The sequence below is a fragment of the Metopolophium dirhodum genome, chromosome 1 (assembly GCF_019925205.1).
Source record: "Metopolophium dirhodum isolate CAU chromosome 1, ASM1992520v1, whole genome shotgun sequence".
Lineage (NCBI taxonomy): Eukaryota > Metazoa > Arthropoda > Insecta > Hemiptera > Aphididae > Metopolophium > Metopolophium dirhodum.
Genome location: NC_083560.1, coordinates 118,361,634 through 118,487,813, shown reverse-complemented (window position 1 = coordinate 118,487,813; position 126,180 = coordinate 118,361,634). Strand labels below are relative to the sequence as shown.

At 30.1% G+C, this 126,180-nt stretch overlaps 5 protein-coding genes and 1 pseudogene across 6 annotated transcripts; 1 reads left to right on the top strand and 5 right to left on the bottom strand.

Moving 5' to 3' along the window:
- Positions 1-15,717: 15,717 nt before the first annotated feature.
- Positions 15,718-29,459, bottom strand: LOC132933754 (uncharacterized). Its single transcript, XM_061000033.1, has 5 exons — positions 27,814-29,459; positions 27,065-27,143; positions 20,968-21,542; positions 19,831-20,223; positions 15,718-16,284 (listed from the first exon to the last, which is right to left on the bottom strand). Exons 2-5 carry the CDS (start codon positions 27,123-27,125, stop codon positions 16,096-16,098), a joined length of 1,218 nt encoding a protein of 405 aa, XP_060856016.1. The 5' UTR covers positions 27,126-27,143; positions 27,814-29,459; the 3' UTR covers positions 15,718-16,095.
- A 148-nt stretch (positions 29,460-29,607) lies between these two features.
- On the bottom strand, positions 29,608-35,754 carry LOC132933755 (uncharacterized). Its single transcript, XM_061000035.1, has 2 exons — positions 35,307-35,754; positions 29,608-29,980 (listed from the first exon to the last, which is right to left on the bottom strand). Exons 1-2 carry the CDS (start codon positions 35,587-35,589, stop codon positions 29,826-29,828), a joined length of 438 nt encoding a protein of 145 aa, XP_060856018.1. The 5' UTR covers positions 35,590-35,754; the 3' UTR covers positions 29,608-29,825.
- A 14,648-nt stretch (positions 35,755-50,402) lies between these two features.
- LOC132936893 (uncharacterized) lies at positions 50,403-59,006 on the bottom strand. Its single transcript, XM_061003696.1, has 6 exons — positions 58,597-59,006; positions 57,806-57,852; positions 57,635-57,710; positions 55,339-55,811; positions 52,938-53,336; positions 50,403-50,808 (listed from the first exon to the last, which is right to left on the bottom strand). The coding sequence occupies exons 1-6, from the start codon at positions 58,859-58,861 to the stop codon at positions 50,638-50,640; spliced, it is 1,431 nt and encodes a 476-aa protein (XP_060859679.1). The 5' UTR covers positions 58,862-59,006; the 3' UTR covers positions 50,403-50,637.
- A 9,818-nt stretch (positions 59,007-68,824) lies between these two features.
- Positions 68,825-86,891, bottom strand: LOC132937532 (very-long-chain 3-oxoacyl-CoA reductase-like). Of its 2 annotated transcripts, XM_061004352.1 has the most exons (5): positions 86,623-86,891; positions 82,673-82,903; positions 70,725-71,245; positions 70,211-70,441; positions 68,825-69,666 (listed from the first exon to the last, which is right to left on the bottom strand). In XM_061004352.1, exons 2-5 carry the CDS (start codon positions 82,875-82,877, stop codon positions 69,508-69,510), a joined length of 1,116 nt encoding a protein of 371 aa, XP_060860335.1. In that variant the 5' UTR covers positions 82,878-82,903; positions 86,623-86,891; the 3' UTR covers positions 68,825-69,507. The 2 variants fall into 2 exon arrangements, with proteins under 2 accessions (XP_060860335.1, XP_060860334.1); XM_061004351.1 differs by lacking the exon at positions 86,623-86,891 and having other exon boundaries at positions 82,673-83,131.
- LOC132937531 (uncharacterized) lies at positions 73,197-82,660 on the bottom strand (annotated as a pseudogene).
- A 4,441-nt stretch (positions 86,892-91,332) lies between the features above and the next one.
- LOC132933983 (protein PF3D7_1417600-like) lies at positions 91,333-93,455 on the top strand. The gene is made up of 2 exons (XM_061000259.1): positions 91,333-91,773; positions 91,830-93,455. Exons 1-2 carry the CDS (start codon positions 91,333-91,335, stop codon positions 93,453-93,455), a joined length of 2,067 nt encoding a protein of 688 aa, XP_060856242.1.
- Positions 93,456-126,180: the final 32,725 nt, after the last annotated feature.

Genomic DNA, 126,180 nt, shown 5'->3' with positions numbered 1-126,180 from the left:
ATAATTTAATTATTTTTATGTATTTGTTTAGGTACGTAATGGTCTTAAACTTACAACTATACTGAATATTAAAAAGGAATATAAAAACAAAATTGTGAAAAATAATTTTTGACGACACATGACAAGTCAGTAGACTATTAATTGTTTATGAATTTATGTCCACTATTAAAACCTATACAATATAGATACGTATTACCCACATAGTCTTTGCAAGAGAATTTCAAGCTTTGCTTATTACGGCCCAAACGTATCGGGTGGCTTATTTAAAAATAAAAACTATTCCGCGTCCCTACAGTGTTGTTAAATAGCTTGTTAATTTATTCGATTAGGTAAATATAGTAAATACGATGAACTACGGATTTGCATAATTTCCACCGTCGTGCCAAGTTATCACTGTAATGCCATGAATAAATACAAATATAATAATAAGTAATAATATTAATAATGATTAGGCATAATTTAGGTAGTGACTATTGAGCAGTGTTTGGAAAGAACGCGCTCTATTTTACGCGAACGAGCCATGAATCGAAAGACATTTGAACACGTTCGGTTATTACATGAACGCCAACGACTTATTTCGTTCATTTAACGTTCTTTTGATAAAAAGTTATCACTCATTCTTATCATTCCAGAACACAGTCTACACTTTCGAATAGGTACACCAAAATACACACTTCAAAAATAATTACACAACTGAAAACTGAAAAAGCATTCAACATTTTAAACAATGAGCATGAAAAATGATACGCTACACTGCCTTTACGTGTTAATTTTGAATTAATAATGTATATACATTTTTTTAAATTACATTTTTTTTATCGCACAATTTGTTCAAATATGTGGAACAATAAGTCATTGTGATGTATGAGAAAAAAATAAAAGACATGGCTTACAGAGTGGCGTAAGCTCCCACGCGCATTGCGGAGGTACTTCGACATTATGAGGAATTTAAAAATGAAATTTGTATAATAATAAATACTGTTTAACACCATTCAAATTGAAAATATAATTTAAACAAAACAAAATAAATAACAACAATACAAAAAAAACGCACTCATTGTTCCTGTTTTTAATATATGCTTGAGTTATCGAAGCACATAAAATAACTATACAGAAAAAATCGAAGTTGCCCTCTGTATAATTTGGTTGAAAAAAAAACGGTCCCAAAAATATATAGGTTTTAAATCGTTAAAATTAAAATCCCAATGATCACAAAAAAAACACACACACACTCTCACTCACACGTAAAAAACAAACATTTGACCACAAAATATAATAATCAAATGCATAAATATTAAATTGTGACTGAACAGTGTAAAGACATATTGTTTGCGTTCGATATCACACAATAATATAGCATTATATTATTGCCGTTATAGGTCCACCGACATAATATTATTATGTTTTTCACTATAATATAATATTATTAATACTAAGTAGTTGGTATTTAAAAAAAAAAACAGAGCAGTGTCATAACTCATAATACACTTTTTCTAAGTACATTATTATATTAAATGTATAAATGTATTGTATATTATGTAGATTTATACATTATGACGTTCAAATTTTGATTAAATTCGTAAAAACCAAGAAAATTTTAAATGATTTTGTAGCCTGTAGGTAGTTTAAAAAATGCGTTCTAACATTTTCGATTTTAGTACCTTATGCGAGGAAATCAGAGGAAATGTAACATACAATTCCCAATAAGATGCGAAGAAAGTAAAATAAAAATTATAAAACTAGTCACAATTATTTGTACTTAAAAGTTTTTGAAATTCAAATTTTAGTATTATTGGATATTTAAACAGAACAACGATTTTTATCTCCAACGATGTTAGTTATAATCAAAAAAAAAACGTTAATCGTATATAGATAGTTACTAAAAAATTTTCACTACAACGTGAATTATTATTTTCTTAACGCAATGAAATGTTAAAAATATTTAAGATTTTAGAGTAATAATTATTTTAAGCTATTTAGAATCATGAAGAACAGAATCTAACTATATTTACTGAAAAGTTAAGTACTATTTTTTACGTATAGGAAAACTTAAGGGGAATCTTACATTCCATTTTCAAACATAAGATATAAAAATAAACATTCAGAGAAAATTTAATCTATCAGTTATTTTTTTTAGAGTTACACCAAAAAACAAAATCGATTTATTTGAAAACTGGTTTTGCGTAAAAATCTAAGGTTTTCCTTAAATTTGTATTTGTTTTTCTTTACACTTTTGAAAACTGTTGGGATATTTTACTTTTTACCTCTTAAATGTACAAACTAGATTCCTTTTCCCATCAGAAAAGATGCTGTTGAAGAAAATCTAAGTATTTTTACTGTCCCAAATGGTGATGACAGAAAAAAAAAACACATATAATTGTAAAATCAATACACTTCGCCAAGAATCTAAAAATGTTTATTGGACAATTAATCTACAATTTTCAAATACAGTTGGTCAATTAATATTAATTTTTGATTTGTTTCGAAATTGCAAGGCTGTGCATTAACGAGTTAAAAGTTAAAATTAAGTTAAAACGTTAAGTTAATTAACTCATTACTTTTTTTTCAAGATTAACGTGTTAACTTCAAGTTAATTTTATTTCAAAAATATCTAATTTAAGTTAATTTTCGTCCTAAGAATAATTCAAATTTTTGAAAGTATTTTTACTTTGATGTATAATTTTAAATTTCCCCATTAATTTTTTTGGGAGTTTGTAATTTGCACCACCCTCAGGTAGTCAAAAATAGGAATGTAATTTGCACCAATTTTAAAATTGATTTTTTTTCGATAGTATCTCGATAGTACCAACTTACAAGTTTTTATATCCTAATATAAATTTAGCTTAGTTTTTATTTATAAAATAGCTGAGCTTATACACATATTGTTGTAAGTTTATATAAATTTGTATTATTATGAATATAAAAAAAAACTTAGCCATTTAAAATAATTATATGAAAGATTAAAAAAACAAATGTATACAATAAAATTTTTGATAAAGATGTTTATAATCCTATAAAACTTTAGCTTAGTTTTTATTTATAAAATAGCTGAGCTTATACACATATTGTTGTAAGTTTATACGCAAACATTTATACGTAATTATATGTAAAATTATTTTAATTGGCCAACTTTTTTTATATTCATAATAATAGGATTTTATATAAACTTACAACAATATGTACAACAACGTCTTCTAAGTTGGTACTATATCGTGATACTATTGAAAAAATAATCGATTTTAATTTTGGTGCAAATTAAAATTCCTATTTCTTACTACCTGAAGATGGTGTAAATTACATATCCTTATTTTGGTGCAAATTACAAACGCATTTTAAAAAAATGGTGCAAATTACACATGTTGTATATATTTTGGGTCAATTTTGGTGCAAATTGACTACAGCCATTTTCTTGAATGTAAAGAAAAACTATCTAATAAACCATATTATTTGTCTGGAAATTTTTTATTTTTGCAAATTAGCAAATTTTAACTTTACACTAAGTTAAGTTACTTTTTTTTCAAAGTTAACTTTTAACTTAACGAGTTACCGAAAAAAAATACTAGTAACTTTTAACTTAACTTAACTTAATACTTAAAAATAACTTAACTTAACGAGTTAAAAAAAATCGCGTTTTGCGATTGTGACGAACATTTTGCGTTACTATATAACTTGTCGAAAACTGGTATTGAGGAACAATTGCCGTTTTTCCTAATTATTTTTGTTTTGTTTTCCCGCTACTTTTAAAAATAGTTGGAAATTTTTACTTTTGACCATTTAAAGTATTAACTTGATATTCACTTACCTACGAATTTATAAGCTGAAGAAGAAAATCAAAGCATTTTTACTGCCTCGAAAGTTGATAAAAGACAAAAAAACACACACATCTTTGTAAAATCAATAAATTCATCACTCCACTCAGAATCCAAAATTTATTTTATGACTTAATTTTATATTTTAATATATTTTAATTTAAACGAGAACTGAATGTTTTTAAATTTTTAATTCAAAGCGGAAATGGATTTGTTAAGGAAACAAATATTTGAATTTTTGGTGGAAATATGCTATGCTATTTTAATTTAACCGCTCAATAACTTTGAAAATTATTTTTAACTTAAAATAGATTTTTTTTTGATTTGACTTGAAGCAGTTATATAATTACAATGTTTTTATATCTTCAACAAATTAATATAATGTACCATGTATTATTGTAACGTCATTTTAAGTATATAAGTATACTACGTACGTGACTTGATTTCCGTTTGACAGATAGATTATATTTGAAATGTTTTGACCAATCCTGCTGATGTTGAAAATAGTTCCATAGATATAAAAATAAGACGATAAGCCAACATCATCGTTAAATTTAGTTCAGAATTTACATTAAAAATGTGAAGCGTTTCGAATCGCTGTATAATTCGTTTTATCTGCAGTACAAATATTTGTATATTTAAAATATAGGTTCAATTTAATTAAGCGTTATACTATATCTATATTAATATGCATATTAATATATATATATAGGTATAACGATAACTATTTTTATCTCAAACTTAGCGCAGTTAAATAATTGCTCACATATTATTATATATAGGGGTTTTAAATGCACCTGAACAAACTCAGAATTACTGCTCACTTAACTGTAATTTATACAGTTTAAAAATATATATTTAAAAAAAACAGCTCCAACAGAGCTGAGTGGCGCCAGCGTATAGGAACTCGACAGCCGACGTGATGAATGCATCATGTTTAAAAATATAATTAATAAACATTTTATACATTTCATTAGGTTTGGCGTCTGCTCTATGTCCGCCACATCGCGACCAGAAAAATCATCCATACATCATAATATAAAAATATATATTAAACGTTTAGAATTGTAATTAATAGACATCCACTTACCGTATTGTCAGATACGTTTGTTATCCATGCATAATAATAATAACAAACAGTATTATAGAAAATTCAAAGTTTTACATTTTAATTGTATGCTTATCTCATGTTATAATGCTATATGGATACGTGATAAGCTTGAAATTCGTCGGTGTATAGATAAATTACCATTTCACACATAATTATGTACCTACACCTAATCAAATTCAAATATTTTATGTATTATAGGCATACCTATCAATGTATTTTTCTTTAAAGTATGGACAAGTGATAGTACCTACTCTGTAATTAAAAAAAAATAGTATTAAATTATCCGTTTGCCTGGCCTTTTTTACACGAATAATTACCGATAACCCTTGAGATGAACATCCTTTTTGCATTACCTTCTTAGTTGTTAAATTTATTTTTATTTTTCGTTTGAGGCGTACCTAGTGTCTGTTGTTAATTATCAAGACTGTACTAATATTTATCTCTATCAAGCCCATTTTAAATCTGAAATTCCATTATTTCTGACAATGTTTGTGCCAATCAATTGTTTTTTATTCTGTGTAATACTCATTCTCTCATTAAAATGCTATGATATCGTTAATTATTACGCGATGTCATCAAATGTAAAAATAGTTCAACTTAACACTTTTTTGAAGTAATTTAAAAATTATAGTAGGTATTACTTATTAGTTATTACTTATATTAATTACAATCTGCATAATAGTTATATATTATATTGTCTAAAACCCAATAATTATGAGTAAATTATTTATATCTATAAAAAAAGTAGGTAATAAATGTATTTGTTTAAGTATAAATTATATAATTATGTAATATACACCTATAGCATAAACAAGTGCCTATAGCCATCTTATTCGTAGATTATTTTAAAGAAGTTTGATTTAAAAAATATAAATCTCCCAAAAACATATTTTACGTTTTACTATATTATTATATTATGTTGTTACTTGTTAAGTGTAATATGACAGGAATGCCTATATTTTTTACAATATTGCTTTGCTCCTATATCACTTGCGACATCTACAAGCTAAAAACTATTTACTAGAATGAACTTGGTCGTCAACAGCTGACAAATACCGAGATTATGCTAAACGCCCAAACTAGTATAGTTGGTACCTACGGGCTAGGTTGGCATCAAATAATTGAAAAAGAAATTTTTTTTTTTTATTTGAACTTAACTAGTAAGTAAATTTAGTCACTCGACTAATTATTCTTTATTCATTCAGGTGATAATTAACAACAAATAAATAAACTTTTATTCAACTCATTTAAGTTAATATTTATCTTCATATTGACTTTGAATTGTTAGTGTTAAATATGTTGTGTGGTAGATAACCCAACCGAATCGAATACGACTTAACTTAATTAAATCAAGATGTCCACATGGCACATTTTTGCACTTAGCAGTGTAATAATTGAACTGTCTTCAACTCTAATAGTATGAGAATTGAGTATGTCTTACTAAACACAATTTTCGAAAACTATACAAAAAATCATATGGATACGAGGTGTATAATAATATCGTTAATGCATGAAAAAAAATTCAATTATTCAAAGTGTCTATAACGTATAATAAATGCTCACAACTCTAAAGCCCTGATCTCGTTTCTGCACACATATTATAATTTGCAATATTATTTCGTAGACGATCAGAAACAATAATTATATAGATACTGTACTACTGTGTGTGATTGGCAGTAAATAATGGTGGTGGTTATGTGATTTATTCATCGGAGAATATTATAGGCCCTCCTACAACATCCAGATGCGTAATACGAGCTGCAACTACCCGACTGACAAACTTATAAACATTGTACGTAGTACGCATACCACGTCATAATATTATATATATATATATATTATATATACATCATGACAGGCAGATGGGCATACTAAAATACACGTAAAATAAAATATTATTGTAATACGGTACCTATATATGGCTGCTCGAGGTAAACCGTATTTCCGTATAGCCTGTGCAATATATTATTTGTGCTACTATAATTGGGGTGTACTGTTGAGGAGAGTTCCGATTTTGGTGGGCTTAACAAGTTTCTCGAGTACTCGACGAATATTGTATATAGAAACCCGTGTACGCGTGCACAGATAATAAGTATAGATTCCTACGCACCATAATATAATATTTATCCGGATACACACCATGCATGTACACATATAGTGTCTAGTGTTACACTTTTCGATTATCTTCGACGCCGCCTATAGCATTCAAATTCTAACGTACACAAACCCCGAATGTATTATCGTGTCCAAAGCCTATCCCTTACGTATAGTAAATGTAAATGTGCAGCATTGTTCGTGACTTCGTTGTAATACACTAGTTTACAGGAAGGTTTATTACATATATTGCACAAAGTTTTAAAACGCTGTGACACTGTATCACTGTCAAAGTCATGGGGTATTGGAAACCAAAATAAATCTCGTTATCTGTCGGTGAGTTGGGTTTGTGTGCCGACAGAAAAAAATAAGAAAAGAGAAAGAGGAAGTACGACCAGAACTTTACCCTCCGTTGCTTGATCAGCAAAACCTAGCACGGCGTATGTAATATGTATGGATATACACGTAAAACTATATAGGTATATATGAGTATATGAACCACAAAAGATACGTGTAATACTTTTTATTCGTCTTATATAACATATAGATGGGTTGTAGCTGTTGGCACGATTGAAGACGATTTCTTTGACGTAAGGCAATCACTCATTCCGCTGCGAAGTTTGTATTTTAGACTTTTATTATAATGTAAATCTAAACATACAATATCACCCTTTAATTGAAAGTAAAAGCTATGTAGATATGTATATTGTATACCTAAAATCATTTTTAACTAATTCAGAAAGTGAGTCTCTTAACAAACAACGAATATGTTGACTATTTAATATTTTATATACATATTATATCAAACGACTTGTTTGCATATAAGGTGTGACCTGTGATGAAGGAGCGAATAATAATATTATTATAATTCGTTCTTTAATTGTATTTTGTAAGGCTTCGCACGCTAACCTACCCACAATACTTGTATTACGCTGTTCATTAATGAGCTTAAAAGCTTTTTCCATAAAAGGTACCTTTTTGCCAAATTATAACTTTTAAGACGAAATTATTTAGCAATTTAATTTTTACCTTACAGTGTAACATTAATTGCTTCTTGAGTTATTTTTTAACATTGCTGCAAATATAAGCATACGGAAAAGTTTATTTCACCATTTTACTTTATTACATACCTACTTAAATGGAACAAATGTCATTTATTGGATTTTTCACAAAAATCAAGCTATTCAACTTTTTTTATAATACCTATTGAAATCAGACAAACATATTTTTATTCATGACGCATAAGATAATAAATTATAATTTGTTTTAGTATATTTATTTTTAGATTCTGAGTGAAACGATGAATGTATTGATTTTACAATGATGTGTGTTTTTTTTTTTTATTTTTTTTTTTATTTTTGTGTCTGTGTACACGATAAGTAGTCGAAATAATGCTTCGATTTTCGACTTCAGTATCTTGTTCGATGGGAAAGTGAATATCGTTGGTGCATTGGGGAGGTCAAAATTTTAATTTCCCAGTAGTTTTCAAAAGCGATGTGAAAAACAAAAGAAAAATTAAGGAAAAAACGGGAATTTTTACGCAAAATCGATTTTTAACAAAATCGATTTTGGTTATTGGTGTAACTCTAAAACAAATGACCGTAGATGCATGAAATTTTCACTGGTTGTTTATATTTGCATTTTCTATACACAATACAATTTTGAAAATAATTTGACTTTTTTTGAACTGTTTACGGACATTGTCAGTTTTCAGTTTTTTTAAATTTTTTTTCTATAAATATCAATAAAATTTTATCTGTTGAGTAAAAAAGCTTGAAAATTTAATAGAAGGCTCCTAGTTTATTGTTTCAAAGGCAGATGAAAAAAATTAAAAATCCTTAGTCACAGTTTTTTTTTATACACGTTTAAAGTTCAAATTTTGACAAAATACGGAAAAATCACGAAAAATAGCAAATTATTTTGATGAGAATTCATAAAAATTTTTCTTTTTAAATCTAAGATTTGAAAATGTAATATAAGATTACTCATAAGTTTGTCTACCTTTATCAAAAAAAAAATGTCTAGAAGAAACTTAAATTAAATTTTTATGAGCGTCTGAAATTTATATTTTTACAACATTTGATATTTACTCGATTTCTCATGTAACAATTTTCTTATTTTATTGTAATTAAAAAACGAATGACTGTAGATACTTGAAAATTTCACTGAATGTTTATATTAGCATTTTATATACACCATAAAATGTTGAAAATATTTTGACTCTTTTTGAGCTGTTTACGGACATTGTCAGTTTTCAATTTTTTTAGTTTTTTTTTTCTATAAATATCAATAAATTTTTATTTGTTGGGTAAAAAAGCGTGAAAATTTAATATTAGACTCCTGATATATCGTTTTAATAGCAGTTGAAAAATATTAAAAATACATATGCACAATTTTTTTTTATAAGCATTTAAAGTTCAAATTTTGACAACATTTATCAAATTTATAATTTATTAATTATTTTGTGGTTAAAAATTTATAAAATGTTTAACTTTTATGGCTAAGGATTGAAAATTTAAAACAAGGCTCCACGTTAATAGGTTATATATAAATTGCTTTATTCACAATAATATCATCAAATATACTTGGTAATATCATAGGGTGACTGACCGTTTTCGCTCAGAATCGTTTTTCTTATACAATGATATTATATCATTGAATTCAAATTTAACACCATCCATTACAGTGACCCACTTGTAACCTACTGTACAGCAGAGCGACATCCACTTATCCACCTTTTATATTTTTACACGGCATTTTAATAAAATTGATAAAATGGAAACAAATTACAAACTATTTAATTTAATTCGAATAAAATTAACTTAAAACTTAAAAATAACATAGTATTTAACTTAACTATAGATATAAATTCTTTTTTTTTTAATAAACTTAAATTAGCCCAAAAATAAAAATTAGAAAATATCTAGCCTCACATGGGGCTTAACTTGAACAAGACGTAATTATAAATCATCTAAAAACTATAATAGGTATTAAAATGTACTGGAACAAAAACTTAAAACTGTTTATGTCCAATACAAGTAATTTAACCGTAACCCAAACAAATAAATTATTAGTGTCATGCAATCCATTAATATGCAAAATTTTAAAAGCCCAGGCTCTTGTGGTTTATTACTTATGTTAACGTCTATGATTTCTTTTTGTTTTTTATTGATGAGTAAGATCTATTCACTATTGTTATTTAATTGTGTCATACCTTTTGACTTTTTAATTAACTTACCTGTACAGTTTCTCCTACATTAACCTTAGTGACAGATGGTACAGTGATTTGAGGATGTCTCTGAATGCAGTCTATACAAATAGTACAATTAAATGCAATACAATTATATTACAATAACAATAATAGAGTAATAAACTTATCAACATGCTTTCAATTATAAATGATAACATTACAAAATGAGTCGCACGACAAATAAGAGGATATAGGTAATTGCATTTTCCAATACAATTGTAATATAAATAGGAATATATAAGTAGGTGCATATTGTTCAATATCTTAGATTTCAATAAAAACGACAATATTCATGACACCAAAAACTCTAAAGGAGTGTTGTATAATATTTAAATACCTGTTTGTTATTGGTAGGTATTGAATACTTTATTTTTTATTTTCATGTACTTTGTCATTTTATTTTATTTTTTAGTGGTACTTATATTAATTTATTGTAAATAGGTAGTAATTTATAATAAATTTCAATTGAATATAAAATATTGCGTTTATATTTTATTTAAAATGTCGTAAGTTGAAATTAATAAAATATAATTCCATTGAGTTCCTTATTAGATTTTTGTTAAATTGTATATAAGTACGGTTAGGTATGGATGATAGATAGTCAATTCAAAAATTGAAATGAATAATTATTCTAAAATGTTATTATAGTGTTAATGACTTATTTTTAATAAATGAATTTGGCGAGGGAGCTTTTCCTCTATTTGCTTGCTAATTCCCTTGATGTTGTATTTAAAATTATGTTTATATTTCAATATTTACATAAAGTTCATAATTATTATTTTATATTTTGAACGGAGCGATTAATGCATTTATTTTATAGTGATGAGTGTTCTTTTTTACTAATACATGATTCAAAGTTGAAAAAATGATTAGACTTAAGCTTTGAGGGTAATTTTTGATAAAAAATTGGATTTAGTTGGTACTTTTGAGAGGGTAAAATTGAAAATTTCCAGTATTTTTTAAAAATTATAACATTTTAAATTTTTGTTTTTTTTTTATAAATGCTGATGAAAAAGATTGTTTATACGTTGTTCATATACCAATTGAGAAGTATCGAAAATACATAAATACATGATCATTTACCACACTATTTTTTTATAAGCGTTAAAAGTTAAAATGTCGACAAGTTCTCAAAACCACGAAAAATCGCGAAAATATACAAATTATTTTGTAATCAAAAGTTCCTACAATTTTTAATATTCTTCGATATGAGTATGATTTAATTTGAATATTTAATACAAGGTTCTTCGTAAGTAGTTGAGTTAAGTAAAACAAAAGTTAGTGAAATTCCACAAATATTTTTCATGAGCTTTGACATCTTACATTTAAATTTAGACAAAATAGGAAATTCTCGGGTAAACAAACGATTTTCTTATTTTGCAGTAGGTAGTACAAAAACAAATAAGCGTACACTTGACATTTTCACCAAATATTTATGATTGTATATTCTAGCCACGATATTATAATTTTAAATTGCTTCGACTATTTTTGTACTTTTTACAGACATTTTTTTTTCAGTTTTTTTTAAAAATAATTATTAATACAATTTTCGTCTTGTCAAAAAGTGTGAAAATTCAAAATAAGCTTTCACATAAAATGTTATTACCTATAGCCATTTAAAAATATTTTGTATAGGTATTACTATCATATTATTTACTTCTAACTGACCAAAAATTATATTAACATTATATTTGTAAGCAATGAAATGCAGAAGAGTAAAAACTGTTATATCTGTGTTTAGGCACTAAATTATTATTATTATATTATTATATTATTATATCATATACAATTTTCAAATTATAAATAATAAGATAATATTAGAGGTCAATCCACCATCAATAGAGGTCTTAATAAATATTTTTTTCATCAGCAACTGTAAATATAAAATATAAATATACATTTTATATAACTACGCTGATAGTATAATAATAATATAATATGTAATGTACTAATTGTCCGAATATATTTATAATATGATTATTTGCATTTCATAACAATCATAATAGTATAAAATATAATTAGTCACTAAATATTATTCTTATTTATATAACTCGATATTCATATTATTCTGCATAAAATATTTTGACGCGATTCGTTTTCCCCATTTACAAATGTACAGTTATATTTTATCTGTGTGATCAAAATTCAAAAACCAATCTCAGATATGCAATTTACTAATACTATAGTTTTGGTTTAGAAAATTTAAAATTTAATTCTAGTTTAATTATGATAAACAATAAGTGGCATAAAATTTAAAATGTTGTTTTAATTTATGAATATCATGAACGGGATTCGAATTTATGATAAGTATCTAATTTAAACATTTTTTTCGAGCCCGTTGTTTGTACACCTGGAGAAACTACGGAAGAATGTATGACTTGAATTATAATTCATAAGCAGTTTCCTCAGTCTTTAAAAATGTAAAGGAAAATATTCATATTTTTTCATTAGTTCCAAATAATAAAATTACTTATACAAAGAATCGTTATTTTTAACCTGGTTTTTTACCTACCTATAAACAATTATTATTGATAAATAATAATATATATTCGCTTTCTTATTTTACAATAGTCTATAATACAGAATAAATAAAATGATCGGTATACGGTAAAGAATGCAATAAAAATTTAAAAACTTACCTTCACTGCATCTACATGGAATTTTTAATCTTCCACAAAACAAAGGATTCCATATTCTGGGAGTATAAAGCAATATGAGTGTTTAGAACAAATGTCGATTTTGAAATGGGAATTTATTTTTTATTCTATATCCTATACCATCGAATGTAGTATAAAGCGGGTCATTATAGAATCTGAATATTCCCGAATTCGGGCGTAGTTATTTTAAGTTATTAATATGTGCAATATAACGAATAGTGCTATGAATTGTGTACAAATTGAATCATTTTGGAGGGCCATGATTGGATTAAAAATATAGAAAGTTCTTGGGGCCAATTAAAATGTAATGTACATATTCAATCAAAGAAAGTGAAGAGAAAATGAAAAAAATGAAATGAAAATTAATGAAAACATCGTTTAATTCACCGTAAGAAATTATATGTCCGGTGTGGATTTTACACATTTTCCGCAATTCTATAAAATTTTTAAATTACATTTTATACTTAAGTTACCACCTTAATTACAATACTTTTAGTTTTTCAAACCAATTTTGTCGTACGGTGTATTAAACCAACAAATATGACTTCACTGTAAGATATTAATAAAAATGATTTCATAGGAAAAACTCTAAGGCCTCGTTGAATTGCCAGATTTTGATAAATATTAGTTTTTATTTGTAAGAAAAAGACTTTGTACACTGGTAATTGAACTCTGGTTTTTTAAATTTTATTTAAAATCCCTAATGATATAAAATAATTTTAAAAAAAAATTTCACTGTCTTTTTTGCTAAGACATACCTATTTTTAAGTTTGAGGTTAAAATTGTGAATTACGGACTTCTACGCCGGTTATATATTTCCTTCTATTAATTAAAAACAATATTATCAATTTTAGTTGATTCTACAGGACAGAATAATTTATTATTCGCGTAGAGTGTATTTTTCAGGGCAATTTTTAGGGTATATAATACCAACAGTTTTTAAGGATTTCAGTATAGGCAATTCTTTTTTAAGTACGTGCTCGCGTGTCGTGTAAATAGGTACCTACGTATTAAATCATCGTTAGTGTGCATGCCTGTACATTAGTACATAATGTAGAAAAAATATCGTAATACTCTTGCACGTGCACATTGCACACTCATGTGAATATCGCGCTTCACGAATATCTATTAATTATTTTGGATTTGTTTGTCTAAAGACTAAAATTATACATTTTTGGCCGATTGTATGAAACCTAGCCACGTCATGAAGTTTAACAATTTAATTTAAATCGATTTACTTACATTTTTTAATAATTTTTTTTAGTTTAATATTATTAAAGTTTTGCAAATTTTTAAGGATGTAAGAGTTAGATGTGTTTTAGAAATGTGGAAAAGTTGTTTTGGAGCTAACTTCCTGGCGAATTCAAATATGTTTTCAGATGTCTTATCCAATTACTATAAAATAATTGGTATAAATGTACAATATTAGTATAAGTCATACAATAATATGTATATTTTATTAGAAACTCAGCTATAATACCTATTCTTCTTTTACGCCGTATATATTATAAGTATACTACCAAATACATTGTTATGCTAATGCTATCAATTATGGATACAGTGCAATTTCCGAACAATTGGGTAAATTTGTTTTCATTGTTGCTAAGTTCATAGGTACACAATACTACCCATACATAACGCTTTTCTATTAATATTTAGTATTTCTTTTAAAACTAAAAATATCGTGTATTTTTATTATTATTATTTAAATTAATATATTATAAGTAGCATAGTCTCATACTCTCATCACATCTCACCGCATATTGATAATAATATTATGTTTGTTGGAAACATTTTACGTGCGAGCAGCAATATTTTATTTTACACAAAACATTTACCTTCATAACTATTACATAGTACTGATTTATTTGTATACATAGTATAATATACTATAGTTTGTATAACTATACCTATACACATTTTGATAAGTACTTATACCTACTGTATACGTGCACTTGTGCTCGTGTGCTACTATATCGACATTGATATAATATTATAATAGAAATGATAATATTCATCCATTTACTATTTGCGATACGAGCACGTAGGCACTTCCGGTGCTGGTAAATATCATCATCATCATTACCACCATATTAGCCGTCATCGGCTTAGTCACGAGTTCTTCATACTATTTGTTTTTATGTTGTTTAGTGTCAACTGTAAAGACAAGTAGCTGCGATTGTTGTCATAGTTTGCTACCATAAAACAATACAGCCAATACCCACACAGATTAAGGGTGTTTAAATGAACAAACAACAATGCAACATCGAAATGTTTCAGATAATATAAGTGTAATTGGAGATAAATACATAAATTTATTGTATTACTATGTTGATAAATATAATATTTGTGTATAATAATAATAACAATAGGTAAAGCGATGCAAGTAAAAATTAATACAATTGAAACAGTGCACATAATAACTTGATAAATTGATTTAAATATTTAATATATAGGTAAGTACAATAAATAATAATATTATATGCGTGTTAAGTACGCGTGCAGTAAAATTGACATTACAGTACTATTGATTTATTCAAATTATATAAATATAATCGTCTGTCGAAATATGTTAACAAAATGGTATTACAACCGTGCAAAATTAAATTTTTGATTAAAAATGTACAATATAATTTTAGAATAGGTATCGTATATAATAATAATAATATGTAACCAGACTATTTTATTTATCGGGGGTAGTGAATCCACAAGTTTTTTTTTTAAAGTTAATGTACTGTATAATATGAATTATAATATCTAATATTTTTATTGAAAATATGAAATGTAGTTATGTAGTTATTATTTTTTTTTTAGGGGTTAGAGTTATTTATTTTGGAATCTGAAATAAAATTAAAAAAAAAACATACATGAATTTTGTGGACCACCACCCCTAGATACTACCTGTAAATTGCAAAAGACACATAGGCACCTATACATATTATACCGCCAAGTGCCTATGGGAATTGAATTGCTATAAAGTGTGTAATGTGTGTGTATAATATAGAGATCTATAATCCTCCACCGCCTCCGTCCCCCGCCGCTGATGTTGTTTGACTGCCACGTCAGTGTGTTGTGACCCTCAGACGCAGCTGCCGATGATCACCACTGTTGCTCGCCCCTACATCATGATGTTGTTTGCGATGACGACGGCGATGATGATGTATTTATGTCGTCCTAATTTTGTCCTGCAGTCGCTGTCTCCTCCCGACTGTCACGGCCTCCCGCGGCGGCTGATGTACTCCTCTCCGCCGCCGCGATGGCCGCCCGACCCTTGGCACGGTACACGAGCATGCCCGGGATCAGCACCCGGTCGACGAACCACCGACGAGGCGTCACAGCGCTGGCCAACCGCGCGCACCACACCTATAAAGTATAATATGTAACAAATGTCGTCACACTTTATAGAGCTATTGTAGGTATTAAAATGCCGAAAGTGTTCTGTCAAATATTTCCCACCTTAAATTACGCGAAGGGGTGTTTAACGAAACGTAATACCCAACAATTAAACAATAGGCGTTACGATTCAAGTATTGTAAAAAAAAACTGCCTACTAATTGATTTATTATAATTTATTATTAGTAAATAACGAACGTCGTAATCGAAATAATTATAAATGTATAATATATTACATAGTCATCGTTAAAACGGTAGATTAATTTAAAACACATAAATCAATCGATGTTTATCTATAATCGTTACAAGCGATAATAATATAAAATTGACTTTAGTATAGGTAATTAAATATTCGATGTAGCGTTAAATTCGATAATTTAATACCAATAGGCAATAATATTATAATGGTTATGTCTTGTGTGATTGAGTCAAAAATCATAAAAACGTAAAAATCTACAGACATCAATAATATATTATAATACATAAATAACTGTATAGAAATGGGCAATAACGTAAAAATTACGTTAAATTGAAGAAGAATTAATATTGTATTTGTTGCTATAAATGGAAAAATAACTATATTATTAGGTAGTTAGTTATGGTAATATTATTAATTCAGAAGCAATGATTAATACTTACGAACTACAACTATATTAATAATATATAGCTCTTATAATTTAGCATCGAGTATACAACTTAAAGTGAGAAAATAATAATAGTATACGACTACAGGAAAAAATTTCAAAATTCTTCAACATCATTAGGTATTGCAGGTTACTCTAATTATTATGATTGGGTACACAACAAATTAAAGTAGTAGGAGTAGGTCCGTTAAAATTTCATAAATTGTATGTTTAGATTGACCGAGATCTCTGAGAAGGAAATTACGGGCTATAAGTTTATCTGACAGCTGGATAAGTGGTCAACCGGTGCGATCACTCATTTTTTTTGTCTGCTGCATTGAACACACATTAAAGACAATATGGTTAATGTCTATAATTATTCAATAACCATAAATATTTCTAAATTCACAAGATGAACAAACAGAAAAACATTATAGATATAAATATTAATAATTAATATGTTACTAATATTATACACGACTTTTTTTAAAAACATATAGTTATATTATAATATTTAATAAAAAAATTTAAAATGTATTATTTATTTGTGATATAATATTTTATTATCTACTACTTGTGCTAAATGGTATATTGTAACTACTTTACAAACATTTTTAAAACGGCCATTAGACTAATGAGGATTGATAAACGATAATATTACGATATAATTAACGAGGTATTAAATATTTTGCTTAATAAATGTACATCAGTGTTATCTGGCATTGCTATATAATATGTATAGCCGTTTAGATACACAAATATTCAAACAGTAATTAGGGCGTTTCCAAATTTTCCGAACACTTTGTATATTATTTATATATTTTAAAAGTGAGTATAGCATAAACCGAATTACTAACACAATTTTAACTATTTATTTAGGCTATATTATGTGTTACGAATAGCTGCATTTATTCCTATATATTTCAGGTTTTTCTATACATTGGTATATAGATGGTATAGTACCAAAGTGGTTAATTCCATATTTATAAATATTTGTCACAATTGTTAACAAAGACATTTGTAAACGAATATATAACCTTTTGCAAAATAAATGTAATCGTATAAATTATTTTAAAATAAAATTGCTAAAACAATGTTCCAAGTATAAAATGCATTAACAAATAAGCAATAATAAATATTAATACCAGCCAATGATTTCAACGGCCGAGACGTATTTCTAATAATAATAAAAATAATAGTGAAAATATTGCTAGGGTCTAAAGTTTTTTAAAAAATCCATTAAAACCATGCCTCTGGCCATACACTTAAGTACGAAAATACTATAGGTCCTAGGTATAACTATACTAAATATTGAATACAATAATTATGGTATTATATAGGTAGAGATGTTCTGCTGCAGCCAAACTGCTAGCATTTTTTTCCTAAACTATTATTACTGCCAGCTACTAATTACTAAACTGATGGACGACGGCATTATGTACTGCAGCCTACTATAGATACTACCAGTCACTTGACTTCAACATTTTGGCTCAGGAGTGAAATATTCAGAGGACCGCCTGAAAGCTCGTGACCGAACATATCGTATATCGTTGAGTGAACATTTTTCCATTAGACTTAATCGCACCAGCACAATTATTATAGTTTTTTTTTAATGGTTCAAACAATTCAGGGCGTTGCTCTCGTTTTTGGCCAAACGCAAACGATTTACAATAAAACAAAATGTGTAACGGAAACGGTGTAGGCCGTTGAAAAAACTAACATACTATCGACAATCGAAATTCTAAACCGGGTATAGGTGATCCGTCCCCCACATTGTCACTCCACAGCTATATTATACTTAGTTACCACCAGCCGCGTAATATTCCGGGGGAGGGGGGGGGGGGAGTGCAGAGTGTGGTGCATTATTCGTACCTATTTTTTTCTTTTTGAAACCGCTTTCTCCGGCCTGTCAAAAATAAAACGAAATCGCCGATATTATAATATTTTTTATTATTATCTGATATTGGGTTAATATCTTGGATTGAAAATGTATGTTGTTTACTTTTTAATTATGTACACTTTTGCACACAAAGAACAAATAATATTGAAAATATAATTTTGATATGTCATTGTAGTTTGGGTAAATCACAATTCACAACCACGAGACGACATGGATAAGTCGGTAAATCGTGTTAATATAACAACAATTTATAATTTCCTATCAAAATATCAAAAAGAAAGTCTAAATGTGACACTCCTAGTTATTTATATTTTAAATCCTATCTACTAAATTAAACTAATTATAAAGGTGCTATAAGTAGTAAGTAGTATAAGACTAATATGAGTATAAAGCAGGGCTTGCATTTTAAAAAAATTTCGCTTTATGTTGTTTACATTTAAAACGTTATCCAACGTTTATAGTTATTTAAAATCTATTAAATTTAAAAATAATAACTAATGCGGGCAGGTAATAGCCCGGATACGGAATTTAATAAAATCAATTCTTAGATTGTTTGCATGAAATAAATATTTCTACGAAACTAATAGACCTTTTAAGTAAATGGATTTTAAATTATTTCGTTTGCGTTTTTTTCGTTCAATGATATTCTATAAATTACGTTTTGCGTTATGTTTTGTTTAATGATTTATAATATATTTTGTTAATCGTTATGTTTTGTTTTGCGGATTTTAATAATTTTTGATTATCGTTTTCCGTTATAATTATGTTTACAAATTTCAATCGTATTTTTGTCAAATTTAACGTTTGCAAGCCCTGGTATAAAGGTATACTGCCACTGGTAATAAAGGTATACTGCTAAAACCTTAAACAATATATTATTATAGGCCTACAGGTGACGGTTTAGAAATGGCCTGTAAACATTTTAACAACTAAAAATCTGAGACTTTGTGCCTTTTTACTACATCGATTGTTATAATAAGCATAGGTACGTACCATTAAAGTGTGAGGCCAGTATCCAGTGTAGCTGGCGGGCTCCGAATCCGGACCACGGGCGTATAATCGGCCTCCTTGCCTCAACGCGGACCTAACCCAAAGGCGAGCAGACGGCACCAGCCATCGCTGGACGCGGTCCTCCACTCGCTTCCTCCTGGAAGCCCACCAGCACCCGTCGCCGTAGTTGTCATCGTCGTCATACTCTTCGTCCTCGTCCTCGGAACCGGGTACCACACGGACGTCCGGATTGGCAGATCGCAACATGGCCGTGGCCACGTACGCAGGTCGGGCGCACTGTACACGGACGCCGTGACCATCGTTTCCGTTTTCACGTCCTCTGGTCAAGTACGCACACTCGGCGTCCAGGTCGGAAGACAGCTTCTCCAGGAATTTCTAAGCATATTATTATGGGTTTATACGTCGTGTGTGTTACTGTCAATGTCGGACAGATCTCGCTAAAACTGCTGATAGTATTATTATTATTGGTATGTCGATGGTCCTACAGAGGTGTAGATTAGGGTACTTATATTATATATTTTATTTTGGAGTGCTAGACTGGTAAGTAAAATAAGATATTATAATAATATTTAAACAAGACGTGCTGTTATTATCGATAGCATGTCATTTTATTTCGCTTATACCTATACCTAGATTATAATATAACCGTTCTTGGGTGGACAAATTATTATGGGTTCCTCAATAAAATATAATAATATGATAATATTATGCATTCAATAATGAGAATTTTAATAACTCTCTGAGATGCTGTGGGATATTATAAACTATAAATGTTAAAATGTATGTAGTAAAACAAAATGGCTTTAGTATTTTATATACCTATTATTTTTAACGGTGGCTTTGACTGCGTGGCCGTGGAAACGGAGCAAAAGGGGGGCATGGCTAAATCCACAATCATACAAAATTATTTATTTTATAAAATCTTTTTGGACTAGGTAGTTATAGTGCAGTTATTTAAAAACAATTATTCATCGGACAACATTTCATCAGTGTAGGGACCAGTTTGGTTTTAAAAACGTCATATTATTCAGTGACTAAATTAATTTTCATCCTTCTAATGAGTTAAAAGTGTTTCTGTAGTGCGCCTGACAGTCATACAGACATCATACTGTTATATACCTTTGTGGCGGCATACAAGGCCATCAGTGGCACGGCCGGCGGCATGGACGCGGAGGCACTACCCACGTTGATCACGAGGCCCCGTCCGCGGGCCAACATGCCGGGCAGCACAAGGCGGCACGCGTGCACCGCCCCTGCCACGTTACACCGGACGGCGACGTCTGCGTTGCTGCAATAGTCTGCAGTGAACTGCACAGGCCCATCGCCGTCACCGGCTCCAGCATTACCGTCAGCTTTCATACCGGCAAAGAACTCGGGATGTGGATAACACGCGCCTGCGCAGTTCACAAGCACGCCCACGCCTCCGTCCGTCTGTAACCGGCCCTCGATCACGGTCCTCAGCCGCCGATACCACAGGGGGCAATTACGACGGGCTGGCTGCTGTCCTTTGCTGTCGCAGAAACATCTGTCACCCACGTCGTCATCCTGGCCACCATACCGCTGTTCTGGCCGGTCGCCGTAGCCGCCATCTTCCAGCTCTCCCACGTCGACGACCGTCCCGTTTCTCGCCACTGGATCTTCCGAAAAGTCCGCCACTACCGTCATCACCCGCCGCCGACCGGCTGATTCTTTCCCTGCGCGCGCGCGCGTCAACCAATTTATTATTATATTAGAGAGGATCGAAACCAGTTTTTATTTTTTATTACACCGTAACCGCAACCGAAACCAAAAGCTTTAAAACCGTTCACAAAACTTTAACTGAATTAGAAAACCAATTAAAACTAATAACTGTCTATAAACTATTTATAATATTTTTAATTCTAGTAAAAATACATATTTTCATACAAAGAGAACATAATGTTTAAATAATATATATCAATAACAATCCCAATGATATTACGAAATATTTTATAAGCTAAAACGAAAATATTTCAAAACCCGATCTTAAAAGCCAAACCGATACCAGGAAATTTAAAACCGCTTTCTTATATAACTGAAACTGAAACTGTTAAAATTTCAAACGGTTTCGATCCCTGGAGACTGGAACTATTAAGTATTTGCATATTCATACTGAGTATTTTAAGTAAAATTGATTTCATAGACAAAATTATAATTTGCATTTTGATGTTTATTTGAAAGGTCAAGGTTTATATTTTGTTATTAGATTATATAATTTGCATACCTCTTTTATACAATCTTAATATATAATAAATTAATATTTCCTTTTATATTATTTCCTCTGTACTAAAAAGACGAGAATTAATATGACAAACAACAATTAATTTGAAATTATCACGGACAAATGATGATCGAAAATAATACTTCTTTATTAAGGAAAAATATTTATTTGTTTTATTTATATTGTTCCGTGTTCGCCACACTGTATTGTGCATATCTATGCAACTATGCTATTAATTATTGCAATTTTCAACCAAAGAAAATAAATGATTATGAAGCTAATGTCATAGTTTATGATGAACGTTTCGTTGGATCTGCAGGTTTACTTGTCATGTTATAAATATTTATTACCTAATTATTATTTGTAATATTTTAGTGGGCATTTTTAAATTCTGATTATCATGAACTTAGTCGTCCAGCAAAGCACAACCACTGACCTATGACATGGATTTTCCTAGCTCAGGTCACCTGAATAAAAAACAATTGCTAACGGAATCTTTTATAATGGTACACTAAAAAAATCCTATAATGGTATGCGATGTAGGCTGCTAATGAAACAAAGTTTGTGATAATTTAAATTGGTCGGAAAAGTATGAACTGTGTCCCCAAACATGAGTGAAATTACCAGGATGAGAAAAAATGTATTTTTGCTATACATTTTTAAGTTTAGATTTTATAGAGTCAGTGACAGTCACACACCAATAAAGTTTTTAAATTTTAAAAATACTTCTAATTTAAGAATTGCATTGCTTACATTGGGAAAATGGCAGTTGGAACTTCAAAATATAGATAATATCCAATGTCTGATTTTTTTATGTGACCTATTTATATATATTTTTTAATATTTAAAAAATCATAATATACCTAATATTATCGAATATGATGATTATAATATAATAATCATAATTTCATAACATGGAGGTACACATCAAGAAAGGGCTAAAAACAGAAATTGGAACATATACTTAACGTGGCAAATTGTATTAATTAATATACCTAATACATTAATACCTACTGATATGAAATTCAGTAAGATTTCGATTCCTAATTGATGAAAAATCATTAAAACTTTTGAAAAAAATCACACGATTTCAACAACAATTTATTACAGATTATTCTATATAATTTTAATCAAGCGTGAATTTTAATTGAATTTGGTGGTCGTAGGTAGTATATAGGTTAGGTTATGTATTTAATACCATTATGGTTAGACAAGTAAGTTAAATCTTTCAGCAAACACATAATATTATTGGAACTGAAAATTTTTTTTATCAAACACTGGTAATCTATGTTTACTTGAATTTATTTTCTAAAAATATATAAAACAATAAAATATAGGTTTTTACGAAACCATACGAAAACGTGAAATTTGAGCCTTTTTCATATTGCATTTAAAGATTAGATACGAATGCGAATATTGAGAGTAAGTAGCGACTCTTTAGACTGAAATATGTGGAATTTCCTTACAACTATGTATAATATAAACACTATTGGTAGGTAATATAATTAAAACCTTAAAATAATACAGAACATACCTAGTTAGAGAAAAATATGTTTGAATTTTAAATATTTATTGACTAATTATAGTTTTAAGTTAATCTTATATATTATATTCTGCATACATTTGGTATTTAAATACATTTTGCATGTGTTCGAACGACTGAAACACTTGTTATTTTATTTGTACAACATTTTACATTAAATAATAAACATCACACAATGTATAAATTTAGTTTAACTTTCCTAGTTTTGTCTTTTGTCTTTACAAATATTTATCTCGTCAACGTTTTAATTTTAGAGTTTTGACTTTCTCTTTTGAGTTTTACAGAAAGACAAATATTGGTTTTGCTATGGGGTGGGTTTTATTTTTCGAGTTATTTTCGGTTAAGGCATTCTTAGAGCGGCAAAAGAGCTCAAAAGGATTCTTGCAGCAACATTCATGATTGATCACATCAAAGAACTAGTTTTTAGAATTCCCGTGATATTTTTAGTAAAAATGTACTCTATGTAAAGAGCAAAGAGTTTTCACATTTCCACAAATCGTCTGTATCATATGTTTTAGTGTATACATTAATACATTATATAATATGTTTATGTTCATTACTTCTGTTATATTAAAGCATAGTCAATCTATCTAAAATAATTAAAGTTATCGTTTGACAAAATATTATTATGCTTATAAATAAATACTGTAAATATATCTCTAGCGAATAATAATAACAGTATTTTCTTAACGGTTCTTAACGGTTTAACGTTAATTTTTATAGGAAGACTCATTTTATAGTAATTTTGTTTTTTAACTGTGGGTTAACCATTTATTACCTAAAGAAATCGTGTATGGGACACCCATTGATATCGCTCTTAATGGGTTGTATTTTTTCGGAAGTTTTGTATAAGGCCCGAAAAAACATTTAGCACATGGGCCAAATTCGATTTGGGGGGGAGGGGGGGCTGGTGGTCTGACTAGTCTGGAGCACTTAGAAAACGATCAAATATGTATCCATTTTATTTATTTTTAACGAAAACTGCACTAAGTTTTTAATACTAACATATAACATATCATTATTAGCATCTAAATTAATGTTTTATAAGAAAGTTATAAAAATATTTTTGATGCCTAATCAAGTAACGATTGTCAATTTCCTTTACAGAATATAATTGTATTTTAAGTCAAATGAAGGTTTATGTTATTCAAAGTATTTAAAAAGTTTGACTACGACTTTTCAATTGGAGTGAATATGACGAATTTTTTCATAATATTATTTTTAACTCTTACAGAGTCACATAATACATTTTACTTAATATACAAAACACAAATACATACTCATAAAATAGCTTTATATGTACAAAATCATTGATTGAAAATACTAGTAATAGTATAGTGATATCAGTATTTATATTTATATAGTATCAATGATAAAATATTATAAATATTAAGTGAAATCCCGAAAATATTACGTAATTTAAACAGAATGATGGGAAAACTATTTGAATATGATTTTTCGGGATCTTAAGTTATTAAATTGTTTTTAAATATTTCGATGAAACATATTTTTAATGAATTATTAAATAGTTGCAACGAAACTTTGTAGTTTTATTATTATTATTTTTATTTTTTAGAACCAGTTAGAACATTAAAAGACACACAAGTAACATTGTTTAAAAAAAAACCCCATATTGAGGTGTTCACTTTTAATAGAATCTAATATCGACCGCAATGGTTAAAAACTTTTTTAAACAGTTTAATATATTCACATTTTGAATTCACAGAATATTCCGTTTATATTTTTAAAAATATATAAAAATATACAAATGAACAATAAACTAAAAATATCCTCGCTAACATTTACTATGAATAAATTATCAATATTATTTTGGGAGAAAAAACGTCGTATGTATACAAGTATACAACTCTACGAAGCCATCGTACAGTAAAGTTGCATGATTTTGAATAAATTTAAAGTATGCTACAAAACTAAAAATAGTATTGAAATGATAATAGATGCCTTTAATGTATAAAAACTTATTCTTTATTGTTAGATTTTCGTTTTCAATAAATATTTATACTTTTGTTAAAATTGCTCACCCATGTTATGCGGAGACCTTATACAATCATTCGATCAACAGTCCAACGAACATGTATAATGTGTATATACCGGCTTGTGTTATTAAAAAACCTTCGTCCTTTTTTCTACCCTAACGAATATAGCGTGTAGGTATTTGAGATAAAAATTGCTTATTGATGAATTAAATGAGAAAAACCTATTGTCAATAATGCTGCACGTTGGCCATTTTATTCAAATTTTAAAACAAAATATTGATATATGTATCATATTACCTCGTAAATATTTTAAATATTTTATTCATTTTTCTTATCTAGGTGTTGATTTACCTAATATTGCATTAAATTAATATTGTACAACTTACAACTTACTTAACTCGATACGGCTTATGCAGGTACTAGATTCTATCATTAACATTTAATGAAGTTAATGAAGTTATTGAAGTTTTTTTTACAATTATATAGATTCGTATATACAATTCGTACCTATAGATATTTCGTAAGAATAGAATATGATATATACATTTATTGAGTTTGAATATGATTTTAAGCTTTAACTTAAGACCCACAGTGACAGAAATTTCATTCTTGGATCTTGCAGTTTAAAGTGACGTGTCATCAGTTGCAATAGAGACCGGGCCGTTAATATTAATAAAAAAATTAAAAGCATTTTTGAAAATTTGCCAAAAATAAAATACTGATTTACAAGTTCCAAAGTTAAATTAACTATTATTTTCAATTGTGAAATTGCATATCTAAAAATATCGTTAAATTTGGTTGAAAGATTGTTTACTGTTGGTAATAACTAGGTACGATAAATTTGTGTAAGTATTTGATATTTGGCAAAACGCATACAACCGGCAAAAATATCTCGTATAGCCGTATAGGTACTTGTTTGTTATTACCAACTATTATTGGTAGCCATTAATGTTATAATATTAGCTTTGATTTTATAATTATTACTATTATTATTATTATTACACTGTATAAGTCTTAAGTGGCTTGTTTTTGGCTCTGTATATAGATGCGCTTGGAAAATATACCGAGTTTAGCAAACAAAGGAGTAAACGATGATCGAATGATTTTGGTACTAGGCCGGTTTTTCCCATCTTATTTATATTACTACAATAATAATAGATGGATAAGTGAAGACTAATGGACAGCCTTTTAGAAAAATGAGTCAAGAAGTGAATATAATGATACATCCCGCGGTGGCGTTTCGCGTGACCTGAAATTCGTCGTTCGTAATGTTCGTATAGTATACTAAAATATAAATCAAGTGGAAACGCGAGAAAAAGACAAACAAGCCGTTCTTCAGGACAACAACTGTGGTAATAATAATAGTAATGATAATAATAATAATAATAATAACTATCGCCCGCAAGCTTATATAATATTATTATTCTCCACACTCACTTATCAGCTCGGCAACAGTTCGCAGCTTGTCCGGGTTTCGGCCAACCAGCAGAACGTCCATCCCATGGTCGATGGCCAACTGCTCGCATGGCATACAAAATAACAACAATAAAAATATAAAATAAACCATATTATAGTCTGCGTTTAAATAGTATTAATATTTACTAATCTAGGCTTAGGAATATAAAACTCTAAAAAATATACCAGTATGCAGATATGCACAAAAAAATCCTATCATTAAATAAAAATGAGGTAATGAGTTAATTAACTATTATAAAGATTGGCGATGAGGAGCGAAAAGATCAATTATTTTCATACGATATTGGTACATAAAATATATAAGAACATTTTTATAAAATTGTTGTTTTTTTTTCGAAGTAGTTTTAAAAAATACAAATGTAGGTTAATCAACAGTCAAACAAACAAAAATCTTAAAATATAGAAAATACAATTATGTTTTTAAATTTCTTACACACTTTATCTCAAATCTTAATTTTATTTGACCTTGCTATTAGATTCTGAGCGGAGCGAAAAAATATAATGTATTTACAATGATGTGTGTTTTTTTCCGTCTGTCCTCAACATTTGGGGTACTAAAGCTCCAATTTTCGAGATCAAATTTTGATAGAAAAGTGAATCTAGTTGGTACTTTTGAGGGGTCAAATTTTTAGACTTGTCCGCCATTTTATTATTTAACTATATTAAAATAAAACATTCAAATGTTATAGATTATACAACAATATACGTACGTGTGCTAGGCTTTTATGAAATCATCGTGTACGTGAGTGACGATAGCTGATGTCCCGACACCGAAGGAAACGAACGACAAAATTAATAATTAAAGATGATTTTTAAATTATTATTACTGTCAACGTATTTGTAATGTTTGGTCACACACACTCATGCACGACGAAATCGCGTGACACTGACTTAGATTTAACGCACACAATATAATTAACATAGATATTATTTTACACGCACCATTACCATCACCGTAAATTCACGTAAATTATATTTAAATAGTATGCATTGCAATTTACAACTGCAGTGGCGTGTTAACAGAATGGTGTCAGCTGCCGATCTAACAGATTTGCTGTTCCCCGTGAAGAGGTATAGATCTCAACAAATTTAAAACAGAAATTTTATTTTTTGCATTCTAAACATATATTTTTTTGTGTAAATTAATATTACTGTAATGTATATAGTAAAAATAACATTTTTTTGTGCTGATATTTTCTTAAAAGTGAAAATGAAGAAATAAGTGCTTTAGATGTGTGAATATAATATAAATTACAGATCTGTCACAGATCTAAAAAAGAACATTTGAGGAAAAAAGACACAAATTCATTGGAAATTCTAAATGGAATAACAATATTTATAAATATCAAATATATAATCAAAAGAAAACCAAAAATGAGAAGAATATATTATTATAAAGGAAGTGCGGGATTAAAATAAATCGGAGCTTTATAAGAAGAGCGGTCAGAGATTAATATCATAAAAACGTCTGTAGAGAGGATAAAAAATTAATAGGATATTTGATATAAGAAATAATTATCAATTATTATTGACAAATATTTTAACCGAAGAAAACCCAAGAGGAGAATGGTTTATTGAGTAAGTGCTAAAATATGACGATAAATCAAGGATTTATAGGAAGAGTAATCAAAGATCAATAATAAAATTATTGTGGAGTGAATAAATAAATAAAACATTCAATAAATTTCAGAATTATAAATTTTACAATTAAAACAGAAGGAAATCTAAAGACGAGAAGAGTACATATGTAGAGAAAGTTATAAATGAAAATAAATAAGCACTTTATGGGAAGAGCGGGCAGAGGATCAATATAAAACTATTTGGAAAGAGAAGAAATAAATTAATAGGACAAATTTTGATATAATAAATAATATTTTTTTTTTACTGAGGATAAATAAGCACTTTATAGGATGAGTGGACAGAGATCATAATATATAAATATATATATATCATTTTGCGAAGAGAAGAAATGAATTAATAATAGGTGGTGTTAGAAATAATAATTTTATTAGTGACTATTATCATCGAAAAAAATCCATAGAGGAGAAGAGTATAAAGAGAATGTGCTAAATTAAGATAAATAAGTGCTGAAAAAATTTCTTAAAAGAGAAAGTAACAAATAAAAACTGTGCTAACAGAAGAAAAAAAGTGCTTTCAGTAGGATGAGCTAAAATCTATATAGGACATTTGATTAAGAAATAATTATATTATAATAGATAACAAGGTGTGACTTTTGTCTAGGCAGTAGGTAGTAGGTACTAAAATTGACGGGGATCCAGGGAAGACAAGAGTACGTAGTATACATACAACAAATCGTTTTTAAGACAAGAAAAAGTTCTCAAAGAAAAAATTAGCTACAATAATTGAAAGGAATGAAAAAAGTTGAGATTTATAAACCGATTTAAGGATTGAAAATACAAAAACAAGCAGCCCAAATTAAATGTTTATAAATAAGAGGGTAATTATTATGTGCAAGAGATGAAACGAAATTTAGATTATTTATCTTTGACATTTTTTTTTTTTGTTTCTTTAATATTATAAAATATGAAATATAACATCAAGCACTTGCTGAATGAACACGCCACTACAATAATGCACACATAATACGTGTGTCATGTCGTAGTTATACGACATGACATACTTCTTTTTGAGTTAATAACTACTGTAACTACTGTAACTAAACTATTGAAAATGTCTTTTTCGCGAGATTGTGACGCGTTGGTTAGTCTACGAGCGAGTTACGCGCCGAAGCCATCGCCACATCATCGAGTACGCTGCCGACCTGTTCGGCGTTGCTGCTGTTGCTGATGCTGTTTCTACTGTCACTCACCTGACGCGCGTACTCCTTGCCGATGCCGTCAGTGGCGCCAGTCACCACTGAAATTATATAAATTAATTTAATTATATCGTATTCATAGGTGGCGGGCTTAGGTGGGGCACTAAGGATAGTAAGAAAAAAAACAAATAAATATAGGATATAACAATACATTGAGCTGGATGTAAAAGAAAATTGTTGCCAGTTTGTATTTGGCGGCCGTCGACAGAGTAGAGTTGAATACAAATTAATAATATTTTACTTTTGTTGAAACCTACCAATAGGTACATTCGTTATTAAATTGTTTTGTCATTTACCAATACATTGAATATATACGAAATAGTTTCAGTGGTTAACGTAGAATATCAATGCTCACTAACGAAAACAAATTGCTAAATGTTTTCAATAATATACCGAAGGTATTTTAAACAAACTTGCAGACACAGATGTAGGAAACTATGTAAAACTTAGGTTGTAATAAATAATAAATAATAATTTCTATAAAATATTTGTTTATTTATTTTATAATAATTTATAAATATTTATCATTTTATGAGTTCAAAAATGAATAGTTTAAGTCTAGGTTTGAGTTAAGCCCCACTTCCCATTGTTCATCTTAATTAATGACACAAATGGTGTTTGAGTTTGTGGGGACTGAAACTCAAGTCCATACCGAACTCTTCAAAAATGTTCAAATGTTTTTTTTTGGGGGGGAGGGGCTAAATAGTGGTTAGGGGGCTAAATCCCCCGATATTTGCGACTACGATCTACTCTCACAAAATAGCTGGGACTCGCGCACCAGTCATCGTCTTATGCGTTTTTTTGACTGCAAATACATCCGCGTGTAATACATACCCATATAATATTTTGTATATATCATATAAATAGTAAGTACCTTGTACGTACAAAGTTATTTTGAAAACGCAATTCAAAAAATGTATTTAATGCAATAAATACGAAAAAATAGAAAATCAAATTTTATTAGAAAATAACCAAAAAATAAAGAAGAGTTAATTATTTTATTTTAACGACTACGCCAATATTTAAAGCAATGACAGTTTTTTAATCTTATCAAAATTAAAAAGGTGGATAAGTGGATGTCGCTCTGCTGTATAGTAGGTTACAAGTGGGTCACTGTAATAGATGGTGTTAAATTTGAATTCAATGATATAATATCATTGTATAAGAAAAACGATTCTGAGCGAAAACGGTCAGTCAGCCTATGATATTACCAAGTATATTTGATGATATTATTGTGAATAAAGTAATTTATATATAACCTATTTACGTGGAGCCTTGTTTTAAATTGTCAAACCTTAGCCATAAAAGTTAAACATTTTATACATTTTTAACTACAAAATAATTAATAAATTATAAATTTGATAAATGTTGTCAAAATTTGAACTTTAAATGCTTATAAAAGAAAATTGTGCGTATGTATGTCTAATATTTTTCAACTGCTATTAGAACGATATATCAGGAGCCTTATATTAAATTTTCACGCTTTTTTATCCAACAAATAAAATTTTATTGACATTTATAGAAAAAAAAACTAAAAAAATTTAAAACTGACAATGTCCGTAAACAGCTCAAAAAGAGGCAAAATATTTTCAAAATTGTATAGTGTATAGAAAATTAAAATATAAACATTCAGTGAAATTTTCAAGTATCTACAGTCATTCGTTTTTTAATTACAATAAAATAAGAAAATCGTGACATGAGAAATCGAGTGAATATCAAATGTTGTAAAAATATAAATTTCAGACGCTCATAAAAATTTAATTTAAGTTGCTTGTAGACATTTTTGTTTTGATAAAGGTAGACAAACTTATGAGTAATCTTATATTACATTTTCAAATCTTAGATTTAAAAAGAAAAATTTTTATGAATTCTCAACTCAAAATAATTTGCTAATTTTCGTGATTTTTCCGTATTTTGTCAAAATTTGAACTTTAAATGCTTATAAATAAAAACTGTGACAAAGGATTTTTAATTTTTTTCATCTGCCTTTGAAACAATAACCTAGGAGCCTTTTTTTGTATATGTACCTATATATATATATTATATTATATTGTGTGCTTCGCGTATACACGACTATAGTAAAATATCATATAAGGCATCATGACATATTTCCGGACACGGAGCTGAGGAATTTTAGTATTTTGTGTTTTCGTAACTGAACATAATATTGTATTGTAAGCAGTACGAATATACCGTAAGTAACCTATATAGTAATATAATATAATAGATACCTGACCGGAATGTACCTATATACATACCTAATGTAATGTACATCAAGACGGATCCGAATTTCAACATATTTCATTGAGTATGTAACCCCAGCATGTACTTACGCAATATTATACATACTATTATGATAATATAATAATATTATACACTTGACTTGATGACGGTTAATGCTATTAATGCCAATACAATTTTATAATGGACCAATCGTGGGCCACTAAATCGTGTTTAAGGGACCATTAGCTCATTACTGATTAGTAATAGTGATAGTTCATGCAACTCGGCATTAGTGATTTTACGTGTCATCATCATACATTACCGTACACATGTCGTGTACGACTGTATATACTTTTACATAATTGATTGTTATCAAACAATTCTATCGTATTGGCTGAAGCTCACTGGTCGATTTGCCATAAACTTCTCGAGTATTATAGTTCCGTGTTAATTATTTCAATACATTATAATATAATAATATATAATCCAGGGCTTGAAACCGTTATTAATTTAATCAAAACTTTTTTGAATACCGGTTACCGGTTTTATACCGGTCCTGTTATTAGCGGTAACCAATTACCGGTACTAGATTCAAAATTACAGGTTACCGTTAACAGTTAAGTGATAACCGCTTCCAAAAAATGTCGGTTACCGGTAACCAATTGAATACCGGTTTTCTAAAAAATAATTGTACTACACCTTTGTACCCGTATACTTAATACAATATTCGTGTTGTTATAGGAACCAAGCTATTTTTAGATTTCCCAGTACAATATACGATGAGGGAGACCGGGACTATCGCTTATCGAGTACCGTCATTACTCATTACCAACTATCGATATTTTATGTTATAGGTAGGTAGGAAATAGAAATGTAGAATACCAATTATTTGAAATTATTATTACAAGAATTGAGACTAGGGAAAAACACGAAGATATAATAGTATGATTTAAGAATAGTCTTAAGAAGTTATTATTTATTATACCATTAGTAGCTACGAAAGTGTAATCATTTATGTAGCTAAAATAAATTAAACATAACATAGTTCATACGCAACGGTAGTCAATATTTATAAATACCGGTAATCGGTTCTTAACCGGTTAAAATATATTACGTTATTATAACGTTTTATGTTAGCTGAAAAATTGTCACGGTAACCGGTAACCGATAACCGGGAGTACAAATAGGTTTATTTTAACTGTAACCGATTATAGGTTCCCCAAAATTTCGGGAAATTACCGGTTTTTACAGAAAACCGGTTTCAAGCCCTGAATTATAATCCCATATTACACTATCTAAAAATAATAAGGTATTTGGTAAGCTTTAGATGTTGGTACAATGGTACCTATTTTTTAATATTGGGCATTGGCTACTAATTACTATGAATCTATACTAAATTCTCATATTTTGATATTTTGTTATACTGGCTTGTATGCATTTACTTTGAATACAACCGTGGTTATGAAATCTTAATATAATCAATCGTAACTACCTATATTATGTACTGCGGTAGGTAACTAACAGACGTATGGACACCACAGGAATATAATAGGTGTTCAAACTTAAGTTTGGAAACATAAAATTAGCCATTTTTACATATTGTATTGTACTAACATCGCAAATACATATAATTTATAAAATTAAGATTCATCCTGTTAAAAATTGGTAAGTTACTCGATATTTCTTGAAAGACTATCGCCAAAATTGAAATCCGCCTAAACGGAGAGCCGCGCTACGAACGTTTGAACTACTGCACGGTCATTAAATAATATTATTTCGTATTTATTTATCGTTTTTTTTTAATTGCAAAGTCACCCCGCCTCACCACTTTCATCTTGAACAGAGTATAACATTGCCATTAATCGTTTGTAATCGCCTATCGCTTAATTGGTTATCAATAACTTATCATAATTAATTTTCACTTCGATATTTTATATTTTTTATTTTTATTTACAGTAGACCTTTATTCAGGCTTATCTGCGTAATATATACATTATATATTGTGTACTATATAAAGATAAACTTTTGATGGTCGAGATTACGTCATTTTGTTCGTTAAATAAAAAATTATCAAATTATAATTAATTTTAAAGCACGAGCAATATTATTATTTAAAAAATCCACGACTCCAATATTGTTATCACAACCATTCGATGTACCTATATAATATTGTGATCATTGATAGTAATACCTATACAATGCTGCGCAATCGGCTTTCCTTGCGATAACCACTTATTCGTTAGGCACGTTGGTGGGGATTTTTCCATAAAATTAATCCACCGTGAACCAGCTGAATAATATCGATGAAACGAAATTCGTACCGATTACGCAAGTGAATATGATGAATATTATTTTTTTATGGCGTGCAAGCTGACTATATTCTTTTTAAATGTTTAGGTCTTTACTTATGTTTCATTGGGCATCGGCCTGTACAGTATAGTAAGAAATAAATAAATCAACGGTGGGAATATTACTTAAAATTGTAACAACAAAATTTATTGTTATTATCGAATGTGTGAAAATCGACCGCAACAATAATATTATTGTAATTATTATGATTAATGCGTTTAAAATAATTGTACGCAGACGAATTGCGCACTGAATTATATATTATAATAAACACCTGCCTTAAAGGCGGCTGATGTTTGCACCGATGAAATTCTACCGAATCCACAGGTTCGGCGATGTACCCGATCACCGGTTATCGCGGTTCGTGAAAATCTGTTGTTACGTAGTTTTGGCACGTATATACACATGCAATATATTATTATTTCTTACGCGTTAAAATCAATAGCAAATATAATTTGTGCCACCCACATCGTGCAAACATCCTAAATAAATAACAAATATACAACCTTTGTGGTCTTGAGTTCCGTAAATTAAACCAAACAAAATAAATAAATATTATATAAATATTTAAAAAAAAAAAATTAAAAATTTGGTGCGTTTGAAAGTTAAGCGAATTTCGAGATGTATAAATGTTGGTTGTACTGAGATAACATTTTTGGAAGACGCCGTCGAATCTGGGGAGGGGGCGAAATGATTAATTTGGGGAAATACATATAAGAAATCTTAAACTAAAGGTCAAGTCATGATGAAAGTGGTTATGACGGTAATAACAATAACAACATCGCATTTACTCACCAGCCCATTGGCCTGTCGACCGGTAATCGAATTCGTCGGTACTACAGTGGTCATCGAACAGACTCTTCTTGGCCACGTACTGCTGGTAGGCCGCGTACACCAGTGCCGAGGCGGCCACCGCGCACACAGTGGATGCCGCAAATGCGCTGAGAACGAATTGCGGCCATCCCTCGGTGTTCCCCACGTAAATAGAGCTAATCAGAATCCAGGCAACGGCGCCGACCAGACAGGCAACGCCCGTGGTTGCCGCGCTCGCCTGCTTGGGCTGTATCCGCGAAGCCATGGCTAAATTTTAGCAGTTGTTGTAGGTACACACGCGGCGAATATAACGTAAAATATAAATACGCGGCGGCAAATGACGACCGGTTGCGGGCGCTCGTCCGGTTCGCAATGACGCGTTACGGCGATTAAAACGATCGATCGATCGGTTGCTCGCGTCGCTGTATATTGTGGCCGTCGATCACGGCGCTTAAACGTGCGGCGATGCAAATAATAAGTACAATGTCATTAGGTACAATGTTTTATATGACCGCGGCCGTATAAAAAACGTGATTTACGGTCGGCGATTACAACGGAAAAACGATCGCGTGCACAATATTGTTTTTAATGGCATTTACATGCGGTTCACATATCATTATTATTATTATTATTATTATTACGATGAAGACCGTCGGTTGTCACGCATGACATCGAATCGATTATCACCAATGATCGTCAAACGTTATTATATCACAAAATCGGACGACGGTGGTTGGCAAATGTTACGAAAACAACCCTGCAAGGTCGTCGTCGGCTGGCTGCCCGACTAACGATACCACCTGTTGAACCGTCTGTACATAGGTTATGGGACCGGTGAAACGACGGCAACCCAATTGGCGCGTTTCACCGGTTGTGTGATGGGAGTCGGGGGTTTGGGGGAGGGTTGTGTGGAAGTGTGAGGGATGATGAGTGAGAAACGTAACATTTTTCTTTTAAATATTTTTTTTATTTTCGATCCATGACGTTATCAATGCGACGATATCTATTATTTATTATGATTATAAGTAGTATTAATAACATGATCATAGGTATCTTATATATAGTTTATAATATATTATAATGTTATTATATTACTGTCGTTTGTAATGGAGTAACGACCGGTTTCAGTAGAAGTCGAGGCTTTGGGGGAGGGTTGTGTGGAAGTGTGAGGGAGGATGAGGGAGAAACGTAATATTTTTCTTTTAAATATTTTTTTTATTTTCGATCCATGACGTTATCAATGCGACGATATCTATTATTTATTATGATTATAAGTAGTATTAATAACATGATTATAGGTATCTTATATATAGTTTATAATATATTATAATGTTATTATATTACTGTCGTTTGTAATGGAGTAACGACCGGTTTCAGTAGAAGTCGAGGCTTTGGGGGAGGGTTGTGTGGAAGTGTGAGGGAGGATGAGGGAGAAACGTAATATTTTTCTTTTAAATATTTTTTTTATTTTCGATCCATGACGTTATCAATGCGACGATATCTATTATTTATTATGATTATAAGTAGTATTAATAACATGATTATAGGTATCTTATATATAGTTTATAATATATTATAATGTTATTATATTACTGTCGTTTGTAATAGAGTAACGACCGGTTTCAGTAGAACCACCCGTTGGCGCTCGAGCAGTAGGTTCCGTCTCAGAGTACCAAGAGTCTTCTTGGATAACGCACGTGCAGTGATTATTTTTGGAAGACCGGGTGTAGAAGTCTTGGAAAGTTTAGCTCTCGCTGTCGTCGCTGAAGTCGACGCTGAAGTCGTCGCTGATGTCGTATGAGCGGCGGTGACGTTTATCCATCCGTAACATTATAAACATATACACCAACAGAATGCCCACCATGAACAGATAAGTCGCGGAAAACGGTAGTCCTCCGCCGCCGTTGACGACGTCCGCTAACGTCGAATCCGTCGGCGGCGTGATGTATGTAACGGGCGGAATTTTGAAGATTCGAAAACGAAACTGGAGAGGAAAAAGAAGACCCCCGGTTAGAGGTGGGTCCGAGAGAGAGACGGAAAAAAAAAATTCGAACGACGAAAAACGTTAAGTGCAGTCACAAGTTGCAGAGACAAGCCGCAGAAATGCTATAAATCACGCGCGGTCGAGCCCGATGCGTTTGACGGAGTGGTCCTCTTCGTTCGTGGTTGGTGTGGTCGTTGTCATCGCTGGCCTCGTAGATGTCTTGTGCGCACGCGACAAACGCACAACGCACACGCGTATTGTACGCATTCGAAGCATCACACACACACGAGTACGCACTTACACACCAACACGCACGATAATATGCGCACACCTGCGTCCGTCCTCCGCAGTGTGCGTAGGTAACCACTCACCACGACCTCGGTGGTAGGTGGTACTTACGCCGAACGTCTTGCAGAAACGGGCTTTTCGATCATGAGATATTATTATTATTACCTACTCACCGCCCCCCCCCCCCCCGAAACCCAATTTTCTATACATCTATGTGTAATATGCTTTTCGTAGTACACACGCATGGTGGTGCAAAATAAATCTGAACATCTCACTAAATTATTGACTATTCCCCTCGAAAAATATTGGTAACCGAGATATATATTGTCTTATTTTTTTATGTACACTAAGAAAAAATACAAATAATATGATAGTAATAAAAAACAACTTTATTGTTGATAAATGGTGTCTCCGATTTTTTCAGGGTGTCAAAAAGTCTCAGTGCATGTGCTTGATATAGGCAACTGAGATATTTTAATTCTCAAGTGCTCAATTTAATACTACTAAGTAAAATATTACAATTTTAAAATACTCATAACTCGCTCTAGAATTTTAATATCAATAGATCTTAATAATCGATTTATATTATATTCTTACTTTTAAATTTGATAATAGATGAATTAGGGCGAAGACATAGGGGTGTAGTAGCGTCCTATTAAATATAATTATTATAAGTATGTAATTTTTGTAAACAAAATATAAAGAATAAATACTTATAATTTACCCCCATCATCAGTTATTTTTCATTTTCAGGTTGGCGGAGGAGTGCTGGAGGTTGGAGCTCCTGTACTATTTTTTTTTATCTATAATATTTTTATAATTTATGTAACGTATAATTGTAACTATTGAATAAGATATTCAAGTACATTATACCTACTCTATAAGTGACTATAACAACTAGGGATGGGGGAGATATTTGAATAAAATACTACAGATACAAGATACTTAGTTTTAAACCTTTAGATAAGATTCTATATTAATTATAAATTATACTAGATAGTAAATACCTATACTTTATCTAGATACATTATTAAATTGCTAAAATGTAAAATATGTACTTCAATATTATTATTATCTTTCTTCCATTAATTAGCTTAAACGTATATGGCAATAATAAATTAAACAAATTAACTATCTATACTATAATATATCACTAATATAGCTATTGCATTATCATTAATTTAGTTATGTACATTTAGATTTAGTTTCTGAGCGGAGCGATGCAGGTATCTATGCATTGATTTTACAATGATATTTGTATTTTATTGTGTCGGTCATCATCTTTTAAAGCAGTAAAAATTCTTTAATTTAAATCTACAATATTTTTGCTGGTAGGAAAGTGATTCTACTTTGGAGGGCTAAAGGTAAAAAAAAAGTGAGCAAGTAAGTTGGTAACGCTCTGCTGTACATTAGGGGTCTAAAGTAGTCACAGTTGTGGATGTGTTCAATTATAATTCAATTGCATTAAATCATTGTACACGAAAAACGATTCTGAGCGAAGCCTTTAATATTACTAAGTACATATTAATGTGATAAAAGTTCTTGATAAAAGTTATTTTACTATTAGGCATCGGTATTACAGTTGGTAAATTAATTTTTGCCGAAAAAAATGCATTAGTAAATGTCATTGTGTGTAAAAAATATAATAATATACTCTAAAAATGTCATATAGGTACCCTAGAATAATATTTGTATATAATTACTTCAAAATAACTAAAACCGTTATTCTCGGTTTAATAGGTATTTTCGTCCAAATTTAAACTTTAAATGTGTATAAAAGATAACTGAGTTTATATATTTTTTAGATTTGTTGGTTACAGAATGAATAGTTTATAAGAATTCTTGTTTTGCATTTTCAATTCTTAGCAATAAAAATTTAACATTTTATTAATTTAAACTACAAAATAATTTTAAAATGTTTAAGATTTTGATGAATTTTGTCAATATTTATACTTTAAATACTTTAAAGAAAAACGATTCTGAGCGAAAACGGTCAGTCAGCCTATGATATTACTAAGTATATTTGATGATATTATTGTGTATAAAGTAATTTAAATATTTACCTATTTACGTGGAACCTTGTTTGAAATTTTCAACCCTTAGCTATAAAAGTTGAACATTTTATAAATTTTTAACTACAAAATAATTATTAAATTTGATAAATTTTGTCAAAATTCAAACTTTAAATGCTTATAAAAAAATTGTGCTTATGCATTTTTAATATTGCTATTGTAACAATATATCAGGAGCCTTGCATTACCTAAATAAAATTACAAATACAATTTAATTTATATTTAAAGAAAATTAGGTTTAGTTCATACATTTTAAGGAACGCTAATTTCACTTAAGTTTAACTGTCTAAGAGACCAAAATAATAATGCTAGACAAAAGTATATAGAAAAAAAAGCCATGGATAAGCAAGTTTATTTTTTGGTCATCAGCGTAATTATTTTTTAAACTATATTATACCTATTGGCTATTTCTAATACATTCATCAGGTATTCATCGGACGTTGACGTATATTATAGGTAGATACTATAAGATAAAAAAAAGTCAAAATACGGATGTCTCAAGAAAAAAATACATAATATAATTTAAAGTTGCTTAACACTTCTTGACAATATTGATTTTCTTGCAAGCCTATATATAATACTAATATACTATGCTAGTAACTATATCATCGGTTCTGAGCCCGCGACCGATATGCTACATTTTATATACTGTAGGTATATTATTAATATAATATTATGCTGTGTGTCTGTATCTGTATTTTATATAAAATATGTTAAATGAGTTTTGTGCTAATGACTAATCTCAGACACTATACTGAACCGATTTTAATATATTTTTTATAACTATATCAATAGATGACTTGAGACTCGGTGGTTATTTTAAGCTACACGATATAATATCACTCATGAATTTCATTTTGACTAACGAAAATCGAATATTTTTTTAAAATAAAATGGTTTGAACTAGACCCTCGTTGCCCTGCATGCATTTCAATGGGGTTTTTTTTTTTTTTTTTTTAATAAAGGTTCATAATTTAATCTATTATTATTGTTAATCACATGTAAAATAAAAAACATTAGTCAATGTCCTTATGACTGTAGCTTATAGAATCAAAATCTACGTGACCGATATTTACAAGACTTTGAGACATTGTTTATAGAGATATCAGAAAACTTTAGAGAGTAGTTTAAATTACGTTCAAAAATATCAAGTCCTGTATCCAATCAGCCACAGTTGGGTTGTTTTTTTCGGTCGAATCAATTCACAGAGCTGTATTTTATGTTTGTTAATTTTTTTCCGGCCAAAGTCAACTATAATGCTATATATCTAAAATATATATTATTTTGGAAAGTGCCTCAATGGAAAACATTATATCCATAATATATGTGTGTAATGTGTATAATACATATTTTCTTCATATATAATATATAATATATACCTACCGAATAGAATTCCGGTGGCGCCGTATATGCGGGACGCGACAGACGGGTTCTCCGGTGGATAAATTAATATTACTATTATTATTATTATTATTATTATTATCATATTGTGTGTGTAAGACCTCCGGTCAAAATCAAAATTCAAAACTTATAGTGGAGGATGCGCCGAAATGGCGCCCGAAATCACTAAAATGCGTCACACGATGATTTTAACGAGTCCTGTATCCACGCCGGTGATTATATTTAGGCGATGTCAACGTGTTATATTATTATTTGACAGCATTATTTCATACACAATAATACGTATTTTGAACGTGACAATTACGCCTAGCCAAACGGGTTTAATCGACAACGACAGCCGCGTGGTATTATATAAACCTAAATATATCTTATATTTTATGGAGGTATATACGCCTTATACCTACGTGTAATAATTATTATCATCATCATAAACATGTATGGACACGGTGACATTGGCGCCCATCAGTCGTGCGGGTTGATTGCAACTTGTGTCAGACTTGTCCGTCCAATAATGATATAGCCGTCGCGTTTAATCTGTTCGGGCTTAAGTTTACTCGGCTGTAAAAACAAAACTGCAGAGTAACAAGTATCTGCCATAAAATATTATACGAGAACACCCCAAAAAAACTGTGATTGAACTTCGTCACGTATGGGTATACATATATAGGAGGTACGACCCATTTATATTATCGTATACACTATTTCCTATATAGATGCCAAGCTTTTTATTTCGTGTGACGTCACGCGGTCGATCGCTTGTGTATAATCTCGTTTGACGGACGGTCGTCTGATTGGTCCTTTGGCTCTCAAAATCTGCACGACTCTCGTTTTGAATTTTTATACGTTCTATATATAGGTACTGTGTTTAGTTTTTATAATGTCATCGTGTGTCAGGAACACAACGCTGTCCTCCTATCGGCAATATTGTTCAATTGCGCGTGTTCAGATAAAAGCTGTCTCTGTGCCCGCGTATCGCCCGTTATGTTTTTATTACAAGGTTGTCTGTTCATTAAATTTAGGCGCCACCAATCCGATCCCCATGTTGCTATTATAATGCATTTAGAAAAAAGTTTCAAGCGAGTGGTTAAGCTTATAGTTATAAGTTATAATCTCTCTGTGTTTATGCAGTTATATAATAATGCCTGTATATTTTATTGATATTACGATTTTATCAACACATCGAGGCCCTTTTATCGATTTCGATAATATTATATTATGTGGGAAAAACATCGTCGACCCTCCTCCCATAGGTACTGTAATGACAAACAAAATAAATAAAATACAATATCCTATAAGATGTGTGAGTACGTACAATATTTATACTCGTAATACACGTAACAACGTCGTCACCATATTATAATTTATTATATTATATTGAAATATAAACGGTTTATAAATATTTTTACACGACGTATTTATCGTATTTATTGTTGACGTATGCGTCGTTGTTAACATTCGCGGTACCTATAGGTATATTATATTGTTAATATTCGCAAGTGGCGATATAGTGTGCATTATATTATAATATAGCATTATTATTATAGCAGTGGCAGTGGCAGCGTAAAAAGCAGACGGCAGACGTACGCCCACGACGAGTGAATTAGCGCGTCGGACGATTTTAGGGGTGTGAAAGGCGAACGAGGGACGGACGAGAGGCGGCGAAAAAAGCTCGCCGCCCACTTAACCGCCCGCGCCCGTCCACTGCGAAAGATTTCGGATCGAGGTTGTTGAATGTTAATAGTCACAATTGATACTAAATATCATATAACGGATCCATTCAAATATTACGAATATAATTAGGTATATTCGATATTTTGTTCAACAACCTTGTTAGCACATTACAAAGTTACTTTTGTAAGTAAAAAACTTAAATATGATTTTAAAAAATAGATTTTAAAGTTGAATACTACAAAAAAAACCCAAAAAATACTCTTAAAAATGAAAATAATAACCTTAAAATCAAAATATTGTCAACAAATACAAAATAAAAACTTCTAATTCTGATTCACAAAGATATGAAAAAAGTTAATATTAAATCAAAACTATGCAAATCTATATTATTAATAGTACATCGAAATCTCCACCCTATTTATTATAAATGAAATGCTACTATACAGCGTAACTTCTCTTATGTTAAAATATTATATGAAGTTATAAAGTTAACCTATAATTAAACCTATTTAACATTATTTATTTTGTTTTTTAAATACATCGTGGGATGTTAATATTCTAATTTTTATACTATTTATAACAATGCGAATGTAGTTAGGAATAATATTATGTACTTATATAAGGGTATACATTGTAAACTTCTATCTGATATGAAAGCACTTATTATGAGACTTTTAACAATTTAAGAATATTATATTTAATGATATTATACTTTGATAAAGAATATTTTTGGTTTTCTTAAAAATAAATTAGAAAATTCGTAAGACATTTCGGCCACACAAAATATTTGAAAAACTATACCGATTAAAATTTACTTATTTACTATGTCAATGTAACGCAACCTTCAGTCGGTGTTGGCAAAGGGAGACGAAATTAAATATTATAATAAGAAGGTATTTTATTAAAACTTTTAAAAATGCACTTACGCTACCGGTACAGTGAATGCCTCTGAATATCAACGGTAAGTAAGGATGACGCTTTATCTCGCTTCACTCGATACCTCTCGAAAAAGGTTTTTGGAATATACCTAATCTAATTTGTAACTAAATTAATAAATCTTATAAATCTTTTTTGGAATAATGTTATTGCACGGTGAAAACAGATTATGCGAAGAAATGTCACTTGATCTCTTATCAACTGGGACACTCGCAAAATTAAATTGTTTTATACTCTGACGGAGTGGTTTTTAAATTGAGTAAAAAAAAAATATTCAAAATTAGTAAAATCCAAGTAAAAAATGGAAATCTAACAAAATAAAGGGATATTATAATATGAAACACGAATTTTTGATACATTAATTTTGTATTTTAAAGTAATTGAAAAATCCATAATTGTCTATACATAATATTTTATGTGAGCACTTTATTAATCAATTTTTCAGTATGGTTGAATAATATGACCGGCTGTGCTGATAGAACAAAATAAGGATATTATTCTCAATAAAAGTAAATTGAGTTTATTGAAATTATAAAAAAATTCTTCCAGTTGTCAGTTATCTGTCCGTATAGATTCAAAATAACAAAATAATAAACGTAAATATAGGTCTTATGATATTATATAGCGTAAAGTACACAAAAAAAGTAAAAATAGAAAATATTCTTGGGTTAAAGTTAGTTAATTAACTTATTTAGTTAATGTATATAATAAACTAATTACCTATAGTGTATTAAGCAAATAAAATAGGTATACTAGCTTATTGTAAATTTTTGTTTGAACTATAATTAAATTAATATTAAATTCAGTTTAAATTTTTCTGTAATTAATAGAAATTAAGATTAATTATTGTTATTAAATATTATAAACATAAATCTAAATATATTGTGTATAAATAACTTATTTACCCCGCCACAATTATGAATTGATAATTGATGGGGTAATTTAACTATAAAATATTGTAAATTTAAAACTAAATATATAATATATAAAGTATATATTTTCAAATATTGTAGGTCTTATTAATTTATTAAAACAATTTATTTTTTCATAAACGTTTGACAACATTTTGTCAAAATCTCATAAATTTAAAAATACATACAATTTGAATACCTACCAATTTCTTCCACACAAGTTGTTTTTTCGTAAAGGTAGGTACTCAGGTATAAATAAATATAATAAATAATGATATGTTATTGAATTAAGATTTAACACATCCATTATAATGACTTCTGTTTAACGAGGAGATACATTCAAACTAACTATTAACATAAGCGAATTCCCTGATTTTTCTAAAAAAAATGTTATTACCTTATAAAATATTTTGTTTTATAATCGATTTTTATTGACAAATATAATTCAACAATGTTTCAATTTAGATAAGTCTATTTTAATATTATTCTTTGATCTATGTTTGAATTAATAATTTTTGTTTTGCAGTATTGTGTGGCTTGAATTAAGTTTATTTTTTTTAAATTTATTTACCTACGTACAGGCCCGGTCTATATATTTACAGTTTTTGGTTTATTTTATAAATTAATATTCTATACAGTTCATCAGCAATATAAAATTATAAAAATCATATCGTTATATCGGATTTAATTTCATCATTGGTCAAACGAAATAAAAATATTTATCTTACGTGCCATTTTGTCATATAGCTTTTATCAATATAGCTGTCGTATTATTGTATATTTTGTAAATAACAATAAAATAATATCGCTTATTCACTTCAAATGGATTGCGATTTAATCCTAAATAAACTTTTGACTATCAGTGTCAAATCCGGGCGTTTTTTTTTTTTAAATTAAAAATTTAATCATAAAACGCTAAAAGCTAAATATCACATGTAACATTGTCGATATCCAATGCCCGTCGAATAAATATTTGGTTTACTTTATTTACATTTGATCATATTAATCTCTCTCTCTATATATATAAAATGAGCATTTGAATAGTTTATAGGATTCGTTTGGATTGCAATGATTGAATCATAAATGAAGGACAAATATAAAAATCTTATTCTCGTTCACTATTGTCGCCACACGACTAAACGCTATTACTTAAAGGCGTATTGCTGTTATAGAAATATATATATTATAATGTTGACACTTTTATATTATTATATTTGTTCAGTATATTGGATTTATATATCGATCCATTAAAGCCGTCTGCGTTATACAATTTTATGAAGTATAAAACCTGGGTTATCAATTTAAGTGAAAAGTTAACTTAAGGTTTCAGAAATACAAGCATTAAAATAAGTTCAAAAAATATTAATTGCATACTTTAATATCACTAATATTAGACACCTATACTACCATTGAGTATAATATATACACAATTCTACTACTTACCATACATTCTTGAAACTTTCTTATATTTTGTGGTTACACTATCACCGTCTATACCTATACAATGAAAATTCAAAAAGTATTTTGTATAACTTTAAGCGAACGATAGTAATCGTCTGATTATAAGCTGCAGGAATTGAGTAGTTAGATGGATTTTAATTTTAAAAACAAGTGTTACACTATTATACATTTATGACAGTATAAGTACAAGGTACAACATGCCAAATTTAATTGTTAGATATTAGAGTTAATGGATTTAAATGTTCTCATGGGGGAGGGATATAAATTGTTTTGTTTATATATATTTTAATGTTATTGAATAGTGTTCACTAAGATTTTAGATTTGGCATATAAAACAAAACTAATTTCCTTGACAATCATGACATTTTTTTTTAGTTCATGGGGGCATATATGAGCATTAAAATGTATTATTTTAATATTATCTTTTTGTGAGCATTTAAAGATGACAATTTGACAAAATTGGTCAAATTACAAAAAATTTTAAATTATCTTATGATAAAAAATTTTTATATTCTTGCTGAAGGTACTATTATACTATAGGACGTTTTATTTTTATAGTTGTGAAATAGTTCAAAACATTTTCTTTGCTGTCGGGAATCGTCTGTAATTCACGCGAGGTCATATATAGTTTTTCAGTAGGTAGTATTTTGATATTTGAGAAATACTTAGAAAACTAAGTAAGTACAGAGAACTTTTATACCTAACTACAAAGACAAACTACTAATTTCATTTCATTTTAAGTGCTAGCTGTGTCTATTTTTCTATGTTGTATTATTTTGTTATCAAAGTTTTATTGTACTCCTTTGACCTATTTATGAAAAAAACATGAAATTACTTTATAACAATTTTAAATTTACCAAACCAAATAATAAATAGTATACCTAGGTAATAACTAATAACCAACATTATTATTTTTATTTTTATTTATCAAAAAATAGACAATACAACTATACATTTGAATTATCAATTTCCTGTAAGCTATGCTTGCGTCGGAGATATAGAGTTACAAATTAAGTTTAAACTAAAAACTTAATTATGATTATTAATTATTATGATTCATAACCTATATAGGACGTAGCTGGTATATTTGAGGTATATTATTAATTGTTACCCTAAAATGTTGACTCATATTTTTGAAATTTTCTATACAGCAGACATTTAAACGTCAAGTCTTGTCTAAAATGTATGAGTTATACTATTGTATATCATCATAATATAGCAATATAGCAAGTTTCAAATAGCAAGACACGCATAACTATTGTACCTATCACAAGTTGTGCCATATTATACGAGTAGTACACAATACTATTTTGAACGATTTATGATTGAATTGAAAACAGTATAATAGTAAGTTTTAAATATTTTAAATAATTTCTTTATGTACTTTACTATATTGTAATCTATATTATAAAAGGTATAATATTACGCCCGGATACGGCATGAAGATTCTCTTTCTTTCTTTTCAGATTCTCGTTCTGGCTCTACAAAACATTTAAACTTGGAATTATATAAATATATTATATAGTGTAAAATGTAGATATAAATTTTGAACAAATTAAAATTTGTCAATTGTGTCTGTATTTTTAATGCTTTAATGTATTGCATATCAGTACGTCATCAGCTATACATTTTAATTATTTTATATTTTGACAGCATTTCGTAATTCATGCAAAGTTTGTTTTACACAAAATATCAGTCAACCAAGTTTATAATATTATTATTACTATCTTATTGTGAACATTTTTTCGAATAGAAGCCAGAAGGAGTACTTAAATACTTAAAGTTTTTTGGAGCATACCTAAAAGATTAAGAATTGAGTCTTTTCGATTTTCTTAACAAGTTTCTAAATGTAAAAAAAACCTATCGATCACCGTCAAACATTTTGATGGATACAACAGCGCGTGTTGTAGTTACTAAGTTTATTTTATTGCAAGACATGTATTGCGTAATACTGAATCTTGTTGTTTTTATATTGAATATTTTTTTTTTTTTAAATCAAATAATTTAATAAAAACTACGAAATTCCATAAAATTTCATAATAATTCATTAGTATAAAACAATAATAATTTATTTTATACAGTATAAAATATATTGATTATCGTATAATTAATTTTCCATAATTTGAGTTAGAATAATTTATGAACATATTAAAGTATAATTATTAGGTATATTTAATGATTAATATTCATTAAATGTATTAATAATAATTATGATATAATTATAATAAATCCCGTGCAACAATTTTTGATTTCAATGGGATCTCGTGTACGTCGATATTCAGGTGGTTTGAAATTATTTTTAATCGTACGCGCTTCGACTACGGTTCTTCGATTACATTAAACCGTCGACGGTTTTGCCTCATTCGAATTGCAAAATATGTTCCCCTCTTATACCTACGCACGCATGCAATACGCGTTTTATCATCCTCCTCTTCGCATAACTCTCATCCCGTCTATAAAATGTAATAATAATAATAATAATACATTTCTCTCCTAATCTTTCTCCGCTGTCACCGCACGCGCGCGCCGACAATCATAATCGCAGAATGTGCGCCTTCGATTTTGCCCCAAACAATAAATCCGGTGAGCATCAAAATATAATATTTACACTACGCGACGATGGTACTAACAAACTACAAAGTAACAGACGTTTGTCGGTCGTCAGGAAGTCTTGTACTTCAAATATTTTAATATTACAAACGATTGTGAATAATATTATATACAAACATTGTATGTTTTGCTCGCGTATGACAATAGACTCGCAAAGCAGTTTTCGAATAATATTTTTTTTTATCTATACATCATTGACAGAAATCGGGAAGTTGCCGCAAAGTTTTCCAACCAAATATAAAAATGTAATAATATAATTTTTATATATTCCTATACGAATGGTGTCCAAAAAAAAAGTGATTGAAAGATTTATCCATACTAAAAGTGATAAAAATGTTGACTGAAAAAAAATATATGCCTCGTTTCTATAAACTGCTCGAGTGAACCACGATCGCCTGCTATTTCTTTTAAAAATACGTAGGAAACCCGAAAAAAATACTATCCATCGCCTCGATGCAGGGCTACAAATCTACACAACACATAATAATATATTGGAACCTAAAAAAACCAAAGTTTTACGTTATATGTTTTCTGTAATAAACTAATAACTAATGATTTTTATATTTTATTATCTTTTGTGTCAGCCTCCCCTAATTATTGTTTCACCCATTTGATTCTGTACTATACATTAATAATAAAATATTATGTGGGTAATATAAAAATACATTTATGAAATATTTTTTTGAATTTAAAATTGTTTTATTGCACGATCTGTAGACATGGTTCACAAAGAGATGAAACCTAAAAAAACTCCAATTGGAGGTTCTTTGAGCATTTTTAAAATATACATTATTATTACTTATGCGGAACTTTATGACTTCATAATATTACATTTTTCAATTTTGCCATTGAATGAATTGGCCAGAATTGATTATTATTTATTACTTATTTTAAACGTTTGAATACATTTATATTTTTAAGTATTCCCAGATCCCAGTATAATTGAACGAGAAAATTGGAAAAAATATTGGAATCGTTTGTAAGTTAAATAATTATTCTTATTGCTTTCAAATTAAAATACACTCGTACAAGTGACACATTATATTTTTTTTCGTTTGACTGTTTTTGTATATAATTTAGACTATAATATTTAGGTCAGGGGCCTGTATTTTATCCGTTGTTATCAAAATGCAATTTTTCATAGAATATGTATAAAAAAAATAAATTCTACAATTATTATTCTTTCATAATACCTACACGTTCATACACACCTAATAATGTATTCACGTTACTCGTTTTTCTAAGAGCGATTCTGCATAAAGTAGGGTGGAAATTATGATTATCTACATCTACTATTAATTATTACCTATATCTATATTTGACTGAAATGTATACGTATATATGATTACCATACATAACATATCATGTTGGTATATCAACCATAACCCGTTAAAAATATAAAATATAGAACTTTTGACTATTTTTTATGATTTTATTCCGGAATTGCGTATTTACAGGTGATAGGTAATAGGGACATTATAAAAAAATTATTAAACCCAAAGTCAACGCAATATTTTTCTCTGCGTTGAACCGTTGCTCCATTATATGGACCTATGTACAAAATATTATTGTCGAATGAAATACGCTGTTAAGAGGATGTAAGAGGATGTATGCCTATATTAATCTATAGCGCGTTTATATACAATCGTCACGTGTCATATGAAAACAATGTAATGAGTATAATAACTATTAACCATTGTACAAAAAACAATAAATAAATAAATACTTCAACAACACACACAAATATTGTACATTATTATTTATTTATCGATAACGAGGGCCCATATTTTGTGGGCTGGTCTAGGTTCCGGGCTCCCCGAAAATATAATGTTTTCATAACCCTCTTTAAAATAGCCTTTTAAAACGTAATTTTAAAACGTATGATTATGTTTGATATCGTGTAGATTTAAGTACGCGGACAGTGCATAATAATATATTCATCCACCGCATACAGTTAGCCGACCGGTGGTTGAAAGTATCTAGTTGTGACTAACACCAGACTCGTGGCTTTGGTTCTCGAACTCGGCGCTAGACGTCTGTTTTTGCATCTTGGCTGCCATCCGGTTCCGCATACCGCACATCATCCGGCCAGCGGCGCTAGACAAATATTGATCGCCGAACACCCAACGGACTACGTTCACCACCATCAGCTATAAAATCATATTATTGTGTTACGGTTGTATACTATAGGTATACCTTGACACCTTGTATACTCTCTGGTACAAGGTATATATGGGTATAGTGTCGTTATCATAATATTGTCTGGTTGCGGTTAGGTTGGTTAGTTAACAAACATTTTTTTTAAACTTTACCCGATGGTTATTTTTGGTTAGTTGCGTACGTAGTCGCTGATATTTTATTGACGTAATCAAAACTATCACCAATATTTTTATAATTTTAAATTTGAGAAGAAACCACTATATTTTTAATCATTGTTGAAAGATAAATTTAATGCGACACGATGGCTAATGCGCACAAATTTTGTTGTACCATTTTACCGAAAACGAAAGTGATGGTTTTAATGAATATACGTATTAATATATAATATAATATACTGATAGAATATTGACGGGTAAATCTGTGAGCGATGTTAGGGTGTTGCCTTGTGATAGAGTTTTCATAATCGTTTTACTTTACAACCGTCAGTGACAATATTATGCGTTCACAGATTTATCATAATAATCCAATATTTTTACACATTTTCCATTTTGCTTATGTTTATTAATTATTTAGCTCAGAATTATTATTGCATTATATCAAAACGGCAGAACCTGATTACATTTTATAAGTTTGCATAAAAACAGTATTTTTCAAAAGTCTATTAAGATTATTTTTTGTCTCCAAAATATATTATAGTTACTTATTATAATTTATATCATATAATATCGATACCACACTATCAAAGTTACCTAACCTTATAGTTCTAACTATTAGGTTAGGTTACTGACAAATTAGGCTGAGAAATTAATGCACTAAAAATGCATGAATTTGCTCTAAATCAGGGTCCGGATGATTTAAAAAAATAAAACAATTTTGAGGCACATAAAGCCAAGGCTGGGCAAGTTAATGATTTTTTTTAACTCAGTTAAGTTAAGTTAATATGCACCAATAACAAAAAGTTAAAAGTTAAAAGTTAATTTAACCCTAGGTTAACTCAGTTAAGTTAAAAGTTAATACACACGTTTTGTTAACGTTTTATTAAGTTAAAAAAAAGTTAATTTGTTTTTACAACGCTAGTGTACTTAATTTTTTCCAACCTAAAACTAAATTATAGGATATAGTGTTAATACTTCATACAGTATTATTTCCATATAAGTTAGATTCAAATGATATACATTTTTAACTTTAAACAATTTACGATACATATTTTTTGACATGAAAACAAAATAGACTGAAAAAGTAAAATATTATAAAATTAAAAACAAAATAAATTAACTTAACTTACTTCTTAAAATGAAAAATTAACTCGTTAATTTCACGTTAATTAAGAAAGAAATTTAGTTAGTTAACAGTTAAGTTAATGAAAAGCCAAAGGTAACTAGTTAAGTTAAAAACTTAAAATAAAATTAACTTTTTAACTTAACTTTAACTTTTAAACTCGTTAATGCCCAGCCTTGCATAAAGCTTTTAGTTTCTGAGCAGAGCGATTTAAAATGATGTGTGTTTTTTTTTCTTTATTTGGGTCGGTCATTACCTTTCGGGGAAGTAAAATGGCTCGATTTTCTGCTTCAGTATCTTTTTTGGTAAGATTGTTATGTAGGGGTCAAGAGTAAAAATTTTAGTTTTCAAAAAAAATATTTTTGAAAAAACCGATTTTATTTTTGGTGTAAGTAACTCTAAAAAAAATAAGTGTAGCAAGGTTAGGTTAGGTTAGGTTACATGAAATGTTCACTGAATATTTATATTTTCCTTTTCCAACACCACATAATTTTCAAAATATGTATAGACATAAGAAAATTTTCGATTTTTTTAAAATTAATTTTAAGAATATAAGACTTTTTTACTCGGTCAAAAAACTAGAAAATATAATACCAGATTCCCCATAAGTTTTCTTACATTAATTTAACAAAAAAAAAGTTTACTGAAAAATCGAATTTACATTTTTTATGAACGTTTGAAGTTAGACATTGGATATTATCTTTGTATTCAATTTTACCATTTCACATAACTAATTTATATTTTATATAGGTACCTATAATCTATAATATAACCACTAAAAAAAGTCTTGAACCATCTATTACCTAAGACGCAACATATTTATATCATTATTATACGTTACCATGAGCGTGTGCGACGGGTAACCAGTGGTCGTGACGCCGGACCGCCCGGCCGACAGCGGCGACGACGGCGAGTCGAAGACGGCGCTGACCACTCTCGCTAACCATCTTGGTTCGTCTGTCTTACCATATTCGCCTTCGCTGTTTCGGTTAGTCCGCGCTCGCTCTCGTGCTTTCAGGCCGCAAAAGCAGTGGCAGTCCAACGACCGGAGCGAGTGGTTTGCGTACGACCGCGGTACCGGCGCGTACGTCCAGCCCGTGTCGCCGGTGGACGTCGGTCGGATCTTGCTCATCTTGGTGGCCACGAACCCGGGCGTCAGACACCGGACCGCGATCTGATTTTTCGCGCTCTCTTCGTCGTACTCGGCCGCCAGCTCCACCGAAAATTTTTCAATAAACGCCTGTGCACAAACAGACAAGACGCAGTGCTTGACGACAATCATTTATGGTTTTATATACCCTATCCTATACCGGTCTGGTAATCGGGTTTGGGGGTAGTTACTAAAAAATTTATCGGTGCATTAAAAATTCCGGTAATATCGAAAAATACGTCAATCCGTTTTCAAAATATTATGGTGGTCAAGTGTCTTAGACTGGTTATGACTGACCTATAGTTGTTATCGCGTTGACGCGTATATGCGTTTTAGCATGGAAAAAACTCCGACGACTACCTATAGCTATACTGCATTGCAAATACACTCAAGTCACCAAGTGTGTACACGACTTGCCAACAGGCAAAATAATCATTATTTATACTAATTGTTTCAATCATGAAAAATATAATGAAACACAGACAAGTCTGTTATGTATATCACGTTCTGAGTGTTAAATTCAAGACCTTTTGGACTTTTTATCGTGCAATACGATTTTTACGAGAAAAACACGAGTGTAAATAATAAATGCATATATACCATGACATATACGATATAGTATATTATTATACTAACTGAAAAAAATATTAAGTTTCACCTAGTAATGCTATGTAGTATGTATTGTGTAAATGTACACACATTAGCGCGGTACCTATGCGAGTTCATTTTGATCGTGAAAAAAAGGTAAATTCGTCTTGTACAAAATTATTTAAATTTAAATTTACTAGCTTTTTGAATAGACAGGTGTGTATAGATTATAATAATATGTATACTATACTATAATAGGAATAATGTACAGTGTTGGATTTAGCGGAGGTATGCAATGGACTGGGTCCTCGAGGTTGAGATTGGTTTAGAGGCCTCAGGCTGAAGTTCTAGATTTTCTAATTTTGTAAGGAACTAATTAAAACAAAATGAATAATGGTGAAGAATAAAATAATATTAAGAAATAACCCGCGTGACTCGATTTAAAGCGGTATACATTGAAATTTTTCCTTTTTAAAACTATATTCCATTTTATAAAAGTATCAAACACCAATAAATAAATAATTAGGTATTTATAAATATAATTTTTCTTTTTATATAGGGTTTCCAATATTAGTAGATGCACATTTGCACCTCGAGACTTAGATCCGGCACTGGTAATGTACATTAGTACCGGTAAAATACAGTTTTTGTACATGGACAATGTAGTACCTACTTACACATTAAAACTGAATATTTTTTACGACACAAAGTTGTAATCGTTCACACTTACAACACATTGCTATATTATTATATTGTGACAATTAGTACGAAATAAACAGTGTGCTTCCTACTATTGTGTTCATTTTATATCTATATATACATTATTAAGCTACATTAGGTATATATCCGAAATGCATAAGTACCGCAAGTACAGATTGAATAACAAAACTATATGATGCTGTGAAACGTATAGACTTTAATATTCTGGCACTGACATTATTTTATTATTAAGCAATATAGGTAACGCCAAAATACGAATTGTGTGCTACTATCTAGCAGACAATAATCTTACTAGAGAATTGGCTTGCTTTGGTTTTAAAATAAATAATACAACATTAGACATACGTGTCAATGTTGCAGGTGTTCAAAATCTCTATGGGATTTATAATGTACGTATATTATATAATATTATATTAGCCCATCCCCCCCTTACGAGTTTTCTCAAATGGGCCAAGAATTCATATGTACGTGAAATTAAATTTAAAAAAAAAAAATTGATTAAAGACTATTATCCATACTTATGTAGTACATTTTCTGAATGATATAGGATGTATATAGGATGTATTTTGTAGGTATGCTAAAGGTGAAAAATACGTATACGACAATAATTATTCGTAGTAGGTACAATACAATTATTTCGCAAGTTTATTACTGTAGTGTCGTAAGGTGAGTTAATCGCTAATCTGATGACTAAGTGGCCCACGATTGGTGTCGAATGAATCAATTTGTTTATGCTACTTGACATTACAAACGTAACAGTTTATATTATAATAAATCATTGTACCTTGGTGGCAGCGTAAACGCTGAGCAGCGGACACGGCAGCTTGGCCGATGCTGACGACACGTTTATGACGACGCCTCCGCCTCCGCGTTTAGGAGACGTGTATTCCGTGTCATCCAATCGCTGCCAGTAGTCTCCTTCCGCATCGTCGGCGTCGCGGGCATCGTCGTCGTCCGTATCGTCGACGACCATCAGTGGCATGACTATGCGGCACATGGCCACGGTGGCCAGCGCGTTGCACTCGACCACGTCGCGGCACGGATCGGGTAACGTGCCCGTACAGCAGGGCGCCAGGTCGAGCAGCCGTTCGGGTCGCGCGTAACCCACGCCCGCGTTGTTCACCAGCAGCCGCACGTCCAAGCGGCCAAGTCCGCGGCGCACCGCGTCGTAAGTCCCCGACAGCGGGACGGTGCCGCCGGACGACGTGAAGTCCGCTACGATGATTTTAGTCTTGACTCGACCCGCGTGTCGTTCGTCTGCATCACACGCGAATAGAATAAAATATATAATACCGAGAGCACACATCCACACGGCGGGGAGGGGACGTATTTAGGGGGTGGGAAATTTATTTTTAGGGTCTTAAGGGTGGCAGCAATATTGTCCACACAACCTACAACCATCGTCCATCGTCATTCGTCGACCAAGAGACATGGACATTTATTATCATAATTGTAGGTACCTATAACATCTATCTCACTATTACTATCTTATGTACTAATCAAAATATTATTTTAAATTTTTTATACATACCTATGTAACACATTTTATTTATAAAATATAATTGTTTCGGTTTAGTTATCATGCTTGGTAAAATATTTTTAATAATATGGTCATAATTCTCCGATAATATATATTAATTTATATAATATGTGACATATTTAATAGGTAACACAACAGCAGGCTGCTGATGCTACAACTTTGCCACTGTATCGCTCTATAATAGCTTGAAAATCAGTTCTAAAATCTATCTATTTTGTGTTATGATTCTAATTTGTTGTGTTTACTTATTGTGTTACACTGTTGCAAATTTAGTTTTATTAAATTGTTATCATAATATATTAAAGCATATTATTATATTCAGTTGATACAATCTCATATTTTGTTTTATATTTTAGGCATTTATAACAAACAATTTAGCATATTAAAATTAAAAAAGGTGGATAAATGGTAACCGGCTGTACAGTAGACGTCGAGTGAGTCACTGTAACTGATGAATTAAATTTGAATTCAATGACATATTGTTGTAGGTACACGGAAAACAATTCTGAACGTCAGCCTAGGATATTTTATACTATAATATTAATACCAACCGCTATTAGTTGTAAAGGTAGGTTAAATTAACAATTTTTCGAAAAAAACTACATTGGGTTTGCACTCATATTATCCTTATTTTTTGATTACAGTACGAACTACTTATGGGGAATCTTTTATTAAATGTTCAAATGTTAGCTACAAAAATTAAACATTTTATAAATTATTACTTCAAAATAATTTGAAAATCTTCTTTGACTTGACGAATTTTGATACAATTTGAACTTTCAACGATAATAAACAAAAATTGCACCTATGTATCTTTAATATTTTTAGATAGTTAATAACAACTTATGAGGAACTTTGCATTACATTTTTATGATTTTTGGCAGGACGAATAATTTTTATCGACATTTATAGAAAAAAACCTCCATCAAAGTTGGTGATCATTGATCAGGGCATTTTTCCACTAGAAAATGTGTCACCACACACAATAATAAACACACATTATTGTAAAATTAATACATGCATTGATATACTCTCAGAATTTAATATTTAAACTAATAAACAAAAAAGGGGGAGTCGGTAAATCACTCTGTTGTGTAGTAGGTGTTTGAAAAATGATCCTAAACGAAGTTGGCCTATAATACTAAATATATATTTAATGATATTATTCTTATTAAAGTAATTGATTTTACTAGCTATTAGTAGTAGCTAGTAGGTGCACAATTACACAAATACAATATAGGTTGGATTAATTTTTTTCAAAAACATTGTATTTGAAAATGTAATTGTGTGTCGAAAACTCGAAAGTATAAATTATAATACATAATATATATTTGAAAGTTTCAAGTACCTACGCGAATAATGTTTATAAACTACAACAAAATAACTAAAACCATTATCTTCGTTTATACATCTAATTTCGTCCCAATTTGAAGTTTGGAAATTGGAATGCACTATCATAGATCTATAGAATACTATACAGCGTATAGTAATAATAATATCATTATAATATTATATTAATTTACTATGTATACCTACGTACCGATGTGCTGCGCTACGTCTAGCAACTTGTGTAAGTTCCGACTGACCAGCGCCACATTCATTCCACGGTCGGCCAACTAGGTAGTTGTGCGTACAACACGTAATGAAAAAAACATAATATTTAAAATAGTTATTTATTCGATTGTTATAATATTCCGACGTGGTTATTCACCTGCATCGCGTACTCCATGCCGATCCCGTCGGTGCAACCAGTCACCACTACAGTGTCGGAAGGATTGCCGTCGGATAAGTTTTGCACAGTATCGGCCAAACGAGACACGCACATCATGAGACAGACCGACGTATCATCCGACGAACCGAAAACACAAATTACGAAACGTGAGAATGAGTGTGTCTGAATGTGCGACTTCGTGGTAATCTAGATACCAGCTGGTATTACCACTTTAGAACTATCGTGTATCCACAAAATATCTAGACCATTATTATCCGCTGTCCATTATTATTTTCCCAATAATTGTTAAAACGTTAATTAATTGTCTCTTGGTTAATGATTTGAATAGATAGGTGGTACCAATGACCTATCATATCATGTACCTATCATGTCTGGTAAATAATATTGTTTTATATATTTTTATGCAGGTAAACATATTATAATACACATTAAAGTTAAAAATTGTTGCAGTGATAAAAAGTAGTAAATTTACCAAATGTAATAAATAATTTTAATATAGGTATTAATATGGTTTTAATATTTGGAAGAAAATGGACATGAAAACAAATGTGTGGGAAAAAAATGAAAATACCTATATATACCAATATCTTTCATTTTTCTTTTGAGAATAATGAACAGTAAACGCGGTATCACGTTTATGGAGAAAAATCGTCCCACCCACACAATAATAATATCTTTATAAACTTTGAATTCCGCCAAAAAATGTCTTTTGACCGCGACAACCACGGTCATGTTATTAGGTTTTAGCAAACACGTTGATCATCGCTTACCCGCCCAGCTGCCAGCCATGCCATCAAAGTTCACGCCACCGCAGCACCGACAAGCGGGTGGGGCACGCTGTTGCCCGGGCTCGATGTCGCCGTGGCCACGGAACAGGGCGTACCGGCACCAGCACAGGGCCCGTCGGCCCAACCAGTACGTCCACGGTACCAGTAACCGGCGGACGACGACCGCCGCGCCCACGCAACACACGACCGCGTTGGTCAACCACCACAGCCAGCACAAAGACTTTGACTCTGACTCTGCAGACTCCATCGCACACGGTTCAGTTGTTGTTGTTGCTGTCGTTGCTGTACCGGTACTTGTCGTTGAAAAACGAAAAAAACGGCGACGGTCGTACGCCTCGAAAAACGACCTTTGACCGACGGTGTGATTGCGATTGCGGTGCTTCAAGTCACTGCAGTCTGGCGGCTTAGCGACACCGACCGAAATTTGAATTGCAAATTGCGTTATTATCTACGGCGTGGAATACGCTCACGACATTAAAATATTATATTATAACACACTGTAATATAACACCGTCGTTACGAGCAACGACGACGGCCGATATGACACGAAAATATTATTGTTTTAAATACTATATGTTAATTAGGAGGTAATTTTCGTTAGGGCTATGGTTGTTGTTGACTGTTGTTTTGGTTGGTTCATTAGGCAGTAGCGTATTTAAGAATTTGGTGGGTTGGAAAATACAATTTAAAATACACGAAAATATAATATTATTATTTAATGCTAAAATGTTATAAATATGTTTTTCTATAATTCATATGATAATATATTAATATCTTGAATATTTTTTTTTTTTTACTAGTCTTAAATCCTCGATGGCTGAACTATTGTCTGGTAGTTATATATATTTTTAATTTTGACATATTTTTATGATTTTTTACCTAGGTACTTAAGTTAAACTTGAACTAATTTGAATAGGTCAACGTATCGTGTTTGGTAAATAACATCACTTTTTAAATTTTATAGTATTTTTGTCGGGACCAAGGGAGTCGTATAGAAGTGTCCCGGTTGTCATATTTCTGCCGAGCTTCTTATGTTTATTTCGTGAGTACAATATATATGTTTTATGGATGTATGGTAGCCACATGTTTGACATATTCTTGCCTCTTGGTGGATCTTTTTTCATAAGATGAGCATGTGTGTGGTGCTTAAATAAATATTACACTGCTATTATTACAATATTATTCGATATTGAGGGTTAAAAATGTATTTGTTCTTGATTCATGATTAGCAAGTTATTATCTTTGTATTCTAATGATAGATCTAAGTTCTAATGTAATTTCAGTTTCTATATACAATAATTAAATAATTTCAATGCTAAACAATGATCTTGTGACATTTTAGATATAGAATAATTCTTTATTATAAGTGCTGAAAAGTGTATTATGCATTATAATTCAAGAATTAATAGAAATATAAGTACCTACCTAGTGAAATTTCTATGTGAGGGTAAACCATTATTAGTTCATCTTTTCTATTCATTTAGAGCATTTCTATTGCTGTTATTGTCAATGATATTTATAATGTGTCCTAGATACTGTAAATACACGTATTCATTAATATGAAACTGAGTGCTAGCCGCTAGGTCATCAGGGTTTCTGTAGCTAACAAATAATTTTTGCCTTCATTTTTTCCAATAAATAACACATCAGTCATCATTATAAATAACTAAATTTTCTCTTTTTTTATAACAATTAATTAGAGGTACCTATTAAATAAAAACCACTGGTCAAATAATAACAATAATATATTTAATAATAATTAATAAACACAACCGTGCTTAACTGGTTGGAGGTACCTAATGACAGTAATATAACTAATGAGCATAGATGTATTACAAGTTACAACCATATCCTTTGTATTACATGAATAATAAATAAATACATAAATAATGATAATAATATTGATCAATGATAACCATTAACCACTTACCACGGTATAACCATAATCAAATATTATGTAATTAGAACTAATAAACAAATAAAGACTTTTCACAGTTTTACCTTAGAGTAATATACTAATAATGTATGTGTATCAATAGAATACAGGAACTGCATAAAATACTATTATACCAAAATGTATTATAACTTTACCTTTTTGGGAGACAAATGAGGTTGTATAGTAACGAGGATTATAAGTTATAACAGCTGTGATAGTATAGCGTGTTATAAAATGTTTATAACTATATGGATAGTCGGATTTTTGGTATACTCCGTATACGTAACAAAAAAAAATAATTAATTTTCCTCCCTTGTTTAATGTTGTAACGTCATCATGTTGCCGCTACGAGGTACCGTCCTCCCCTAAATACACCATTGTAAACAGGATTAAAAATTATGAGGAGTGACCTCAGCCCTAGCTAAAATTGTGTATCGAATAATCGACAGATTAGCATGGGTTTTCTCTACCAACAATTTTTTAGAAGGGTTATACAACAATATACAATACTCTTCGACCCTCGTACAAAATGATATTCACCAGTGTAGTTGTATCGCAAAATGTATGCAAGGTATGTTCGTATGGAAATAGCATATGTGATACATTTTTCAGATTTGCTACCTATTATAATATTATAGAAAAGATGAAGCCAAACTAGATGGAGATTTATGAGTGTTGGGGCTATGTTGTACTTTTCTGGGTTTGCTTGCTTCGATCTTGAAACTTTGACGCAAACCAGCTAGTCATAATTTTAAATTCGTATATGGGAACTAATTTTTTTAATGAAAATATTATAATAATATCATCATTACAAATTATTGCTTTCTGGGATTCATAATATTGAAATATATAATAAACATGTACCCATATAAATGACGTATATAATATATGATATATATTTTCAAGATATTGAGACTATTTTATGATATTTATACCAAGAAGGCAAGAATATATTCATAAGTTACACCATTCTACTGTATACGTCAGCATCGACTTATAAGTTAACAAGTAAGATAATTTAAGGTACCCCGGTGCCGATGCCATTTTGTCCTCAAATATACATTCTGCGGGAACAACGATATATGCCTTGTAGAATCAACCAAATTTCATAATTTTTTTTCTAATTGCTAGAGGGAAATATTCTACAGCCCGCATCGATCTTTGTTTTTCCATATTTTATTTTCGAACTTTATAATATGTCTAAAAAAATACAAGATGAAAATCATTTTTTCACAAATTTTTTAATACAATTATTTGAAATAAAATACAAAATCAGAGATCGATGCAGGCTGTAGAAAGTCCTTCTTCTTTCAGATAAAAAAATAGTCATCAAAATCCGAAAATTCTACAAAGCTTCAGAGTGATTCCCGTAAAGTCATTTTTTTCGATATAATACACCCTATCAACCCCCCCCCCCCTAAATAGGTATTAGGTAGTATATTAGTGGAAAAGTCTTATAATTGCAGAAATGCCAACTAAAATATAAAATTTAATTTTCAAAATTCGTAGAATTGTGGACAATTTGAAAAACTGGCACCGGGACCCTTAATATCATAATATGATGGTAGGTATAATAATATAATATAGTATATTGTAACGTATTTGATCGTAGATATCATTAGAAATATAATTTGTATATTACTAGATTTAATAATATATTATGTATTTATGTAATTATGTGTCTATCACGGGCGTATCTTGTTATCGAAATGATTAAAGTCCTTTGTCTACTAAGTAAAGGTATACCTATATTATAGAATATAGGTTAACGCCACTGCTGAAACGCTACCCAATTATTATGTGCCTGTGTCTTCACAGTAACGTTGACACAATACATTGTATCCTAATTATGCTTAATTAAAGGCACCAACGGGTTGTGTCTCATTCCGTCAATATTTCCATGTGCCAAATTATTGCATAATATAATTTATATGATTCTATATAGGTACGCACGTGGTTGTCATTTAATTGGTATTTAATGCCATCTATTGTTATAATGGGGCGACTTTCTAATTCCCTTCAGCGATGAAACCCTATCGTCGATAATGCAGAAGAGTGGGCCCAGGACCTTTCCCATGGCCCGTTTTGTTATAATATTATTTTTATTCATACCCATCATAATATTATAATATATTTATATCTTATTTTTCTATGATGCATACGCTTAATCAGTTTGTGTTACATACTTACATACTTACATGGTATGATTTCCTCACCTATATCATGTCTTCATGTTTAAGTACGTATCATTATTGTAAAATAAATATTAAAATATAAATTTATATTTTAATAAATACCTACAAGTACATAATGTACTCGTTATATATTATACACATTAGTATAATATATAATCACAAGCCTTCATATTTGTTGACTAGATTTCCCTTTAATATTATATCAATTTCCTTCTTTCTTATTAGAGTTTTATGCCAACTAGCTTTCTCCGCCTGCTAAATTAATTATTATTTTATACCTAACTCATCATAAAACAAATTATTAATATTAATAAACAAATCTTTTATTTTATTAAAAATTGTCCATTATATTTCTTTACTGTAGGTATTTTAACTAATATAATAAAAAATTAAATTCCAGTGTACTTCAACTTCGGTCTCAGGCACTGGGAAACATGAAAAATACAAGTCTTTACAATATGCTATGTTTTTTTTTTAGCAACATCATCAGAGTTCCAGTTGTGTTCTGCAGTTTTTTTCACTTTAATATTTATTTTTAAAATTATTATTCTAAATCTATAACAAGTTCTAAAATTGAAAGAGTTCAAATGTAAATATTTCAAAACTTTTCCATTTCGTAATTTATTATTTAACATACATAAACTTTAAAAATTAGGCATCTATATTACACTCACTCCGTGAAAAATCAAAATATTTTATCATATTTTTATTATTTATAATTTTGACTTGAATTTCATCAATTTACTGAAATGTTCACAATCACTTCTCACATAAGTACACCATGCACACGAGCACTATAAAAGAATACATGACCCTTGATAAAGGGCTGCTTTAATACCTAAGAAAACAATATAAACACTATCGGCCAAACTAATTTTCTAAGGCTTTATTTTACCAGTTAACCTTTCTCGAAAGTTTATATTTCTATTAAAATATTGTCCTTTCAATTTAGCAGAAATAATTTTCGCCGAGATCATTTTTCTAGAAAAATATTGGAAGAGTATACTGTTAAGTCTTAATGGTTTTCCGATGACCTATTTTTATAAGAATATACTATCCAACTTCTGTAATATCGTATTTCCAGTGTTCTATAATGTAACTTTTCAATAAAACTACAGTTGAACGCAGTTGTAGTACTTAGACGAAAATATTTTTTGACTGTGCTTTACTTATGAGCATGCTTTCAACTTAAATATTTAGGTATTATAAAAGGTATTGAATGTATTAATTGTACATTAAAAAATATACATAATAACCATTTAAAAACATTTAGACTAATTTTAAGTTAATTATACTGTTGATAGCAGCTATAGTAATGTATTATGTATATAATTAATATTATAATTTTTAATGATAGATATTACTATTAAGTATATTATAATATATTTGTTTTTTCGAAAAAAATAGTTCAACCCACTTTATAAGTTATTGCTTATTAGTCTTTGCTCAGAATCGTTTTTTCATACTTATATGCCTATATATACCTACAATGATATGTCATTGATTCAAATTTAACACATTCATTATTGCAGTGAAGGTCATTCAATGACGACGTATACTCGAGTACCTACTCCACTTCTACTATACAGCAGAGCGAGTTTTCCGTTTTTTTTCTTTGAAGTACTTAAGTAGATTCAATTATTTTCAATACTTTTAGTGTAGGCACTATACGTAAATCGATAATTAAGTAATTTATAATAAGCTGTGAAGATATTGGATTTTCATAAAAGTTTTTATCATTGAAAAAATATCTTGTCATCTAACCGTGTGACAAGTTACGGAGTACATATTATATACCTGTACCCAACAGACTAAACAAAACATGTTACATAATTTAATAATACATAGCATAATATAATTAATAAATGTTCTAAAAATTTTTAAAAGTTTGTTTTGAGTAAAGTTCATGACAAATTAAAATTTGGTTTCAGGTATTATATCGGAAAATTAGGTAATAATAGGTACATAAGTTAATACAATTGTCTAAATATTGATGTTTTCATACAAAATAATTAGTTGTTGTGTAGCGCATTATTGGTATGGATTTGCGGGAACGCTCTGCTAATTATTTTAGATTACAGTCACACAAACTAATAATCAGTAATCAACTACACTCACCTTCACACTAAACGTTACCTATATTGAACTTTTAAAAACAATCGGTATCAAAGCCCGTAAGATAAAAAAAAATGGAATATTTTAATTTCCTCTTAAGAATGAATATTTTTAAGTTTTTGCAAAAACATCACATATTTTATATTATTAATTATTGTAATATTATATAATATATTATTTTTTGTTGACTAACAAATTAATGCCGACGCGTGCTGTACTGTTGGATACCGTGAGATTCATACAATTTGATTGTAAATAGTTTAAAGTTTAAACATTTTATTATGTGTAGAAAATCATAATATACATGTATACCTATATCACTAGGTATTTATTGATACAATTATTTAGACTCAGTAACAGTGATGGACTATGAAAAAAATTCGTCCCGGATAACTAATTTACCAGTACTCAAATAGGGCATAGGCAAATAGGTTTTGTTCTTTATATATTTGGTAATTTTTTAAAAGCTAGTTTAAAATAACTCATATTTAACATTTAGGTAATAACAGAAAATAATATTAAATTTATATTCTATTTTATGTACATAATGGCGTTTTTGAAATATTTAGATTTATTTTAAGCTACTGTCTATATTAATAACACAAACCTATTTACACTGTTCTACAGTAAGTCATCAGTATTGACTCAAAAGTGAATAACAATAATATATTATCTAAAATCTAAATGTATACTATTATAATATTATTTAATAGATTTTGAGCGGTGTAATGTATTGCCTTTACAATGTGCTTTTTTTTTGTGTCTTTCATTACCTTTTAAGACAGTAAAAATGGTTAATTGTTCTACACCAGCATCTTTTCTGGTAGGAAAGTGAATCTAGTTGGTACTTCAGGGGTTAACTAATATCCAATAAAATAAACAAACAAAAAATTGTTTAAGGAAAAACTGAGATTTCTACGTTAAACTAGTTTTTGAAAAAATCGCTGTTGTTTTTTAGTATAACTTTAAAAAAAATAAACTTATATAGATAACATTTTTACAATATTAGCACCATAACATTTTCAAAATATTGCGCTTTTTTGAGCCATTTATAGGTATAAAAAAATGTCGAGTTTATTAGTTTTATTTTAATGATTTTCAATACAACATTTTTTGGTCAGTCTAAAAACTTTAAAATGTTACAACGTTCCTTATAAGTTGATATTGGTGGAAATTAAAAAAAAAGTTGAGCATAAATCCACAGATATTTTTTATGAGCGTCTGAAGTTATAATGTTGACAAAATTCATCATAAACACAAAAATTGACAGTTATCAAATCATCGTACATTTTCAAATTTATTGTAGTTAAAAAAATTATAAAAAGTTTAATTTTTATATCTAAAAATTTAAAAGGTTCTCATAAATAATTCTACTGTAGGCAAAAGATCTAAAAAAATATAAACACAGTTCTTTTTAGTGACGTTTAATGTTCATATAAGGACGAAATTACATATTAAAATCAAGAATTACGGTTTTAGTTATTTTGTTGTAATTTAAAAATATTATTCAGAGTATATGTCATAGCATATGACAGTTTTAGAGTATATTATTATATTTTATACTCACAATGACCTTTTAACCTTTTATCGCAGATTGCAGCAGTAGGTACTAAATACTAATGCATAATAGTAAAATAAATTACTTTAATCAATATATTATCAATTATACCTACTATTAGTAATATCATAGGCTTCGCTCAGAATCGTTTTTCGTAATCAATGATTTTATATCATTGAATTCAAGTTCGGACACCATCCATTAGAGTGACCCACCTGTAGCCTACTGTACAGTAGAGTGATACCCACTTACCCGCATTGTAATTATTATTTTGTAATTTATTTATAATAATATAATAAGTGCAACGTTTTAGGTAAAAATTAATTCAACTTACCGTATAACTAAAAATTATAGCAAAATAAATTACTATATGTCTATATATAAATCTATTTATATATCATTAAATATAATCTGCTCCTCTGGTAATATACTAATAGCCTGCAGATCGTCTCAGCTCAGAACCATTTTTCGTATGCAATGATTTATTATTGAATTCAACACGACCATTACAGTTAGGTACTTACTCAATACCGATCTAAATTCGATACTTAATGTACAAAAGAGCGGTACCATTTTTTTTAAATAAAAATATTTTGAAAGGAGTATACAAGATAGGGATAAGCATAAAGGAACAGAATACAGCTGCAGATAAATAAATACACGAGCTAGGTAGTCGGAGAACGTACAATGGTTTATTAAATAAAACGACAATCCGTAATGAATAATATTACAACAATTTAATCGAACAGAGTCCGGATTCTCCGACAATTTTTTCCATTTTAATTGAAACACTAAGCTACATTTAATGTTATATTAGGGCCAGAAGAATTTTTGGTTAGCTGTGTATCAATACTAGTGGTGCACATACAATTTCATCATCTCAATTACACGTTAAAAGTTATGAAAAACAGTTACCAAAGAATCTTTTTTTAGGCTAAAGAGAATTACATTTATTACTACAGTTACTACAGTCGTGATATAAATATAGAATTATAGAATTGAATATTGAAAACATGTACAATTGTACAATGATAAAGTTATCTTTTTTTATTATTGTACCATATCCGCGCGTGTTAATATAATAATAATACAGTACAATGACGATAATAGATAATAATTTTTAAGTTATACTATAAATAATCATGTATAATAATATAGGTATAACTAACAAATAGTAATCGGCATCGTTTAGCTCACACATAAATTAGATTTTAAATAATATTATAAGCCTTAATGATAAAATATTACTACTAAAATAACTATATCTACAGTTAAGAGGCACTACTAGTTTCTAGTACAACACATTCACAGTGCATTGTAGTAGCAGTAGTAACCTTTTACAATTCATTCAATGTTTCATTATCTACGACTAACGTAAAATCTTAATAAATATTTATAAACTATACTAAATTATAACCCAATTGCAAAAGAACGCTCGAATTTCGCTAAGAGTTCCCGTGTACGTACGAATATAATTTATTGTTTGCAGTTTGTTTATTCTAGCATTTATGGCTGGGGGGCAGCACATAGTTTTCAAAGAAAATAAAAACAAAACAGAACATAATAAAATAAAAATAAAAAACCTTAAAATATAAATATAAAAATATAATATGATCTAAACGTACTTAGCCTAACGTTACACCTAACTTAATAATAAACACCAAATGTATATAGAACGTATGCCATACAGAGGGCATGTCTGAAACATGAAACACTCTAATGGCATGACTAAATTTAAGTAGAATTATCAACATCATAGCTAAGACTAGCCAACACCACTGCGTGAGCCAGTATAGTAGTGTTAACGAGTTTTAAACAGGTAATAAGGAAAAAATTAATAAAAATTGAAACTAAAATCAAAACTAATACTAACCTATATTAGACTTGTGAGCCATAGTAACCTTATATCAGTATTTTTATGCGTTAGCACAGGACCAAAAAAACAATTTTATTAAAACTAACCTTAACTGAGCTTTATTGCTAAAGCTTATGCAGTTAGAGTTAAAACCATAAAAAAATATACAAACTTAACACAAATTCGGGGATCAAAAAAACAAACAACACAAAATAAATATCAAGGTTATTTTGTGTACAGATCACAGCTACAAAATTAGTTTGAACGAACGTTTTGAAAAAAATAAAAAAATTAGTCTAAAATAACTAGACAATTCACGTATAGTAAGTTTTCTACTTAGTCATTGCTCGTAGACATTGACAAATTAACAAATAAATAACAATTAAAACTGAAGAAGAGCTCAGGGATGGGAACATCTCGGAATAAATTAACAAATAAATAACAATTAAAACTGAAGAAGAGCTCAGGGATGGGAACATCTCGGAAAGTATCGTTGTGAAATCCGCAAGGTCTAAACCATCGTGACACTATTCACAGGGATTGGCTAAAAACTTAAATAAGACAACTTAAGAAAAAATATAATATTTTGTTCAAAAAAGAAGTAACAATTGCTGGCGGTGACAAGGGAGGGGATGTGGGGGGGGGGGGGGTAGAATAGAATTTATAGAATTTAACTTAATTATAACATAATAATGATCTGAAACACAACTACCATTAAAACAGGTTAACTTAAAAAACAATTAATTGTGGTTGAATTCATCTCGTCCGCCTGACTTCGAAAACTTAAATATAGTTAATTATCAATAATCGATAACCTAATAGTTATTCCTAAGGCATTTGTGTTAACATCAACATTTTAGTTGATGATAATATTAGTTATTAATCCGTTCGGAAGACCTAATACGATAATCTCTATAGTGATCTCGACATTCATCTGATTATCAATAATTGGTTGTTCCTAAGCGATCCTTAAGGTGATATTTATTTCACCATCTACTTACTAGTGATTTGCCCAAAATCAACCCTGACGTAATATTAATATCGTCTACAACTATGAACTAGATTAAACCTAAGACTTAAACATCGAATTACACACTAGGGTCGATACAACCGTAATGCGGTGGTGCGCGACATCGTGTCCGAGACGGTGACGCTCTTGACGAATATTATAAGTGGCGGTGGACACGGACGATGGCTGGTGTCGTGATATTATTACGAATTGAAACCGTTCGATTTATTCGTCAGTGGCGGCGGCGGCCTGCGCTTCCTCTCGCTGCTGTTGTTCTTTGGCCTGCCTGCGCAAGGCCCGGGTCCGGATGCCCAGCATGTTGTTCATCACTGTCCGGGCCATCATCGACTCAGATATGCTCTCAGCGAGTTCGATACCTTTCACCTGCGAGTTAAAATGACACCACACATTAAAATAATATTATAATATATTTAACAACCGCGGTGATACGATTATTAATGTGCTGGACCCATGCGATCGGCGAATGTATACCTATTCATATATTCTGTATATTATTTATAAATATATTAAAATAAATAATTATATATATATATATATATATATATATAAACGTTGGTATATTCAGATTTTAACCCATCAGGCATCGTTCGTGAATATAAATTGAGAAATTATGAAAAAATCGATATCGTATTATCGTAATGGTAAATGTCAATGTTTACATTAAAATGTGTAAATAGTTATGCGCTTGAAAATAGAAAAAAAAAAATTGATGACAAACAATTATAATATCAGTTATCGAATCTTCTGTTCTAATCCTCCTCTTCCATCCACTATCCCACCTAAAACTCCTCCCCTCCCACCTCACCATCATCAGCTGGTTATAAGTCATTGAAGTACTCTTATAGTAAATGCGGGGTAGCTTAAACGATACACATTAAATATTATAGTTAGATAATCTGTAGCTTACCATCAGTGAGTGTGGCAGGTAACCAGTGGTGACCGGTTCCAATCCGGTGGTCTGAAGTGCCGATCGGACGAAGGTGTCTGGCGATGGAACCAACCAAGAGGTACGTGCGATCTTGCTCATCTTGGTGGCTACGTATCCAGGCATCACGCACTGCACGGTGATATTTGTGCCGTGCTTGCCTCTGCCGCTGTATTCGGTGTTCAGTTCTCGGCTAAATTTCTCGACGAATTTCTGCGCCACACCATAAAACAAAATAGAATTATTTTTATGGGTTGACAGAAAACTTGAAATCTTGTAACCATATCGTTCGATTTGTTTTAATCCCCCCCCTCCCCCACACAGACAAACTACACTAACCATCGGGAGTACCGCCCACAAACAATATAAAGCTCTAGTTGCACCTGCGTGGAATTGATACAATATAATAACCTATTATAATCACCAAGTGATGATAACAATGATGACAATATTCACAATAACAACATTATAATATACGATGATATGTGGCATTTACCTTGGTGGCCCCGTACATCGTCAACAGAGGACACGGGATCCGGGACGCGGTGCTTCCGATGTTGATGACGCACCCGCGCTTCCGGTCGGCCATGCCAGGCATCACCAGTCGACACATGTTGACCATGGACGTGATGTTGCACCGGATCATGTCGTCGAACAGTTGCGGTCCCCATCCCGCAGACGAGGCGGCCTTTCCACCGTCAGCGTCGCCGGACCGGTCTTCGACGGCCTTCAAGAAGTACTCGGGGTGCGGGTACGACAGGCCAACGTTGTTGACCAGCACGCCCACCTCGAGCCCGTGCAGCTCCCGGCCCACGTGGCTGTACACCGTGGCCGTGTCCGGGTCGGCGAAATCAGCGCGGACGCACTTGACGCGGCGGCCCGGGTGTTCAGCACGGATCTCTTCGGCGGTTGCCTCCAATTTGGCCTGCGTCCGGCTGACCAGCACGACGTCCATGCCGCGGCCGGCCAGTTGCCGGGCGTACGCCTTGCCCAGCCCGTCCGTGGCGCCTGTCACAACTTGAACACAATAGCGCGCGCACGCGAACACACATTTTATACACGCGTTGATCGTTTACTATTAATTTATATTATTTTTGCCATTACGCGAAGCACATCCTCACGGACGACATCGACACGCAATAATGAAAACTAAAGATTCAAAACGAAAATAATAACGGCACACGGTACAAAAATATAGTATATTGTAATATTATTATGTAGAAAAATATTTATATAATTTTAAAAATATATATATGTATTTCATTGCGAGCCAATTTTGTGAACATTAAGTATAGTATGTTAAAATTTTTGTTGTGAGGTGGATAAGGTGGGAGTACTTAAAAAAAAAATTACAAGTAAAAAAACAAAACTCGATACAATATTGTGTAGTATATAATGAGATATACTATAATTATGCACGCATACAATACGAATCGACACATACGGATGATGTTTTATGTGAAGGTTTAGGTAATATTTGTAACCATTGTTACAGACTACGACGTGCACCACCCCACCAGTACGCGGACGGTCGCATGCAGTAGCAAAATTTTGCGGCGGTGGGGCGGTTATTGATTATTTCGTCGGACTTATATCGATAATACAAAAATATACTAAGATGTACAACATTTCGTCTGTTCTTATTATTATGAGTAACGCATAAACTTTTATTAAAAAATGACTAAACGAGTAAACAATAAAATAAATATAACTTCTGACCTACATATTATATAATATATTATAATAGTGCCTCAGAACTGTACGTCGTCGTCCAATATCATCATAGGCCATAATATTATGATCCTAATAAAGATTAATACTCATAATTTTAAATATATACCGTAATACAATACATAGATTACATTATTATAATGTCTAAAAGAATATTTTGTGACTACTGCAAGTGCTGGAGACGAAACTGAAACGTTGCGCATTAAAAAAACACGCAACGTAAAATAAAACAAACTAAAACAATAACAACAAACATTTCCTCTGTGATTTTTTTTTAGAATTTTTAATTTTTTCGATTTTTTTACGAACGTTCGCCACGAGAATCGCGGTGACGTCTGAACCGGGGCACAGGCTCGAGGCCCGCCACGCAGCCATAATCACCGGCGCGCGACCGCTCGTGTTTTCACATTTTTAGTATTGTGCCGATGCACCTTTGCCAAAATACCCAAATGGTATAAATGCTGTTTAATGGCTGCAAGTGCTGGAGATTGAAACTTATACGTTGCGCGTTTAACACACGCAACGTAAAATAGAACGGACTTAAAAAACTAATCAAAACGAATAATTATAAACGTTCTCCTCTGGGATTTTTTTTTTAGATTTTTTAATTTTTTATATAAACCTTATAATAACATCGACATTGTAAACCACTATAATATGTTTGACACGAGAACGCGATGACGGCTGGACCGGCTGCAAATATTTTATGCTTTTCAATGACGATAACAATTTTGCCAAAATACCAAATGGTATAATAGCAATAGAACCCGTTTAAATTATATTCAAATATATAATATATAATTTTTTATAAAACCTTTATCGACATTGTAAACCATATAATATGTTGGACACGAGAACGCGATGACGGCGGACCGGCTGCACATATTTTATGCTTTTCAATGTCGATAAAAATTTGCCAAAATACCAAATGGTATAATAGCAGTAGAACCCGTTTTAAATTATATTCAAATATACATTAATAAATTAATTCCCAACTCAGCCACAATAAACCACCCCCAATCTACTACCTTAACCGATTTTTTTGTAAATTTTTTTTTTTTTTTTTTGGTTAATTAGTAAACACAATATTTAGTATAACTTAAACCTAACGATGTACGAGTAACGAAAGGCGTCCTGACATGCGCGTCTTGGACACTGGCCATTTGCCACTACCAGTTGTCCCGAACGAATACCTTACAATTTACGTGATGACGTTTGTACACGAGACAGTGGATACATAACTCTTAAAATTAATTCAACCATTGAAATCATAAACCAATTTAACGTAAACATAAAAAAAATATATAAAAAAAGTAAACTTAAAGACAAAACTTATATGCTGCGTAGTTGGTGTGTTTTTCGATTTTTTATAACTACCATCAAATATCGTATAGCTATTTAAATTAAATATTATCTTATTTATATTTATATAAACTATTTTTGTATCCGAGAAAATAAATACTAAGATTAAGCAAATTGAACTGATGATAGTACGTACACGGGACACAATATTACTCCGTTATGTCTCGAAAAAAACAATGCGTTCTCCATACACACACAAAAAAAAAAAATTAACAAAACTACATCTAACACACATATACATTACTTATAGTTAAAATACATATTGTTTAATAATATTTACAGTTCATTTTCCTGAACCCGTCCGCTATTGCTTCCTTGGCCGATGTTTTGAAGTTCGAAATAATAACGGATTTATTTGCCATAATTGTTCCATAATCTTGGCGGTGTTGTCATTATAGTTGTCATGTCGCCGGATTCCTTGCAAGGCCACCACCGCCACCGAGGGTGGCCAACACATCGCCGGTCGACATTGGCTTCTTTGACATTGAGTCGGCAGCGGCGGTGGCGGCGGTGGTGGCGGTGGTGGCGGTGGTGGTGGTGGTGGTCGGAGTGGTAGGTGTAGCGGTTGTCCGGAAAGTTCGATTGTTAACAACACAAGACGTGTTGATGGCGTAATTCGATTTCGGCTACTGTTCGGAAAGTTCAAGTAATGTGAGTGCGACTTGCGAAAGCGTAGCGCTAGTGCCGTCGTCGTCGTCGTCCGTTAATACCCGCTGCAGGGTCGACCCGAGCGCTTCTGGTGGTGGCTTGTGACAAATGAGGTCGCCCGGCGGTCGTTGTAGTTACGGTACTAGCGCCAATATCGGTGGCGGTAGTGGTGTTGGCGGAGGGTGAACGCGGCAGCTGCGACGGTGATAGACGAGGGATTGTGGGTACTAGTGGACGAGGGGGTGACCTCGGCGTGTGTAGCGGTGATCTCGACCTCCTCCGCATCTGCTCTTGGGAAATTATGCGCGCGCGACTGCTGGGCGGCGACACTGTGCAAAATCGCCGCGGCCTACTGTGGTTACGGGTACGACTGCGACTACGGCGCTGAACCCGCATTACTGGCGTCGTCAACAGGTTGTTCGTGATTGCGTGAGACGATGACGTCGCGGTCTCGGACGACAAACTGTTGGTTTCTACTATCCGTCTACTATTACGTCGGCAGGGTAGCTCATCATTAATACAAGATTCTTGATCGTCCAGTACGGGGGTAATGGCATCGATGCGTGACGAGGGTTGATTTCGTTTTTGCAAATCTGCCACACACACGTCGTCTTGCCCGGCCGAAGAGCCCGGTTCTAGTTGACTAATCTTAAAACGATCTCGTAGTTGCTGACGCCGTTTCAACCGCTGCTTACGTCGTTGCAACCACTGCTGACGCATTATATTTTGGTTTGTTATATGATCATTCATATAATACTGGTTAACTGATGGATGTTGATGAAAATCATCATCATCAAAATATATATCAGATGTGTGTTCATTTTCGTCCGACGATATTTGAGATTCGCAGCTCGAAGACTCCGAATCACTAAAAACAAGATCTTGGACGAGGAAATCCAGATCATTCGACTGTATTTCCCCGTCCAGTCCTCGAGCCACTGTCACATAGTTATCATTTAAAATAAAAGGGCTAGCCCATTCCATACATCCAGAGTTTAAGGCGTTACATTCACACACATCGTGGCATAACCAGATTTTCAAAATTTCGTACGAAGTCCTAATGGCTTCTATGTACCGCCGCCTCAACGTTTCTAGGCCACGTACGTTCTGTTTATCTGACCGAGGTCGTTCGGATTTAACTCTTGATACACAATTGACCACATTTTCTACTACCCTATTACTTTTTTCACATCTCATTTCATATTTTTTGTTTTCTAAATACGAAATATCTTCCTCAGACAAATGCCTATTATATCTAAGAAGGATATTAATTGCCCTTCGCATTTTATATTTTAGCCGGCGATTATACCTGTCCAACGATTCCTAGTCATTTCAATTTCATAATCATCTTCATCCGAATCTATAACAATAACGTCACTATCAACATTGTTTTTCATTGTCGCCATCAAAATTATTTTCATCGTCACTATCGCTTATGCTGATTATAGATGGAACGGAGTTAGTGGGAGAGTTTAATGGTACTTGGTCAATTTCTCTCGGTGTATTTACATTTTCTAGATGCAGCTGTGGTGATGATTCAGACTGCATCGTATTTTCTGTATCTACCTGCGACATACTGGATTCTTTGTAAGTTTATTGAAGATGCTGTGTATATTAAAACCTTAAATTTAAATTCTACCAAATATATAATATTACAAAAGTGCTAAATAATAATAGTAATTAACTAAACCTTTTATAGTTGCGTAGTCAACAGCTAAAATTTGATGCCAATTTTGTGTCTTGATCATACAGTGAATGTATTTAATACTGTGAAATGTACAATATATAATATAGTCAGCGATTGATGATCGGTCATATATATTATGAAAACAAAGGCGACGGCGTAAAAAAATGTTAGGTTAGTTAAATATTATTATGTAGGTAGGTATTCAAAGAATCATATAATAGGTAATAACAAACAGTTTGAAACGGAACGCGTAAATCGAATAAGTACACAAGCAACAGTTTGTCGTTTTTTCAACGTTAGGAAAGGGGACCGGACGTTACGCACTCGCACTATTGACGTAGTTTTATAAAAAAAATTGGATATCGAACGGTACCAACTATCGAACAAACACAACGAGACGAACAAGTACAAAACCAGGAGCACGCGCACTACGGTCGATAGAGTGAGTGACGACGGCGAAGGTAACCAGACAAGACTCGGCCACATTTACAACCCCATAGCCGATGCCCGCACCCAATCGACGGGCTGCGCGACGTTGGCGCCGTTATCCGGCAGCGGCCATCCGATAATCTCTCTTGCGTCAGCTAGAGCATCCATGCCACCACCACAACCATTGGCCGTATACGATCCCCACAAAATATTCCATGCCCCGCACTCGTCCGCCCGCCGTAAACCATCTACCACCACTTATGGTTGATAGCGAGAGGGGTGGAGGCGGTGGCGGCGCAGTGTTGTGCCGCAGAAGGCAGAAGGCGAACGTCGAAAATTAAACACAATAATATTTCAACATCTGTATTGGGCTTCACATTCCTGATGACAAATATACCAACTTAGAAATGCCACTCGTACAAAACTACTTTTTCATATTATTGGTACTGATATAATATATACGAATATTATTTTGTCGTATCATCTACTTTACGACTTAAGTATATGGGTACAAAGTGTCCCGTCGTTAATGTCACCGCTATTTTGGCTATTCTTTTTTTTGGAAATCTCATATTTTAAACGATTATTTAAATGAACTTTAAAATTTAAAATATATTCTTCGTGTTATTTAAACGTCTGAGATACAAAAAATAAAAAATAGATAAGTGGGTACCACTCTGCTGTATATTATTTGTCGAGTATGTCATTGTAATGGATGTGTTATATTTGAATTAATTATAAATAATTTCATACGAAAAACGAAACAGAGTGGAGACGGTGTGTTATCCTAACATACTTCTATAAATAATAGAATTTAATAATTATTAAAATCCGCTGTATATCTAATATTGTAAAATGTTTTAATTGAAACACTAATTTGTAGGTTCTTGTTACTTTCCGGTAAGTTTTTATTTTTTGTTAAAAGTAGATAAACTTACGAGGAAACTTCTATTAAAACGTCTTATGTTATATATGTTCAAATAACCCAAAAAACTATTATACCTACCTAAAATTATAATATTATTATTTTATTAATCGACCTGTTTTCTAACATCCACAATGAGAAAACATTTTACTTACATTTACGGTCGGAAAATACTATATACATTTAAATTAGCTATAACTTTAAAACTAAGTCAGACGGCCAAATTCTGACTTCATCATCGTTTTCAGCCTGCTGAACTACATAGGTAGGTACGTTAAAAAAAAAAATATCAAATTTCAGCCTACAACTCATTCGTTACCATATTGAATACGAATTTAAAAATAATGAAAATGTAAATAATATATTACCATGGTTAAGTTACCAAATAGATTTTAAATTAATAAATTAATTCATAAGACATATTAATTTAAGTTCCCGGTGGGCCGATCATTATACTATAACTTTTGGCCGGTGTATTTGGAGTAAAAATTATTTGATAATAGTTAACTGCGTGTCTGCGTTGTTTGCAGTCGTATTACGATTTTGGCCGCACTAAGTATATAGGTAGTATAAATATGAGTTAATATACATTTTATTTTAAACTGTCAACATTTTTATAAATCGTATTTTAATATTTTTTATTTAATTAATAATATTATTAAATATACATGCACAGTAAAACGATCAGAACATTTTAGATTTTGAGCGGAGCGTGTAGATATATTTTTTTGTGTGTCTGTCATCACGTTTTGGAGCAGTAAAAATGCTTTGATTTTCTATTTTAGCATTTTTTTTGGTAGGAAAGTGAATCTCAGTACACTTGATAGTCGAAAGAAAAAAGTCCATAGAAGTATTCAAAATCACAGGGGAAATAAAAAAAAATTGAGGAAAAACGAGTATGCAAAACCAGTTTTTGACAAAATATATTTAGTTTTATGGTGTAACTCAATAACTAATGATCGTTGATACTTTAAATTTTTACCAAATGTTTATATGAGCATTTTTCATAAATTATAAAATTTTTAAAATATTTTTATTTTTTTGTGCTATTTGTAGGTATGAGCAATTTTCGTTTTTTTAGCATTTTTTGAATTATTGCTGATAAATAATTTTTTGCTCTTTCAAAAAAACTTGAAAATTTAAAACAAGTTTCTCATAAACAGTTCATTCTTTAATCATATCTAAATTATTTTAATTTCAAATTTGGACCTAAATTGATTTTTAAAGAAGAATTTTGTTGTAATTTAAAAATATTATTTATGGATATTTTAAAATTTTAAAGTATTATATTTTATACACATAGTCACACATGAATGACATTTCTAAACGCAAAAATGAATTTAACCTACTGTATTACTAATATTAAAATAACTTACTTCATTAGCAAATAATAATACCATAAAATATATATTATATTTAGTTATACCTATAGGCTGATAAGAATCGCAGGATTATGATATTTCTTCGTTCAGAATCTTTTTTTGTATAGAATGATATACCTAAAATCGTGGAAATATTAAATCAAAATTTAACACATCCATTACACAAAGGCTTGTCACACAGTAACTTCCAGGGTCAAAGTGTTTCGCCAATCCGTTTCTGTTAATAGGTATTTATGTAAAAATATAAAATATTGTTTAACACATTAAGAATTATAAATTGTTTAAAATTTTAATCCAGTAAAAACTACAAGCAATAGGTTTCAAATATTGAAATGTAAAAATTGTGATCAAAATAATGTATAAAAGTTACTTTAATGAAATAATTGCTAGAGCTAATTATTCACAGTAAAAACCGGTTTAAATACGTCGAAACACGGCAGTGAAATAATAAATAATAATAACTAGGAAACTGTTAATATATTACTTATAAATTATAATATAATTTTTAATTTAGGTTCATTTTGTATACATTTTGTATAATGTATGTAAATTAACAATTTCATTTCAAGCATTTTCAAAATAATTATATAATGTTGTAGTATAAAATATATACAATTTAATTTGAAAATCAAATTATTATGGAAAATGTCTCATCGTTTCCGTGTAGGGAATTTACGTAATCTAATAAGTAGATGTATAAAATACATAAGACAAATAATTTTTTAAACAAACGATTTATGATAGTAATACATTATAATACAGTTTCAATTTATCCATTAACGCTATTATTTAGAAATAATTTTGGTCTGTTCGCTTAATAATTATTATTTTACATCATATATTATAGATAGGTACAGCTGATATAAGGCGGTAGCACAACGCTAACACTACCTATATGAAAACAATGTAGTCTTCCTCAATATTAGATCAAATTATATTGTTCGAAGGTTATGCCAGTAAATATAATATTACTTATAAAGTAATAAACAAATATTTGTGTGACTTTTATTAGAATAAATATAGTCCTCGACTACCTACAACATTATATTGCACTACGAACCGGTCGAACTTTAACCGTGATGATTTTTTTGAATTTTAGTTCCTGTTAACGTGTAGTAACCAGTAATATATAGGTATTAGGCCGAAAGTCGTTCACATTCGAACCATTTTTATTCAATTACGTTTTATTTTTTTTATAAATCATCTTAATCCTAATATTATTATGAATTAATAAAGTTCCGCTAAAATGAAGGTCATGCGAATATGTGAAAAAAACAATTTACTAGAAAAGATTTTCGAAATGTCGACGATAAAACACGATATTATATTTTAACACGGTTTTGACGAACAAAATAAACACAATATACTATATACATGTCACGTATAATATAACATATACGACTATATAATATAGCGTTGAAAATCATTATATTCGGAATAATTATTTAGGGCGGTTACGGGACTTGGTCGTTTTTACAATAGTTAACTATTCACATTTAGATACCAACTCGACACTTATAAGACGTATTATATTTTTGTATTATGTTTCGAGTCTTCACTTTATCACTCTCTCTTTCTCTCTCATTCGTCACGTTTTATTTCTAGTGTGGGCGAAACGAGTGGAGCTTCGAGAGTGAGGACAACGCAGTATAATAAATTGTATCATTCGTCGGTGATAATATGTTTGAAGGCAGTCGATTGAAAACTCCGAACAAGTCGAATGCATTAAAACGTGTCAGTAAAAAGAATTATTTTATTAATTTATGAGAATGCGCAAGTCTCGATTCAAAAATGTCATATGTCGGATGTGTCTTCGTAGGTTAAAATAATAATTTCGCTCGTTGCGTAACCGCATTATATCAATAACCGTGGTAATAACTCATATAAATTATACAGTGGCGCTCTGATTAATTGCCCGTTGGTGTGTGTGTTACTTTTTTATATTTGTATAGTATATTATAAATTAAGTATAATGTTTAGCGAGAATAATTCATGATATAAATATATAATAATATACTTGTATAAAACTGCTCGACCCGCGCGTAGAAAATTGGTGTTAAGTATAGAATACCTACGAATTTTAAATACCACAATTAATAAATTGAAAAAAAAACATACAAATAATTTAAAACTAAAATAGTTGTATTTGAAAATAAATAATCAAAATTTGCTGCAAGAAAACGAAATCAATATAGTTAAAATAATTGTCCGGATATTCGTCTATAAATTCCGAACAAAAAATATGCATAAACTTATAGCGCAGTAAAAAAAAATTTACTTACGATAAACGCATAATTAGTATTCATGCTATTTTTCGCGTGTTACTAGGAAAGATATTTCAACAATTCGAAAAATTAAAAACTTTGGACCATAATCGAATGAGTGAATGGTATGGTATTGTTTGTTCTGTCAATAATAATATTACAATTGTTTACAATACACCTATATACTTATTGAGGTATAAAATTCGATATTTCACAAAAACTTATTGGAAATCTTAGAAAAAGTCATGCATCTGTGCTTTTTAATTAACATTAAAAAGACATTAAAGTCGTATTTCATGTCCAAAAAAAAAAATATAATAAAAGAACTGCTCAAAATCTCGACTGGGAAGCCAAAATTCTCGATTAACCTGAAATTCACGGCCAACACTCCAACACGTGCCGACGGGCCCTTTCCCCCTCTCTAATGCAACTGCAACTGAACGACTTGTAGTCCATCCATACACATAATATACAGGGTGTCGCATAAAGTATGCAATTTAAAAAAAAAAATGTAGTAAATCAATAATAGCTACCTATATGTTTAATGAAAATGAATTAGAGTATTCATAAAAAACCACCACGAATAAACAAAACGGAGTAAATAATAAATAGGTAATAAAAATAACAAAAACCAACCAAATATTAAAAAAATTCAGCCAAATTAAAATAATGCGTAGGTACTTTGTGGGACACCCTATATTATTATAAATTATATTACACGCGCGGCGGCGGCGGTTGTCGACGAGCATAAAATTATCATTATTAATGAACAAAATAATATTATGTGTGGCACAGTTTAGTGCGCATAACAATTTTCACGGAATAAATATTGCCCGTCCGCAGATGGCGGTCGAAATATTATAAGATATTATTATGTTAAGTTCATACTCACACTCGGTATAATATTCGAAATCACGATCGTTGAAAACCAACGGTATTTTCGACGTCTATACTTGACCGGTTATTAATTTTATCTTTTTTTATTCGACAATCTCCGTCGGTACACGCATATATTTTAGTACTATTAAATATATAAAAAGATTACGAATCGAGTTCCTGAAGACCTTTGCCCTAGGACTATCTCTACTTAATGATAAGACTATAATGATAAAATAATAACATGTTGATTTATTTTTATATCATAATAATATTAAGTACTAAGTAGATACAAATTGTATTGAATATTAGTATATAGGACCAGCACGACTGCTATACCACCGCCACTGCCGTACAAATGAGTGGAATAATATACAAGCGGCGGAAGCGGCGGCGGCTCCCAATAAATGACATATTATAAAAAAAAAAACCTCCGATAAAGAAGCCACTTGTGCAAACACCACAATAATAACATGTATACGTGTAAATATCTATAGCCTATGGTTTATATCTGAGTATGACGTGTGATGTCGATTCGTGTCGTATGCGTGTCAATCGTATAACACAATAATGATATTGAATTTTGCATCCGTTGTCACTTATTTTTTCGATTCGTATTGCGTGTCGCTTCACGATCAGTGTAAAATAATATTATTATATTATAACGCTGCGCAGTGGCGTCATTTTACGTCTCTCGACTCGATTCTCTTTAACATTTTCCAAGCAAAGTCATTGAGGGGACATCATGGCCCCGCATGACGTATCATCTCTACTCGCGTAGGGTTATCATATCGAAACTTACATTCAGCAGTGCCAATTCTGTGTCGATAGCTTCAATATTAGAATTAATAAGTTATGAGTATGTGAAATATGATATTTAAAAAACATTCATAATTCGTTTGAAAATTTTAATATTGTAAGAAATCAGACGAGAGAACACAGCTCATGATCTTTAAGTTTGATTTAATATTAAAGCTAACTACTCAAAATTGAAACTGCTGATCGCAAATTTGACGTGGTGACAGCAAGTAGAGCTGTACCACGTGCAGAAGTGACGTCCCCCCGAGTTGTCAAAGGCCTGAACGAGCCCGCTAAATGACGCCACCGAATTGCAGTGTTGCAACCTGAATAGATACGTACCGGCCCACTTGCCACACTTGACGAAGTCGACGGTGCCCCGGCACAGGGCCGACGGGCCGAACACGTGCCGGTACGCGAACCGCATGGTGGCCCGGGTGAGGCGGAGCACGACAAGGGCTACGAGCAGCAGGCCCAACTTCTCCAGAACACTGTTGGTGGACGATCCGCCCGACGACGACGTGGACTGTCCCGCTGTAGAGGACATGGTTACGTGTGCTGTAGTGGCGTCGGCTGCAGAAAAAATATGGTTCGATGTCGAGTACAGCGAACGTGAGCGTTTATTACGGGTACTCGTAACGCTACTAACGGGTGCTCAGTTGCGCGGGGCTTGCGACTGCGACGACTATTTAATCGCGATCGAGATGTACTAATAATAAAATGGGTATCGGGTTTCGGCGGCGGCCGAGTCGTTGGAGGTGGTCGGGCGGGAGGAGTGGTGGAGGTGACGGACGCGTGTGCTGTGCGGAAAACGCTGACCACTACCACCGGACTTGTCGTGCAGCAGTCGCGCGTACTTATCAGCAATAATAATTTTGCTGCATACATTATAGACATACCGGTTTGTCGTCGTCGTCGTCGGCAGCTCACACACACGTACGTGCACACAGACGCACACCCGTGTACGCACACACGTACGTGCGTGCGAGTTAAATGGGTTGTTTTATTCGCGTGGTTATGATTTCCGCGTTGTTTTTCTCGTCGGTTTTTTAATTTTTTTTTTTTTGTAACCTGCCCGACAGAAGGATTCCTGTTCCTAGGCAGGTATACAAGTCGGACCGACAATATACTCGTCCGACTGGTTTTTCGTTTTCCGCGTGCACATTATATTAATGTTGTATGGAATTTTATCGTAGAATAATAACATTATTACCATCGTCATTTAAGTACACCGCGCGTGGAGGCACCGTCCTCCAAAACACACGCGACAGGACTTACCTACAATATTATTATGCCGTCGCGTGTAGACGGATTTAAACGAGGCGGCCCCCGCTGCAGACACTGTAGGTATAGATCGAACTTCATATAGTTAGAGACGACGATAATATTATGATAACACTATGGACCGGATTTTTATGAAAACCTTAATATTCTGGTACACTTGACTTTGAATAATTTTAAATAAATATATCGACGTTTCGTAATGTGCGTATACGACGGTTAGTTTTTTTCATATCTGAGTGAACACAAGTCATACGTAATAATTGCTCAAAGTTTTAAAATTGTAGAATGCAACAGGCTGATTTTGAACCTAAGACTATCGGAACTGATAGATACTAAATTTATAATTTTCCATTAATGTAACATTACAAACTTTCATCGTAAATCAATAAAAAAAATCAACAATGCCAACTGATTATGTTTATACCTACAGTTTGATTACGTTTAAAGATCTGATATAATATTCCAAGAATTGGTATTTGCTACATGCATATTCTTTGCATGTTTTTAAACCTTTACAATATTTGTTGCAAAAAAAATTCAGGGCCATACCGACAAATATACTTGTTATTACCATCGACTACCTATATACGAATAATATAAATACTGGTGAGTATATAATATACATGTTGTTCAGCGATAACTTATTATAGTACCTATAGGCAAGGTGGGTAGCTACTTACTTACAGGCATAGGTACTAACTTCTTCAGAAAACCCTAATGTGGAGAAAAATGAAATTGTATTTAACTATTCAAAATAATATGATGAAAGCACTGTCGATTTGAAAAGCAGACATTTATATTTGATTTAAAAAAGAATTATAATAACCAAAGTTAAGTACATTTCAAACGCTCGAAATTATTGAAGACTTATAATATATAATTACATCGTATTTCTATATTACCTTTAATTGAAATTTAAAGTGTTGGTGGGTATATTTATTGAAACGTTAGGTACTTTTTGCATTTCAAAGGTTCTTTTATAATTTGAATGGAATATTTAAAAATCATTTTTGTAGGTGATCTTAAATAAACTCTCCCACAAATTTCCTTTTATATTTCGCTCATGGAATCTTTAATTTACAACATACTAAATAATTGATACAATATTCACTATTTTATAAACTATAATAAATGGTATTATAATATAGCAGGTATCTACACTCAGCTCTCGAGCAAGGTAGACGGTAGGTAGTCTACTCCGTCGTTGTCACATACTATTAAAAACCAACGACGACCATAATATCGTTAATATACTATTTAAACACAATGGAAATAATATTGGAAATTAATTGTTCCATTTTTAAAATATTTACATTTTAAAAAACGCGATAACGAAATTGCTTATTGTTATTTATGCCTAAAACGATAAACTAAATTCAAACGACTTTATATTATTTATATTATAATATTATTGTACATTTATTTCTCTAAACTTGTCAATAATTTAAAACCATATTATTTTTAAGAAATATATATTTGAAAAATCATCGTTATTTACTTGGTCAAACACCAGCCCGTTGCCTATGTGATATCATACTATGCCGAATATTACGTCGTACCCACAATCTATATAAGAAATATTTTATTGTACACACAAGACACCACAAACATTATAAAATAAAACTACAAATTGCGATAAGTACGATATCGGGTCCTTGCACGCGTGCCTAAAACGGTGCTCGGTTAAATTGTTCAAAACCTGTTGAATTATATATGTATAGCGTTTCGGATAAAATAAGTCAAATTTAGCCTATTTTTTTTGTTATTAAGGCTGAAAATATATTGAAAACTTAGGAGTATGAAATATTCAAAAAAAATATTTTAATTTGATGAAAACAATTTAATTTTTAACTATTTGTGTTAAATATAATATTTCCTTTGAAATGCAATACTTTTAAAAACACAGAAAATTACACTTGGTAAGTAAAAAAATATTATTTATACCCGATTTAGCCGCTATTCACTTTCCATGGTAACTGTTAAGTTTTAGTTTTGCTAGTTATAGGTACGTTGTACCATTGATTATAAATACCAATAATAATTATAATTAATGGTTGTACTATACAATTTATCTGCAAGCTGTCTAGCTGTACAAATACTCGTGACTCGTGAGATATAAAGAGTAGAGAAGTTGTTTCAATTAAGAGGACGTGATACCCGCACGTGTTGTCTCCGTCTTACAAGTGCATTATATAACAAATTTTACGCTAAGCAAAACACGTGTAGCTCCGTTAGTTAAAAAATTAAAGTAAATTGACCTCTTATAAAATCTAAAGTTGAGATTATTATCTAGACAACCTTATGGACTTTTTATTATATTTTAATTTTTAAGCGAGTTATGAGTACTTTAAGATGTACAAACAATTAACAATTTTAAAATACTAATAGCTCGCTTTAAAATTAAAATATAACAGAAAACCCAAGAGGTTGTCAAGATAATAATTTATTACCTTTAGATTTGATAAGAGGTCAATTCACTCTAATTTTTAAACCAATGGAACTACACGTGTTCTGCTGAGCGTAGAATTTGCTATGTACGCACTTGTAAGACGGAGACAGCACATGCGAGTATCACGTCCTCTTAATAACACTGCGACAGTGTATATGTTTCGTTGCCGTATACGATCGATAACACTGTGTAGTGTGTTGTATTAATATCTATAACCAACGCAAAAATTGGGTTTACAGCGTTCCGGTTCAAAAAGTGTTTCATTCCGTGCACTAGTTAATAACAATAATATTATATACCAAGCTCGTCCTAGACAGTCCTAGACAGATTAGTGCTTTTATTCTACTAGTATAGTCATATTGTTTGATATTATTATAATCGATGTCGTCGTCGCCTAAACTACCTATTATACAATTTTTTAGATATGGGTTGGACGATTTAATACTGTAACGATAGGTGCTTTTTTTTTATGAAAATTATTTCGGGACACAAACGTATTATATAATAGATAGGTAATAATATTATTATAATAATATAAGTAATAAAATGTTATACGTACGCGTAGCTGTGATACGAAACGATGGTCAACATGATCGTTGTGTCGGTTCGGTGATTTGTCACGATTAATGAAGTCCGTCATAATAATATTATATTAATATATTATTATTGTTATTATTGTGGTACGTTATGATTACGTCTCGTTACAATCTCATGCGTGGAAAACGGTGACACTGCACGACTGAGAATATAATACTGTTAACGATGTCGATTAATAATTAATAATATTATAGTAAAGCGTAATATTGTATGTTTTACAAAACTGTTTTTTTAATAAATATTATTCCGGTCGGGTGATAAGCTGATAGCAGCGGCGGCGGCGGCGGCGGCGGCCTAGCGAAGTCGAGCCGGTCGTCGATCGATACGACGTCGGCGGCGTTTTAGCATCCGCCGCGCGCTCACCGGCCTATTATAATATTATTTTGTTTAAAACATAACAAAATAAATTCGTAATTTATATTAATAAAATAATAACCACGACGGTCTCACAGTACTATAGGTATGTATCGAAATCAAATAGGTAGAAAAAAACTGTCAGTGTAAACTTTAAATAATATAATATAATTGTATTGTCATAATAATACTATGTTTTTATATTTTTTTTTTATTTGTGTGGGTTTGTGTACGTGTCTGTGTGTTTGTTCTGAGGGGGAGGGAAGGGATGGAACGGTTTTAAAAAATACCTGTACGCTATACCGATGCAAAGATATTATTTAAAAAAAAAATATGTCAAAAACTGATTTATTATTACAAAACAAACCGGGGTAGTCACTTTGATGTGTAGTATAGGGCTCTTCGCCACCGAGTAGGTCGCATCGTGGATGTGTTAAATTTGAATTCAATGATAAATCAAAACTATACCGAACGGAGACCTGTCAGCCTAAATTTCCAAGAATATTTTATTTTACCGTGGTATTATACTGGTATAGTTTAAACTAATTTTCGCAAAAAACAATTCGTGTACATTATATTATATTTAATGTTTATATTTCATATAATGTTTTTACTTGTTGTTATTGAATTATAAGTTAAAAGCCAATCTCTGAATTAATATCCGTTTACTTTGTTTTTAGTATAATAATATGAATAATAATAAAGAATCACAGAAGTATTATGAAATAATGAATTACATCTACATGCTGTACTACAAACTAGACTTAAAAAGTATCAGAAACTGTATTACATTTACAATATAGGCTACATAATATTATTATGTCATATAGACCATATTATTATTTATTATATTAACATTTAAAAGTATACAATTCTATACTGTTTATTTTTCAAAGTTTAACATTATCGCTAAGCCAGAGATGGATTTCCACAACGTATCCAGGTGTACACCTTCATAATTCAAATTTATAACTCTTATTTTCTATTAGAATGTAGTACAATTTTTTTTTTATTACAATACAATTATTTTTTTAAAAACATGCATTTTGATCGGATTTCTTGTAAGAACTCTCAGACTCGTAGTCCAACGGAGGACATTGAAAATGTATTAAATTATGTGCTTGTACGTGATTATTTTGTTTACTGGCGCATTCTGTAACCCATTTAATGACGTATTTTATTTGTTTCTCGGAAAGTGCTGGTCCGATTCCTAACATCACACGAATACGTTTTTCAGGATAATTTATTTTTGAGTCGACATTTTTATCTACTAGTGGTATTTCTATTGATTTTTCTGACTTATTTGAATACGCTTCACATTCCTCTACTGTTTCTTTATTTTGATCGAAAGGCCCATCTTCCGGCATGTCTATGAACTCACACTGTGCAGATTCCGATAACTCGTTTAATGTTAATTGATCTTCGTCGAATTTATTGTTGTCAGTTAAAGACACTAAATCTTCTTTGGATGAGTTATTGGATTGATCACTGTTATTGGATTCCGAATGAATTGAACTTTTTTCTAACGCCACCGAGCGATTACTTTGTTGATCAATATCCGAGTGGTGAAATCCGTCCGAACCGCTACTAACTTCACTATCCGAACTTTCTTTATCATTGGTCATGTAAGTAGTTTCATCAAAGATCTGTTTAATGACTTTTATGTTATTATTATCATCATCCGCAGTATTAAGATTCAAATCGGTTTTGTCTAGCATTGAAAATTCAGATTTTGATGACTCGTCGTCTCCTAAAGATTCATCCGCAGCTTCAATATTTGACAATGGTTCATTTACATCACTAACTAAAGCCATCATAACAATGAAATCTTTGTTTACTTCAATGTTTGTTAAACTATTAATATTATATTTGGTTTCTTCGTTAATCTCGGAATCAATCTCATTTATATTGTCTTCATATTTTATCATACTCATTTCATCCAATACTTCAGAATTTATTTCAGTATAGTCATTATAAATGTCTTCAGTTTGAATTCCGAAGTCATTTTTCTCGTAATTTGTTTCTGTTAATACTAAAGACGGAGGGTTATCAATAATTTCTTCATTACTAAGTTCACCAAAGCTCAGATGCTCGGATTTCTGTGTAGTATCTGACACGGAGTCAAATGAAATTTCTGATTGTGGATCATCGCATATCACACTTTCAACACTAAGTTGTGACAAGATTTCTTGATCATATGGATTATCTTTTAATTTATTTATTAATAATTCATAATGCTTATCATCACAAACTGTGGTAATCATTGGGGTCTTGATCATTGGTGTACGTAGAATATCTGTTAACGATTCGGGTCCATGATCCATATTTACGTCTTTCCAAATCATAATGCCTTCTGCCGATTTGATATCTAATAAATTGGTTGCCGGTTCCTCAAATTCATCGTGGCAAGAAAATTCGGTTTCTAAATTGTAGATTTGAGAAGATGTAGAATTAAAGCATTCACTATCATCTCGAACACTGTTTTCTTCGTAATTTTCTATTTCAAGTTCGACTATTGAATTTTCATTTGACGATAATACTATGTCTACGCAATTAAGCCTTGCCAAATATTGATAAATTTCCACAAAGATTTCCAATAAAATACCACTTGAGTCATCTGTAGACAACGTATCGCACAACAATATCATTGTACCTTTTAGGCTATTGTTTAGGTAAGCTGCTGCGATTCCTATAAATTCGTTTGATTTGATATCATTTTTAAAATTACCAATTTTAATTATTTCCATAAATATTTTTTTCTTAAGTGACAAAATATTCCACATTGCTTCTATTCTATCATAAGTCTCATATTCATCAGATAAAGTCTTAGCCAGTGCCTTTAATGTGTTTGGAGTCAAGCCACCGGGTCCTAGTTTTAGATCGGGGGGATCTAAATATTGTTTCACGGGTGGTTGTTTACCAATAGCCTTTAAAGAAAAGTAAATTTGAGACCATAGAAGTAAATCTGAAGGTTGAGTACGTATTGCAGCTTTTGTCCATTCTGACAAGATTTCCGTCAAATAAAGAGGAACTTCGATCTTACCAGTTGCAATGAAACGATTTTTAGCGTTACAACTTGTATTTTCAAACATATTAGTATATCACGCGTACAAACATTTGTAAAATATACTTATATACATTAATATAGTTAAGTTATAAATAATATTCTTAATATTGCGTTGTATTTGTTAAGCTTTTTCCTTAGCAATTACAAAAACTAAAATTCAATATATCGTTTCTATCAGAGCAATATTTATATTTAATAACTAACAGCTGTTTAATTCGTTTAAAGAACGAACGATCTGTTTATGTTGCAAAATATGTGGTTAAACATCAAATATTTAGGTAGGATTACACATTACACACAATTTGTTACAACCCATAACCAACTTTTTATTTAAAAATCATAAAATGTATTTTATAAACAGGACTTGTTATAATATTATAATACTATTTTTAGAGTTCTTTAACAACCGTAAAGAATTCAGAAACAACTGTTTTGTGCAATAACCTTGTTTAATATATTATTATTTTAATTCGTCTGTGAATTGTCTATTTTTCTTATTGTGTTAAGTAAACAAATCTTGTTTTATAATGCACCACTATTAGGTACACAACACACTCTAAAAATGTGACCGGGTAATTGGTAAAACTACTACTGTCGCATAGGTCGCTAGTTATAGGTACATATTTTAATTGTTATGTTACGTTTGACCTGAGATAATTTCAAAATTAGTTACCTATTATAGGAAATAAAAATTTGAACGAAAGTACATTAGTCTTAGCTAACAAAATATTCTGAATAATTTTTTATGAAAAATTAGATTATTAAATTAATATAAATTGTGTTTATAAGAACTATTGTTCTTTAGTCGAAGAGTATGATATATTTACTATGATATTAAATTATATAATTATAATATTAATATGTGCATACGAAAAAATAAAGAAATCGGTAAACATACATAATATATTGTATAGGTACGTAGTTACTGGTGTAAATTAATATTTAATAACATACTATTGAGTTTATATATTCTCTTTATTTCTTAATCGCTATCTACTTAAAAAAAATACAGTGATTGGTTTGAAATTATATTAAAAATATTGTCTTAAAAACAAAATATTGATTGGCCTAATTATAATTAAGTATAACTAATCAGTATCCAAAGTAAATACCAATAAAGTAAATATTTATAAAATTACTTATTATATGAAAATTAACATTATAACACATACATTAGAACTACAAAATATATTCAAAAATTTCAACCTTGTAGAATATATTAATTGTTTAACACATAAAAAAAATATTTAAATGTGGCTAAATAGCTTTTTTAGTAAACCTAAAAACGATGGATGCGATGCCACAATTCAGAACTGCACTAACGAAGATAAGGTTGACGAAGATAAATTTAACGAAGATAAGGTTGACGAAGATAAAGTTAACGAAGATAAGGTTAACAAGGATAAGGTTACCGAGGAAAAGGTTAATGAGGTAAAGGTTTGCGAAGAATCAGTCAAAATCTTATCAACAAACGAAGAGGAGCCAATAGTTAAGACTGATTTGCAAGAACGAGTTGAACACGTAAAAATAGTACACAAAAATATACTAGCAATACAAAATAAACAAGATTTAAATTGTTCAACTGACACTACAAACGCAAAAAAAAATGAAGAAATAAATAATTGTAAAATAGAAGCTGTCCTAAGGATTATACCAGTTATCGAAAAAAATCTACAAACACTTACCAAAAAAGTAAATATAAATCGATTTGTTAATAAAATGTTTTAATGATTTTTGAATTAATGTAGGTATCTTGTCTATCTGGCTTAGTTAATATGAAACAGCTCAATGCCAAAATAGAAACTGACCAAAACATTATTTTAAACAATTCTACTATAAATAGTCCAAACTCTTTAAATAAATTGAACGTTATGGAGAATACAACAACTTCGAAAAAGAAAGATATTACACTGGGAAAAGTTTCCAAAAAAAATAAAAAAACAACTAAAAACAAACTAAGTGTAACAAAAAAAAAAAAAAAAAAGCTGGAAAAACCGGAAAAACCGGAAAAACCTGAAAAAAACCTTACCAAAACTGTTAAGGAAAATGATCAAGTGACAAATCCCGAAAAATTAGCTGAGAACAATACTAAGTCAATTGACCAGGTGACAAATTATTTGGATGGGCGATTGGAATGCTTTTTTACAAAAATACAGTCAGCATTGTCGCAATTCAAAATTGATAAAATAAATGAAAAATGCGAAATTATGGTTCATCTATCCGGACTGGATAATAAGATGAACACAAACGAAATGAACATTGATAAATTAATGTCCAATGTGCAACAGTTAAGTAAAAAAAACGAATGTGAAATTATGAAAAAACAATCAAGTATTAAAACAGAAAATAAACAAGACTTGCAAAAAAGTATAGACGATATTAAAATGTGTATTGATTATCTAATACAACCAAATGCAATTGATGGACAACAAACTCAACAGTGTACCAATACTCCAAACACGAACGAAAATATTAAAAACAAGTGTACCTCAGATCGGTGTGTTTGTCAATTAGTAAACAATGCTAATGCTGCTAATATACAGAATATAAATTCAAACGATGGTCACAATCAACTAAAGAACGGTGATATAATTTTATGTGAGTTTTTAAAAGCAAAGCTAACTATGGAAATGTTTAAACGGAGTGATCAACAAAATAAAGTGCGTGAAAATCAATTTTCGCATAAAGTTGACAATAAAAAAATTAGCCATTTGTCAGTATGTTCAAAAAAATTAAACAATATGTCAAATAATAGTGTAGGAAATCAAATCGACGAGAATACAGCTTGCAATTTATCAGTTTGTTCAACCAAATCAAACCATATTTCAAATAATTGTGCTGGAAATCAAATCATCGACAATAAACTGAGCACTACAACAGCGTGTTCAAAAAAATCGAACCAACTAAAAAATAATTGTGTCCAAAAGCAAAATGAAGAACAAAAAATGAACCAAGTTATGTCCCAACTATGTCCCAAACAATCCATCCATCATTTTTCAAAAGCCTGTATTGAAAACGATATTAAATTAAACCAATCAACTTCAAAGAAATCAGTTTGTGGAAAAAACCAAATTTGTGAATTTCTTGCGTCCCAGCCAATTCCAGAATGGATAAGACGGAGCCAAAATATCGTTGCATCGGATAATCCATGCAACAATCCACCGACAAATTGCCATTTAAATTCTAGTAAGTTATATAATATTGAACGAATAGTTAAAGACAGTCGTGATAAAAATAATACAAACTGTACAGTTTACGAAATTACACAGAAACAAGATGTTCCAGAAGAAAATAAAAAATGCCGTGCTTTTAAAGAACACCCTCTAGTGCCATGTAATAGTCTTGAAAATAAACCTTCGAACGGGAAACAATAAATTATTTATATTTGGTAAATAACAAATATTCTGTAAAACTAAATTCATTATTAATTATTTTTTTTTATTAAAGAAAAACGAACTTGCATCCAGGATTGTACGTGTACACTGTACGTATATGGTATATACAGCTACAAAAATAATAACAAATATTTATACCACAATAGGAGACAATATGCTAATACAGTTATAAGTACCTATAAACAAATTAAAAACTATATTATATATTAAAAAAAGAATGGTGGATCATCTGATTGTCATCGGTAAGACTCATCATACAGTTGATAGGTTCGTTGTTAGAACAATGGTAAGGGAAATAGAAAAGTAGTATGAATTTCGAGAATATTTTACATCGAGCAGGAACGTTCAAGTGTATAAGTTCTAAAAGGGAAGGGGAGTCTTGAGTCTATATTATAAAAACGCATAAAAAATATATTATATTATAAGCAGGGTTCGGACTTATCTAGATAATTATTTGTTCATTTTTTATCTTATCTAGATAAATAGTTACAAGGTTAAATTAAATTTTTCTAAACATTCATTTTAGATAATTTTTTTACTCATCTAAATTAGTTCATCTAGATACATGTTTTATTGATAAAAATCGCAAAATTGTACAAACGCATTTAAATATTTATACAGATTTTCAAACCAAGTTTATGGTTTATAAATAATGTAATTATTTTTTTTTATATCATTATTATTATTATTATTATGTTCCTAGTGCCCAACTAAAATATACCTAAATTTAGAACCCATTTAAAAAAAAATTGTTTTTTTTTTTTATTTAGATAAAAAAGTATTTATCTTTATTTTTATCTAGATAAATATGAGTTAAGTTATCTTTTATCTCTATCTAGATACATTAGAGTTGCATTATCTTTATCTTTATCTAGATAAAAAACTACTTATCTAATCCGAACACTGGTTATAAGAATTTAAAAAATATATATTTGTCTTAAAAGTTCTTACACAAAAAATCAAATACAAGTATTTAATGCTTAAATTAATTAATTAAAATCCATTTTCTAATTTTCTAAAACGAAAGAATATCACAGATTTGGGCTTTTTTCACAAACTGATTCCTATTAAATCAAATAGATAGGTAGGTAGATTGGAATTATCTATTATGTCTATGAAAAAAATTTTGAACGATTTTTTGGTAACATATAATTTATGTAACTATAAATACCTAATTATTTACCAAGTGTGAATAAATTGTTTAATTTATTTTTACAATTTTGTAGCAATTACTAAGTGTGAACTTTATCAAGGGTTTTACTTTTTAGTTAGGTATGTCAATGACCAAACAAATGAAATTTTTTTTTATAATATTTATCTATATACCTACTCTATATTGTCTTGTGTTTGATTTCATACATTTTAGTGGAAAAATGGTTGGTGTCTTGAGCTGCAACCATGGGAAAAAGTACTTTTCTAGTAATTTTTCCTAGTAAAAATATTTTAATTATGATTATTATAAAATATAAAAACCAACTTTATTTAATATAATATTATGTCAAATATCATAATATACATAGGTACACACATATACCTATAATAATATGTATAATATATGTTTATTTATAAAATTAAATAATTATTTATTTATATTTAATAATGAGTTTGAATGATGTTTCTGTTGCTTGTTTCAGATCACGTAACAGATTAATAATTATGCACATTAAAACATTTAAACTTGCTTTAATAATATTGACTTTTTTATGAAATTTTCTGATTTACAAATAAAAGGGCTAATAAAAACCTTATAAAAACTAAATATGTATTATTGGCACTAGAAATGACTTTAGATGAATAATAATATAATATAAAATTAATTTAACTGAAATAAATAAAATGTTTAATTGCGTTAAATCTATACAATCGAGTCCAGCTCTTTGCTTTCAAACATCCATTATACTCAGTAGAAGTGCGTACAACAGTATTGGATCGCAACCGTATTTAAGCCAGGTTTCCACTATACCGTGTCGCGTACAGTTGAATATTATAATATTTAACTTGTACAGTATGTAACGTGTTACCAACAGTTTGTTACCTATCTAAATACCTAATGAATGTTGTACCTCTACGCGTATACGAAACGCAACATGACACGATGTAGACGTGTATTATAATAGTACGTGTACGAGGCTCAAATAACATTATCATTAGTTATCACCGGTAGGTGATCGGAGTAAATGATTATTACATATTATAATATTATAGTTGTATGGGATACCGGGTCAATGCAGTTATATATATATTTATATATATTTATTCGTATACATTGTAATGTTATGAACTATGATTATATTACACGAATAGGTGATATATGCGCACACGGATGACCGTGCACAGAGAACGGATGTTTACGTGTATTGTATAATGTTATAGCGTGCTCAGATAACATATTATTATAATATTCAACTCGGCGAACAAACCGACGACCGAGCGAACCGTTGTGACCCGTTTGGCCTTTGCCGAGACTCTAGGTGTTTTTTTTTTCTTTCAAATTAACACGGCCGCCGGGCGCGCAAACAAACGCGTTAAAATTTTTAAATATCATTAAAACGTAGGTAGTAATAATAGTTAATAAATAATTGTAAACGCGCAATCGTTGTGCAGCGATATGCAATTACGGCGACGGCCGCGAAGACGTGTTAAAAGCCGAATAAAATCGCGACGACGATGATAACAATATTACAATAATATTATAATAACGATAAATGATAATTTATTTGACATTGCGGGTAAGTACCTGCCTAGGCAAGTGGCATGGCGGACGCGCGGGGTAAAGGCTCGGCCAAAATCACACGTCGCACCTAAACATTGTAATAATATTGTACACGTATATAGGTACTCTAGACAACAATGTTAACTGACGGTTATTTTACTGTTTAAGACACTTTTAAACAGTATTACGAACACATTATGTAAGTATATTAATATTATGATTACATAATATTTTGTACACGAAAATGTAAAAAATTATTTTAATTTGATTAGGGAGGCAACTATCCATTGATAGAACCCTTCGACCTCTAACCATGACCGATTTTAAGCGCATATGGGTATAGTTGTCAAGTGTATTTTATAATATATTTAAAACTTAAATATTTATACGAGTTATGATTTAGGTCGTTATAGAGCTAGGAGATATTCCAGCAGTACATAATATAGGTACCTAAGTGATTTCGCACGGCGAGCAGCTACAAATAGTAAACCTATCCGTTTAGTATTATATTAGGTATACAACATAGGTAAGTAGTTTGTTTTTTCTGATTATTTTAAAAAGTACTGAGAATTTTCAATTTTGATCTAAAAGTACCAAGTAGATCATAGCCAGGCACCACTATCAAAGTTGATGATCAAAGCATTTTATGTACTAAAAAAAAAACACATAATTGTAAAATCAATACATTTATTACTACTCTCAGAATCTAAAATTAACCTATAGCGCCCGTCTATCGGTTACTCCTTCGTTATCTTTATTACACAGTATTAGATAAATATTATAGGTATACATATTAATAATTAATGTAAACTTAGTTCCAAGTCCAATAAGATCGATAATGTAACACAAACTACAAAATATAAAAGTCACCTACATTATACAATATGTAATAACTAATAATACAAAAACGCGTGCATAAATTTATATATGCATTATAGACTTATAATGCAAAAACCCTAAACCTGCAATTTTGTTCAAAATAAAACGTTATTTAAATTGATTTAATTCGCTTGTTTTATAACTTGTTCCTATAGGTACATGAATATTTTCAAAATTATTTCGTGTCTGGTAAATTGTATATTTAATGAAAATTTCAAGTATCTACGGTTATTTATTTTAGAATTACAGCAAATAAACAAAAATTGATTTTGTTAAAAACTGGTGTTGCGTAAAAATTCTTGTTTTTCTCTTATAATTGTTTTTCCCGATTATTTTGAAAACAACTTCGACTCTTCTACTTTTTACCCTCCCAGACCAGCTAGATTCTAATTTTCACCAAAAAGGTTAAAAGGAACCACCACCAAAGTTGAAGATCGAAACATTTTTTTCTCTAAAACGTGGACTAGAACACAAAAAAATAAAAATACATATACTCATCATCGTAAAACAAATTTATTTATCGTTTCGCTCAGAATCTATTTTAGAAATCATTTTTTCCCCCTTTGGTCATATGGTATCCAAATCTGGGGCCAAGCCAAACCATCCAATATAAGACCCATACAAGCTTTCCAGTCTATATATCTTAGACAAATAACTGGAGCCCCATGGTATATGACCAACGACGCATTACATAAAGATCTCCAAATCCCAACAGTCAACGAAATAGCAACTCGTCATTACAAAAAGTTTCACTCCAAACTGCACTCGAACCAAAACCTTTTAATTTCCCGCATGTCCTCTATAACCATCCCCAACAATCCTCCGAGGAAGTTTAAAAGAAAATGGCCAAGAGACGCTCTTGCCTAACAGTCTCCATATTATATGAACCCATCAAATTAAATAGGAGGTACTGTTGATGGACGGTTTTCCCCCCTCAAGACATTTAAGTCATTTTAATATTACCTATGTTATCAAATTTACTTATTATACAAATTGTATAGATTTTAAATATGCTTAAATAAGCTAAAAAACATTTTGGTTAACGTGTTACGAAATATACTAATTTTTTCAAACTAAAACAACTAACTTGTTTTTGTAAACTACCTATAGCAAATGTATAAAATATTAAATAACAGTCTTGTTAATTGGTCTTAATATTATAAATAAGACATCTGGGCAATGTAACATTAATACCTACTTCCTCACACATTGTTGAAATTATATTATTAAATCATTATTTTAATTTTTATATAATATTGTTTTAACTATACAATATTTTTACTATGATTATTTAATAACTTTTTTTCCGAAATAAATTTTCATAAAAAAGCGATGTGCAGTTTTTTCAAAATTGTGACAAATTTGTATTGATAAAAGCAAAACCTGTATTTCATAATATTATACTTAGGATTGTTGTTTAAATAATTGTAAAACGAAAAAACACTAGATACGAAATAGTTTTGTCAAGTAAAGTCAATGTCATAAAGTAGGTACTTAGTTAGGTACCTACTGAAATATGTACTACAGGTTGAGGGCGAACTGAGAATGACAAATAAAACGTACATAGCAAACGATATAGGTATAAAATCATCATTTAAAATATATTTCTCAATAAATAATATTTTTGTTATGCACGTGGTTGGTGATTATTAAACATTTAAAATTATTGATTAATTATTAAAATAATATTATAATGTATGTACAATCAGTAGGTATCTACATTGATTAGACAAAATAATTAGTAGGTATCAATTTAAATAAAATAATATATACGAGTACTAGTTATCAGAAAATACTTCATATTATTATTGAATTATTAGTAAAAAAAAACTCTTAGAAAACAATCGAATGATAAAAATACTATTATAATATATCGGATGTTATAAATTATAAAAATGTATTATTTTATATTTTATTCCCAAGTATAACTGTATAAAATACCACAAATTAAAATGGATAATATGGTCGATTAACATGCATGTATTTATATTGAATAAAGGTATACCATAATATTATCCAAAACTATTATAATTTATAATAATAATATAATGTTTGTAGAATTTAAAATAATTGTCTTTATAAATTACTTAGTTAAGAATGTTTTATGGTTGAAAAGTTAAATTGGTAAATATGTGCAGACATAAATGTTAATTTATAAGGATGCGTGAGTAATTTAAACAAATATTCGAGATTTTATATAGCCTTAATTGTTGTACGAGTGTATCCGTTTAGATATTATCGTTAATACTTAACATACCACATCCACTATCCAGAATACTTAAAGTTTAAAATATTATGCCATTTAAAATATATTTAAAATAAAATACTTCACATCGCTGTGCACAGAGCATGTGATAAATACGATATAAAAACAACGCCCCTCCATATCTCCGAATACGTTTATAATATACTTATATATTGATATAATATTATGTTTAGTAGGAATGTAGCCATTAGCCATGCAGGACTTAGAATAAACCTATAAAGTACCTATGATATTTTGTCAACTGATTACAGCTTATGTTATATGGCTGTGGCATATTTTCAGAGTTTGTTGTGTGTACAGGAAATACATTCCAGACAACTATAAACATTTGAAGGTAGTTTGCGTCTATAATATAATATGTACTCGTATATCGTTCGACATTAATGAATCGACAGCAATTTTTTACCTCAGACGGGATGATCTTCTGATTTCCATTACCGGAAATATAATATATTATTGCATATTATATTACTTATTTATACGAATAGATAAAAATAATCAACGTGTACAAAATGACGGTATTTTGCATTTTATCGTCCAGTTGATGATATACTAAACACGCATCACCAGAGTGTTTAACTATTAATTTTCAGTAAAATGTCAGGTTTTTTATATAATAAACGATTCCCGTGCGGCATGTTGGCAACAGACAGATTGAATGATATTGTCAATGTATAATATTATAATCGTTCATTAATACATCATTATTATTAGATGTATAATGCTCAAGGCCGGGCGCATAAAACTATCTACCTACCTAGATTTAGTAAATTTTGTTCGAGTCGGTGAAACAGAATTATAAATAAATAAAAAATACGCATATTATCTTATAATACGATAAATAAGTAAGTTTAACGTGATTTTAGTATTTTACTAAATACTATATACATACTATATACTATACACATTGGAAGTTACCTACGTTTGATGTAATTATAGTTTATTACTTATTAGTTATTACCTATAGTAAAGTCCGGACTTATATGCATTTTCTTTTTTTTTTTTTTTAAGAGAACCTATGCAGTTAAAAATGATTAAAAATCTTCGACAATTTGTTAATTAGAAGAGAATACAAAGAAAATTGTTTATAGTACATATATTATACATTTAAGGAATATCGGCATATTTGAAGAATTTTAAAAATTTCAGCATATATGTATAAAATAATTTTTTTTAAACAATTTTTCTATATTCTTAAGTTTTAATAAGCTTTTAGTTGTTGCTATATTATGTTACATTTAGCTGGAAGCTTGGAAAACTGTTATGTGTGCTCAACACGCATTCCTATTTCGTATTCATATAAATTTGTGACGATTCTTTTTCATATATAATGTTACTTTTTTTTGGTTTTCAACAACTCTACATCCTACTTATTATAAATTAATGTCAATACGTTAACATTACGTAAAATTAATATACACAAAATAGCTCGGGAGGGATCCGTAGAAGCATTGTTATACATTCGTCTCATCAAATGTGTTCTAATTGTTGAGTATATCTAAATCAATATATATTCCTCATTTTGGTTTTCAATCTATGGCACTCTCGACTCGAGGAAACGAAAACCGAATAATAGGTTTTAATAAAATTTATGGGCCAAATTTATATTATTATTATTATTTGCGTGAATAATTTACACTGTATACGTGCGTAATTTGCGTACACGGTGACAGCTGAGATATTTTAGTTGAATATCTATATGTTTATTTAATATGTTTCATCGTTTTTTATAAGATTTTTAATTTTTAAAATTTTGATTTCCTCCCAGACATGATAATAAGAAAAATAACTCAATTTTCAAATTATTATTATTATTTTGTTTCTCAATTAATTGAATTAAATAATTCAAATAATTTAGTAAAAGATTTATTTTTCATCGTTTATGTCATCACTAATTTGTGCAATTAAATTATATTTCAGCAAGAAATTAAAAACTACGAAATAAAAATACATTTTTGAAAAACAACAAATCGAGAAAAGGCCACGTCGTTCCTTATGGCAGTTTAATTCAATTAGGGTTACGCATCGTCTTATCATTATTGATTTCCTTATTTTCGTTTTTTTCTGCGATACTGAAAAAAAGAAACTAACTTATTTAATTAAAAATTGAGATGAGGCTGCGTCGCGGTCGTTCCCCGCATCTTTATATTTAACTTTTTATTTTCATCTTTTTATTATAAATGTATAATTTAATCAGGATTTAATTTTTGACCATCGATCCTCGTTGATATACTAAATAATAAATAAATAAAATAATTATATTAATAGGAAAGAAAAAATATTTTGAAAATGTTATGATATCTATAGTAAATGCTTAATAAGCAAAAAAATAATAATTAATTGCTTATAGGTATATATGAATATTTGATAAAAATTTCTAAAAATTTCCTGTTGTCCGATTATTTTGACCTCCCATTCCTAAGTATCAACTAGATCCAATTTTCTATCAGGAACTACCCTCAATAAGTTGAGATCAATATCGAAGTATTTTTCTTACCATATATCGTGTATTATAGGTAAATCCACAAATAAAAATCAATATATTTATAAGAGTCTAAAACGCATCATAACTCATAAGTTCATAACTGATTTAGCTTTGCGATAGTCATACTAGGAAAAATGGATCGATTAATATTAATATTTATATTTATGGATACAGTAAAAATATAACTAGCGTGCTATAGAGATAGTGTTTAATATTTTATTACTTTGTTTAGATTATTTGGTTTTAGAGCGGGTTTTCGCGTAAATTATGTCTAGAGAGTAAGCTTTTTGTCGAAGCGAAAATTATGTCCACGCAAAAACAATCAGCCTGCGTATTATTATTGCGTTCGCCATACGAATATTAGCTACGTATGATACCAGTAAGCCACCTTAATTAATGTGCATATACCATAATGGTATATAACTATTATATCGTAGTAGAAAATATTTTCCTCGTTGTGGGGATATAATAAATAATAATACACATCGCGAATGGTGACTGCTATAAACCAGTTCGAGCGGCGAAAAATTGAAAGCGCGGTAGACACTATATTCTTATGTAGGTAATTTATTAAATTATTTAGTTTGCGTGTTTAATTTTTTGTACATTTTTTACCTCCGTACTATTATTATTCAAATAATAATAATCAATGTTCAATAGACAATAAGAAACTTGTTATGTGATGCGCTAACAACAATAATAATATTATATTATTGGCTACACTAGGACCGTATTTTGATTTGCGTCATACGTGAAAGCTCGAATAATTGCGGAGGAGTAAAGAAAATTCATTTTATTTTCTATTTTGCTTATACATGTAAAATATTGTCAAATTTAATCGTGCTTGAGTCATTTAGGTACATGTCGATAATTCTATAGGTCCTTTAGGTACTCGACATTAAACAGTTTTATTTCAGTAATACAGATATCTATGGTTGGCACTTGGCATACTATGGACGCACAGAGGCATTATTCTAGCCCTAAGATTTTTTGATTTTTTTCCTCGTATGTCATTACTTTTTTCAAGTTGAAGGTGAAAAGTGTCGGTATTTGGGTGAGATGAGATAATCAATGAAAAATTATATTATAGAAAAGAATTATGTCCAAATATATGAGCACATTATGTTGGAATTGAAAGAGTATTACTAATATTCTAAGGGGCAAGGCAAGTAAATAATTAACTCATGTTAAGTTAAGTGATCACAGGATCGTTAATTTAGAAGTTAATATAGTTATCAAATAAAAAATTTAACTCGCTAAGTTTCAAGTTAGTGTGGCCAAATATATATATTAACATTTTTAACTTAATTTAGTTTATACAAAATTTCTACCAGAAGGAGTGCTTCAATTACAACATATAGTATCTTATCTTTTAGCAAATTGGATCAAGATGGTACATTAGAAAGGTCATTTTTCGATTTTTTCATTAGTTATTTAAAATGCTACGGGAAAAATCACCGACAAATTACGAAAAACCGCTAAAAATGAATTTTAATTTACCATAGAAACGAATAAAAAATTATAATATTATAATACCAATTCAACTTGCAGGCTATAATAAATAATAACGATATAAAATATCCAAACTGACAAACCGCTCAGAATCGTTTTTCTTATAGAATGATTTTATATCATTGAAATCAAGTTTAATACAATCCATTGTAACCTACTGTACAGCAGAGCGAAATCAACTTACCTGCTTTTTTTTAATATGATAATATTGTATTCTAACTGCTGCCCGTACATGTTAAGTCGCAACTGCACTTTCAATATATTTCCAGCTACTGTCAAATTTAGGTTCATTTGACCGTTAAAATGAGGAATGCACCGATGTGATGATGTACATAATATTATATACTATATATATATTGTGCCATTGATTATAATTGATGATACTGTAAAGTTTAAAGAGTAATACATATGAGTATATATGACCCGTATATTATATAGGTACCCGTACTCAGCTCTGCGCGTGGAAGGTTCAGCAATGCAACACAAAATATATAATAAATATTTAAAATTTTCATACTCCTATTGCATGCAGCCTACTTACTGCTTGGATATATATCACTTCGTGTTATATACGTGCATAAATATATATGCTGATGTACAGATGGACTGCAACATTTAGGCATGCTTTCACCGCACAATCAATCTATATTTTCGTGCCATTAACCATACGATGGTGTCCCGATTTCAAATCTTTACAAATTATTATTACCGCTACGACTTATCTATGAATGTGTATTGAAGACAAATCATATTATGTTATGCGTGTATAACATTAATAGGCACCTAGTAGAAGAATAGGTTCTCTATGCAGCTCGACCGAGGTAGAGATGCTGCTGCAGTGTTGTATTCTATACACCGTAGTCCAAATTATTAATCAGGCGTACTTTCACCATAATACAACCAATATATTACTGTACATAATAATATATTATTATTTAAATACTTTTTGGCAGACTAATCATACCATGAACGAATAATAAGTATAACATTCGTTTAATGTATATCTGCAGCATCAACTATATACGAGGTGATCCATTTAAAGTAAGACGCACTCATTATTTCAGAAAATACTAACGGTTTTGAAAATATTTCTTTTACATATTTTTAAGTCTTTTGAAGTGGAATAGAACCCCAAAAAATGTTGGTCTTTAAATACATATGATTATTATGATTCATCAAAAATTCGAATTTTTCTACATTTACAATTAGGAACTCCGAAAAATATTCTGCTTTGGAATAAAGGATTAAGAATACACTATGTGGTCATTATATAAAAATATTTTATTTTTTTGTTTTTACTATTTTTAATGAAAACTTACGTTTTTAATTTCATATTCCGAAGCGGAATATTATTTGAAGTTTTTCGATCTATAAAAATCAAATTTCTACCATGTGGTTATTAGTTTAACAGCTATAAGTTGTTACTTTAAATAGGTAGGTACTTAAATATTTAAATAATACATTTTTCAAAAACGTTGAACATTTTATGAATTTCAGAGTGTCTTACGTTAAATGGATCACCTGGTACATTATGCACTATAATATTATTAGATAGCCATAAAATATAACATTTAGATTTACTGCGAAGTTGTAGTTATTAATCAATTATATATAACCTATACCAATAAATAATAATAACGCATAATTTATAAGGAAATGTCACACTGATAAATTGCAGATTACAATTGACGCAAAATTATAGATATTCAGTGACATTATTTTGCAACAATAGTTGTTATAAAGGAAGAAGAAGGAAAGGTTCAGGTCTTAGCGATTAATAAGAAGTTTTTAATTACAAAAAATTAACCTTTTAAATTTCATAAGAATCTGATCTACTTTAATTGATATCCTACGTTTGAATAAGAATAATACAGTTTATAAATATAATGTAGGTATAGGATATGTGATATGTGGGTGTATCGAGGGTCACAATATGCAAATCTTAAAAGTAAATTGTTGAGGCTGTTCTCCGAAACAGTCGGAGTTAAATATTTAAAATTATTTTGTAAAGAACACGCTATGAGAAAATATACGCAAGAAAATTTAAAAAAATCTAAACGTACCTATATTATGACGTCGTACTATAGTCGTACTACAGTACACAGCGTACAGCAATATAGTCTAATCGAGAAACACAATATGGGGCGTGATGGCTTTGGTCCGCGCAGGGGCCCTCTTGAAAAGAAAAATTCCACGTACAATATTAATGTATCCGCCCCCGCGCGCACGTCATTGCCAATTCATTATGATAATCCATCTTACAATAATTATTAATGTTGATACCTACGACTAAATTTAGCATTGTATTCGATTCGATATTATGCAATATTATCTGCGTGCGGGCGAACCTAAACGAGAACCGTGTATTAGGTATAAAATAATTGTATGTTACCTAGTGAGTGAGATTTTCTAACACGTGATCTGTACAACCCGTGGATTCCAGAAACACAAGATCACGGTCAAGATCAACTATGATGATAATGTTATGTATACGACCTGTTGTAGCATTGCAATATTATTATATTATACACAGCGTACGCACAAGCGAACCCGTTCGCCGCCCAGACCAAACGTCCTTGGCAGTGATCTTATATAGACGCCGGCGACTATAATATTACACTCGCGAATTTCGCGAGTCGCGACAGCTCGTCGTGATAGAAATGCATAGTATATTTATTATTATTGTTATCTGGGCTAGGATTTAAATGCACTTTGCACGTCATTGTTGTTTGATTTCCAAAGCTATATTATTATATGATGGCCGTTTGGTAATAAATTTGATTGATTTACGTAGGAAGGGAGGAAATATATTGATTTTAGAATAATTTGTGTGCTTTTTTTTGTGTTTGTGTCATGATCAGTAGTCGAAATAATGCTTCAATTTTGAACTTCAGTATCTACTCCGATGGGAAAGAGAATCTAGTTAGTGCATTGAGGTGGTCAAGTTCCCGGTAGTTTTAAAAAGCGCCTGGAAAAAAAAACTAAGGAAAAACGGGAATTTTTTAACGGAAATTCAGGTTTTGACAAAATTATATGTTGAATTGCATATTAAATAACCAAGAGTACGGACTTAAGTTATTTTTTTGTAATTTAAAAATATTCTTAAAAAGTACTTGAAATGTCTTAAGTGCCTATTTTATTATAATAAGGCTCGGAACTATATATGCACTAAAAACGTACAAAATATGCATTCATTTATGCACTGATTATCATTCAAATATACACTTAAGATATGTAAACAAAAGTGCATTTTAATTAATAATTAAATCAAAAGCAGCGGAAATACGTGTACCTATAGTTGTGTACATTATATTACACAATTTTTATCAATACTTTTTGATATAAAACAAAATATCGAATTTTTGCAATGGTATACATCGAATTAATAGTTTTTCCTTAATGTTGACCGCGTTCGGAATAGTTCGGAAAAACGAACGGACGATAGTAAAACAAATGGGTAATAAACACTTATGTGTTTGTAAAGTACAGAAATATGCAATACGCATCAAAAAATGACAAAATATACAAAAACATGTAAAATAAAACTTTGTGTTCCAGACCTATCAATCTATTGTTACAAAAAAACATGCAAATGCATATGAATCTGGACCCTAATTTGTTATATACAAATATTGAAATACGATGATATGCAAATAATAACAATATTCAACTTACCAGTTAGTGTATTAATAATAACAATATAAATATTATATAAATTATCCTAGGTTGACAAACCGACTCCGCTCAGAACCGTTTTTCGTATATAAATATACAATGATATTATATCATTGAATTAAAATTTAACACCATCCATCACAATGTCCCACTTATAACCTACTGTACAGCACAGCGACACCCACTTACCCGCTTTTTTGAATGTTAATAAGATATTTTAATTTGTGTTTTGGTCATTGTTGATTTTGATACAATTTTTTCATTAGGCTCCAAATCTATATTATAGGTGTTTTAGTTCATTTAACACTTCAATAATTGGAATTTTTTTATTTAATTTTAACATCTTTTATATACAAATAGTAGAATATTAAAAAGCTACCTACATTATATATGTGCCTATGGGCAATAGTAATTTTTCTAACCACATTTTATGGAAATAATTTTTTCCAAAATAAAATCCCAATTCAAAGATGCATACGTAAGCATAGTGCAGTCCTGAAAACTTTTTCAACTTTTCACATTTTAAAATAAGTAAGTATTATAGGTAAGTTACCCATTTTTTTTAAAAACTTATTTAAAATAAAAATAAATGATGACGCAATTCATAAGAGCATTATGTCTAATTTGTCGAGCATTTTTATATAATTATTAGGTACACTCCCGGCGGCAATTATTGCTATGACGTCGAGCCGTGTAGGTTTAGACGCGTGTATGGTTATAATATTATTATTGTAGGTACCTCCTATAGGTTTATAATAGAAGACGGCGACGGTATTTTTAACCAAGCCGGCACGCGATATCGTTACGAACAGTCAGCTGTAAGTATTATATACTTTACAATATATATTATATTATACATCAGCTGTATCGACGTATCGTATAAAAAACACGCTTTTACGCGGAAGTAGGATCAGCGTGCGGTGTGTTTTGAATTATTGTGATGGATGCAAGGTGGAAAGCGGCCAAAACTGGTTCGCGGATCGCCGAGCGCGGTCAGCCGGTTATAGTATCGCGCATAATATTATATTGTACGCACGTATAGTATAAACTCGATACTATGTTTATTGTTTAAATAAATATTATACAATACAGATAAATACAGATACGTACTTTGTAGTACTAATACGTACACTTGCATTTTATATACAGACAGTGGCGCATTGACGTATTTACGGGGGGGTCAAGGAGCCCAATCCTCCCCCACAGGCTGTATATAATATGCACAGGTTTTTATGAAGTTCTAACTTAAGACCTCCAACTTTAAAGGGGGCTACTGGATAAAAGCATACCCCCCCCCCCAAGACTTTTCTAAATACGTCACTGTGTACAGAGTGATTCAACAAGCACTCTCGTCCCCCTTTTCCCTCTCAAATAATGAGTTTATTCTGATTTTTTAAATATACTTAAGGACTATATTTTAAATTTTTGACATTTTTTATACTACCTACTTGAGGAGTGCTCTGTACAACTGTGGCGATGGCCACTTCTGTTCTTCAAACGAGAAACTCCTTTTTGGCTGTAAATTATTTAGTGAATAAAAAATAATCGATGCATCTAATTCAAAAATTTGATGAGTAGTTTTACTGTTATTAAAATGTAAAGATAAAAGTCCTTAAAAATGTAAAATAGACGCAACACCGGATCTAGTGTCTTATTATATTATGATAAATTTTCATAAATTATAAATATTGGAAATTGATAAATTAATATAAATTATAATGTTCATATTACCTTAACTTATTAATTATTTTTCTACTATATCCTTTGTACACAAAGTTAAATAACTCAAAAACTTATTTGCTTAATAATTAAATAGGTGTATAAAAGGTGGGTCGTCATTTGAAAAACAGAAGTTGTCTCCACGCAGTTCACTACTTAAGAAGTACAAAAATCTCAAGAATTTAAAAACATGGTATAAAAATATAATTAAAAATTCCAAAAATTAGATTTTTTATAACTGTGTTATTGAAGAAGAAAAAGTAAGTAAGATCATGCTTGAGGAATCATCCTGTATATAGTGAATGTACTGTGAGTATAAGAGATGTCTACTCAATATTAGAATGTTGAAATTTTATGGACTGTAATTAATATATATAATATCTATATAAATATTTTATACTGTTGAGTAGGCGACCGTTTCCGGGATCAGGTTTGTTATTTATAAAGTAAAAAAAAAATCAGGAAACCATCGAATAATAGCTATACAATAGGTATATGTATACACTATGTGGCGATACTCAGGTAAATAGGTAACAACAATCAACATATTATATGATTATGAAGTTATTATTGTCTTTAGTAGCCTTTACTCATTACATAGGTACCTAACTACTTTAAATTATTATAACGCTAAAAAAATGCGTCCTTTCGCGTGTCACAGAACTCACAGGCGCACAGTAACAATAGTCAATAACTTATAATATATTATCTAACTGTAAGATACAAATGCAATATATATTTTATAATAATTTAAAAAATACTGGACGATTATTTGAGACTCTTTGGACGTAACGAAAATCCAGCAGAAAACACACTCATAACAAAAGAGAAATTTTAATATATTTTCATCAATTTTGTTTTTCAAACATATTCTAGCGCGACATAGCTCAAAATTATTGGTTTCAGACGTTTCGGTATAACTTATTATTATTTTGTTTGTTTTTAGTTATAACTAAATAACTAATAATAAAAGGATGTTGTACCTAAGTACAATAAAAGTTATCTCCGCCATACCAACGCATAACATATAGAATTCTATACATTAAAAAGAATCTATTTTACTCTGTTATTTTTATGATTATTAAAAAGTTTAAAATTTAAAATATAATGCAGGGACCTTCGTAGGTGTTTTTTGTATTTAAATTTTGAAGCATATTATTATGAGAATTTAAAAGTTGTAAATTTCTTGTACCTAAATAAATACGTTTCGTTTTTATGGCATGAATGTAAAAACCTGAATAAATACTAACTATTTATACCTATAATGCATATATTTTATTATAACTAAAAAAAAAAAATCGTTCGACAACATTTTAATACAAGGTTACAGACTTACTAATAATATGATCTAAGCGTTCAAAATATCCAATAATTATTTATTTTTTTAAAACCAATAACCGTTACATAGAATATTGTAGGGAGTATAATAATATATATTATAAAGTAAATACTTTATATAGCATCGGTTCTCAACCTTTTTATATCCACGTACCACCTACAAAGTTTGAAAATATTCATGTACCACTTCACACTTGACCAAATACATAACCTTTTTTTTGCTTATCAAAAATTTATTTTATCTTCTTTATATAATATACCTACTGAATTTTAGGAACTAGTAAATTATGAATATATTATTATAAGCATTTGATGCGCACCAAAAGAAAGTTAAGTATGTACAATAATTATTACTTATATTATTATTAATATCAAATATTCCAAATAATATTTAATGTGAATTATACACATTTTAGATTCTGAGCGAAGCGATGAATGTATTGATTTTACAATGATGTGTGTTTTTTTTTATTTTTATTTGTATCTGTCGTCACCTTTTAGGACAGTAAAAGTGCTTGGATTTTCTTCAACAGTAACTTTTCTGATAGGAAAGTGAATCTACTTGGTACTTTAGGAGGGTCAAATTCTTAGACTTGTCCACCATTTTATTATTTAACTATATTAAAATAAAACCCAGTAGTTTTCAAAAGTGACGTGAAAAACAAAAGAAAAATTAAGGAAAAACGGGAATTTTTACGCAAAACCTGTTTTTGAGAAAATCGATTTTGATTTTGGTGCAACTCTAAAACAAATGACGAACAAACGAATTTTGACTGAATGTTTATAATAGCATTTCCTATAGACCATAACATTTTCCAAATATTTTGACTTATTTTGAGCTGTTTAGTGTTTACAGACATTTTCAGTTTCCATTTTTTTTAGTTTTTTTTTCTATAAATATCAATAACATTTTATTTGTTGGGTAAAAAAGCGTGAAAATTTAATGCAAGGCTCCTGATATATTGTTGCAATAGCAGTTGAAAAATATAAAAAATAAATAGGCACATTTTTTTTTTATAAGCATTTAAAGTTCAAATTTTGACAAAATGTATCAAATTTATATTTTAATAATTATTTGTAGTTAAAAATTTATAAAATGTTCAACTTTTATAGCTAAGGATTGAAAATTGAAAACAAGGCTCCAAATTCAAATTTAACACCATCCATTACAATGACCCACTAGTAACCTACTGTACAGCAGAGCGACATCCACTTACCCACCTTTTTTTTCCATTTACTTTTATAAAGAAAGATTTTTTTAGCATACCATCTAGGCATGAGCTTTTTTCTAACTGCCACTATAAATAACCTAAAAATTGTTAATCAACATTATTTTTATAAGCACCTTTATTAACAGTATAATTTCCCTGAGAAATGTCACGATTTAATGAACAATTTATACATTTTTTTAAACAATTATTTAAACTAAGATTGTTTACGTTATGACCTGATACTTCCATAGCTTCATTTTTGTCATATCATAATATTAAAATATATCAAAAGTCATAAGATGTATTATTTTATAAAAATATAAAGTTTGATCAACTTGATTTCAGACCACTCATCACTACTATATTACTAGATACTATTTATGATATATTGAAATTGCATTAGTATAGTTTTGTAAGGTTGATTTCTAAATTTAATAAGGATATAAATTCTAGATATTAAATGAGTATTCAATAGTTTTGCTTTTGATTATTACTTTTATGATTTATGACTTGATATAAACTGTGAGTAGGTACTAAACCTAGTTATAGATTAGAGTAGGTATACTTAACAAACATTTTAAAAAATTTACTTAATAACTATTGTTAAGGGTTATCACATAATAAATCATCGAAATTATTTTGAAAAAAATTGAATATAATAATTTGGTAACTATTTTTATTTTCGTGTTTTAATCGTCACAATATGAGAACGAACTATTTTCATATTATTTACCCTCTATGCAACATCGTTTATTGATAAAACAATACTACAACTTACTTATGCGCGAAGACGTACAAACTTTTTTAATCGCTCTTCATCCTCCTTCGCGACGGCTTACGTCCCGGAGAGCCATGAGAAATATGTAATATATTATTTTGGAAACTTATTTTGTGTTTAAAGTGTTATTAAGTTATAAGTTTATCACAATTTTAAGGGAACTCGGCTGGTAAGAGATTCACCCACTCTCGAGCTCCCCTAAAAAAAACTAAATCATAAAGCGGCACTGCGCATCATGACGGCGTTTTTTATACTTTTGTAATGTAATAAATAAAACGACGACGATGACGAAACAAAATATAATATCAATCTTGCATAATATAATACCCTACGGATACGAGTAGATACGATGTTATTATTTATTTCTGTGTAGGTGGGCCCGACTATAGCCCAGTTATAATATTATGCGTCTTATATACCCAGAGATTTCTCTGTAAAGGCAATAATAATAATGATATTTTCGCGGAATACACGAGACGGAAAGCCATTTTCTTATTGCAAGTGGTATAAAATAAACCTTTGAAATCAAATTCTCGTGACTAATGCAGCTCAACTATACATGATATTATGATTAGGATTCTGGCCTCTGGGAAATTGTGTTTATATAATAACATGACATCCATATTAGGTGTATAACGTATAGTGCGTATAACAACAAATGACAAATTGCGAAGAGACGTCACGTTGCGCGTATACATAATATATTTTTTTTCTGGCTCGGATAATCGAGTTGGCGGTCGCCAGGCAACGCGATAGCCACGCGCCGTCGATGGCGGCAGTTTACGATGCGGCGCTTACGGGGAGGTATGATGGCGGCGCGGCGTTGAGCTTTCGATCGCGTTTTTGAATCAAATACAAACATGCCAAAACTAAAGTGTCAAAAATAATAATATCACATGATAAAATGTAATATTATGGTTTGTTAATATTATATTATAGACTATAAAGTAAAATAGCTGATAATATTGTAGATGTTGACCAACAAAATATCCAAAACTTTTTTATCCGAAAACTTTATTAGATAGGGAAATAAAACACACCAAAAATGTCTTATTCGAAAATATTACGGCCAAAAAGGATACAGCCGAAAAAAAATTGTTACAAAATAATGTCACCGAAACGTAGTTTATCCAATCACTATAACCCAATTTTCGGATAAAATATTTTCGCTATAATATAATTTTTGGTTAAAATAAGTTTTGGAAGAAATATTTGCTATTGTTGTTGTTTTACTTCTGGCGTATATAATATCATTCAGATGAAATATGGTTGTGAATTGTGATATATTATTTTTCGGATTGAATATGGTTCGGGCAAAATATTTCATATAATATATATAAATATTTGTCTGCTAAAATAAGGTTCTGATAAAATATTTTTGAATATCTAACCCACCCACCTTGAAAAGCTATCTTACTGCCTACTGAGCATGTGCACCGTTACGTGTCTCGAAGATTATATTCGAATACTATGTAGAAACTAGAAATGTTATAAGAGCCCGAAAGCTGTAGTCAACAGAATTCACGAAATAACTGCTTAAATAACTAATCTATGCTATCTGTCTTTAAAAGACTTTAGTTTTAATACTAATAAATATGTTAACTATCTTTATAGTGAGTCACCAAAGAACCTGAAATAATTTCTATATAGTATACGACATGGGTAACGACATTGATATAGGTAGCTAATATCGTGTACTATAATCCAGACGTCGTGGGTTTTTAATATAAACATTTAAACTTTTCACTGGCCGAAACAGTATACAATTTGAAAGTACCACGAAAAAAATACAAACATAAACTAACATTTTTAATATATTTGAAAAACCTCAAAAAAAAAAAACATATATATATCTACGAAACAGAATTGAAAAAGAAAATATTGACGGGAACGCAATGAAATTGTATAGTTTAAACATCAAAACGTGACGATTGAAATTTAATTAGTCATATACTTTTTTAGTATTATATGTGCAGGTAATATATCTGTAGTTGTAGCACTTATAGGAATATGTAGTAAAAATAATAAAAAAAGCGATTAAATGGATGTCGCTCTGCTGTACAGAAGGTTACAAGTGGGTGACTGTAATGGATGGTGTTAGATTTGAATTCAATGATATAATATCATTGTATACGAAAAACGATCTGAGCGAATATTTTATATTTATATTGATATTATTATTAATACAGTAGCCGGTCAAGTTATTATTATTATTGTTTGTTTGTCATCATATTTGTATATAATAATTATTAATATACTTTAGAAGTTTCAAGTACCCACGAATAATATTTTTAAAATATTCAATACATTCAGTTTTTTGTTTGGACATTTGGTCGGGCAATAATAGTCTTTTTAAAACAAACAGTACGTTTTTTAATCAACGCGGTGTTTATACTTCATTGTTCCATACTATATTCAATAACCACAAATATTATTCTATTTGGATTATACAAAAGTTTGTGAACGTCTTAACTCAAGTAGAGTTTAACTCTACAGACCAGATGCAATATGTTAACAATAACACTAAATAAAGTCTAAAAGTTTAAATTAAAATAGGTAAATCTGCCTACTGTGTAATTGATTTGTTTCTTTTTTTTTTTAATGACCATTAACTCTCATTGGCCTTTAGGTAGGTAGTTTCAATGATTTTCCACCATGTAACATAAACGACTTAAAAGTTGCTGTTTAAAAAATGTACATAAATATAAAAGTATAAACACAATATTGGCCAAGTCATTGTGAGTCTGAGTCGCGGTCGCCCAGTGTTAGTCGTAACTCGTATTATAACTTTGTTACATGTTTAATCATGTTTTTTATATCAAAAATGTTATACATGAAATCGAGTTATCCTTGGGTTATACAATATTTCTAAACTAGTTAATCGTACAGACTATACTAGCAATTAAAATCAATGATAAAAGCAAATAATATTTTTTATTAGCATCATCTGCAGCTTTATAACTATATAAATTGTAAAACATAAAAAGGTGGATAAGTGGATGTCGCTCTGCTGTACAGTAGGTTACAAGTGGGTCACTGTAATGGATGGTGTTAAATTTGAATTCAATGATATAATATCATTGTATAAGAAAAACGATTCTGAGCGAAAACGGTCAGTCAGCCTATGATATTACCAAGTATATTTGATGATATTATTGTGAATAAAGTAATTTATATATAACCTATTTACTTGGAGCCTTGTTTTAAATTTTCAATCCTTAGCCATAAAAGTTAAACATTTTATACATTTTTAACCACAAAATAATTAATAAATTATAAATTTGATAAATGTTGTCAAAATTTGAACTTTAAATGCTTATAAAAAAAAATTGCGCCTATGTATTTTTAATATTTTTAACTACTATTAGAATGATATATCAGGAGCCTTATATTGAATTTTCACGCTTTTTTACCCAGCAAATAAAATTTTATTGATAAATATAGAAAAAAAAACTAAAAAAATTGAAAACTGACAACGTCCGTAAACAGCTCAAAAAGAGTCAAAATATTTTCAAAATTTTATCGTGTATAGAAAATGCTAATATAAACATTCAGTGAAATTTTCATGTATCTACGGTCATTTAATTTTTAATTACAATAAAATAAGAAAATTGTTACATGAGAAATCGAGTAAATATCAAATGTTGTAAAAATATAAATTTCAGACGCTCATAAAAATTTAATTTGACTTTCTTGTAGACATTTTTTTTTTTGATAAAGGTAGACAAACTTATAAGACGTAATCTTATATTACAATTTCAAATCTTAGATTTAAAAAGTAAAATTTTTATGAATTCTCAACTCAAAATAGTTTGCTAATTTTCGTGAATTTTCTGTATTTTGTCAAAATTTGAACTTTAAATGCTTATAAATAAAAACTGTGACTAAGGATTTTTAATTTTTTTCATCTGCCTTTGAAAAAATAAATAACCTAAGAGCCTTCTATTAAATTTTCAAACTTTTTTACTCAACAGATAAAATTTTATTGATATTTATAGAAAAAAAACTAAAAAAATTGAAAACTGACAATGTCCGTAAACAGCTCAAAAAGAGTCAAAATATTTTGTAAATTTTATCGTGTATAGAAAATGCTGATATAAACATTCAGTCAAAATGTCATGTCCCTACGGTCATTTGTTTTAGAGTTACACCAAAAACCAAAATCGATTTTCTCGAAAACAGATTTTGCGTAAAAATTCCCGTTTTTCCTTAATTTTTCTTTTGTTTTTCACGTCGCTTGTGAAAACTACTGGGAAATTTTTACTTTTGACCCCCCAAAGTACCAACTAGATTCACTTTCCTATCAGAAAAGTTACTATTGAAGAAAATCCAAGCACTTTTACTGTCCTAAAAGGTGATGACAGACACTAAAATAAAAAAAAAAAATTTAAAAATTTAAAAAAATAAAAAAAAATTTAAAAAAAAATAAAAAAAAACACACATCATTATAAAATCAATACATTCATCGCTTCGCTCAGAATCTAAAACAATTTACAAAGTGTATACAATGTATATAGGCGCATTTGTTAAAAATTAAAAATTAAAAGGGAAATTGGTTTTTCTTCTTTTCTACGATGGCTCTAAGAGTGATAAAAGAATAAACTACAATAATATGTCATGTCTAAATAATATTTGGCATGAAATTTGATATATCCACTAGTCAACGTGCATTTTGATCCCCAACATGTTATATGACGACATGACGTATAAAATCATTATAATTATTAATATGGTAATTGTTACAGGTCTACACGATATGAAATTGAGAAATATTCTTATGTGAAAAATGCAAATAATTTTATGGTAAAAATTAGTATTGTAATTAAAATTATTAAATTAATAATAATTCTATCTATACAGTTTCGAGATCCAAACTTTAATTTCGATGGATTATTTAAAGGTAGAAACACTATAATTCAGTTTTAGCATGGGCCGCACAAAATGTCTTAAAGGGGATCTGGGGTGTAGTACTTATATAATATATACTATAAGTATCCTTGTAAAGGCATTATTCAATCGTTTAAGTATTATTATAAGATATTCTACATCTTTCGATTCGTGTCCATCCGTTAGTTCATCGCGGTGGTCGTGGCTTTCGGTTTATACTACAGTTACCTGTTACTACTTCTCCAGAGTCAATTTTTCCTTTGTTTGACATTTACTTGTCTGTTGGTAAGTATAATATTGTCACTAATTTTCTATTGAAATTTTAATCACATATTTTTTAGATTCATTTAATATTTTAGTGTACCTAATGTAAATTTAAACACACATTGAATTTGAAATGCAACGTACCTCGCTGACATTACTGGTTATTAATTCAAGTCGAATCTAAAATCTAAATAAATTATGTAGGTATATTGCAGGTTACATGTAATTATATGTAGTACCTAGCTATATAGTTATTATGTAAATATATATACTGCAGTACTTATACATAATAAACGATTGTACGATCGTTATTTTTAGTACTAAGTACCTAAGATATTATATAGTAAGTAACAATAATCGATAGCTATCTGCGGCTATCTATAATAGTTACTAAACTTCAAGAGGTTTTAAGTGCTTAAAACTTTTTCAAATTTTGCAATAAATTGGTGAAATCTCACGTGATTTTCATTCCAATATTTAAATTGCACCAAAATTGACTAATAAAAATAATTTGATACTGACCATTAAAATTATATTATACTTATTAAATACGAGTATCATATCGTAAGATATATAGGTATATCTACCTAGTACCTAACCTAACCCATATTATGGTATTACCTACTGCATACAATCTTAGAGGATTTGCAGCATGTGATATGAGTTGTGGAAACCGATGAATAAACAGTAACAAGTTGGGAATATTGTAAAATAAATTAGTTTTTTGATGTGAAAATTGTAAACCGTTTATGGATTTATGAGTATAATATTATTTGGTACTTGGTAGACCATAGGCTATTCGCTCGTCATCACAGTTGTAACAACATTCAATTCTTATGAGTAATTCAGAGTTATGGTCACCTCGGCTGCAATCAAAATATGATTATCTCCCTTTTAAATAAAAGAATAATATAATATTATTTTTCTATCATTATTATTGTACGTCTATAATATCTATCGGAAGTGCAATTTTAAATGCATGTGTGATCAAGGACGTTTAGAACTATAATAAATATTATAATTTATAATAAATTAATACTTTGGCGTGTTTACAAAATAAATAAATGTACGATCTTACTAATAGCATACCAAAGTAGGTATCAATTATACCTACTGCAATTGTTAGTTACAAATTATAATTAATATGTGCGCATATCGTTAATAAATTACATTTTTTCCTAATTGGAGTCGAAATTCACGACGAATTTATAATAATATTATATTAATTATAGGTAATCAATAATATCAATTATGTGTAAAATATGTATGTGCATCGTGTGTGTGCGATATTATTTAAAATTTTAGCCAATGTCGGCCAAATTCATTATTTAAAAAAAAACCATTTTTGTACAGCATAATATTATAATTTATAATACACGTATAACGACGGACAGGATAAAAACACGTCGTTATAACCTGCAGAAGACATTATACCCAAATTCGATTATATTTTGTAATACATCCATAGACATATCACATATAAAATAACTAGATAGCCGACCATATTTTTTTATTGAAGCCGTGGCGTCTGCCATATATATACCATTTTTATATGATAACGCTATTTGATAAGAACAAAAAAGTTCTTCGATTATAATAATTATAATATTGAATAATTAAAAAATTATAGATTTAGGCAAAATATTGTAACCGTAAAGTAGGTCCATCCACTTTGGCGTATAGTGGCTCAAAATCTTACCAATATTTTGCGAGTTAATTGCGAGAATTTGCGAGTTTGTTTTCAGAATTATTTACGATTTAGCGGTTTATGAGCTAGCGAGTAGCGTATTTTTCACAGGGGTGGGGGATATAAAGATTTTAATATTTATATTAATATTATATACATCAATGCATGTGGTATTGTGAACAAAATTTGGACTCTAGGTACAGAAAAATAAGACTGGGAGTTAGATAATGGCTATCATTTATAGTTGTTTTAAATGTCTATGATGAATTAGGGAAGAGAGAAAGACTATTTTTATCATTACCTCTCGTTCTAGCAGATGTCTTATCATAATATACATATTTATATAATATAATTATAGATAGGGCTCGCAAACTGTATATAAACGTTATATTTGACAAAAAAAAACGATTGTAATTTGTGAACGTAATTATAACGTAATCATAACGGAAAGCGATAATCAAAAATAACTAAATACCGCAAAACAAAACATAACGACTGCAAAATAAATTATATATCATTAAACAAAACATAACGCAAAACGTAATTTATAGAATATCATTGAACGAAAAATAATGCAATATGAAATAATTTATTCAAAAGTTATATTGGTTTCGTAGAAATATTTATTTCTCGCATACGGGCATTGATTATATTATATTCATTATTCCGTATCCGGGCCATTACCTATGCCCATTAGTTATTATTAATACATTTAATAGGTATATTAACACTATTCTAAATAACGATGTAAACGCAAAACTTGTGTAGCGTTTTAATTACAAAAAACGCAAAAACGCAAAAATTGTGCAACGTTTTAATTGAAAATAACATTAAATGGAATTCTTTTTTCAAATGCAAACACTCACAATGAGCACGTCAACATATTGTTTTATGACAAAACCTCTATATTTGCACGTTCGTTTCCGTATGATAATCACTAATAGGCTATACATTCTATAATATCTATGATAATTACACTGTTAATATTAGAGCAGGGGCCACCTATATTTTAGCCGAAAATATTAAATACGACTGTATTTTACCCGACATAGCCGACAGTATTTTAGTCGGCTGAAATACGGATCGGCTGAAATATTTTCGGCTATTTTACGGGCTCCCATATTAGAATATTAGACGAATGCATGCGATAACAATATACTGTCGTTATAAACGGTTCATATATAGGTAGGTAGGTAGGTGCTGATTTTTATGTCGTATTCGCATGTCCGTTGTACATACAAAATATTAATATGTGGAATTTTTATGGGACCTTGACATTTATTAATGTCGTTTTTCCCAAGTTCTCGTTAGGTGCGACCGGTGTCATTCTAGACTCCGCTGAAACCATTCCAATCTTCCCTGCGATGCCAATAATTTCCATATTGTATTGCTGTAAATACAGTCCAGTCTCGATAAAGTACCATCAAATCCCAAGGGAAGTATAAATAAATTCGATTTATGTATTTTTAGAGTCATATATCTCAAACACATCAAGGGGCAAGAAAACAATTCCAGTTATCGAGACTCGACTGTATAATATAACATACTTAATTTATTATTCTGTTGTGTTGTGCATTTGTGCTGCTGTATAATATTATATTGCATACTGTGCATATTAAATGACATTATATACTATAGTGTATCTTGTATGAACATGTTTAAAAATATCTAATATAAAGTTATCATGAATCATGTAAACTTTATTAATACAATTGTCTACTTGTATCTATTATACTTACTATTTGTGTTTTCGGTTGAAAGTGTTGCGTTTTTTTCTTTGTCCCACCTTAAATTGTGCTTAACTTTGTTTTTATATTCAAATTATTGCATATTTTGTTGTTTTTATTGCATACTTTTAGCACATATATTCTGATATCCAGCGATATTAAAAATAATATTATAGCACATATATTTGCAATTTTAAGTGCTTTAAAATCCCAACTATGATAGTCACTTATAACTTTTACAACTTTGAGATTTTATAATCATGTGTAACAATTAACAATAAAGATATCGCCGTACAGGCCTCGTTTAAATTATTTGTCTTTAGTCTTTATTTGTATTAGTCATAAATAACTCATGATTTTTATATTATTATCTTAATGATTATTCCTGAAATCTGAAAATGTTAGATGATAACAATCTTGGTTGTTTTATGTGTGTGTGTGGCGGGGGGGGGGGGGGGGGTGCCAAATTTAAATAAGTTGCTTTATTTTGTTTTAGTTACAATACATTTTAATATTGGTAATAAGTATTAATAACAGTAATAATAATTATATAATGAGTAAGACCTATGCTAATATTTAATAGAATTAGAAATGCTTCTAAAAACGTTATAATAATATGGACATGCAAAAACTGCAAATAGAGACATATGACGTGGACGTTTGGACGTAAAAACAAATATATACGACCCCGGGAACAATATTATTCTAAATTGTCGCGTACCTATATTCTTTAAATACGTGATATAATTATTGAAGAGGTAATCACGGACAAGACTTACGCTAACCTTAATTTAAAAATGCATGCATTTATGATTTAAATAACTGTGGCGGATGCGACGACAAATTAATAATATTAAACGCAAATGGATTACTATAATAATATTAATGATTCTTTAATGGAAGTACAAACTGCAGTTTTTGTATCCGTCAAAGTATATATAATATTTTAGTATTTAAGCCTAAAAGTTGGGCCACACATAGCGGTTGAACCACTGTGGTCGTACCATGACAATTATTATTGTGTTTAAGTCACACCTAGCTAGTGGTTCAACCGCCTGGCTACCATACAGTATACACATAAACATGGCAGAACCGCACACGATTATACAAAAATATATCGAAGAATGAAAAATGATTATATTTTAAAACTTAGAAATCTGAATGTCTTTATGGGCTTGTCGTTTCATCTGTGTATAAAACATAAAACATTATATTGTTAAATTGACGATGATAATAATGTCATAGTCAAAAACAATTAATACGACGGCGATAATAGGATATTAAATGACAATAACGCAGCAGCCTCGAAATACTAAGGCCATTGACACCTGCTATACACCAATGCATTAATGTAGTAATAATTATGTTATATTTTATTGACATAATATGTACGGACATGTGACGGCTGTGTTATTATAATTTATAACATTGTTATACACTTATACGATGCCATAAAAGCGCCATCGTGTCGCGTGCAGATGATCAACGTGATTATCATACAATATTATTATAATATTTTATCGGCAACGACGGTCAACAGATAATAATTATTTTTTTTGTAAGTACCTACTATAATTTATTATTTTTTAACAATTACCGGTTGCCCGCGAAAAAGAATTGTCGTTTTCAAGGTGTATAAACCTAATTACATAATACCCCGTTGACACGATTCGATTTTTTTGCCATATCGGTTAGTAAACCAAGTAGATTACTAATTTAATTAAAATCGTATTCGATTCGTATATACATTATTTCGTTGTTACTAGGTCTTAAATCCAAAATAATTAGACGAATATTTTTGAATATTTGATAATTAGTATTTTGATTTAGGTAAATGTTTAGATTTATTTTTTTAAATTTAAATTTATAAAAAAGCTGGGCAAGTGGGTGTCGTTTGGTTGTACATTAGATTATAAGTTGGTCACTGTAATGGATGGTGTTAAATTTTAATTCAATAATATAATATAAATCAGAAACGAGATTCTGAACGAAGACGGTCAGTCAGCCTATGATATTACTAAGTACCTATATTTGAAAATATTATTATTATATATGATTTTAATTAAAAATTGGGTTAAATTTCGAAAATATCTTATTATTAGTTCAGAAATACCAATGAAATCTAAAAATCTCAAAATACGCAAAATAAATTTTTTTTTTCAGTTGAAATGCATGTTTACCAATGTTGAGCTTACTCTACTATCTCTGAAAATTTCATAAAAAATTTGCAAATACTACCTATAAAATCATTTGCCAGTACCAAAAACACAAATAAAGGGATTTATGGGACAGTTAAGGGAGGAGGGACATAACCACTAACCTCCTTCCTGGGCACGCCACTGACTTATATCACTGCATATCAAAATAATCAAATTATTTTATATACCATACTTACAATAATATTCAGAAATCAGAACACAATTTAGTAATAATACTAGCTCACCGATATGGCAATATCTGGTAATAATTCTTAAAACTATTTTGTACTATCATAGGTATATAGGTATAGTTGAAGTATATATAATAAATAAGTCTGAAGTCATAACCAATTATATTAAAAATGTTACAATTTGGAATATCCAAGTAACTTATACATTCCACATAGGAGGGATTCGTGGGTTGTTAGTTTTTACTAAAGACTGGATTTAACTGCTTTAAAAATAATATGTCGAAATTGCAATGAAAATTACATTAAAGTTACATAATAAAATATATAATACTTAATTACTTGCTTAAATAACACAACAGATATCAATAAATTACAGAATTATAAAATATTATAAAAAAAATTATTATAAAAAGGATTTAATAATTAAAATATATTTTTTTATATATTGAAAAAGTACTTCAGCGTCTATACACTATTGTTATCGGTGCATATTATTTACAATAATTTTAAAATATTGGCATTATATATAAATTAACATTTTGTTTTCCTGTTATAACCTCGGAGTAACTAAGTTTTAGTTATTTATCCTTGTATATCCTACATTTTTTTGTAAGATCTATTTAAATTTAACTCCCCGTCGGTAGTATAGATTTTATAATATTTTATGTCGAATGTAAATAATAATATTAATAATTGTATTTGTGTGTCGATAATATCAATATGTTGATTGGTATTTTCGACAAATTTTTTTTTATAGTCTATAATTTACGATTTTTAACCACGGGTAGCGAGACTATATGCGGTATTCACGAACCACGGTATCGTGGGGTCCTGGTATCCTGCCCGCAAGAGAACATTACAGTTTCGAGTATAACACTCAAGTATATAATACTCTGGCCCACAAAAGAATATTACTGTTTCGAGCATGCAAACCGATTTCGACCGATGCCGAACAGTATTATAATGCGGGTAATGCGCGGAGTCGGAAGGCATGGGGTTCTGGTATGTATCGGGACTCAAGTCTAATACTTCGGCCCACAAAAGAATATTACCGTTTCGAGCATGCAAACCGATTTCGACCAGTTGACGGCAGGAGCAAGACGGCTGACGGCAAGCCGGTGTTGGCGCGGAATCGGACGAGTTTTCGTCGGGCGACTGTAATCTTCTCTCGAGTATAGTAACGTAGTAAACCGCCTGCATATAATATAAGCACTAAAAAATACAAATCATTTGTAACAATCTTAAATATATTTTATATAGATACCCATAATATAATATAGGAATAATCGTAAACATTTCAACTTTGGATCATTAAATAAAATTCATTAATTTCCTTTATTCGTATTAATATATTGTTTTGTAATATTAATTTTCACCACGGTATAGGCTATAGATTATGCGAATACTTGATACTTACTACGTAAGTATGGGAAATTACAAGTTACAATACTGTAATATTATAAACTTTTAACATTATAAGTAACAATATAACTTATAATACAAAAACTCTGATGCTCTATTGTAATCAGACAAAAGAAACAAAAACAAAAGAAAAATTAAGGAAAAACGGGAATTGTTACGCAAAATCTGTTTTCAAGAAAATCGATTTTGGTTTTTGGTGCAACTCTAAAACAAATGACCATAGATACATGAAATGTTGGGTAAAAAAGCCTGAAAATTGAATGCAAGGTTCCTGATATATTGTTACAATAGCAGTTGAAAAATATTAAAAAAACATAGGCATAATTTTCTTTTATAAGCATTTAAAGTTCAAATCTTAACAAAATACGGAAAAATCACAAAAATTAGCAAATTATTTTGAGTTGAGAATTCATAAAAAATTTTCTTTTAAATCTAAGACTTGAAAATAGAACAAAAGATTATCCATAAGTTTGTCTACCTTTATCAAAAAAAAAAATGTCTACAAGATAGTCAAATTAATTTTTTATGAGCGTTTAAAATTCATATTTTTACAACATTTGATATTCACTCGATTACTCATGTAACGATTTTGCTAATTTGTTGTAATTAAAAAACAAATGATTGTAGATACTTGAAAATTTAACTGAATGTTTATATTAGCATTTTCTATACACCATACAATTTTGAAAATAATTTGACTCTTTTTGAGCTGTTTACGGACATTGTCAGTTTTCAATTTTTTTAGTTTTTTTTTTCTAAAACATCAAAAAAATTTTATTTGTTCGGTAAAAAAACGTGAAAATGTAATTCAAGGCTCCTGATATATTGTTACAATAGCAGTTGAAAAATATTAAAAATACATAGGCACAATTTTTTTTGATAAGCATTTAAAGTTTGAATTTTGACAACATTTATCAAATTTAAAATTTAATAATTATGTTAAAAATTTATAAAATGTCCAACTTTTATAGCTAAGGATTGAAAATTTAAAATAAGGATCCACGTGAATAGGTAAATATATAAATTACTTATATAATATCATAGTATAAAAATATCATCAAATATACTTAGTAATATCATAAGCTGACCGACCGTTTTTGCTCAGAATCGTTTTTCTTATACAATGATATTATATCATTGAATTCAAATTTATCACCATCCATTACAGTGACTCAATTGTAACCTACTTTACAGCAGAGCGACATCCACTTTTTATTTTATTCTTATATTTTGTTAATCAGTATAAACTTTAGTTTTTAACCAAATTTTTTTAACTCATTCACCACAAGCACAGGACTCGCTTTTGAAGGGGTGTCATAATTTCGCTTTATTGTTATGTATTATTTTTATTTTGTATATAGTTCATGACGTAATATGTATTAATGACTAATATATTATTGTTATACTATATGCTTTACAGTTGGCTACAAAATAATGAATTTTTCTACAAATTCACAGCCCTGAGATGAAGGCTTATACAGTATACACAAATCTTCAATCGTTGGAACACGCGAAATTAATTAAATAATTGAACCCATTACCATGAGTACGCCTATTGACACCAGAAAAGGTACTCACGGATTTTGATATTTTGTTATGTACACTGTCGTATTTTTGGATGGATTATCACGCAGACCTTGTAGTTTTTTTTTCGTTTTTCTTATAATTTCGTATAATAATGTCATACTTAGATTGACTTTACAAAAAATCGAAAATCCATATCCTAAATAACCTAAAAAATAGAATAAGGAA

Coding starts and splice junctions, on each gene's coding strand:
- LOC132933754 (XM_061000033.1), bottom strand. CDS start 27,125: ATGGACGTTCTGCTGGTTGGCCGAAACCCGGACAAGCTGCGAACTGTT. Junction 20,224..20,967: donor CCTTGTATGCCGCCACAAAG/GTATATAACAGT, acceptor TAATATGCTTAG/AAATTCCTGGAGAAGCTGTC. Junction 16,285..19,830: donor ACTGGCCTCACACTTTAATG/GTACGTACCTAT, acceptor TATACTTTATAG/GTGTGGTGCGCGCGGTTGGC.
- LOC132933983 (XM_061000259.1), top strand. CDS start 91,333: ATGTGGCTAAATAGCTTTTTTAGTAAACCTAAAAACGATGGATGCGAT. Junction 91,774..91,829: donor TACAAACACTTACCAAAAAA/GTAAATATAAAT, acceptor GAATTAATGTAG/GTATCTTGTCTATCTGGCTT.
- LOC132933755 (XM_061000035.1), bottom strand. CDS start 35,589: ATGGCTTCGCGGATACAGCCCAAGCAGGCGAGCGCGGCAACCACGGGC. Junction 29,981..35,306: donor GTCGACAGGCCAATGGGCTG/GTGAGTAAATGC, acceptor ATATAATTTCAG/TGGTGACTGGCGCCACTGAC.
- LOC132936893 (XM_061003696.1), bottom strand. CDS start 58,861: ATGGAGTCTGCAGAGTCAGAGTCAAAGTCTTTGTGCTGGCTGTGGTGG. Junction 53,337..55,338: donor GCGTTTACGCTGCCACCAAG/GTACAATGATTT, acceptor GTTTGTGCACAG/GCGTTTATTGAAAAATTTTC. Junction 50,809..52,937: donor ACCCGTCGCACACGCTCATG/GTAACGTATAAT, acceptor ATGATTTTATAG/CTGATGGTGGTGAACGTAGT.
- LOC132937532 (XM_061004352.1), bottom strand. CDS start 82,877: ATGTCCTCTACAGCGGGACAGTCCACGTCGTCGTCGGGCGGATCGTCC. Junction 70,442..70,724: donor CGATGTACGGGGCCACCAAG/GTAAATGCCACA, acceptor GGTGTGGCGCAG/AAATTCGTCGAGAAATTTAG. Junction 69,667..70,210: donor ACCTGCCACACTCACTGATG/GTAAGCTACAGA, acceptor TTTAACTCGCAG/GTGAAAGGTATCGAACTCGC.